The sequence below is a fragment of the Anopheles cruzii genome, chromosome 2, assembly GCF_943734635.1.
Source record: "Anopheles cruzii chromosome 2, idAnoCruzAS_RS32_06, whole genome shotgun sequence".
Lineage (NCBI taxonomy): Eukaryota > Metazoa > Arthropoda > Insecta > Diptera > Culicidae > Anopheles > Anopheles cruzii.
The window spans coordinates 58,035,278-58,172,535 of record NC_069144.1 but is presented as its reverse complement, the minus strand read 5'-3'; the positions used below and the strand labels follow the sequence as shown (position 1 = coordinate 58,172,535).

Genomic DNA, 137,258 nt, shown 5'->3' with positions numbered 1-137,258 from the left:
AGCGGCAGGTCACTTCAGTACCTGAACAACCTACGGTAATCGCTCTCTAAGCTCCTGCGGCTCGAATTCCGACCAGGGGCACCGTCCGGTAAAGAATGCGAATGCGCAATCGGTTCATGTGCTTCGGACGATTTAGCGGGTGCATATGGTGGCGGTACCATGGGACGCTGGCCAAATTTAATAACACCCCATCTGCAGGGCGACATAAATTGCTAACATCTCACCTCGCGCGGCGCTCTCCGTTGGCCTATTGAATGGCGGCCAAGGATATAAAAAAGGTGGTTCTTTACATTCTGTTGCGCGCTACCAGCAAACTGATAATTAGCTAATTGACGTCAAGCAGTAATTATTAATGCGGTGTGCTGTGCACCGAAATAAAGCGTCGTCGGTCGAGGAGCTAAAATTAGCCGTCGAATCTGAGAGGAGTAGCATTGTTGGGACTGTTAATCATTATATGCCCACCCCACGGGGCCAATCGTTTATGTAGCGTTAATCGATCGAAATCAATTGTCAGCTCATTTTAGGTCCCACTAAACCCATTCAGTGTCCCGACACAGAGTGCGACAGAGGCACTGGCAGAGGTACGGGAAAAGAGAACTCAGACCGGTCCACGCAGGACGGTTTCCCACACACACACTACTATTTCGCGATGATTTATTTAACCGACAACAGTAAATCTATCACAACTTCAATTCGTGGGTCCGGGTCCGGGCACCACACACTTCTGACGACGGACACGTGGAGGGACCCGTGTTCGCCATTGGGGAACACTTTACCAAGAGATAGCCGAACCACCGTGTTACAGAAGTTTTGATTTATATCCGCACCGTTGGCTAACTTCAGTCCGCATTCCGTGAGCAGAGTTTCATGGCTGAATTCGGGTACCCTCGGGCCAAGTTGGTGGGAAGAACCGGGAAACTTTCTGAGCCAATTTTCCCACCGTATAACCCGTGTGTTTTCCCCGTCCGAAGATCAGAAGCCTAGTCAGTTTGCCAGTCACTTGAGTGGTCACAAATGGCGTCGGGGTCTTGGGCGAAAGTACGGCGAATTTCCCACCGAATTCCACACTTGCAAGGATTCAACCGTGCCGGGGCTCCGGGTATAGTAATTAATAATTCACACACAGAACGGGGGAATCGGAGCGACTCAGAAGAACCACCGTGGTCCCCGGTTTATGACTCGTGGATCACCATTTTGGATCGCGAGATTTTAGCCCAGTATTAGTCGCACCAGTACCAGCGCATCGATTGATTTCATATTTACGGTGTGTGGCCCTTTGAAGTTGTTGGGTTTCCATTTTATTGGAGCAGGAGCAAAACACTCACGCTCGTGTGAATAAAACATGAAGCCGTACCAGGTGTGACCGCCATTTCTTTGATATTCTGCCGGCTGATATTCCGGCGGAAAATGTAAAATTCGCCCGCAACACAAACAACCCCGGCCAACCCATTTCTTCTCGCTGTTGCTGTTGATGGTCCGATATTGTTAGCCGAATCGATAGCGTCTAATTTGCATTCATTCCCGCCGTTCTGGTAGCGTACTGGTGAACAGTAAACGTGTCTCCGGACATGAGGTTACCCGTTGCAGTTGAATAAACACGGCTCCCGAGAGAGCTGACCGGGTCAGAATGTATGATAATTTTTCGGACCATCTTTTGTAAAGTTTGCCACTTTAATTAGCTTTATAGGCGACCGCCGTCTGCGGAGGGAGGTCACATCGAACCGTCCCCGTGGAAATATGGGGGAGTCCATTCTAAACCGCACGTGTGGCCACAGCCGGCACAAAAACGTGACACTACCCCTTCGCAACCGGTTTTCGGGCGGGGGCTGGGGCTTGTTATGACCTAGTCGATGACTCGTAGATGGACCCTTGCTTAGATAGTCCCTCCCCGGGCGGGGGTTTAGAAGTTTATGGCGAAGCAAAATTGCCCACACGAGCGCCACGCTCGTTGTGAAAGCAAATTGAGCCTCGTAAGTTCCTGTGGAAACAAGTTTTGGGTTGAAAGAGGAGAACCACCACGATCAGGTGCGTGATAAGATGACCATTTTCAGTGCTGGAGGAACTCGACAGAAAAGGGGATTAGTTTAGTTAGGACACAAATCCGGTCGGTCGCCAGGCGTAGTGCGGGTTTTTATCTACTTCCCTAACACGTGCGCATCGATAAGAGGGCTCCTGGAACACTCGGTGTCCATTTGGACATTTTGGAACGTTTCCGAACTTTGGAGTTGCACCGTGCTGGTTCACTGACTCACGGAATAACCACATATTCCAGTTAACAAACCAACGTTACGACTGACAACACGTTTACATTAAGACATCATTTCGTCACGCGACAGCTAATGGAGCATTAGTGGTATTTACCACAAAATAAGAGGTTCAAAAACACCTGTTTGTGGCACAATTGACGAATTCATACGTTTCGATGGATTCGATTATGTGTCGTCCGAACCAAACTGGCGATCAATAATGGGTACTCTTGTTATTCGAGTTCGAGGAAAAGAAAAGCGGACAGAAAATGAACAGATACCTTTCTTAACCGGGGTGTCTTCTACTAGACCTTGGTAAAATACTCATCATTCCATTCCGAACCAGTCTCCGATCCAAGCAACCATCTTCACACTGTTAGTGGAATATTTGGCACCTACTACGATGCTGGGTCATATAATCGGATCTAGCCGCCTGGATTACCTGTCCCCATCATCAGATTAATCGTGGGCCGATTTTTGAGAGGCCCTAGAATTATGCGTTGGGTCGCCTAACAAACATTCAATTCTTCACCAACAACCCCACTGGGAGGTTGCTATGGGCAACCCACTTTATCATCGCCGCCAATCTAGTCATCAGCGCGTTACGCTCCAACAGTTTACGACATTTGAACACAACCCGACCGTACACCGTCTCCAGGGGCATTACGTTCGAAGTATTGTAAACTGATGCCAAAGAGCCTCTCTTGCGACAAACACCTGTTGTTGAGCTCTGTTTAGCTTTGTTTTAGTTTCGCGCTTTCGTCAACTCACAGACGATGTCAAACGGCCCATTAGTGGTACACAATAATTGGAACCCTGCCCTGCTGGTTCGGTTCTACTCTCTCGAAAGGGAAACTACTCTATACGGAAAGGATGGTGGGTTTTCTACGGCCTCCGCCCGATTCGCAGCTTCGAGGATATGATAACGGAACACAGACACGCGCGCGCTCGCCACTTTTCACTTCACTTTTTACTCCACCCGAAAAAGGCTCCAACCACTCCAATCACAGTGTGCCGCGGTTGCTGTTGAGTGGTGGCAAAGCAACCATTGCGCGTGAAAATGAAGCCCCAAAGTGAGGCAAAAACCGATACACCGAAAATCGTTAGACCGTGTTACGTGTGTTATTGAGACTGTCGGTCGGGCTAGGCCACGCACACACACACACACACACACGAATTGTGGCACAACACGGCCAAAGAAGCAATAGGAAAAAAGTTTCACTTCACGCACGCAGCGTGAAGTCGCGGCCGCCATTTGCTGACTCCACACTGCGGAGTACTGCGTTGCACATCTCCATCTCACCCCATCTCGAGGTCGCCGTGCGATGTGTCACATCCGACACAGATTAGATCATTCACACCGAACCTAACCGAAACGACCTCTGGGGGGGCCACCACCTTTTTATCGCTCGGGAGGCCTTATCGGAGCCTTCAACTTACACACTCGCTCGGCTGCTCGGCCGTACTTTTCCACTACCGAACCGGTGGAACCGTCGCTCCAAAGCCTACTACTAATTCCACACGTTTACGTGACACATTTTGCACGATGCGCCGCCTGCTGATCTAGTCACCATGCACCGGCGAGAAAGGCGCTCTGTGAAACGGTGTGCCGGACTTTTGCGACCCGTATCGGAACGACGGTAAGCCTCAACTGGGCCAACGTGGGTGTGTTACTACTACGCTGGGTGGTGCCAGCACAGCAACCACGGGGCCATCGAGTGCACGCACACCTGTGCACGGGGGGTGCCGCAGAAAACGAAACCAAAACAACCCATCATAAATGGCGTAGGAGAGAAGCCTTCGTGGCGGAAAACCCCCGTCAGCGCCGGTACCCGGCGGGGTGTCTTCGGTCGGGGGTGGTTGTAAAGCTACAGACTTCACACTTCCCGTTTAGAGTGGGCTATTCCGACGAATCCGAATTCTACATGTCACGCTGCACTCTCCAAAGTGGTGGTGCAGCATTCTTCAAAACAAATTCCAACCCCTTATCACGTCTAAAACCCAACGTCGTTGGGCAGATAGCAACCACCGCCTGTCGTCGCCTGCCTTCCCGCGGAAAAACCCAAAAGCAAAGGAACCATTATCGCAAAGGCGATGTGATGCGAAAGTATGCGTGTGGGCTATAAAATCTAAACAAAAAGGCACCACCACCACCACAGTAGGCGGATATGATGGCGGAAGCGCGATTGTTTTCCAACAACAATCCCGCAATCCCGGTCGTAACAGCGTATCGAGAGCGCAACCACTCCGAGGGTGGTTGTTATTATTTGGCGAAGCTAATTTAATTTGCCGGAGGAGACGCTCGATGCTGCTGCGGCTGCTCCGAATGCGTCCAAATTGAGATCATGCCGACTGGCGCTGCACTTACGAGGGGGAGCAACAACATTTCTCCACCAAAAAACCCCTTTTCGATCTCGAAACTAGGAGCCGATGGCGCCCACCGTAACACGCTCCGGTTCGCGCCGCCATGAAAGCGAAGCAAGAGCTTTCCCTAAAAAAAAGCAAAAAAAAAAGGCGGACCACGTACCGAAGCGCGGAAAAGCGAGCGAGTGGTGAACGCGAGTTTCGCGCTTCGTGAGCAGATTGTTGAGAAAATGGCACATAACCAGACCGATTGGCATCCTTTCTTCGTTTTGAGACCATTTCGATTCTGAAACGGGCTACTATAGGTTCGGCAAGCGCTACTTATTGTAGACATAATATTGAAGCCTTGTGGTCTTATCACAACCGTCCAAACCTAGCATGATGATGATGATGATGATGAGCAAAAGATGAGCACCCCCTCGCCGATGATTGAACATTGAACCTCATTGAACATTGATGCGCACAATCAATGAGCATCACACAGCGCACTCAACCGTTTTTAAACCGCCGAGAGACTGATAAGTCGTGGCGTGGTTACCCTGAGCAACGCCATGATTCACCGCTTGCTGCGATACTGCGCGATTCAGTTCGCGTCCTTGCCACGGGGTTGAGAGAAAAGGTGCTTGAAATTAGCCCGCAGCCGTTGATCCCACCGCCGTTTCAAATGTCAACCGATTCACCAAGGCGGCTCCACGGTTCCAGACTGAAGTGCACTCCGGTGATCGACCAAAAGCGCAAAACGCCTGCATGAACTTCTTTTAATTAGGACCACATTTCTGGTACACTGACAGTTTCGAGAGAAATTGAATTATATGCCGCCTCACGGCGACAGAAAATGGTGTGTCGCACGGTAACTCTGACTGTCGCGCGCTCACTAATTTGTCAGCGGAGTGCAAGCGTCGTTCCGTGAAGCGCACCGGGGAGAGTGCATCATCCGTGTTTTCGCCGCCTCACGCCATCTGGAGAGATCATTAAAAAGGCTTTGCCGCGAGAGGAAAACGGGGCAACAATGTGCCCGCTTTCGTTCCGCTACTAACACTTCCGGCGCCCCAGCAAGTAGTTTTACTGATTTTACTTAGTTTGCCCTTAGTTATTTTGGCCCCCCCGGGAGGTTGTTTGCCGACGAGCGTTCGCCAAACCTAATATGGGAAGCTTCGCAGCATCGTCGGAGGCCACGTACGGTGAACAATTAAAAAACTTAATGAAGTACTTAATTTTCTCAAAATCTAAACAAACTCGGAGTCGGTCGGAGAACTGCACACAGGCTGCTGAAACACCCCGCTGCTGGGCCCCAGGAACACACCAAGGGGTGTGAAAGTTTTCCCTCGTTTTTTTTTGTTGCTTCTGGGCGCAAAGTTTTCTCTTTGCAGCCTGAGCTCCATCACAGGAACAATCCCCGGACGGAGGAAGGTGACGGAAGTTATGCACGTGCAATGAACGTCCATGGCGAGAGTGGCACACGAAGGCCTCCCGATCCTCCCGAGCCTTGCGCCTACCACGTGCGACCAGTTTGTCAAGTAACATTATTTTCCATCTTGGGCGCAAGTCACGCGGGCACTCCATGCACACGCCGTCTTCCTGGTCGCGCGGGCGTGTGTGTCGCCTCCTGATGTGTCGATAAAGTTGTCTCTTGGATGCCGGAGAGGTGGCCATGGTGACACACGACACACATCAAGCCACATGCCGTGGCGCATCCTCGTCGTCGTCGTTAGGCGCAGCAGTCATCATCATTTTGCACTCCATGCACACGCGAGTGTTGTTGCCAGTGCACGACGAGGCCAAGGGGGCGGCGGGGTCCAACAAGATAAAGTTTGATTACTTGCCCACCAGGCGTCTCTCACTCGAAATCTAATTTGTATTGCAGATGCGAGAATCAACCTCTAGGAGGGCGAGACTTCAAGGATTACCATATCGGGACGGACGGACGTCAGACGTATCACCTAGCAGATTGCAGCGGTTGGCGGAATAAACTCGATCTCCAAATCTCTCCGGTTCTGATCAAGAATCTCACAATGATTGATGATAAGATCCGACCGACGAACCGAAAAAACCGAGCGAAAGAGCTTGTAATAGAATTTGATTTATGTTTTTTTCTGTGTGTGTGGTGCTTTTGAATATATGCAATGCCTAATGCATTTCTAGTGTCGAAAGAAACCGAGGGGGGCTTAACCCTAACACGAGCTCAACGTTTTAGGGGCCCACCGTGCAATGCTTCCCATCATATTTTGAGATTTGAGACCTCACAGTGGACCCGAGAGATTAATAAAGTTTAGGTCCCACATCTTCCCCCCCACTAGGAACCACGGAATCTCCCTCGGACCAAGAACGAAACGGGTGTCCAAATGTGTGAGCTACTACTTCCCAACGCGGCCACCACCCGGGTGCTGTGTTTATAGCATTCTTCAACCTGGTGGTGGTCGCGGTGCCTGGATATCGTCTCCGGACCGCGGAATCGGATAACAAAACCGGTCGGCAATATTTTACCTTCTTACGGGGCCACCACCCCCCGGGAGGCTCATCCGGAAGAAAGTAAAACACACCACAACACAAACAGTAGCACCATAGAGAGAGAGGTTCGGTTCCTCCCTTTATGTGTCCCATCAGCCAACGTGTATCTGGGGAGCCCTTCCTGACGGGAGTAATTCCAAGTGCTGATGGCACACAACAAGAGTTAATGGACAAAACGTGCTGTTAAGTGACGTTCTAGACTGGACCAGCGAGCGAGCGGACACTGTTGCTGCCGTGTCGATCTGTTGCAACTTTGTTGACAACTCTTCTTACGCAATATGCAAGTCGAATGACCCGTATGTCCAGTTTATCATTAAATTAATGGGCGGTGTGTAGAACTTCAAAGCAAAATCAATACTTCAGAAAACTGACCAACTAGCAGTGGCGGGCAATAGGAGTGGCCTCTCCAAATTAGATTCTTGCGCGTTTCCTACGCCGGGCATTTCAATACACAGTGTCCATCCGTCGGTCGGATGGAGATCAGTGTCACAACAAGGGTACACGGGTGGCCATCACCACACATGTGATGCGAATCCGACACGAGACACCAGCAAAACTCCCGTGCACGCGACGCGACCTTTCGCGTCCACGCGGAACGCAAGCAGCACGCGACAGCAATCCCCATCGCGCGCGCCATTGACCAACGGAAGCGAAAGTTCCCTTGGTTGCTGCAGGTATCGATTTTATTTAATTGAATTAACTCTGCCCGTGAATTAACGCGTGAGTCCTTACACCACGAGTGCGTGGTGCGGACACGGACACATTGCTTCCCTGCCGTGGAATTCTGGGTGTGGAGAGAGCCGTGGCCAAATGTAGTAGATTGGGTGTGGCTCGAATGTCATCGATAACGCCCTGTCAAACGGAGGGTTCTATATACCATATTATTGTCAACGACGTTGACCGCGAATTTAATTTTCTAAGTGCACAACAAAACTGTTGGAGCACACGAAAAGCTACGTTCCGGGGGTTGGGTAATTGAACCCGTGGCACACGACGTGCGGCCAAATTTGGCAACGCAAACTTCCGGCTCGAGGGTAATCCAACAACATTCTGTAAGTAAGGAAGGTCAGCTTGGTCGTCGCTCCCAGGGTATAATGCAAATCTGGAGGAATATTCTACTCACGCACGCACGCCACGCACAAGTTGGAATAATAGAATACTTCCGGCAAACAGTGGTCTTTTGGACAAAACTCCAATCAACCAATTCCGATGGGTTCTTCCGTGTCCGGCCGGCGTTCGCTTCTCACGACACCTTGAGCAAATCCGGACGGTGGTGGTCAACAATGCGTCATGTTTTGCAGATCCAGAGGAGGAACTGACGGTGTATCGACGGAACAACTTTCACGGCAACCACACCCACCGCTCGACATTCGTGAAAGCAAAGTACAAAAAATGACCACACACAGAGAGCGAATGTTTTTATTGACCACGGGGAGAGAGGTTACAACACGGTACAGAGCAGAAATTGGCAACTGGACCAATCGAACCCAACAAAATTAGTCATCGGATTTCATAATGGATTCGGGGCTTCGTATGGCTTAAGCAGTCTTCAGACAGCGAGCTGAAAGTTGGGATCAATCAAATTTGTGACCGACGGCTTCACACCGCCGTCGCCGAATTTGGAACCGTCATTTCGCCGCTGTCGTTCGGGGGAAAACATTGAGACGCCTTGTGTATTTTAAAACTAATCGAAGACTACTCAATTGAGGTTTTTTTGTATCACAAGCATGCAAAATAATTTTAATTTAATTATTACTTGTAATTCAAACACAAATTCATCATAAAACTGTTTTAATTCTCGAATCAAAACTCAATGTCTTGAGCTTGCGAATATAAACACAAATAATCTGTCAAGAGAAAAAATATTTTGAGGTGAAATGCGTTGTTGTTGTTTTGTTATGACTGGTTGGCAAATCTGTCAAAATATTTTCGCCCCGTCCACCACACTTCCAACTATACGAACCTTGGTGAGCCCTAGGTTGTATATTTTATGACTTTTACTTTCGACGGCGTAACTTGACGCCGTTGCCTGTGTGAAGTGTCCCATACAATCCAATGCAAGACAACGCGTGTTGACGTTCCGAACTTTCATTTCCAGAACGCACGTCGGATGTGTGCTGAGTGCTTTAGTCTCCTTTTTATCGTCCGGCCATATATGACCAGCCGGAATGCCGAAGAAGAAAAAAAACGGTGCAGCTTTGCAGGACCTGGCATCTGATCTCTCTATGAGGTCATGTTCCGATTTCGGTTCCTGAGCAGATTTCCAGCGTCTGAGAGTTGGGGCCACCAGAATGAATGACTAATTGATTACCCTCCCAACCATGGATCCGATAATTTTAATGAACTCTACGATCCGGTGTTAGTAGAGGCCACGATGTTTATGATTCTCGGGCTCCGGAAAAGGACGGTCGTAAAATATAATTTAGTCTCCCCTTTTTTGCAATACGTGTACACACCCAGCCGGAGCAAAGCGTACTATCTTTATGGGGGCCCCGGTCGGCGGCCACTAATTTCCATAACGAAATCACGGTGTCGATCCTGGGGCCCCGTATGTGAAGTGCCGAGGCAATGAGGCCGCTCGACAGACGCACCTGCGAAGTAACTCAATAACGCGGGGACACTTACCTAAAGTCTAAGCTAAGATTCCTTTGGTGCGTTGAAAGTCTCGTCTTTGGCGGTGGCATTCCTCCTCCGGCGCCTGTTCCGCCACCCGCAGGACCCGTTCGGCCGTGCACGGAGGGCATACTGGTGGTCGTGAGGCCACTGCTGTTGCTCAAACTGAGCCTGGGCTTGTGGAATCGCGTTGGCATCGAGGAGCTGGCCACCACGCCACCACCGTTGGTGCTGCTGGTGGCCCCGGCCGACGAGGTTGCCGAGGAAGATGTTGCTGCTGCAGAGGACAGCAGTACGGTTGCTGCTGCCGATGCCGCCGCCGATGATGATGATGATGATGATGAGGCAGAAGACGAAGCTGATGAGGCGCCCGAGGGCGGCTTAATGGCCAGCAGCGACGTAGACGAGGACGCTCCGTGGTTCTTCTTCTTCTGCGGCTGGGAGGAGTTGCTATCACTTGTCGGCCCTGCCGTTCTATCAGCGGGTCCGCCGATCATCGTCATCGCCGTGGTGTCAGCCTTGGTTGGTTGCGCGGAAGGTAGTTGCGTTGTGAGTGGCTGATATTGTTGTTGTTGTGGACGGTACTGTGGATGGTGGTGGCTGTCGACCTGATCGATGCTCACGATTCGTGTCGTGGCCCCGTTGCAAAGCCCGCCGCCGCTGCTGCTCGCCGGACCGCTAGTCACCAGCACTGCACCGGGTTCTCCGTTGACGGTGGTGGTGGTTGGACTCTGGACAGGCGTGGTCGTTACGGAGCTGTGGTCCCCGGGTGATACCGCTGGTGAGGAAGTGGCGGCCGCCGTTTCCCCCGCACCGCCGTGATCCAGCGCCACCAGATTGCTGATCTCGCGGATGTGACGCAACGTCTCGTAGCTTCCGCTGGGCGGATGGTCGACCACGGTTGGACGGTGCGTTTTGATGTTTAGCAGCAGCTTGGTCGGTGGCTTCGGCGGTCCGTTACTGCCGGTGCCGGTGGACTCATGTTTTCCGGTGCCGCCGCCGCCATTTACCGTTGGTCCGCCGGTGGCTACGGACGGTGCTGTTGCTGCACCGGCGTTGCCTCCGGCTGAGGACGCTGACGACGACGATGATTTAAATGCAGAAAATACGGAATTCATCTTCGGCAAACGGGGTAGGCGCCGCGTCGCCGAACGGTGATTGGAATATTATTTCGCTATCGCGTAGCAGTAGCAGGCTGTGGAATGCAAAACCCGACACTTTCACTCATAAAATGCAACCCTTCGCCGTCGTCGTGGAACTGGTCGCAGCGATTGCGCCCATCCTTCGCGCGGCGGCCATTGCCCACTACTGGCACGGAGGGGCCCCGACGTATTCCCCTTTCCTTTTGGGTTGTATAATTTCCTCTAAACCGGTAATGGCGGTCGTCGCGACACACACGTCGTTTGCGTTTCCTTTGGTTCACTCACGATGCGATTGCCATTTTTTCACCAACACAGGCGCACACACAATAGCCGAAATGCCTGCTGTGATCGGTGGCTACACCACTTTCACCGGCGGTGCGATCTGCATTTTTCACCAACCGCGCAATCGATTCTCTCTTTCACACACACTCTCTTTCCAAGTGACAGGTTGATTTAAAGCACCGAGGCCCGAAATACAGCCTTCAGCGGATACGCTTCTCTCACTTTTGCTTTGTTTTGCTCACTCGTTCACTACCCACTCACTCACTGTTAAGTAGCGCCGCCGGTCGGGGGGCGTTTGCACTTTCTCCCTGCACTCGGCTTGCTGGTGATGATAATAACGGTGATGAAATGTGCACCACACACGAGCGAACACAAGCAACGGTTCGAAAACAATGCACCACCGTAGGCCGAACGAGCGCGAGCTCACTCACTGCTCACTTGGTGCGCGCGAGATGAGCTGTCAAACGGGCGGATCAGTGTGCGACCTTCGTTCCGGTTTTACTCTTTCCGGGCTGCTGCACCGAACGCGACAGCGGCGGCGACGATGAAGTCATCCGTGGGTTAAGTTGCCGTGTTGTCCCCCCATCCGGATTCGTCACAAACGTTTTCGCTCGTCTCACGCCGCGAGGAACAACCGGCACGACGGACGTCTCGTGACTAACTGCAAGACGCCGGTTGCTCGGATGACGATGATGATGATGCTGGTGCACAGTTTTACGGTTGACCGTGAAACGATCGTCGCCCTCGGACACGGTGTCTAAAGCATCGCGGGATTCTCTCCCCGATGGCGGTGCACTCGTCACGGCCGAAAACGATCTGCAAATAAATCGGAACACAACAAGAAATATTAGAACACACTGTAATGGGGGTTTTTTGTTGCAGGAACTTGGCTAGAGCTTGAGTTATTCGAGGAACAGACAGATTATTTGCAATGCGAATATGCAAGCAGGTGGAACTGGCGTGCGCTGGGCGCCAGGTGCAGCCACAGCCGGTGCCGCCATCTTTAGGAGCATCAGCAAGAACGCCACCAAATTATGTGTAATCCCTGTTCTTTTATCTTCAAAAAAAGAGTAATGAAATACAGCCACAGACTAATAATTTGGTCCATCATGGCCGTGCGCCTTCCACGGCGGCACCAAGCAACACGTTGCACCGTGGGCGCAGTCTTCGTCGAGCGCATCGTCGTCTCTCTCGTAAGTGGAAGACCCTGCGGTTTTTGCAGGTGCACACCCATGCGTCCCGTATGCGTGAGAGGTGGTGCAGCAGCCGCGTAGCAGCTGTCCTTGAAGCAGCACTGACCCGAAATCAAGTTGCCACTCTCTACCCACCGTCCCGATGCTGCTGTTGCGGTTGGGGGCACCTGCTCTGTGGAACTTTGCCAGAGCGTCACTCAGTTCTGAACCAGTTCTCCTCTTTGGTCGGTGCTTCGGTTTTTGTGGAGTAGCGACAGGAAGTGAATCTGGGCAGCTCCGGGTGACATCACCCGGTTGAGGGCCTAGTTGGTAGCGAAACAGGCTTACTTGATCTACCAAAAAACCACAAACTAGAATACTGTGTGTTACTAAATAAGGAAGGTAAGGGGCCTGGTGAGTCACACAGCGCCTATTGTTCTGCAGACTGGTCGTCCGTCCCATATGCTGGAGCTAATCCGTCCTTTCGAACATAAACCCTCATGGCAGTCGCAATTTGGTAGTGTAAAAGCCCCTGTGAAAATGGTACAACGGTGCGAGCTGAATCCCAGTAGGCTGTCCGACTCCGACTCGAGAGTTTTCGTACAGCGGTGTGTGATCATAAAATGTTAATTTGAACTAAGCCCGGCTTTTCTGCGCTGCGGGTCGCCTCCCAAAAGCTTGAACAGAGTGTGGACCACCATTTTGCAATGGCGACCAACGCCTGGGGGACAGCGTATGGTTATTAAAATTGGCTTGCACCACCAGAGAGACCGAAGCAGCAGCAATGGAGCTCCCACAGAGACGACGCCTGATGTGATTGCAGCAGCAACAAGCGGGTTACATCCTTCCAACTTACATTCCAGGCAGACCCTGGCGGTAAGTAGAGCGCAGTCAGCGCCCGGTGGATGAGGGTCAAATTAGGTTTAATTCGTTCTAATTATTAACAGCCACCGGGATGATAATTACAACGGCACGGCAGCAGCGATGGTGCCCCCTGGTGCTGCTGGTCCCGCGATGCATTTTTCTCACATTTCCCGAACGCGAGTCCCCGGGCGATATTAGGAGGCCAACAAAAGAGCATAACCCGGGCTTAGTGCTGTGAGCGCGCGCCCGCGTTAATGTTTCCACACAAATGACATTTTATGACGCGCTTCGCTTCTTAAACACATTGTAGTGGAGGTTTTGTGCCAAAACTGCAAACTCCCGACTGTGCCAGGGAACGGTCGCCTAATGAGGTGGTAGCTTCGCCCGCTCGTCAGCAATAAAATGTCGCGCCACACAACCAGTTGATTGAGACTCCTCCCTGGAGTTTTCGGTTTACCAAAAAAGGTCCCAAATTCTTCGGCCACCACCACCACCACCGGTAATTTGATTTTATGGGAGACGATTTTACGACCAGGAGGACCATAATGCTGTCCCAGTGTAAGGCTTGGATGCCACTCGCGCGAATGGGCGAAGAAAGCCGCGCTTGAAGACGGGAAAATGGAACACTGGAACAAACGGCCTTAAGACGACGCGTGTCGTTATAAAAAATTGTGCATCCATAACTATTGCCAAGAGGAAGGCGCACCTAAAAGGCCAAAAGAAGAATCATTTTTATGTTGGAAAAAGCTCCGCTGTTGTCGGCCATCAATCAGATGCATCGAAGAAGTTCCCATTTTTCATCGTCGACGGGGAGATTGACGTGAGATTTTATGCGATCCGCGTGGAGTACTTATTTTAATTATTATTTATTTCCAGACCACACCATCTTGCGTCACACTCCGCGTTCCGGTGGACTTCCCGGCATTGTTTCGGCTTGGTTTCTGTAATGAGCAACAGGAAATTGGCGGTGCTGGCAGTAAATAAACACTCCGACACATGCGCCACAATGCGAAAACCGAAGGCAGTCACCAAAAGGAAGCAATAAAATACGCACGCAACACGGTTTGGGGCCGACGCTGCCAATCAGGAACGAGAATTGATGACAACGGAAACACCTCTTGGCTTGGGATCGAGGTTCGAAAATCAGAAGCAAGGCACAACAGCACAAACTGCCTGATTGGGGGGTTTGCTGCCAAAGAAAGGGCTGGCAGCACCACAGACGAGGGCGAAAGAAAGGCCGAACAAACTTATGAAACACGAAAGAAAGTTGGCTTAACGAAAATATAATCAGCAGCAAAAAAGAGAAGGTGAAGAGAAAGGGACAAAACTAAAGAAATAAGATAACAGCAGCAACAGAGTCCAATGAAGAAGCGAAGGAGCTACTTCAAACAAAGTCATTACATGGGAGGCCTGCCTCTCTCGAAACCACTCAATAGCTAATCGCAGTTCCGGCGGACCACACGAGACGCAAATGAATTATTAATTACATTCGATATGCAAAACGGGAAACGCGTCGCGTCGTAATAGAGAAACAAAGACGTTCCAATCACAACGTGGAAAGTAGCGAAAGAAAACATACTTAAAAAACTAAATACAAGAGACAAAAAGGCAAAAAACCAGGGGAAAGAAAGCAAGTAAACAAGAAAGAAAGCGAAAGACAACAAGAGAAGCGAACCCACCGAAATGGCAAACGTCTCTACTCTCAGGTCGAAGCCAAAATCGCCAGATGCCACCAGTTTTTCGGGGCGCCGGCGAAGAAATCAATGAAACACACACACACACACTTCAGCCGAGCGGGAGTAGTAGAGAAAACAGGAAAAATCTCTGGCCGTGGGCTGAGAAAGGAAATTTACACAGGGCAATCCGTTGGCCTCCGGGAGTCTGTTGCCAGCTGTTTCTCGGGCCAGGCGCACGGGTTCCTTCTCACACACGGTGGCTCACACCGGTTGAAAACCGGTTCGAGTTGAAGGGTGTTGTAATATGCATGCGCACGGCCCAATGCCGATGCACGTTGGCTGCGGTATTTTGCATATTGCATTGCAATAGGTACCGCCCGCCATCGCCGACCACGGTAAAGTCTTTGGCGGATTAAGGTGGTGCCTTTTGGTTTGTCCCAAGAAGGGCATAATTCCATCAGCAAATCTAACACTCGCTGGCGGTGGTCTGTGTTGAGACAAGAATTTCAAACGTAATGTACTCAGAATCTGAGGTTTCCGCGACATTTTTTGGGGCTTATTTAAAAGCCTCGGCAGCAGCGAGCAAGCTTGCTACGATGCGCACCTTTAACTCTGGAGTTCAACAGCAAATGCTGGTCAAAAGAGCCAAGCCAATTTCCTTTCTCCACTGCTATAAAAGAAAAAGGGAAAATATTTTCCCTATTTTCTCCGTGTTGTACGCTGGCTGGTTGGCCACGGGGTTGGGATTCCTCATGGTAGCCACCGACGGTCGATTATGATTTATACACAATTATGCTGGCTGACTGACTGGCTGACTGGCTTGGCATTAAAAATTTTTGCTCATTAACGTCGTCGACGACGACGACGCCGACGTTTGCGGAAGTCAGCAATTGCCGTAATAAAATTCCATCCGCCAAAAGTAGACGGGGCCCAGGCCCGGTCGTGTTGTGTGGGGGGGTCTTATGCAAACCTCGCGCTTTTCCGGTCAGATGGGCTTGCGCGCATACTGCCTCCTCTTCCGTGGTGGAAACGGCGCCATTTTTAATTCATGTGTTGAATACCACAGTACAGGCCTGCTTTGCTTGTTTGGCTGCCGAGGAAAGGAGTTTGACAGAAGGCTAAAAGGCAAAGCACTTCTCGTTCCACGGGATCATTTTCGAGTTTGTTCTGTTTACACGCTTTGATTTACCATTAACCTGCAGCAACACGGTTCTATTTTTGCTCGCCCATTTTATGGCGCGCCCGTCGCCGCTTGTAACGCTAACAAATTCCCATTTATTCTATAAAATGAAGTTATGCAAAGTAACATCGCTCGCGAAAGGATGCACGGCAGGACGCGGCACCAGCCAACCGGCACCATGATCTAATGGAGGGCGTAATGCATACAACATTTGAATTAATTTCAATTTGTGGCGCACCGGAAGGAAGTGTGTTGTGCCTTCTGTCGGAACTGTCTCTCTCTCTGTGGCGCCATCGTGTAGCCAACGGTGACTGCAACCCCACAGTTGTGTTGTTTTTGTGAAAATCCCGGCATCCGCTGCTCTATGCGCAAAGTGTAGCGACTGTGTAGAGTGCAGCTTGTTGTTTTCACGGTCCAAAGTAGTTCCGATGCATTTTGCGTGCACCACACCACATCACAGCGCGCTCCACTCCATCATCGCGAACAGTATTTGTTTGCTTTTGCGCTGCGCCACATGTCGACACACACGCTGTCGACGCGAACACAAAATTAAACGAATTATGACATCGTTGGGCGTTGGTCTTCGGGCCGCGATGTGTTCAATAATTTTTAATCACTTTCCGCCCGGAACAGCCAACGTTCCGAGCCGCCAGGCCAAGCATGTCAGGCCGAGAGACAGAGAGAGAGAAGGAGAGAAGCAAATCAAGACGCACTGTGCGCCGCTGCAGCGCGAATGACCTAACGAAACATGTGCAAACCGTTAATGCGGAACCGGAGGCGCTCCGGTAGCGTAGCGAAGTTCCACAAAAAAAGACGGTGAAGCATAAGATGATGATGCACCACCAAAGGGGCGATGCGAATGTGCAGTGTAAGTGGCCAGATCGTTGACCCTCTTGCAACCCGCCCATTTGGAGGTAATCGATCGACCGAAACGTGTGCCTTTAACTGGGGGGTGTAGAAACATATGTTTCACATGCCCGGAGACGTTTATTGATAATATTCTCTCTCTTTACACGTTAATGAATTACCAGGCGTGTAAGTTGAAAGTAGAGGCCCTTTTCGATGAATACAATTTTTTAGGGGAATGTCAACGGAAGAACCAGTAAGAAAATTCGGCTAAGTTTTTCGGCCCAGGTTGAAGGGTTGGCACTTAAATCCAAAACATACATCAATTTTCCACGATTGTTTTCTTCGAGGCACCGAAGTTTGTGGTTCGAAAATGATGTATGACAAACCTTTTCTCATTTCTCGCCCTTTAGAGAGCGAAACATAGGTGCCAACATCCATTGGGCCAGGAGTGGCTTCGAAAAGGCCCTGAAACTCTAAACGAACGGCGGGCAGATGTGGCAACGAATCCTCCCTGCAACGCAGCCTTCACCGTCGTCACTTTCCGTGCGAGTTTCTCTACGCTTTCGTGGCACGTTTTGCACGCCAAACGGTCCCACTGCGAGTGAATGATGGCCGTCTACAAAAACAGAGAATCTGCGTCGACGACGAGGTGACAACCACGGTTTATCAGGATTAAATCTGCTGTCGCCCGAAAAAAAGCGCTTCCATCCCGAGTTACAAAGAAAAGCCCAAAACGAACCTTAAAAAATCATGGCGAAAAGGGAAAACCCGTCACCTGCTGCACGCACCCAGCTATAGATTACGTAAATCCGTCTGCCGAACGGATTAAACGGGTCCCCACGGCGGGGCACGAGCCGGCGATAAGCCAATTAGTGGTCAGCTAATGGTCAGCGGACGGAAATCCGTCTGCAAGTCTGGTATAAAACCCTTTCTCTATCCACCTCCCGTGAGGTTGACAAACGCTGAGTTCGAAAGAATGGTAAAAAATTGTCCAAATTGTGTAACCCAAAACACAGGTGGGTGGGCGGCTTTCGGGTTCAGCTGGTCCACCTCGAGGCACGTGAAATATTTCAAATCCACTAACGGCCGCCGTCCATTGACACGAGCGCGCCGATCGGGGCCCGCGATTTAAGGACACGATCGCAGAAGCGAAAGGCAGATACAGCTGACGGGGGCTGAGGGGGGTTAACCAGATTGCTTGACCACCTGTGGCCACCACCTTATAAACGGCCACCAACCGTTTGACGCCCATTATTTCTCCCTCCAACCGAGTCGGGTGGTGGCCGCCGCTGGCGGGGATTATGAAGTTTTCACTTTTACTCCACAACCCGCGACTGACTGTCCCTTTTCCTGGCCCGGTTTCCGTTCCGCTCTGTCTCTTTTTATGATCCGCTGTGGGGTGCTAGGCCTCCTCTTTTATTATTTCGTTTATAGAGTTCTTCTTTTTTTACATTTTTATTTTTGATCGGTGTGGTGTTTGCTTCTTTTCCGTTTTGAAGGCGAGTTTATTTCGTTTAAATTTCAATGACCCGTTGGCAAACGTTCCGCCATATGGTAGTGGTGGTGGTGGTGGAAAGTGAAAACCCGCGAGATTGCGAATGGAATTACGCGGCCAGGCGGTGGACCGCGGCTTTACACTCCGAATCCTTCTCACCGAACCGACGCCTAAACACCACCCTTTAAATTGCCGTTACATTAGAAACTAATCCGTGTGTTTCTTCGTGCTCCGGTCTCTTAGCACACCGAAAGCCAAATTAATGGCTTTCTTTCGTCGGCGTGGCTATCAGAGGGTTGGTCGTTGGGTCCCCACCTAAGACGCTTCTTAGTTGCCGCCTGTGGTCCGTGCGTTTCAGTGTTCGGTTCGTTAACTTTTCGAATTCCAATCCCATTCCGAAAGGTTTGAAGGTTATCCTCGGGGGCGAACGAAGTGTTGTAGGTCACGGGCCGTGACGCACTTTAATGTTTTACCATAAATTGACCAATACACGACACGAAAATGAAACATTAATTAGTCGACAGCATTGCGATGCACATCCTAGGCGCGTTGGGGAAAGCAAGAAAGCATTCATCAAGTGTTCATTGATTATTATGTTCATGTGAGAGAGAAGAAAACAATAACCAGAAAAATGGGCAGCGAATCGGTTGAGATCGGAACCGATTCGCGTTCGCAGTTCGTTTGTCCAGGGATCGGCCTGCCGAATACAGGTTTCCAGGTTGGTTCGTAAGCAACTGAGAAGCAATTAAAAACAACGCGCAAGTAACATCTTTGTCAACACCGTTTCTCTCTCTCTCCCTCTCTCCCTCTCTTTCTCTGTCACTCTCTTGAAGCCATTGCTCCTTTCACCTGCAGCGCAAAGTTAGTACTGGCCAAACTTTCACCAGTGCATCGGATTGGTCTCACGCGCGTCCTCCGCTATTGCGCAATCCTTGTGACGAAAGACAGCGTGACGGCGACGGAGCACGTTGGTGGTCGTAAACATTGAAATGCAGCAAATGAGGTGTTTAGCAGCGGTTTCGTTTTTTTTACATCCCACTGGCCATCAAAAAGTTGATCGATTCGCGAGCTACGAACGCGCACGAGCCGGTGGTAATAAAGAGTAACAAAATACGACCGATGGCGGCGTCGTCGTCATTACGTCTCTTGTGCGCCGAAAGAAGCGGTTCAAATTTGTCTCATTTTCGCTCAAATTCATTCGACGAAGGGTGGCCAGAAGGAGTGATTGTTTTAATTTTTTCCACACTGCCGGTAGGATGTGTGTGTGTCGGTGTGGCAAGACCCCAATTATGGGTGAAAAATGAATTCGCTTTTCCGTTTTCCGGTTTACCCCCGGCTTGTAGTGTGGTCGCAGTGTCAATCACCGGTAATCGATTTCCTTCGACCACAATCATTAGAGGGCCGGGCTCTCTGCGCCTTATGCTTGTCCACAGAGAGTACACACAGACACACACGCCCATTATTTGCTATTCCACCCCGTGGTCGGCGTGAAACCAAATACCGGGAGGACGAACGGCTAAAGTTCCGGCGACGCAACCGCCACACGACACACCGATGGCGATGAGTTATTTGATACTTTCGGGAAACATCACTGTTGGCGATCACAGATGGCGACGGCGACTGCGACCTTTTCCCTGCCGTTATGATGTTATGTCGTGTTGTTAAAGTGAACATTTATCTTTAAGCGCATCCCGCATCGGCCGAGCCGAGATCCCAGAGAGAGCGGATAATTTGGTGATGTGTCCGGACACGTCGCTGTGTGATTGGGTTGTAAGTGAAGCCAAATTGCGGGCTCAAAAAGGGCGGTGACACTGCCGTCCGGAGTCTACGGATGATCGATGGAAGGGAGAGAGAGTCAGACATTCAATGCTTTCTTCTAGTTTAGTTTCGATTTGTTTTTTTTTTACAACAACGCAGTAGACATTGACAACATGCCGCATTCCGTGTCGTGTTTTGCCCTTACAAGACACGACCCTCTGGTACTTTGTCTGGTAACTGCATTTCGATTGGCCTTCGCGTGGAAAACGGAGCTGCACGTCCGGTGCCTGGGCGTAGATGTTACTGCTGCTGGAGAGGATTCGTTCCATCAATCAAGCCGACCCCGTAGCACCCGGAGGATCAAGTGGGACTTCTGTGTAACATCCCAAGGCGCGATCCGTTGGTGTCAGGTTTCACATGCAGCGCGAAGAAGAAAACGAAGCTCATTTTTCTTCCATTTTCCGGCGTATGTGTTTGTGACATTTTCCAGACCAGATTATTGATGCGCTTGGTCGCTCGCGTTTAGTTTTTTAGTCACTAATTTTATGGCTTTAAATCCGAATTTTGTGTCCTTTCCCAGGAGCATATTCCAGTGTTCACATTCAGAGTATGGATAAAAAAAATCCCAAACTTTGCCCCTTTTTCCCGGCCAATGGGTGCAACAAGTTGGCCCCGACGGCTGTTCCCAATTGCTCCCGACGCATATGCTGGCGGCAACCACGACCCTGGAGGGAACAAATTATCGAAAAATCTTGGTTATAGCACCACAAAGAGGGAAGCCTAATGAATATTAACTACTGCTCGGGGCCCGCCTGTATCTCGGTATCGTCGACATCAACACCGCGGAACGGAGCATTAATGGGGAGGAGCACTGCCGAGATAGAGATTATTGCTGCCTACGACGAGGTTTTCCCTCAATATCAAAGCGGCGCGTGGAGGAACGCGTTTTCCATTTCACTTAACACACACACACACAGCTAGCCACCAGGCCACCGCTAGCTGCGGTGAACGGAACGAACCGAGACGAATGACACCCGGTGCTTTTCGGGTTTCCTACAGGGTGTAGCTGTGAACTGTCAATCCCCGGGCAGACTTCCACCGCCGACGAGTCCCGTTTCGTTCGATCCATCGTTTTCCAACAACCCCGATGCCGCGCGTTCCATGTTTTGATGCTTTTGAGTGAAAAGAACAACACATCACACCCCGAGAATTGAGCACAGACGACCGACCTGGCGATGCACCACTTCCAAACCCATCCATCGACAGGAAGCGCAACCAGAAAGAATGGCGACCATTTTTCCTGGATGCATTAGAGTTCGGCCCTTCGGGCCCGTTCGGGAGCTAGAAACGGGAAAACTCCCCCACGCGGGAACCTGATCTCTGTTTGGTGTGATAACAATAACAAACACACACGCATTTCGGGAGCGTTCGGTCCCGTTGGCCGTTCGGGAGTAGAAAAACGTGTCTCCATTTCCGCCGCCGCCGCCGCCGCCGGGAATTGGGAGCAGAAGGAAAATACATCATATATCCCATTGCCGGGGGGCTTTTCCGCATTCCGTGTGCCACTTTTGACGCCAGTGCATATACCCGGGCCAGCGCCCTGAAGAAACACAATCCCCATGCTCAGCGATCAATACCCACCATCAGAAATAGAACCAAATTATCTAAACCACCGACAATTTGAATGCGCGACGCTCTCTGTCGAGAGAGGGTCGTGTCCTTTTGCGGATTCTATTAGGGTGTATCGGGGGCCGGAAGGAGCCCTCTTTGCTTTCCCGGAGATTTTTCCCGCAATTGATTCCTTATTGTGGTTGATACCGAGAACACGAAGCAATTCAAACGACACGAGAGCTCGTCGTTGCCATGACTACATGAATGCTGTGCGGTCACGTCTTGTAGGCTTCGCGAGAAATATATTTCGTTAATGAAATGCCTTTTTTCTTCAGGACAAAATACCCACCACATCGAGAAGCTCTTCTGGAGAAAACCGAATTAATTTATTGCCCCGTTTTTTCGTGTGACAATCCGCACCATTTGTCACAAAGCACTTCGGCAAGCCTCAGAGCAGAACCCAATCATTCATCGAGTCACCATCACCACCACCATCGTCATTCGCAAAATAATATTTGCATAAGCAGCATAAAAAGCAAGGGTAGAAGGCTACGGAATGGCTCGGCTTTCGGAGAAGCTACGCGCTGCGCCGGGTTCCGGAACGGTCGCAATTAAATTTTGGCACTTTTTGGCACACATTTATTCATCCCAGGGATTCGCGGAAACCGAATATAAAGCAAACTTGCGGACGTGACAAAATAACCACCGCGCGCGTCAACCAAAAAGTCCCGGTTATTATTCGTTTGTTTGACGGACGCTTTTCGTGTTTTTGTTTTGGGCAAATTTTGCCAGCGCCCACTGACTGTTTAATAAAAAACGGAACGAATAAATGTAAATGGCGGACGGGGGCTTTGTTTGTTGGACACATTACAAGTGTTTTCCATCAGCCACACAGCCGAATGTCCATGTCCGAATCCGTGCTTCGTGAGTGACTTATAAAATGACTGTTTTGTTAAAGCGAATAAAAACTGGCCAATTCTCTGGCCGCTCTGTGCTGCCTTGTACGTTTGAAACGACGCCGTCGGTGCCGGGTTAGAGACAAGCCGCGTGTTCCAATTCTCTCATCGGACGCACGGTGTCAAAAGAGAGAGAATGCGCGCATTTTTAAGAATTGATTGTTTCGGGCATTCTACAACGAAAACAAACATATCGCCCACGACCGCCGCATCGGCGAGCCAATAGATCTAACCCAGATTCACGTGCGGAACACGCGCAGAGCTATGCGGAAGCACCATAGCGGACAACCGACGCTCTTGGGATGTTTTGGGACAACGAACATAAAGATGCGACATAAAGGAGATCGTTCCGGGTCGTTCCGATCGGGTTCAGGGTGCCGCTACGAGATCCGGGAACGGGAGAAGTTGAAGGAAATCCACACGAATCGCGCAAGGACTCTGTGTGTGTCACACCGCGGCACTAAAAGGAAAGCAAAAATCGACTGATTAATGGCTTGGCCCATTACGTAAGGGCCGGGTGCCCGGCGCCGGTTGGATTCTGCTGGCCTGGAAACAGGACAGACAGGTCCTCGCCCCGCCCCGCCCGACCTCAAACTGAAGGCCGCCGCCGCCGCCGCCGAAAGAACATCGCACACGCAAAAAGGCAGGGCGGCCGCCGACAGACAAACGGCAGGACATGCGCGTGAGCATCCCCTTCGCCGTGGTGGTTGGTGTCCTTCGGAAGTGCGTACTACGCAGTGAGAGAGAATTACCACACCCTGTTCTCGTCGTCGTGTTGGTCCCATTTTCGCCCCGTAATTTTGGCTCCAGCCCGACCTCTCCCCAACAGCAGTGAACTAGAACACCGTCGGCCGAGTTTTCCGAGTAGAACGAACCGCCGAACGCGCGTTACGCGTGACCCAGTTTCGCGGCGTCGCCCAGCAGACACTTGGAGCCACCAGTGCCTTGGTACACTTGCACACGGCAAGGATACGCTTCCTTACGCAACTGTGAATTGTGTTGGGATGCTTGCTCCTTTTTGTGGTCTGTCAGGAGACGTTATCCTTTTGCCGCTCCCTGGAGTGTCTGAGTGCCGGTGGTGCCTTTTTTTACCTCGGGCGACCCATTCAGAACAGCAACGCACGCGATGGGTGAAGAATGTTGAAAAGGATCTTTGATGAAGGTTCTCGAAGGGGGCCGCAACTACAATATGGCGCCCTCTAATTATGAACAGAGAGAGAGAGACAGAATGGGATCCGCAGGGTGGCACAGGCTGAGAGCATCTTCGTTGTCAATTTATGGGGATAATAAATATCTTAGAAAATAAACAGTAACGGCTGAAGTTTCCTTTCGGTGGATCATGTTGTCTCTCTTTCTCCGCTGTTTGACGTTCTCTTGTTTGAACGCTTCGGACTAGCATCTTAGTAGACATTGCTTTTAGGATACGTTACTTCCACTTCAGTCCGGCTCTTCGCGGTATTCGTTTGTGCAAAAACTCAGTTAACATTACGTGTAGTTTAAAGTGTCTGAATTACATCCAACATGCAAGTAAGTAATTATTATAAAAATTAGAACATAAAAATAGATCAGTGTTGGTGGCTCTACAACTATCATACGGACACCAGCGAGTATGCACGCCGTATCATCATCCGCTGCGGTTACTTCAATAGAACATGTCTTCCACTCAATGGAGAACACGAGCATCAATTTAATAGCATAGATCGTGTGGTCTCTTAGGACCTTTTAGCGCGCACAGTCGACTGCGCAGTTTTGTACGTCCCAGAGCGGACTCGGAAATCAATCATGATGAAATCATTTAAAATAATCTACCGATTACAGCAGCGCGCCCCATTGTGACGTCTAATTATGGTCAATCAAAGGCGAATCCGTTCCACCCAGGCGACTATTCTCACCTGCGGGACGGCGCTGATAGAACCATCAAAGTAGCCCCCAAGTGGAGAGAGAAAGAGTGTAGGACACCTCGGCACCGGTGACTGCTGATTGCGCCGCTGGTAATCGATTTGGCCCGGTCCGGGGACTACCACCGGCAGCCATTATGGACCATTTTCTCACAACACAAACACACGGGTGTTATTTCGTTTTATGACGCGCTCCGGTGTGTCCGGTGGTCCAACAATCAAATTTCCGTCAAACAACAGCACGATCGTTACGGCAGATTGATTCAATCTCGGTCCAATCCAACATAGCAAGCCTAGCGACGCAGTAAGCCGTTGGTTCAGGCGCGGGATTTCTTACTCCGCTTCCTTTACGTTGTTGGCACAGATTTTTCCCGGATGAAAATTCGGGGATTCAGGACAGAAACGCCCCGTCACCGCCCGGCATCGGAAAAGAAAGTTGAAAGTTGTGTGATTGATTGGCCCCGTCACCGCATCAGCATCATCTTCCTGCGCCGTGTGCCGGGCCGGGAACCGGGAAAATAAACAACAGAAGAGAGCACGTACTCAACTCCGGGTTTTTTGCTTTCGGCGGACCAGGAAAGGTACTGTGCACTCCCTTCCAACAGATGTTTGCCGTTGGAAAACAAGGGAACGACGACCGGGACCGTTTGGATATTGTCGCCAGGAAAAACTAGAAACCCCACACATGTGCGCCACATTACGTCACTTTCGAACTTCTTGAAGTACTTTCGGACAAGCTGGCTACACGAATCTCTAGAAGTCTAGAAATATCGCCATCGAGGTTGAGGGCAATTTGACATCCCTCGAAGCACTTGATCTGCTCGGCGATGGGTTTTATGGACCCCTTTTGCTCCAACAAGAGCAGCGGGGTCGAAGCGCCATCAGATGCCATCGCCCTGTCGGTAGTTTTACATCGGCGTTGGGCATAAAATCGAGGCAAACAACCGACCACTCTCTGGACGAATGGACGCCACATCTGCGGTGACCACTATATGGACCGTCAGACCGCTCCGTCGATTCTTTGCCATTTAAGTCCGGAAATTATCTTCCGGAACCATATAATCCGGGGCTGCCCAATACGCTCTGCAAAAACTCCGCTGGGAACGGGAGAGCCAGAGAAGTAGGGTTCTCGAAGCGTCGGAACCCCGTCGTGGGGTTGTTCGCAACAAAAAGGACGCAAAAGTAGCACAATCCGATGACTCATCTCTTGTCGTTGTTGTTGCTAGAAGTGCCAACATCAGCACAGCACATGGAACGGGGTTGGCTCCCGATATCATATGGGGGTAGCGTCCTCGGCGGAGGAATCTAAAATAAGAACGAATCCGGGTCGTCTTGGGAGTGTGTTGTGATTTAATACGATTTCACCTTATCATCGATTCTTCGCCTTATCCTGAGCAGCGACATCCTTTGCGAGGTCGATTCGACAATCAGTGTGGTGCGCCGCGATGAGGTAGTAGAATTCTTAAGTGATCAAAAATATAAATTCATCCGCCTCTCGCGCTAACGAACCGTGAGTGTGGGCGCGCGTTGGCCGGAATGTTGCCACACTTGGGTCTCGGGGGCGAGAGAAATTGTAAAACCACAACACAGAGCACCTCATCAACGCTCCCATTTTGGGTGCTCCGACAGAGAAAAAAAAGTTTCTTCCAACTCCGTGGAAAGTAGAATGTCCCCGTGCGGGTCGGGACATCCCTGGGGAGATGGCGCCCCCATTTGATAACAAACTTCTTGACGTCTGCTGCGCTCTGGGGGTGCTGCTGCCATTTGGCCGCAATTGATGAAGAAACTCATAAATCATGGGACCCGGCTTGGAACTCCCCGAGTACCACTTCCTACCACACACACACACACATGGTCAATAATAATTGGATCGGACTGGCCTGGGACTGCCGGGCACCCCATTCTCGTTGTTGCACAATTGAACTGTATTGCCGGACGGTTGGGTGGCTGTGGGTTTGTGGTTGCGGTGGCCAGACCAGGGGCGATTGTTACGGAGCGTTCCCTAGATAAACCACACATATAGAGAGAGTCACTTGGGGTCAGCGAAATTCCATTCTCGACTGGACCGAGAGAGCGTGCGCCAAGATGCTTCCTTCCACGGGGTTCTCTACATCTCTCGAGTGGGGTGTCCGACCGGGATCGCCGAGACACCGTTGTACCGTGGGTTGTTTATACTTCGTCGCCGTCCTGTGCCGCACCGTGACGCTAAGAATGTTACCGATCTTACCTAGAATAAGAAGAGCACAGGAGTCAGGAATTAGCTACCGTAAACAATCTTAAACGACGTCCTATAACTGAACTATCTACTGGCACCCCGTGGCCCAAGACAGTTTTTAATCTCTCAACAAGCGCTCGCAAGTTGCACGACGTCATGCTGCGCCGCTGTTGCCACCATTGCGCTGCCTCGGTGCATGTTGATTATGAGGCTGATGATGGTTAAAAGGAGGCCATCGCACACGTTCCGTGGCGTGAAGAATTGAGAGCAATCGCAAGGCATGCGGGGCCACACATTAGAGAACCGAAGCCAGTGGCCACTCGTTGGTTCGAGAATTGAATAAACAACAACCGTGTTTCATTCATTGATCATTGTCGGCGCATTAGCATATAACGGCAATCACGGCGGTTCTTGGTGCGTGAACCATCCATGTTAGTGGTCCGTGTCCCATGGATCACGGGACAAGGGAAGATTGTATCCTGTTTGGATCCTCCTTAAACCAGTTCACTTCATTGATAATTCTCTGTCGACCTGCCGTGGCCTTGAGGTGGTCACTGAAGTATCTGAAGTCAATGTGGACTCCGCAGAGCCCCCGGACGGTAGAGGACACTCTATTACGAAACATTTATTTAGGTTTTTCAATGTGCCCCCATTTCCGACTCGGGGTCGGCCCATCTCGGAACGACGCTCGACGTTAGCTTGTCGTTAAAGCGGGATTGATAGCCGAAGGTTCGATGGGGCTGGTAACAGAGTTTATTGGCCAAGAAGCGCCATGACAAGCTTATGGAATGGGCCCGATGACTCCCGACTGGCCGCCAACGCCTTCTGGGTGTTATTGGCCGGGTCGTAAACAACGAAATAAATCTACCAAACCACGACGGCACATTAATCCGGAGGGCTAACAAGATTGGAATGCTCACATTTTTTGGCCCGAGCGTGTGCCATTCGTAAAATCGGTCGTGCGATTGTAAATCATCGAGTGGGCCCCGAGTTCCACGCAGTGATCATTATCTCAGATCGCGGCCAGCCGATCGAAGAATCTTTCAAGCAAGCGCACACACGCTCCGTTGACTTCACCAGCCAAACAACAAGGATGTCGTCATAGCCGATGGCACCGGCGGGGTCCTTGGATTCTTCCGATGTGTGTGGACTCTGAACTCACCATCACCTCAAGCCACGGACATGCATGGATGCAAAAGCTCCTACGCGACCTTGGGCGCTACTCTGATGCCGGTGGCTCTATGCTAGTGGCCAAACACAATGACTAATGTGCCCAGCCGACCAGAGAGATAGACTCTAATTGAAGGCCTTTAACCGAAGGTGTTAATGTTGGGCTCGCCCTCAAAACAATGGGCTGGCCGCTGTGAAGAAGGTGCGCTTCTCGTGCCTCACTTTTTGCTGGTCCTGGGCTGGTTCCGCGATGTCACCAAACCCAGAAAAGAACCTTTCGCCGAACGAGAGGCCAATGAATTGTTGATGAGTTTGGATGTGTGACCTCATCCTGTCCTGCCTACAATCGGCTCTTATCTTGCCTCGCAGGCGCGGGGAAAGTGGGACAGTCAATTTGCTTAACCTAAAACCTAGAAGCCGGAGAGGTAAGTAGGGCGTTCTGGGGCCAAGGATAAAGCGCACCCAGATCCGTGTGCACTCCCCTCATCTGGGCGGCTCTGGGCCTCCGAAGTAAACTGACATCAATTATTCATCCGTATCACCGGCGTGTCACCAGCGCTATTGGGTTCCAAGTTCTGCCGGTCCTTGCGGATGGGTGTACCTCCATTAACACACGATATATCCATTTACTTCGGGGTTCGGCGGGGATCTAGAGTACGAAATCATTCATTTTCACTCACAAAGTTGTTAAATGATTTATGCCCAAAAACTTGAATATTAATAGCAGCTAAAAGGGCCATAGATGGGTCACCAATGCTAAACGCTAATGAGCAGTTATACAGGGTGGTCAAAAACGCGTGCACATTTTGAACTACTCATTATTTGACGTTTAAAACGTCAAACTTGATTCTGGAATATGTAAACATTTAGTAGACACTTCCAAATTTACGAAATGGATCGCTTTACGCTTGAAGAATGCTGGGAAATATTAAAAACTTACTTCCAAAGTGGTAGGTCTAATCTCAAACTGTACGATATTTGAAAAGCACATTTCATGTAAGCTTATTCCCACCTCGGTGGTTATGTTAACAAGCAGAATTGTCGTTTTTGGGGTTCGGAAAACCCACACGTCGTGCATGAGAAGCCAATGCACCCACAACGAGAGACTGTTCGGTGCAGATTTTGGTCTTGCGGCATCATCGGCCGCCGTATGAAAGAATGAAGAAAGAGCCGTCGTAACCGTCGATGGCGAACGCCACCGAGAAATGTTGGTTAATTGTTTCTTTGGCGAAATTGATGCTGAGAACTTAGCCGACATTTGGCTTCAACAGGATGGCGCTACGTGCCCTACAACGACAGCCACGATCGATTGTTTGCGCCGCATCTTCGAAAATCGAACATTCAGCGGAAATGGCGATGTGAATTGGCCTCCAAGAAGCTGCGATTTGACGCATTTGGATTATTATCTTTGGGGAGCGGTGAAAGATAAATGTTATGCAAACAAACCAACAACTATTGACGACCTTAAGAGCGAAATTGAAATTGCCATTGCCGCGATAGGACCAACGACAGTCGAAAAAGTGCTCAAAAATTGGGTCGACCGAATAGGGTACTGCGAAGCCAGTCGTGGTGGACATTTGAGCGAAATTGTTTTTAACACATAAATTTGATGATCAACCTTTCAAATAAATGTTTAAGCATCGAAAAATATTCAGCCGTTTTTGTTTTATAACCAAATCAAAATGTGCACGCGTTTTTGACCACCCTGTAGATTAAGGTAGTAACATCATTTTGAACGCGAAATTCTTCAAAACATTCTACGAGATCAGATCTTGTGCGTAACTAGCAGAGTAAGACGCAACATTCCATCGCACTCCATTGAAGGATGATGGGACGCGATTAGGATCTGAATCCGGGGTTTGGATAGCCGATCGACCGGACACGATTCAGCGCCCTCGTCGGGACACGACGAGTTGCATATTAATTTATGTTAATAACCGGAGCTTAATGGCACACATTTTTTCACGCCACAACACTATTCGGGCGAAGTAATGCTGTAACTTGGCTCGCTCCAGATGGGCGATTCCGTTGCCGTTGGCCAACGAAAGGGCCGCTTATTTGTTGGACAAGCCGTGAGCCGAGAGAACCGACCCAGGCTGCTCCTTCAGGAGTTATGTAGTCTATTTATAGGTACAAAATGGCACGATACATACGACCATAAAAGAGTTGCGTCCACATGCGCGCGGCGGCGGCTTGGGTTGCCGCCAAACGTTGGCATGAAATATGGAGCCGTTTGCTGCGTGAGTCTCATAACTTACGGCCGCCTAAAACCGAAGTCCCGCCGCGAACATGTGCGATTTCCGGAACACACATTCCTAGGGCCACCAGATGACTTGAACTCGAGCTCGAAATTAGAAATTGGAGCTGCTGGTCGAGGATTCTGCGAATGTTGCGAACCAACCATTCGTTAACCGCGAACACGCTGCTGTGTCGGGCCTTAAGAAGCTCACTAATAAAAAGTCATGAACCCGAAACTATTGAAACATTTGTCAGTTGGAGAACAAAGTACTCTCCAGAAAGCTGGGCCACATGGCACATTGTGGCGAAAAAATTGGCTGTTAGAAGTGGAATTTACCGACAGGACGACCTCCTGGACGGCGCCATGTAGAACATCTTGCTTCGAATGCTCCTCCCTATAAACCTTCAAGAGACCCTTGACGAGGATTTTGAATTACGGAGCACACGAAACGGGGTGTCAATCTGTATTCAATTTTCACACTAGCCACACATTCTGGCGGAGACCGTTTTTTGACCGTTTTTTCGAACCAAAACCGGCACACAACCGAGAAGAGCTGTGTGGTGTACCGGACACACTGACCACGGACCGGAATAATGTCGGGACGAGGCCAGCCCAGGAACACCGATGTCGAATTTCCAATTTAAAACCCATCCAATTAGCGCCAGCCCCAGGAATGGTTGGAATTTTTACGACCGCGGCCAATTACTTGCCCGACTGCGCTGTGAAGAGGTTCCTTCAGTTCAGAGGTTCGTCTCAAAAATGGTCAAAAGTATGATTCTGCTTCAATTGTTTACAGTTTTTAATCAATGCGGACCATTTTCTGTTATCTATGATACCGTAATTATCCATGCTGGTGTCCATCCAGACCCCAGGAACTGTGTTATCCATTATCTTCCCCCGGGGTTTTGGTGAAATACCAACACCGCTCTGTTCGGCCGCGCTTCGACTAGGACCTCAAATTCGGATGCTGCTTGGCGGCCCCCCTTTTATTAAAATAATCCTTTAGGCCACCGTAACGAACGACAACAGCAGCGCATTCCGCAATTTCGCAGAGCACAAAGCATGACATAATTCTCGCCGCGGGATCAGAATTTAAAAAAAACCAGAGGTCCCGTGGCATACGTTAAAATGTTCACTTTTTGCTCGCTCTCTCTCTCTGCGCTTGGCCATGCTCTGTGTTTACGCCTCTGGTCCGGTTGTTTGCGAAGTGCATTCCACGCGCCACTTTTAACAAATTGCTCATCCGACCCCCGACGTCCCCGACGTGGGACAATTGAATGATATCCGCGGAGGCCTCGTCGTGACCACGTTGTGGCCCACACCCAATAGAAGAGACACATAAAGGACATCGGGGATGCATCGGGGAACACAGAGCACCGGCGGCCGCCACTGGACGGCGCGTCGTTAGTAAGACTGGCAATTGGCTTGACAAGGCGGCCAACCGCGGCGACCAATGGTTGATGAGGCCACCGAAAGCGCAATATTTATTAGCCCCACCCGAGGAGCTCGTGGTCCGACCGGGTCGTCCTTCGATTGTCAAAAAGATCGGCGGTCGGTCGGTCGATCGGACGGTCACATCATCGAAAAACACAAAAACAGATCACTCGCACAGCACATTGTTGCGTAATTCGACGTGTCGGGAGGAAAAATGCAACAATTCAATACACACACACAGAGAAGCGAAAGAGAAGCGCACCTAACCTATAATTACGGTGGAGCATCATCCGTTTGAAAATGCGAATAATGAAGCAAAACACTTTGCCACCGCAGAAGCATCTCGCAGCAGCAGCAGTTCAAGGATTTTTCGGCATTCCGATGCCCGTGCACCGTGAAATAATACACTGGCCAAGGTGTGTGGTTGTGTGTTTATAATCATGGGGACAGTAACCATCCTTAACCGTCCAGCAAACACCGGCGACCGGGCTATATTCCTTTCACTTTGGCAACCTAACCTAAAATATTCCGTTGAAAGAAAAACAACGAAACACCCTGTAATAACGGAGTGCTGCGCGTGTTCGGCAACACTTCATGGCAAACACACACAGCCAGCTTTGACCATAATAATCAGCTAGCAGCGCGCGTGATGGAAATCTGTTGAGGGGTTTTTGCACCACAAAACAAAGGCTTTGGAGCAGTGAACTCCCTTTTGTTGAAGAAGGCGAGATCCACACCACCCTGTGACAGCTGATGACAGCTCTCGTTTGCGGTTGATCGAAAATGCAAAACGCACCATTTTGACAGCCCGGAGATCCCGGAGCGCTGTAGTTATTATTGTTTGTTGTAAACTCGCTCTTCGACCATCAAGTGGCACCCACTTGACAGCACGACGTTTCTATGGATGTTCCAGCCGTTAGAGAATCAAGTTGTTGACCTCTGTTCTCTTCATGCAGATTGGGGAAATTGGTCACAATCACCACATACGTCAGTGGTGAAAACTTTCACCCAACTTCGGAAACGTCAAACAATGTGTGGAAAACCAACCAGATCCAAGTTCCCGTGAAACGATGGGTGAATGGTGTCGCAGGATATACCTGGGGACTCCGCCGATATTACCCTACAATCCCACTTTGGCCGCGACTATGCGGAGTATGCGCTTTGGAACCACCACGGAACCTTTCTGGAGGTCTGGTCTGTGTGTTATGCGTGTCGAATTAAGATCCCTGCCCAACCAGCGCAGGGAAAGGACGACGACAATAAGATCCCTTTTTTCCCACAAACTAATGTCTTATTCCGAAGCACGTACACCGAGTGTCCCGCGTGTGGAACGTGTTGCTGTACAAAGCTGAAAGGCCTCCCGGAATCCGCATAAAACGAGACCTTTTCCGTGGCCGTCTTGTGAACTTTTCAAATTAAACCATTAAATGCCTGACCGGCTGGCCGAATGTGGCCAAAGATGAGAGAAGCACGCCAAGGAATGCTGATTGAGCCATTGCCAGCCAGGCGTTGTTCCCATTACAGCAATCAATATTTAGTAAAGTGTACATTAAAAACCCCAACAACAGCAAGCCAAGTCGGATTATTGATTGGCAAGCGTTTTGCAGCGCTTGATAACAGAACAGTGCCCTCGGCTAGTGACCCCTGCCGCTGAGGGAGCTAAGGACGCAGATAGGAGGCATCTCTTAAAATAGGAAATGACTTCAGCCCAATTGCGATGGCCGCATTCAGAGCCCCAGCGCCTCTATCCCTCTATCCGCTCTGCCATTCTCTAGGACACGGAGCCGATCGTCGGCCAGAGATTACAGAGCCACCAAGGAGAAGGTGGTGTAACTCCCCGGTGACCCCGAGGGCAGAATCACAACGGATGGCGTTGCCCCACAGCCTCGGCCCACGCGTCGTCTGCATGTGTGTGTGTGTGGGCGCCGACGCACTTGTGCACTCTTTTTCGTAATTTATAGCCATGTTTATTTATATAGCGCCCCCGGGTCCGATATTCAGCAAGCGGACAGCATTCGTTTTTGCGCTGCGATTTAGTGGCTAAGAAACGGGGACATCGGAGCTCTACAAATCGCTCAATAAGTCCCGGCCCCGGCTGTCCGTTTGAGTCATACTCTGTGAGTCAGCAACTCTGTGGTGCTGAATGTAACTGAAAGCATTTTCAAGAAATGTTTACCATTTGTCGGCCACAAAGCGCATCAATTTACACACCAAGCCCCGTTCGGAGGTGACTAATACACGTCCACCACCGGATGTGACCGATTTTCTCGTCGTTGTTTTACTAACCTTTACGAGTCAACTACGAGACGGACCCCTGATCCCTGAGAGGAGGCGCACGAAATTCGCGAAAACATTCCCGGCTCTCAGCTCTCGATCCTGCCGATTAATCTCCTGCCGATGATTGGAGCGCGTTCCAGGGCCCGTGGCAGCTCTTCGTGCGGGCCTTGCACACATTGGCGATAACGTGATCTCAGGGCCTGGGCCCCAAATCACTGCTCAGCCACGTGTGATGCTTGGGCGAAAGTTAAATAGACGCGCGTCACGGAACGGAACAGCACGGCTCGGCTGAGACCGATGGAAACACCGACGGCCTCCACTCGTGTAATGAATTATTAATACACAGTACACAGTGGGCCAGCCGGCGGAAGGAAGTTGCTGGCTGAGCTGCTACAATCTGTCGGTGCCGCTGTGTGTTACAACAGCTTACAAAGAACGCACAACGCGCGCGCAGGAATTCGAAGAATGCAGCTCGCACTTCACAATTCAGAATAGCAATTCATCTCGAGCCAAGTGGAACAACGCGGCCTGATAGCGGCAACACAAGCGGATGCTGCTCCAATCTGATTTCCAGCCGCTCCCAGAGTAAGGTTCCTCTCCGAACTCGTTAGCACCACCACCCGGGAATCAATATCTCAAGTGGCGCTCGCGGCGTTCGCCGTGTGGTTGGAAGGCATCATCTTGCTCGGCCCCGGGAGCATGTGGACCGGATGAAGGAAAAGTCACACAACAGGCGCAAAAAGTGCGCCACATGGCAGACCAGCCAGACAGTCAGACAAATCCAATTTCCTGCGTGAGCAGCGCCGGTATGTTCGGGGACATGTTTCCCGAGGCCTCGAACGAAATGCAGAAAAACGGCATTTTTCCTCGACCCGAAAGCAAAACAATCGATTTCAATTACGCACCCGATTACGCAGCACAGACGCCACCGGCCGGGTCGAGACTCCGGACGGCAACTTGGAATAAATGTTGCCTTCGTCTTCGCCACTTTTGCCATTGCCATAAACAAATGTTTTCGGCGGGCCGCAATTCTAATTCGGTCGCGCTCCGGGTGCTCCGGGTGTTTCTGGCCGACGTCAGGAACGTCGGAGCACAGATCGGCCCTCTCTCTCTCACTCTCGCGCGCGCAGAGTTGCTCAGCGAGGTCCTGAGGCCGACGCATTTTATTAATCGAGAAGAAGGCAATTTGAAAAGAAAACCAACCCGACCTTCCGACTCCGTCTTCCGAAAGACCGTCAATTTCTTCGTAGAACCGGTGGTGGTGGCCCCTCCAGGCCATGTTGCTAGATGGAAACGTTGGGGACGTTATGTTTTGATTAACTTGCCAAAAAACGCACGCACGGCCCTGTCGGGGATGACTCATCCGCCGGTGGCCGCCTGCAACACTTGAATGAATGTCTGAACGTTTGCTGAACGATGAGGCGGCACCGTTTTCGGGGTGATCCGGAATACCGAGAAAAACGATAGAAAAGTAAGCCGAATATTGGTAGCCCGGCCCCAGACAAGACAAGGGGCCGAGACAGACACGAAGCAGCGCTTCAGGTAAATCTCCCCGTCTATGTCGGAAGGAGGGAGAAGTGTCCCGAAATCAATTCTCGGCCAACCAGCCGGAGGGTCCACAGACCACCACCAGGTCTGAAGTATTTTTTTCCCCCTGTTTTCTGGACAGACTTAGTCTCGGCCCATGCCGTGCACCTTGCGAACAGGTTCAATCTTCATGTCGCGCGGCCTATCAAATGTTCCGTTATGCTTTTCCAACAATCTGCTCAATCCTGCACGGTTGAAAAATCGCGCTGATAGCGTTCGAGCTGCCAGAGTGCGCCATAGTCGAGGGTGTCCCATAACTTTTAAAACATTCAATACTGGAACCCGGGAGGGGAACTTGACACATTGCAGACGCTGCGGTCTCGGAGAGGGGATCAGCAACAAGATCCACACTGCCTGCCTCTTCCCATCTTGTTCCTAGTTCTATTCCGTGCCGCTGCTTCCTCAACGGGAAGCCGGAGTTCGGTGGAGAATTTGGAAGAACTCCCACACGCGTCGCCGCCAGCCGGGTCTTCGGATAGGCGTTGGAGTTTCTTGGGGAAAGTCGCCACGCCAGCCAAACGAACGAACGAGAAGTAGCGGTTCTCGGCGACGGCTCCGAAAAGTGGCGAGAATGACTCAACATCAATGTACATCAACACCATCTTCACCAAAAGGGGCCGGACCTTTCGGACATAACGGAACGGGCGGCTGGTTTGGGTCTCCGCCGTGTCGCCGACGATTAGGCATTAAGGCATTAGAAAAGCGCCGCGTCCACGACTTCACACGACACTAGAAAACTAACGGTCACCGGGTGGTGTGGTGATGGTGACCGACCGCGAACCCGTCAAGTCGTCGCGTCGGAGTCGCGTCGACGGCAACGGAAATGTCATCGAACTGTAATCACTGTTATGGCGGGGCTGGCTGGCTGGCTGGCCGGCCACGACCAACTTCTCTACGTGTTACCGGGGGGATGTGTGAAAATCGATGCCCGGCGCCTAGCTGCAGAGTGTGTGGCGTCGTTCTCGTGGCCAGCCCAACAGAAACGGAAGTAGATTTAATATTCGGGCAATAAATTTACCAAACCTTGACTCGTAAGTCCAGGGACCAGGCGAAGGAGAACTTTCAAGGACCTCATCAAGAAGCCGGACCACACCAGGTCACGACCAGGGCGATGACGAAGGTGATCCCAGGAATAGGCTTTCTGGGGGGGAAGGGCGCAACCCAGAAAAACTTTCTCAACACCGTCGACCCTGTGCTGGCCATGAATCAATAGGGTGGATGGTCAAAGTTTACCGGCGACGTGACCGAACAACGCCAAACTTAATTTGTCCCATGGAGCGAGAGTTGTTCCGTGCTTCGTAGAAAGACGGATATTCGAAGCGTAATCCGGTACTCTTCTGGTTGTTGTCCAGAGAGTTCTTTCTAATCTCTGCCGTCTTTTGACGTCACAACAACTTACTAAACAAAACCAAAGAAATGGCATCCAGTGAAGCGTGGCGTGGCGTGGTATCTTCTCTGGTGGGGTAATTTATATTCCAAACCACCTTGCCCTAAGTTAACCTTGGATTTTTAGGCAATATTCGGTTGTCTGTTGCATGGAGGCACTCACGTTCAAAAGGTATCAATTTATCGACGTCGCTTCAGGGAAATCCGTTTTCTAATAAACTAATAAATAACACAGAATACGCATTCCTTCAAATCGACAGTTTCGGGCAACCGAAGAACCGTGGAGGGAGTTCTGGAGTCCGAAGATTAATCGGCATGATGGTCCGGGACGTCACCCCAAAAATGCCCCGGGGCCGTCGCAGAGTTTTATCTCGCCCGCCGGGACTTAACGGGCAATAAAAAACATAAAAAGTGCATTAAGTGCCTCCGAGAGGGCAACAACAGCAAGCTAGCTCGATAGCGCTTCCAGCAATTGTCACGGACGAAGACGCAAACCACACTCTTCTGGTGGGGGATAAATTTTGGGACAAATTGGATATTTTATTGATTTTTATCTTCCGGCAGCGCAGGGCCGAGCATCTCGGGCCCCCTATCAAAAATAGAACCCTCGCTCGCCGAGTGGAGTAAGCGCGCGCGCCCGACGCTACCCCGCAAGTCATATCTGTCAATCTCTGACGAGCTGACGATTTCCGACCAGGCGGCAAGGCAACGACGACGACGACGACGGTTGACGACAAAAAAGGGGTTGCTAGGCGATGCGATAGGGCACCCTCGATGGATTTTCCACCGCTTTGCTGGATCTGCCCCCCGGCGGGTCTGTCTGGTCTGGACGACCTACCGAAACAGATTGCGGATATAAATAGAGGGCTCAGACTATCCGAGAGTTGCCCCAACCCCAGGTTCTATAATACGATCCGCAGCTTCATCTAGCGGGTACACAGAGTATTCAATGGGGTAACGCGTCACGCAAACCGTGAAAACAAGATAAATCACACGCTCACGCACGCGGTCGGTGGAGCGCTGAACCCACTCTGGAAAAGGCATAGAGATGTGTTGAAGCTGCAGCTACTTATCGCGCATCTGCACGTCATCTTTCGTGTCGAGCGCGCTCAATGTCTACTGAGGTCCTCAACAGTGCTTCAAAGAAAAACGCTTAACGCCTTTTTCCCGCGGCAGACATTATCGCCATGGCGACAGCGAGAGGGCACCGTGTCCTTGGACCTATTCTAATGCGTGTGCGGGTTGAAAGAATACGCTTCGGGGAGGTGCTATTAATGATAACTTAATGGCCCTACGTGGCCCTTTCTGTCACACGCAGGCAGCCACCACCACCACCACCACCACGGGGTGTCTACCACGTGCTGGTGAATATCTTGTCACACCCAAGCATTGAACGCATTCACGCACGTCGTCAGGCAAGAACACTTCCATCTACACTTTGCATTACAATAGCGCCGTCCGTCATAGGGGTTAGAAGAATGTTGAACCTAAAAAACCATAGGTTAACCTCTGACCTTCGGAGCACTTTCTTCTCCGAGCCAGAGGCTCCCGGAATCCGGAGCTAGGGGCCGGAAGTAGTTTTTATCGTCTGCACGTTCCGCGGGAGAATAGTTTTGTTCGCTCTTCTTCCACCCGACATCCGCTACGCTACTGGCCTTTATCGCAGAGTCGAGCAGCAGACCCTGCTCAGTCTGGGTTTCAGGGACAACCCGGCCCCAGCATCCGGGTAATCGGATTCTAGTGTTCCGCCCTAAGGAAATCGGGTTCGGAAATTGTTCAGTCCCGGCAATCGCCCTATCAAAGTGTCGCCAGCGAATGAATCCCCCCTGATGGACACCGCGATCTAAAGCCACTTCAAAGGGGTTGCATTTGTTGGCACATTCAGTGATAACAGTCCGATACTAACTGCGGTGGCGCTGCTTTGTAACAGGGTCAACAAGGTACTGGAACTAGCAGCGTCTTGAGACTGAACCACTAGACTTTCGCCAACAACCGAAGCGAACTCCTATTAAAGGCATCTTCTTCAACCGGCCCGCGCACGTCTCGGCCGACCCAAACACAAATACCGCCACGGAATAGATGAAGCGAGTGTGTGTGTGTGTATCGAAGCATCCAGCCAGCGGTAGGTGTTAACCTTGAACGCCAAATTGGCAATTCTGCCACCCACATCAGAGCCGCCCCGCAAGTAACCATCATCACCATCACGTGCTCACGGCCAGGGGTTCTGACACACTCTACTCGTCGTCTGTGGCCACACGGTACAGCAGTCTCGGATCGTTCGTTGTGTTGGCCTTTTTTGGAAAAGGAAACAAAAGTCAGCCACAAAATGCAAGGTGTAGCAACAAGCGACCTCTGTCGGGGTGTGTGCGTGTGACGGCACACCAATATTGGTGATGATGATGATGAGGGCGGCACCGATGTCTGGCCGATGTGTGTTAACGCACCGAAATCGACGGTTCTTTTCGCGGTTCGTTTGCAACGACTCAATTTTCGGGTGGCACCCCCCACAAACCTAGCTTGGGCCCGTCTGTCTCTGTGTGTGGTCGTATTGATCGTAGCGCAGAACGGTTCCTAATGGTGCATAAAGAGAGGGAGGTAGTTGATATCTCGCTTCTAATCGATTTCACACAACGATTGGGCTGCGAGAATGCTGGCAAGGCGCCACCAGAACTTGGCTTCTTTTGGGGTCTTTGATAAAGATAATAAAAACTGTTCTACCGATGCCATCATCGTGATGATACTTTGTTTTTTTTTTGCTTCGTTTTAATACCCTGTGCCCTCCATGCTGGGATTGGGCCGGCCGCCCAAAGGCAGTGACGTCTAATGCGCAATGTGTTACACTTTTGTTGTCAAATTAAAGTTGTTTTTATTCCAAAGTCGTACGAACAATTGATCGAATTTGTGGTCTACAGTAAACGTTCGTGCAACGTTATGCTACATTTTTTCGGTGTATGTTGCACATTAAGCAAAAGTATTTCCCAGTCAGCAATATCGCCACTCCAAGCGCGATTTAGTACGGGGGCCGTGTGTTCTGGTGTTCAAATATTGTCTCTAGACCCCTAAGACCAACGTTACTGAGGTTTGAAATTTGTATGTATTGTACCCTTGTGTCGCCAGTTGTAGTAACTTAGTATGCTCTGGATCGACTGCTCGTGGTTTGAACGCTTCTCACTGACAGACCATCTGTCAAAGTTCACTGAACAGGGCTCGGCACCGTAGCACCTCACGTTTGACAATATAATTGGAGGTTTCGAATATTGGGAACACCCTGTGTGACCCTATAGGGGTTGTGTTAAAACACGCAGAAATCGCGTTGAATAAAACTTCAAAAACAGGCTGTACTTTCATCGTGGAAGAAGTTGGTTGCAGGATTCGTTGGTATGCTTTCCGTACAATGTGTGCCCCCACCCTTGTTTGCGCCTACTCCGATCGCTCGACGACGAGAAGAGTAGCGCAAAGCTGCGTTTCATATTACCCAAAATAAAAGCAACCCGCACGAGGAAAGACGTGCGCATTTGTGTCATATACTGCAACACAGATTGTGTGCGACGTTTGTTTTAATTCTAGCGGATAAAACCGGGTTCGTCACGAAGAAGCCGGTAGGCAGGCAGGAGGTGCGGTAATTTACTTCCCTGCTCGCGTGTGACAAGGTAAACACGGGCCATTTACACCGTTCGCGCGCGCGTCTGCAGTGACCGCGGCCGCTGCTGGGAAGGTCACACTACTCCTAGAGGGGCCAGTGCAGAGGAACCAGAATAAGGCAAGGCAAAAAAAGCCCTTTCCCACGCGGGTTATGCGCGCGTCGGTGCACGCGTACTTGGTGGACCACACTCTGGAAAACACACGGTACGCCGCGTTGCTGTTGCTGACGGCCACGGTGGGGGGGCGACACGTTTGCAGATTGGTACACTGCAGCAGCAGCAGCATCGCAGTAGCCTTTGTTGATCCGCCGTCTCCTCTCGCCTGAGTGTGTGTGTGCGGGTTTGTTTGCTTTTCATTTTTCTCACCATCCCCATCGCTAGTGCGCTCTTATTATTATTCATTTTCCTTCGGCATCACACACACACGCACATGCATTTGCAGTTTTGAGACGTGCAAAAAACCACGATCAACAAACCCGCGGACTGACCGACCGGTCGCCATTAAGCAAACCAAGCACACACACACCGAAACACACAGGCTTCAGGCACTTCAGGCGCAGCACGTAGCAACCCGGAAAAAATGAATCGCCACCTCGCGGCCGATTGTTTGGTGTGTGCTGCGCCGCGAACATTCGCGAGTTTGTTTCGCGAATTTTGCCTTCTTCTTTTTTTGGTGCTGTTGTTTAACCCTTTTTTCACCAATTCGCAACCCGTTCCCGGTACCTCTCACGCGTTATGAGAAAGTTTTCATCTCTCGTTCGTGAGCTGCGAGCACACTTGGATGCTCACCTCTTCAGCTCGCGCGATGGCGATAACACACACCTCACCACACACTCATCAGGTGAATAGACTCGTTGAGCATTTTGCTGGCCCGCAAGCAACTTTGTTGCCAGTGCGATCATTAGATGCACACAAAAATCACAACTCGGCACATGCACAAATGGAATAACAAAAAAGAGGCCGAACATGCACCGTTCGAATGATGAATGTTGTTCAAAAAAGTTGCCACTCATGCGCCACTCCAAACTCTAGGGGGTTGATTTACGAGCAGCAACCCGACACTTTATTTGCACCAGATTCTGTGTGAGGACGCGGGCGGTCCAATAAAGCGGCGACGACTATGGAACACCCTGGAACACCCTGGAACACCCTGGGTTCCAGTATCAACAGTGCGCGAGGAATTTCGTCCGCAAATGTTTAATGAGAAAGAAGAGGGCGCGCATTTACGTCACATCCCACGGGTCAAGTATCAAATAACGGGGTCTTGTTTTGAAAGATCACACCAACCGTCCGATGGTCAACGACTCCGTTCGCCGTTCAACCAGAGAAGACCCGGGGTTCGTAAATCCTGATGGCGAGAAAAGGCAAGAGGTCCGCGCGGTTCGCTTCAACGCGCAATTCTACACGCAAATTACGAGTTTTCAATGCCGGCTCCGAAAATACGGGGCCCTGAGCCAGATTTACTCCAACTATCCTCCTTGCGCCGACGAATGTGTTGTCGGTTGTGATTGATTTGCACCAACCGACATTCAAATGCATAGCCACGTTCGTGAGGGAAGTGGTTCCTTCTGCTAACCTTCTCCATGGCCTGACGGTCGGTCAGCGCGCGCGGTGTCGATGGAACTATCGATTCGATTCGGCTTGACGTTTTGCGGATCGAATATCCAGCTTTCGATTTATTTCTACAATCGCTGGACGACGACCGGACCGGATACAGCGCCGTGCTGTGGTGATGGTGTATGTGCCGAAAATAGATGGTGGCGATTTTCACCTTGAACGAGAACCGAACGTACATTCTCCGGCCCGGTCAGGATATTTAGTGGGTTTATTTGCAAATGGTTACGCTCACTTTACGCTCACTCACTGATCTGTCACGTTTAACGTCACTTTGAAGATCATCAAGGATCACACAGTGCCCGGACAGCGTAAATTTGTCAACAGAGAAGCCTATTAGGCAACGGAGGGGGTCACCTTTAGCCGCGGAGTTTGCCACGGAACATCAGCCTTTTTTCCATCAAGAACTGAAACCTGTTTGTTTTCAGAAGTTGCAGTTTCTGCTCGCCTCGTCCTACCAACAATCGGTCCACAATCCGGTCGTCGAATCGGTAAGTCAATTTCAGCCCGATGATCTCACCGGTGCGCCATTAAATTTGTGGTGGTCCCCCTCAACACACACGGATGGTATGAAGAAAATCGGACTCTGGATGCAGGACCCGATCTGCCCGATGGTGGGACGATGTCATCGATTATCGTACGATGTCCTCATCGCCGACGGCCGGATGACACCCCTTGTCCCACGCGCCTCTTCTAACAGAAGCCAAAAGCAAACGGCAATCCGCTGAAACCGTTAAAATGGTGCCTCAACGGTTCACCACCTCCAAAAGAGTTCTCGTGAGAAAAGCTCGTGATCGGGAGTCTCGGTCTCGGTGGCAGGCAGACAAATGGAACGGAACGGGGTCCGCAATTTAACCCAATTTCGGAATCCGCGCGTCTATGCAAAACATTCGGTGTGCGCCGTCCGCTGATGCTGCTGTGTGCCCCGTTTTCACGCCAAAACGTTAACATAATTCTGCTGCGGTCGTTTCGGTTGTAGGCTCCCTTCCCATTTAATGGGCCTGAGACTGGCGTCTTTTTCCGTGCTCTGGTGGACAGGGCGCTCTACGTGGAGAGCCTTCGGTTGCTAGGCAACGGATTTTAGTCATTGTGTCGCCGTGTGGCGAGAGATGGCGATCGTGACCGCCGTCTTTGAGATGCCGTGTCTCCGAGCAACATTCATGGAACATTCAGACTTCTTTGGGGTCTCAGTTTAGCTTATACGCTGCTCAAGTGCCTAATGGCTTGACACATTTGGGTGGGTAGATTAATCCCTCCCCAAATCGAGGTCTCTTCGGTTCGAGTTCGACAGCCTGACTTACGATGTGTGCCAACAATATTTTTGTTGGTGCCATTGTAAGCTGCCGACCACTTACCTAAAACGAAAGAGAACAAACAGTTTAAATATTAATTACATGAAGTTATTATCAGTGCAGCAGTATTTGATATGAACAGAGTTCGGAGTTCTCAGAATGCATGAATAATGTTAGTAAACACTCGGCCCACAGACTCGGCATAGCCCTGTGCCCTACAAAACGCGCTGTGATAAGAATGGGGGAATGGCTTAACTGCGCCTCCCCGGGCACGAAACGTGCCCTATCGTGCCGCCGCCGCGCCCGAGGATATGTTTGTAGAAAAGGCCAATGAAAACAGGAAGTTACTTCTTCGTGTTCACCCTTTTTGGGGATGGCCCAGAGGCGTTGATGTAACATTTAATGGTAACTTTGACAGCTTAAATCGTCGGCCACTACTGCCACGCTCCGTCAGCAACAAAAGCTGAACAAATGTTAGATGAAAGGGTTTTTTCGGTCCATACCAGGCCTCGCAAGGGTTACTTTGTTTTTTGACTAATCGCACAGCACTCCATTAATTCTTATTACTGTGAAGCGATAAGTTGCATCCACCCATTCGGTGCTTTGCGTTTTGAAAGCAAATCCAAGATGGCGACAACCCAATGCAGTATGGGCGGATTCAATCACTTTTTCGCTTCGTTTCGCCGCCGGCTTCCTGATTGATGATCCTACCCCGTACAAACGTCGCTACCGTGGGCTCCAGCACCGTGCACAAGACGGACGGGTGGCCTCTGCCGTGCAACCGATCCTCCAGAATCTAATTACCGCGGAAAGCTATTATCACTAATCTTGTTTGGATTTCCGTGCCAATGAGTCCAATGATTGCCTGCTTCCACCCAAGCCGAGCTTCTGCTGGGTTTCACGTTTCTTACTGACACACGCACACAGCTCACAGGGCTTCATGTATGGGTGACACACACACGACGACGGAGTCCGGCCTTTTTCCACAAATATGCAATCCATTGCGACAGTTCGTGTGACGGATGGGGATGCGTCCACGTCCATATCGAGGTTCGAACCAAGTTGAATTAACCAGACATCGATTTTCGCCGTTCCAATTACTCTGTGCAAATTACTGCGTCGCCTACTGAAAGTGAGAGGTCTGTGTCCTACTACGATCACAGCACTGCGCAGGTTGCTGCCGTTCTAAACCCGTAACATAGTAGCCATTGCCGGATTTCAAGTCTGCTGTTTTCCGAGGCTCAACAAGATCTATATATGTGTTGAAAGCACATGAACAGGACACCGAAAAGTACCTGCCCCCTTGGGTTATGGGTGACATTCTTCACAGTTAAACAATCCCACCGGCTTCTTTTTGTTAGAAAGCATCCATTAGGCCAAAGAAGATGTCGGGCCCCGGTGGAAAGTTTATGGGCACTCTCTGTCCTCTTTTATTAGCGGCAAACCCAAAGAGTGTCACACAGGTAGCCCGCCTTCGCGGGAAAAGAACAATTTAAGATCCACACCGAATGCGACATACCTTTTGCAAGAAGCTTTAGAATCGCGCCTCGAACGGGCAACGAAAGAAAGTGGTTGATGTTGTGTCCACGGCAGGCAGGTAACCAACTGGCGCGAAAAAAGAATGTCCATGATCAGAGAGCATGCGAACCAACAAGTGGCCGGTAGCCTAGTCGTCGGGAAACATAATCCTGTTAAGAGTATTTGGACGTCCTTGGACGTTCAAAAGGAGGCCAAGCCGTGGCCCTTCTGGATGAGCACACTAGAGAGACCAAAGGACCAAGGGACCTCTTGTGCAAACCCTTTGTGGACCCGAAGATGAAAAGACTACAGGGTGGTGATTAAAAACATATTTTCAAAACACTGGCCACCGAAGGGCCCACGCGAGAAAAAGAGTACACTCTTTGGACCCTTTTGCACTTCTTTGATATTCAATATCTCGCGGTTGCTAGAAGGACGAAGATTGGACGACAGTCGGTGCTGGGTTTTCATAAAGGAACCCGATTCCAGGAGAGTATTTGTTTTGTATGGTAAAGGTAGAAAATAAACAAAGCTATAAATATTGGTTCTCTCTCTCTCTCTGGTAAACACCACACCAAATCTTGGGTAGTTTGCCGCTTGCCGGACTCCTAAAAACAATCTTCCCGAATGGGACCTAACTAACGAGTTTTATGGAGCAGTTTCAAGCGCAGTCAAGATGCCAAAATGGGAAGTGTTACGTCGTACCAGAAACGAGGAGGAAGTCATCAACAACATGCTCTTTCGGAATAGGCATGATGGCACGCGCGCGCCCGCGCCTAAACTTTCCCACAGACCTCTCCCATTAGCGAGAACAATCCCGTCGAGTTTCCGGTAGTTCTTGTTTTAATTTCTTTCTGCAACGACCAACTTTGTGCCCGAGAGCTTCCCATGTCGCGGCTGATTAACTGATGCGTGTGTGTGGTGGGGTCGGGAGCAGACACTTTGTAACCGCCGGCAGCGAGAATTAATCGCCGTGACATGCCCTGCTCACAACATTCCTGCAACAATTACCAACCAATAGAGGAGACGAGACGGATGCGTGCCGCGCGAGTACAATGGCCACCGCCGCCGGTCGGATTTCTCGACGCCTTCCCTCCAGCGGTCTCTGAAACCAACCAACCGATCCCACTACTTGTTGAGTCAACAGCAGCAGCGCGGCAGCGGCAATCACACAATTACAACAACCTACTTCCAACTAAGCCCAAGCCGTAGGAGCAAACGAGAAAGAGAGCGAGCGCGCGAGAGAGAGAAAGTGAAGTGATCCTCTTTCTTGGTCACGTCGCGAAAGCTACTCAAGATGAAGCCCGCGGATGGCCAGCCAAACTAAATTACGTGAGCCGCCGCCGCATCGCTCTTTGAGCCACGCGGAATTAAATTGAAAAATTGTTTGGCAACACAACGACGGCGCACGCGAAGACGGCCATCAGGGAGGGAGGCACTTGACAGCGCCTCAGCCACACAGTCCACAATCTGATCTAAATTCCAGCCCACCACAACACTTGCGGGAGACGACGACTTTCACTTGGCCGGAATTGTTGCAATTGTTGTCAGATTATTTTTGATTGACCTGAACCGGGAGAGGAGTTACTAATTCACTCTCGGGGATTTGCTCCGTTTGCCCAGATACTAGTTACAACCGCGAAGACAGTCACCCGAAACCAAAAATTGGAACATATGGACCCGTCGCAAACGATCGACGTCACAGACCAAGAAGGGAGTCGTTTCACGCATTGACGCAATTTTCCACTTCCAGCCCGGTGTCGTTTTGTATCATTTTACGTTCACCACCCACCGGGAATTCAAACGGAAATTCAATTGGATGTGATCCGCGCAATCCGTAGACCGGAGCACTCGGCGACACTCGGAAGGAAATCGAATCAAGCCGAGCACGCTGACTGAAGCCAAACCCCCACCGCCCGCCCAGTTCCGGCACCCGGCCACTTTCTCCAGCCGGGCTGCAGGGTGGAAAACATTTCCGCGACTAACCAACTAGGCAGCAGAAAACTCGGCGGCCCCACTCGGCGGCCACTGGAGGGACGTGAAAAAATGTGTCCACGTGCGTAACGCAACGACAACGCGTAATGAGTCGAAGAAGTCCGCTGTGTGTCTGTGTGGTGAAAGTTGAGGGCAAGCTCCTACGCGAAGAAGGGTAAATGACAGGCACGGTGGGAGGTGACCAATTTTCCGGTGGCCCGAACAACATAATTTCAGCGGCCCGCCATCACAGGATCATCGCACTCCGCGGCTGGGCTCGTTGACAGAAGCAAAACATAAACCAAACATCGACTTCAGCCTAACTTTCGAAACCGCCGATTCGCTCCACGTTCCGCGTTGCAATTTATCTGGCCCCGCATCGCACACAGCACCACCAGCAACAAAGTTTGTTTCGTGCAATCGCAAAGTCGCAAACGATCAATCTCTCGATCGAACCCCGGCCGCTATTGTTTCTTTGCTGTTGTTGAAAAACCAACACTCGGTTGTTGCGACACCGACCGACTCGCCCGACGGCCAAACCAAACGAAAAACAATGTTATCGGCCCGGAGCATCAAATCGACGCAATGGCAGCGCGCCACAGCACAATTTGCCGAAAGCTTTGTAATGGATCACACCCTGCCGATCCCACCAAGATCTTCCGGAGCAAAACTCTTAACTGCGCCAACACGCAGTCGATCTGAGACCGATCGAAACTGGCTTCGGCTGGCCCACCAGTTAAAAGCCCACCTCAGGGCCGGCGTCCCTCAAGTCACAGCTCAAGATCTTATCGAAGGCCACGCGCGCGCACGGTGTTTAATGGGGCCGGCGGTGCCGGTGCCCCAGTTGGCTTCCCCCAAATTTACTGTTGGTTTCGCGGTCTCCGTAAATTAATTAACAATCCTCGACTGAAAAAAAGACTAATCGAAAACCATTCTCACTTCGCCGGCCTGACTGACCCGCATTTCCCGCACAAGCAGCGGAGCAGTCCGTCCGGGCGCGTCAGCTGTTTTTCGTGGGAGCGCGCGGGTCTTAAATTACGGGGAACCGACCGCGCATACGTTTGAAGACCGTTACAGCGGCAGCAGCAGAAGGGCGTTCGCCATTTTTAAAGCGATCGAGCGCTATTTTTAATAAGCAGCAGGCAGGCAGGCAGGATGATGATCGCGGCCACACCAAGAAGAGTGTCTAATTCATATTGGAATGGAGCATGCTGGCCACCCGGTACTGCCACCCGGTGGGGGCCCAATTAAAACCGAATTTGAAAAGAACTTGATCTTGCGATAAGGATGGATCAGGGAGTGGACAAACAAATAATACGGCGTTATTTATCACAAAACGATAGAATGGCGCGCGAATGGCCTTTGGCAGTGTGTGGAATCCGCTCCGACCCATTAGTGGCCGGGCGGGCATAAAAGGCACCGTTAATGAACCGACACACACCGATGTGTGTGATTTCTAATTTCCGGCCACTTAAGTCGGGCCATATTGGGACAGGCACCGGGCTGGGGAGGGCCACAACAACAGACGATCGAATCCACTCGATTGAGCGCGTGAACGGATATTACACCAAATTACAAAGAAATATATACGGCGAAGCCTAACCAATATTGTCACTTGGGTGAAGCCAAACACAACAACACGACCCACTCCGCCTGCCCACCCGCCCGCGTGTGACCGCGTTTTTTCGGTCGGATTTAGGACGCACGCACCAACCGCGCACCCTTTGCGAGCTCCCTCTGTCGTCACTGTTAAAAATCATTGTGCCACAACAACGCAACGCGGTCTCAGCTCGGGGCTTTCAGCTTGGTCACCCTCGAAATGACACACCTGTCCCTCTCCGCGTGTGCGTGAGTGTCCGTCAAAACATCCGTCGCTGCCGACCGACAACTCAAACTGTTGGCCAATTACCCCCGCGCGGTACACGCCGGATTGTGACGAAAGTAGTGGCCACAACTAAATCCATTACAAACCATTCCATAAATCGTTCATAGTGCCGCGAAGAGTGGCGCCCACGGGGACAGTCCGGCCAAGTGTTTGAAGCATCGTTTCTGAGAGTCTACAGTAACATGAACGACTTTGACTAAAAACTTGCAAATGCATCAGTCCACCGAATGGACATCTGGCGGCACACTGTAACCGAATGATCGGTGTGGGGCATCGACTTCAAGGATTGATCGACCATCTGGCGGTCAAAGAGTTTTATTTAAACAAAAGTTTCGCTTCAGTTACACCCGCCGGGGCATTAAAAATTCATACATTCCCCACGACAGCACAAAAAGCTGGGGCGGAAATGGTCGGCGCCGAAGGAAGAAAACCCTCCCCGATAAGGGAGCTTAAAATAAAACCCGTAAAACTAGCTTCCCCACCGAACGGCATGTGGCGGGTGGTGGTGGTCGGTTTTGCCATTTGGAATCCGAATTCGTCGTAACTTCGTCGTGGACCGCGTGCCCGCACATTCTTCGCATTCCACAATCCGTCGATCGGGGAGGGCTCTCTCCCTTCCCGTGTTACCTGGTCCGACCTTTTGTCACAACTGCCAGACACACACAAGCGTGCGCGATGTCTGACGTGTGTGTCTCCTCGCGAGTGTTTACAAACAATCCGGTCCGGTCCATCACGACGAGGCGGATGGCCACACAACCGGTTGCTGCGCCACTGATTGGAGCACAGCCGCCCCTTTGCGGGGTGCTAAGTGACCAAAAACGTGTGGAGGTCACGCACGCGGCGTTCCTCAATTACGCTCAATCAAAATTCCATCGAATTTCCCGGTTCCCCGTCACGTTCGGTGACAGTTTTTGTCAAATATTGTGCTTCGAGACTTTTGGCAAGCTCTCCTGATAGTTGGAGCCGTACTACACGACGCAAAAGTTAATTCAATCAACACGTTACTGTGCCGCGGTCACTCATCCGCGGCAACGATGGATCGACGTTCTCCGCGCCGTAAAACATTGACATTCAGGGTCACCACTGAACGGCAAACACAAAACCAAAAAAAGGTACGTCCAACTTGCGGTCCTGCATCCTGCACCCCACCACCGCAGTCCGGTACGGAAGTGTCCACATCGAGCCCGTGGGGTGAACTGTCCGAACACCGCATCGTATAACCGAACCGAAGGTCAGATCCAGAGCTGACGGCTTCCGGCGGCGAGAATGTCTTTCCTGCTGAAGAATGGATCAAGAACCAGTGGTTCTGTGTAACCGGATTCTGAGAGGTTAACCGAACCTAACGCACCGAGGTGAGGACGATCCATTTCGGGTGGGGGGCCAAATGGATCGTTTTTGCGGTTAGATGAACCCAAAATAGAGCAAACAAGGTCAGGCCGGGGAGGGCCATAAACACCATTCCCCAAAATGCGGACACGCAGCAACAACAGAACACCCCGGCCCAAGACACCACACGGAACACGCCCCGGGGGCAGTGTGGTGCGTGATGTTTGCCACAATTCGGAAAACCACAGCCCCAGAGTCAGAAAAACAATTCCTCCCAAACAAAACCAAGTAACACATTCCACACACAACCTTAACAACAACCCGCAGTGTCCAGAGCACAACCATTAAATGGCTCTGGTCATCATTCTGCTGCCAGCCACAAAAAGCTGGTCCAACTGGGTTTATCGATACCCAGGCACGGATTTAGATCGAATGTAGAACCATAAAACGGCAGTTGGCTTGGCGCACAGGGTTAATGAGAAGAGGTTGCTTCTCACGTCATTCTCATCTCACTCTCACGAGCAACCCCATTCACGTTCAAAGCCTTCTGCAAATCAATCCGTGCGGTTTTTATTCGACATTTGTGACCTAACTACAACAACAAAACGTAACAACTACTTTGATGACAGTATTGTCTGTCGTTAGCTACTACTTTGTTCCATTTTTGAGGTAATACCTCAATTCCGTGTCGATAGAACGTCTTATCTTTAGGAGCGATCCACTCACAGACCCATTTTTCAATATTTTCATAAGAAGTACTCATGCAACGGAACAAATAGTAGTCCGAGAGATCAACTATTCTCGTCGTTTTACGGCCAAAGCTTTACTTCAAACGCATTACTTGTTGTCGATACGCATTACATAATGTGATCATTATGTTTTGAAAGCTCATACTACACCACACCTTTCATATCCCACCATATGCTCGGCATAACCTTTGCGCAGTGATTATTTCGCTTTGGTAGCGACGGACCTGGTCCACCAAGCTGTGTTCAGGCCTTTTTGCGTTTAGGATTCTTGTAATAACTCCCCTTTTCATCACCAGTGACGATTCTGTACAAGGTCCAGGCCTACTTGATCTTACACTGCACTTTAAGTAACATTAAATAAGAATATGAAAGGAATCAAATTCCCCGGACCGAAACAACCGCAAATCGTCATCGTCTTCATCGGCAGCAGCAGAGTGACCAACAACACACGCACGGCGGAGAACCCATTTGTGGCCGACGCCGAAGGCCAACCACCGCGACCGTGGAAGGCGTGGATAAAAATCAATAAACGACGGCGGCCACCGTCTCGACGGCCGCATTAGTCCTTCGCCCCGACATGGACCCCACCAGACCTCTCTCTCTCGGTTGGCCTTTTTGGTGCCTTAAAAGAGGGTGACCCCGAGCCCCTTTAATTGTGCTGCCCAGGTGTTCTTCGCGGGGTCGGGGGATACCACACTAGCGCTGTAATTCGTGACCTACGTCAACAGGCGCACGAGATCGGGGTGATGAGTAGTGATGAGCTTCTCCAGCGAAGTCTCTCCAAAGAACCCAAAGGTCTGGCACCGCTTTCGAGCCGTTTAGTGGCCGTAATTTGCCTGCCTCGAATTTCGCCAACACGACCGACCTAAAGGCCCATCATCATTTCGGGTGCAAAGTTGCGCCAAATGTGCACCATCATCGGTGGCCGTGCAAAGAAAAGTGGCGCACGCGAACAGAACGTTCGACCGGGGGGGTTCTCCGCTGTCCGATGGCCAGCCCGGGCCGGGTTACAGAACGGCCCCCAGCGGCTTTGAAATGCCGCGCCAGGTGTGGTTGAGCCGCCGAAGGTTAGCGGCGTTAGGGGCATTAGTGGAGCCCTCGGGGTTCGGGCTCTAGGTGGTTGAGGATTAGAAGTTGGCTGGTGGCGTGGGGCAATTCCGCACTAGGCGGCTCTGTTGACCAGGTGCAACACCGTGGCTCTCTCGATCGAGTTAAAGCTGCCCTTCGCCCCACGGGGGACGGTTTCGCAAACGGTTTAACCCAATTATGAAATCGCTCGCGAAAGGTGTGGCGCATGGCGCACTCTGATGCAACGTTGGTTCTTTGGCTGACAGATTATGACCAGCACCAGCACTGGCCGCGTTCGGTAATAGCGAAGTTTCTGGAAGATTGAACGTTCGAAAGAATGTTCCTTTCGTAGGTTTGGTGGTATCGATGGCGCGAAGGGTTGATGCAACACTTTGCCACAGAGCACGGACCCGATCGTAATGTCGATCGCTACTCCAAGATGATAAGCAAGCCAAGTGCAGCCGTTCGAACCTCGTACGCCATCCCGGGTCATGGCAACAAGAGCACATAAAAAGGCACAAAAAAACATCAAATACAGATTCGACACCACCAGAGGTTACGAGAGTGGTCAAAGTCCGCGACTCTACACGCGGAACACTATTGCTTATCAGGGTGGACAGGAAAAGATTCCACACGGGCCCATGTAGAATCGGACAGCAGTAACAAGAACAAGTCCGGTGATTGGAACTGCATTTTTGTCACTCCGGCGCAAGAGCGGGGCACGGTTCCACGGAAAAAAAATCGATGAACGTGACACCCATTCCCCTGGGACTTAGACTTGAGGCGTCTTAAAAAGCCAACGCATTCCAACGCTTGTGGTATGTGGCCCGCCATCAACGGCCGTGTGTCCCAACCAAAGTGTGACAAATAAATAAACAAACGGTAAATAAAACCCTATTCCAAGATAGCTATGTCTACGAACCCAAGCATAAAAACGGCCCTCCAGGAACTAGGAACCAACGAATGTAGGCCAATCTCTGCAGCTGTGCTGCAAACTGTAAAGCTCCATCGAAAACCGGCATCATTAGGGCCGTTTTAAGCTGCCGAACCAACGAACTAGTTTGGATGCAGCACAAAAACTGACCAAACAAACCCCGACTCGGAACTCGGACCGATCGAACTACGATCGAACATAATTGTGCGCGGTGGTTTGCCGATTCTTTCGCCGCCCCGTCGGTGTGCTCATGAAACGCTACCCCATCGGTGGCCCAGTTGAAGGCCACCGCCACGAGACGACGGGCTCCATATTTCCGCACTGAATCCTGAACCTCGGACAACGGACTTCGGCGGCAGCGGCGGCGGCCCCCTCGGTGAGCAGACTTCACACGCAACACAACCCGCAAGATTTGTGGGGCGCGCCGAATCCCTTGCCGGCTCGCCGGCTAGCCATTTGTTACAGGTACAGGCCCCCGGATCAATAATTCAAGAGGTGGAAAGAACACTAACGGCCACTATTAACTGGCGGGGCGACCCCGGGGGTGAGTTGAATTACTTTATATTACGCAACGCAGACGCCACGGTACGGCACGAGCTGGCCTCCTTCTGGGAGTTTCCCGGGAAATCTTCGATAAATCACGCACGGACAGGAAAACAAAACGCTACGCCCGTTTTTTGGACCCGATCGTCAGACCTGCGCGATCGGTTGTGCTTTGATCCAATTCCTCTCAAAGCGGGAGCGGCGGCCACGAGTCTATTATCGTCCGTAGCCGGCGAACTAGTGCCTTCCTTCGTTCCGGCCACTTGGTGTTACCCACCACCACCGGAAGAAGGCGCTAATGGCCTTCAATTTGGGGCCCCCCTCGGAATCTTCGGGGTTTTCGCGGTGAGCGCGAAAGCGAAAACGATGATGACGCGGACACCGCACTGATGAGTGTCCGTGAAAGATTAGCAAATTGTCCCCAGCTTTTCGCTTGCCGGCTTTCCGGATTTTCCTAATGTTGGCCCCCCACCGCGCTTATCAAAGGCCGATTTATTAGCAACATTCAGCGGCCGCGGCTTTAATTGGTCAGGGCAAGCTCCATCCGGGAAAACTTTCATCTGTGGCCCGTCTTTTTTTGGGGGTTTATCTTTTGGCGCGGGATGCACGTTATACGTTAAACCAGATACTGTACTGACCCCCCATCGGGCCAACCCACTGCACACTGATTAGCTTCAAAGTTGGAAAGTTTCGTCCAATTAAATCCACTTTCTCGGTAAACTTTTGGCCACCTATGCCCGACCGATGCGGCCGGACTGACTGATTGACGGGCCTTGTTACGTTGGGGGGGAGGTGTTTTTTGGACAAAGAAGGATCATCCCTTGACGAGCTGATCACGTGGCTCTTGTTGTGGCTGAATAAATCCTCAAGAATTGAAATTAGAGCTTCGAAACTTCCCATCGCCTATCGTGGGCGAATCCGTCAAAGGGTTTCCGTTCAAAGCTCTATTCTCTCGCCAATCATCGTTATAGAAGTTTGTCCCGGAAACTCCCGGACAACCCCGGAGCTGCTCATCGGGGTTTTCCTCCATATGAAACTCACATTCGCCGGCCGTTGGCAAAACTATTGATTGTGAGACGCCGACAAATGGCCACCAAAAGACCGGCCTTGTCGACGAAGACGAAGTGTGCCGTCATCGGGCTGCTGTTTGGTGTTTGCCAACCAGGACACTCTCTGTCCTTGCAGGTTGGGGCACACTACGGCGGTGCAACGTGCTTCTGCGTTGGACTCTCTCTCTTCGTACGGCGCGCTGTTCTTTTTCTGCTTTCCCGCGAGCTACGGACGGAGGACCCCATTTCATTCATCCTTCCCGGGGCGCAGCTACTCGGAGCGTATGGTGGTGGAAACAACCAACACCAAGGTACAGTAGCTAAAAATAGAGAGAACCGAAAGCGGGCGAAAACACACCCAATTTTGTGCGAATGGCTTTCCGAATGGCTGGCGTTCCGCGTCCTGGAGGCCGTTTGGAGGAGCCACCAAATGGTCTTTTGCCGTTCAATTCTGTTAAATCTGTTCCCATTTGTGTGCTCCGGGAAAGGCCGGAAGTTTAGGACGCGCCCTTCGTAGACAGAAGTGACACGAAACCAACACAGCACAGCATAGCCTGTCCGTTGGTAGTAGTAGTAGTAACAGATTGTAGGAGTATTCCGCTCCCGATTGTTGTGCATTGGCCGACCGTGGCGCACCAACATACCGAATCTGTGTCGCACGCCGGAAGGCGCATCGGCTGTGGTACTGCAGTGCCTCCGGTTGGCACCGGTGCAAAGGTCCTGGAACAACACCCGGGACCACCAATACATCCGAAGGGAGGTCGTATTCTGGGAGCGAATTGAGCTTCGCTCACTCTCTCTCTCCGGCTTTCTCTCTGGTGATAAAGCTTTTTTTTGGCCGCTGAAATGGAAAACACCTACGCGTTTAAGACGAAAGCCCCACACCCACATGCTCGGAGGGAATAACAAGGATTTTCATCGTTATCGTCTCCGTATTATCACTGGCGAGAGAGCAAAAGCGATGAGTAGATTGTCTGACAGCGTATCTTTCCGGTGAAGTGGCCACTGCACGGCAAACCGGTCCATGAATGGTCGCAGCATCTGGAACAGACTTTCGGAGATGCAGTGACCCCACGCACCCCAGTCGGGAATGAACGGGTTTAAACCATTTAAACCAAAACTCATTACTTACATTCGTTTCTTGCTCACTCGGCGGACTTATTTCGCAACGCGATGGAGAAACACCCGGTTTCCTTACGACGCCGGATAGGACCTGCTCCGGGTGTTATAATAGGAAACCGGGGCTCGCGTTTAAACAAAGCGGCCATCCGTCGGCACCCGGCGTTCCTGTGCCGCGGCGCGAGTTTCGGGTTCCCAATTGGCCAATGCAATCGGAAAACTGAAACCCCATCCCCCACCAATGGGTAGAAAATTGGAAAATATGATATTTAGTATCTTCAAAGCCGTGCGTGGGAGCGACAAAGGCGAGAAGAAAATGGAGAACCGATGGATCTCTGGCACTGGCAAAACCGCAACCAGGAAACGGGTTGCGCACCCCGCGGGTTGTTTGCGTAACACGCGCGTGCAGTATGTGCGCTGGTGGCGTCGGGACGGATCACATTGCGCATCCCTTCGCACACACATGCGCTGGCGTAACAACTGGCTGGGGCCAATTGGGGATCGGGATCTGTGCAACTGGTTACGATGAGAAATGGTCTTAGTTTTCAGGCCGTTTCGTTTGACTTCAAATTTCAATGGATCCCCCTAAAGTGGAATAGTTTCATCAGTGTTTTGGATAGCAACACTCACCTTTCTGACAGGAAGTATTTTGACAGGTTCGACCGGTGTTGATTGAAAACAATCGCAGTAAGCTGCCTACTAGTGGTGTCTTGATCGTTCGATAATATCCTTACAAACTTTGCACACACGCACAAACACTTTAATCAACTTCTTCACATCTATCCGTACGCTTGCCTTCGTACGTTTACATTAAAACTAAATTTCACTGTTACCATTAACTAACCTCTATTTGATGAGATTACGGTTTTCAATTATATCACTTCCGGTTAAGATTTGGCTAAGATGGGAATAAAGAAAAATCACACAATGATGGAGGATGAAGGATCACTAGATTAACTAATCGGTTTCAGTGAATCGCGAGAATACCCCACACAGTATTTTGCACTTCACAAAACAATTTCACTTGAATACACAGCGGCGATATCGCTTATTTGCATATCGCTCCAAATGTTGACATTTTTCACACATTTCTTTGTTTTCATAGCATCTTCTCTTATTTTACTCTTAGTTACAGAAGAACGGTATTTCTGAATGCGGGCTTCCTCTTCATCTGGCCCTTCCTTCGATCGGTTCGAATATTCATTATCATTTTTACTGCTTCAACAAAAACACACGGGCGAGCCCGAAAACCGCTTCCCGAAGCACACTTGGATTTGTTGCATTTTTTGTTCTCTCACTCGACCGCTCTCTCTCGCTCTCTCTCTCTCTCTCTCCGGGAGTTTCTCCAGCCCTTCTTTTTACGGCCAACATCTGGCGATGTGTGTGTATGATGCGCGAGTGTGTGAACACAATCCGCACCCAAACTCGTGGGCAACGCACACACACCGCTACACTTTGGACCTCACTCGTCGCGGGGAAACAAGAGAGAGATCACGAAGTGCGTTCGAGAGACGCACACACACAATGACAGCAAACTACACAAAAATACACACATACACAGCACCGCAGTTAGTTTGAGTCGCAAGGGAAGCGCCGTTTTCTTGCATTTCTTCTTCTCGAATTTGCTTCGATTTTACACACCATGCACAAACAATCAATCCTTTACCCATTTGATGCTACTCGAAACGGAACAACAACGACGCGTGGTTGCTGTGTGTGTGGCTTTTTAAGCATCGCTTACTTTGACTACACACACCGCCCAAGCGAAGGCAAGACCTTGCACAATGCGCACACTACGAAAGCATTCTCAGCGAACACAACACGCTGAACCTGTTTTGTGCAGGCCAAGGATTTGTGGGCTCTGGGGTTGGGAGTTTTTCCAACGCTCGCACCGCTCTTTCACAGGATGTGTTTTTCGCACCAACAATTGCTCGACCTTTGTACCCGTGTGTGCTGGGCCATTGGCCGCCTCGATGAAGGTTTCTCTATACTTCAGTTGGGGGTGTCGAATAAAATCTGGGCACATACGGCACGGATTCCGCCTCTGTGAGTGAAAGCAAACTCGAAAATAGAAACCACGCACTCTTGGATTGATAACGCAAAACAAAACCAGCGCACACCAGAATAAAAAACACTCTTCAAACATTAAATCTGCAATCTGTCAAAAGAAACTCAGCGCGCGGCCACACCACACACATGCACAAAGCCCAAACTGCACACGCTTCGCACACTACGCCACGGAAAAGGCGTGGAATTTGTCAAGGAAATGTTGCTTTGCGATCGAAAACTTGCGTCGCTTTCCTCTGCCACCAAGTGCACTCACGAAACAATGGATTGGATGGTTAATGTTTCACACACTAAACACAACGTTGGCTGCGTGCTACACACACGGAAAGCGGGTTTGTTGGTTTACTTTTGCGAGCGACGAACGAGCATCCTCGTCGGAGGAGCGAAAAAGGGTTCTTCGATTTGTTGGATGGGAAATTATTTATCTCTCACACACAGTGGAAATTTCAGTTAACGTCCCCAAAATATTACCAAATAAGCAATAAGAAACAAGAGACGAACGAACGCACAACCGCACGAATTGAATATTTGACATTTTCTGAAAAAAACATTTGTCTGTATTGACTAACTAGCTTTTGGTACCTCTGATTTTGCGTTCCCAGCCTCTTTCGAAAAATTCGAATTCGAATTTCGAAATTCGAAGTCAAACATTTTCTTTCGTTTTTCTTTTCACGGAAGCGTTTTACGAGTCGAAACGCTTAGACCTGGGTGCGCCAGACAAACGCTTCGCGTCATGCTTTGCGGTGCTTTAAAATTTGCCCATCCGGACTGATTTGGGAATGCTCACCGATCTTCTTCAAAACTCTTTGGATACTGTACTACTGTCTACTGTGGCACCCTCATGCTTGCCACAGAGGAACGAACTGCTTTGTTGTCACAGAAAACATGCCCATTCCGTTCTTTGATTGGTCTCAGCCGTCGGTCGGTTTGGGACCGGCGTACCATGTGGGTTCTATTCTTGTAATGATTGAATTACACTCATTACATTACCTCGCAAACGGGCCCACGGCGCACTCTACATCTCGTTGCCCCCGGGGACATTTTCAACCGTCGTAGCCCGTATCGCGTTCGCATTATGTCTACAATTACGGTATTCGATTGATTGACTCCTTGCGAGCTCCCGGTACACACTTCCAGGCACGTCCGATGGTTTTTAGCACCCCATTTGCCGAGGACAAGCGAGGACCCCTTGTTTTAGGGTGCGGCACACACGCGCCCTAACGCGTGGTTCGCGACATACGAGACACAGTTTTTTAAAACAAGGGGAGATGTAAAAAAAATTCGAAAAAGAAAACAAATGCGCTACGCCATATTAACCCGAAATCGGGAAGCCATTCTGGAGTGCCGCAACCGCAACGATTACTGCACGATTTGTGTAGTGTCCAAGGTTAACACGCAATTTGCTTGGTCGGGAACCACCTTGATCTACATTTCATTCATAGCGGACAACCGTCCCTTATTAAACATCCCTGCGACAGGACTGGAATGTAGGCCGAATAAGGTCTCGCAAGCCAACTGCCCTGCCACCGGCCACCGGCCGTCCGTCATTAGGATTCGGGCATGATTGTCGCGCACAAAAGAGACAGGTAATTAATGTTTATCATCATCACCGCGACCGCGAGCTTCCCACCGGAAATTGGTTATCGTTCTTCGCTTTTTACGTTCCGTCGATGAGTCCGAGGGACAAAAACGGAAAAAGTGTGTGAAACACGGAAAGGACGCATCACGATAACGCCCTTCCCGAAGCTCTGATAAGACGTTTCTTTTGGCTTTGCCGGATATCCGTACGGTTTGTCGCTCCGGTTTTTTGTCTTTTCTTGTCTCTCCCCCAGGCGTTCTTAATCCGGTCATAAATCAGGGATGGAAGCCTTCAAAAAAGGACGTCCTTTTACCTGCTGACTTGCCGGTACCAGATTTTCGTGTGCCGTGTGTCCTTCCGTTAATGGACTTTTGCTACGCTGTTGGCATTTTGTTCAAAGTATGTTTTCATGCCTTTTAATGTTGCCTTAGAGGATAGGAATGGATAGAGTACCGTGGTGGAACCGACACCGGATGTTCAACCAAACATCCTGTGTAACGTTTTCTGATTTTACCGATGGACAGTTTATCACCGGATGGGTGGTGTTTCTCGCCAGTACCGGTCCAAGGCCGTTCGAGCGTCCGGCTACCGTGATAAAACAGCACACTTCTTATCACTTTCGTCTCGATCGCTCGGCAAACCCTTTAAGCGGTCACTATGGAAACACAACTTCAGCTGGCGAACTGTCAAATTTGAACCAACGAGTGCCAGACACAATTAAAACGATCAACAGCCATAAATAATACTAAATTTAGTTCGATTATTCTGCCAAATATTGCACAGTTTCTGAAGACCTTTACGGCAATTAGTCTCTTGATGAGGTCACATCTCTCCTCCAGAGTGGGGCTCTTCAACCACAGTCACCACAGAATGCCTACTTAGTCGGCTTAAGTAAGCAAATGCCTTTAAATCGTACACCGTTAACAGGACAAAATAGACATTTATTAGTTCCGCACAAAAAAGGGCCCCGCTCTCGCTCTACTTTTTGCCTTTCGACTTCCTGCGCGCCATCGCCCGCTTTTTGCGCTGAACGTTCCGCAAACGAGCGGCCTTCTCGCGGGCCACTTTCGTTTCCTTCTCGAGCCGCTTCTTCGCAATCTGCTCCGGCGTCTTCAGGTCCGTGTCGCGCAGCTTGCGCAGTTCCGCCTTGGCATTGTGGCGGCCCCAGTGCGTGTGTGGATACTGCTTCTGCAGCATCGATTGGCCAGCCCCCTGTTCGCCGTCGCTGTCCGAGTCGTGCTGTTGCGCCTGGGCCAATCGCTCGTCCACCTTCGTGCGCTCCTTCCACTTGTCGTACCGTCCCGTTTTGTATGATGCCGCAATCCACACACCGTGCTCGGTTCGTATCTTGCCCGCCTTCGGGTTCTTCACGTTGACCATCTTCTTCTTCTTGCGGTCCCACTTCTGCAGCTGCCGGTGCATTCGCTGCCCTTCGGCCGTATCACCGACCACGCTCAGTTCGGCCGAGTTGGCTTGCCGGGAAAAGTTGTCGATCGCGTACCCGTCCTCCTCGATCGCATCCTTCGGCTGGTAGGCGATAAAGTGTTCCTCATCACGCCGCGAACCTACCGCCGTGGCCGTGGCCGCGGTCGCCTTCATCCGGCTTCGCTTTGCACTTCCTCCACCACTCGTCCCCGGTTCGTTTTCGGTCAGCTCCTGTTCCGTCAGCCTTCGTTTGTGCTTCTCGATCTTCTGCCCATCTTTCTGGCGCTTCTCCGTCATCGCGACCAGTTCCCGGGCATTCGATCGCGGATTAAGCTCGAAGATCGTCGTACTGGGTCGATAGTTTTTCATGCGCGACAAGAAATCGTTACGAAATGCGTCCGCTTCGGTGGAGGTAGCCGGATTAGGCCGCGGTACTGTAGCGGGCTGCTCCTTGGCAGCCTTCTTTACTTTCTTTCCCTTTTTTCCCTTGCCCTCCACCGTGGGGAGATCGCGTTCGAAGTCATCCAGCACCGCCAGTTGGTCGAGTTTGAACTCTTTGGCCCGCTTGTTCGAGCTGGCCGATGCTGCCGGTCGGGTGGCAATGTACTGTTTGTACGCGTTGTTGCTCACCCGGTACGCGGTCGCGACGTCGATGTGCCGCACGTACTCCTGCACCAGTTGGTGCTCGGTCTCGAGTATCTCGGGTGGTGGAATGCCGATCGTCGATCGATTCGTAACGTCCAGTGGCCGATTGAGAAACATGTGCAGATCGATCATGTGCGCGATGTCATCGTTGGAGAAGATCGAATAGGCGGTTCCACTGCGGCCGGCACGAGCACACCGACCCACGCGATGAATAAATAGCTTCGGTTTGCCGGGAAAGTGTACATTGACCACGTAGTCGAGCGTCGGAATGTCGAGACCGCGGGCAGCAATGTCCGTCACGACGAGCACGTTCACTTTGTGCATCGTAAATTTGGCCGTATTGATCTTCCGTGCCGACGCGTCCAAGCTGGAGTAAACGTGACTGTTGGCGATACCGGCCTTCGTAAGCATCATCGAAATCAGCTCCACGTGGTGCTGGGTACCGGCGAATATGACCGTTTGGGCCGTGGCTGGAATCGTCTCTCGGAGCAGCACCAACAGCGCCGCGTAACGCTCGGCCGGTCGACAGTACACGTACTTGAGGTCAAGAGTTTCCGGGATCTTCGATTCGACGTCCAAACGCACCAGCACCGGCTGCAGCAGGCCGGCCGTAGCAAAATCGACCATCAGCTTCGGGAGCGTCGCACTAAACAGGACCATTTGGCGCGACTCCGGCAACCGTTGCAGGGTTTCGGTGAGCTGCTCGCCGAAGCCCATTTCGAACAGGCGATCCGCTTCGTCCAGCACACAGTACTCCACCGAGTGTAGCTTCAGGTCCATCTCGACGCACAGATGCAGAAAGCGTCCCGGTGTGGCCACAATGATGTCCGGCAGGGTGTGAACCGCCGCAAACTGTGCGTCCATCGAGTCACCGCCGAGAACGAGGATCGTTTTCAGATCCATAAACCGTCCCAGCTGTTTGATGAATTTAAACGTCTGGATGGCCAGCTCGCGGGTGGGCGAAAGGATCAGTGCCCTGGCACCGCCGCCTGCTTTTGCTACCCGGTGGCGTAGCTTCTCGAACAGGGGTATCAGAAAGCATCCCGTTTTTCCGGAACCCGTCTTCGCCATGGCAACCACATCGCGGCCGTCCATGATGAGCGGAATCGTCTTGCGCTGGATCGGTGTCGGCACTTTGTAGCCCAGCTTGAGGATGCTCTTCAGCATCGGAGCACTAAGGCCCATCGCCTGGAATCCGCCGGACTTTTTCTTGCTCTTCTTGCCTTGCCCCTCATCCGCATCGTCGTCGTAGTCCACCTCGGCCGTGTGCAACGAAAAGCCCGGCACCTCGTTCAACAGCTCCATCGCACTCATTCTACGCAGCTCCGACAACGACGGGTGCCCGTCGGAAAACCAATGTCGTCAATCGAGGACGAAAAATAAATCGAACACAAATTCACTGACCGGCCGCACTTAACATGGACCATGCGGTTTTGGCGAATGTTTTCATTGTGATCATCGGCGCATTTTGACGTTTGCGCGGAGTGCCAGTTTTTTAGTACAATATTAACACTGTACTAAAAACGTCTCGTATTCAAAATAAACCCTCACGTTCGTGATGGTTTCAATTCTTAATGCATATTATATTTTCATTCGTGAAAATGTATCACATATCATTTCCGATGCCTTCCTGCCTGTCTCCGCCTTCGTGTGGTTGCATTTCCTTTCTCATGCGTTCGATCGCCTTCACGTTGACGATCGTACCGGATCGGGGCAACGGGTGCGTAGGATGCGCCTTCCGGTGGTGCTTGCGCATGGCATGGTTTTGCGTGAACGTTTTACTACAAACGCCGCACACGTAGTCCTTTTGGTTGGTGTGCGTTTTGCGGTGCACCTGCAACGATTTGGCCGTTTTGTAAGGCTTGTCGCAGATGTCGCAGGAAAACTCCTTCTTATCACTGTGCGACAGCATGTGCAGCTTGAGCGCATGGGGCGTCGGGAAGGTTCGGGGACACAGTTCGCAACCGTGCGGCCGATTCCCGGTGTGTCGCTGCAGATGCACGTTGTAGTGTGATGATTGACGAAATTTGGCTCCACAGTACTCGCACGCAAAACGCTTCTCCTTCGTGTGGACCCGCGCTATGTGGTAACTCCGGGCCGCCCAGTGTAGGAAACGCTCCTCGCACAGCGGACACTCGTACCGCCGATCGTTTTGGTGGATGCGTTTATGTTTGTTCATATTTTCGCGCAACGTAAACCGCTTCCGGCAGATATCGCACTCGAACGGCCGTTCGCGTTCGCTGTCATCAAGATGGGTTTCGCGATGTTTCAGCAGGAAGTGCTTTGATACGATCTTCCCACAGTCCGGACATTGCGCCAAATGTTCCTTTAACTCGAGCAGTATCTCCACATTAGTTTCCTCGCATTGATCAACGCCTTCGTCGTACTCATCATCGTCCTCTTCGTCAACGTAATCGACCAAATCGGCCATAACGTCTTCGATCATCAACTCGTCGTCCACATGATCCGTAACGTTGCTCGTTTGCTCCGTGAGGTCCTTAAAGTCGGTTCCAGCAGCGCACAGCATGGCGTTTGCAGTTTCGCCTTCCTTCACGATCATACCGGGGCTCGTTCCGGATTCTTCCGTCAGCAGTAGCGCGGCTTCCTGTAGCAACTCCAACCCCGTGTCGTCGACCGTGACCATATCATCTCTTTCCTCTATGGTTACTTCGTCAGCGTCGTGCTTCTCACATTCGCCTTCGACACGATTCATCGGCCAACCACGAACTTCCTCCAGCTCCTCGACGACACTGGAACCATCTTCGTCGTCGTAAAAGTGTAAAATGTTCTGCAACACCTTCTCCGACTTGTTGCACTTTTTGCGGAAGTCGTACGCGGTCAACAGCAACAGTTCGCAGCTGCTGCAGATTTTCCGCGGGTAAAATGTTGTCGCTGCCGTGGTCAGTCTCTCCGGTCCGTGATCAAAGCCGGTGCACATTTGAAATACCTCCTGTAGTGTAACACGTCGTTCCGTGTGCAACGTCTCGGTCAGAAACTTGCACTCCACCCCTGCTTTACGCAAGCAAACACGGCACGAATCACTCGTGATGGAAAACTCCATTTTCCGATTTAAACAACGCGAATTACGAGAGTACCATTTCCTTGTTGACGAACGCTACATTGAGTTTGTTTTGCTTATTTATTTGACAAATGTTTTGATGTTTTGACGTTTTGACAGCAAACGATTCGTTTCTAGTAGCAAACGTCAAAAAAGCCTATCCGAATCGTAAAAGGTAAAATTTTTTTGAACATCAATTGGAGATACAATTTCGAATTGTAAAGTAGAACTATTTGCAAATAAAATTCAAATCGTTGTTAACTTTTGAGCAAACCTGAAATGTGGTTAAACACAAAGCGTTGTTCATAATAACAAGATCCACCTCGATTGTCGGTTCAATTATTATTTCCCAGTTACCTATGATTTGTACCGTGTCTCGACCACCCTGTATTGCACGGTTTTTGAGGCTTCATCTACCATTCCGGTCGTGTTCCGCAGCAGTGGGTGAACCGGCAAAGTGAAGATGAGTCGCAGGGGTCTAAAGCTGTATTATGACTTCATGTCCCAACCATCCCGAGCGCTGTACATCTTTCTGGAGACAAACAAAATACCTTACACACGATGCCCGATCGCTCTGCGAAAATGTAAGAACTCTTGCCCCACTCATAAGTGAAAATTGATAGAATCTCCCGTCCAATACAGTCGAAAACAAAACGGATCAGTACCGTGCCAACGTGAACCGCTTCGGAAAGGTACCGTGCATCGCGGAGAACGGCGACTTTCGACTGGCGGAGAGCGTAGCAATCTATCGTTATCTGGCTCGCGAATATGATGCTGCGTCCCACTGGTATCCGCTCGGCGATTCGCTACGCCAGGCCCGGATCGATGAGTACCTCTCCTGGCAGCACCTGAACGTGCGGGCCGCCGTCTCACTCTATTTCTTCTACGTTTGGCTGGGCCCGCTAACGGGAAAAAACGTTGAACCGACCAAAGCGGATCGCTTGCGGCAGCGAATGGTCGAAGTACTGAACTTCTTCGAGCAGGAGTTGCTGCAGGATGGTCCGAGTGGACCATCGATAACCGGTGGCGGTATCACCGTGGCCGATCTGTCTGCGGCGTGTGAAATCGAACAGGCCAAGGTTGCCGGCTATGATCCCTGTGCCGATCGGCCGCGTATGGCACAGTGGATGGCCACCGTCCGCGCGGCCACGAATCCATTCTACGATGAGGCACATCGGACCGTGTACTGGCTTACACCGGAACACATCCAGACCCCAGCGGTACCGGAAGACACCTGAAAATTGCAATTGCTGAAAAATTATTGCAATCCTGCAATCGGAAATAAATTAACGTTTGCGAATCTGAACTTGGTCAAGGTAGCAAATGGCTTCCAAGGGCTTTTCATGCGAGAATTATCTACAAAAAAATTATTTGCCGGACAAAAAAACCTGTCACCCTGTGACCATATCGTAAGGTGACAAGCAAAACGCTCAAACGCATGTAAACAGCGCTATCGCCACCAACACACACACACGCACAGGGCGATACCGGTTGCACTTTGACCGTAGGTGGTAAAGTAGATTGTGCGTACCATTTCCAGCTTCCAGTTCCTTCAGTTTAGGTGCTCATCCGACCCGGGGCCAGCGAATAATAATGGCGAAAGCGTTAAAACTGTACTACGACTTGATGTCGCAACCTTCTCGGGCGCTATGGATTCTGCTAGAGAAGACGAAAATTCCTTACGAAAAGTGCCTGGTAAATCTGGGCAAAGGTGGGCAAGACAAATCGGCCGGCCAGACCCTTTTCTAACCGTTCTAACCTTTTGCGCTCACCAGGCGAACATCTTACCGAGCAGTTTAAGGAAATAAATCGCTTCCAAAAGGTGCCCTGCATTACCGACAGCAAGATCAAGCTCGCCGAGAGTGTCGCCATCATGCGCTACCTGGCCCGCGAGTACACGATGCCCGATCACTGGTTTCCGGCTGAAAGTCGCCGGCAGGCGCGCGTTGACGAGTATCTCGAGTGGCAGCACCATAACACGCGGGCCGTTTGCGCCACCTACTTCCAGTACGTATGGTTACGGCCGCGCCTAATGGGCACGGCGGTCGACCCAAAGCGAGCCGACCAGTACCGCAAGGAGATGGAAAAATGTCTCGATTTTATCGAGAGCGAATATCTGGGCCACGGCTCCCCGTACATTGTCGGAGACGAGATATCGGTTGCCGATCTGCTGGCCGCCTGCGAGATTGAGCAAGCAAGTGAGTGGTTCCGGCTGAACAGGTGTTAACAGATGGTCTCTTAACGATTTCTCCCCTACTTGCTGACAGAGATGGCTGGCTACGATCCGTGTGCCGGACGCCCGAAGCTGACGGAGTGGATGGCACGGGTCCGTGACGCAACCAATCCGTATTACGACCAGGCGCACAAGCTGGTGTACAAGATCATGCCGGACACAATTCCCAAACCGAAGCTATAGGAGGCGCCCCAGTACACGACTCTACACGCGGATGTGCCTTCGATTATGCTCCCAAAAAGGTTATTCATTTACCGAACGCGCACAATTACACTAGCGACTAGCGGGAGCGATGCTCATTCTGGTTCGTTCCGACAAATGATCGACACCCGGCGTGTTTTTCGGATTTGTCGCTGGCGAAAGACGGATTCCGCGTTAGGTAGGATTTCGTGTGTAAACTTGTACCGAGCCGTGTCTCTGAAACGATTCAATGACGATCAATAAACCGGATAACCGGATAAACCTCTCAACGCATTTACCTCATTACGTACAGCGAGCAGCGTGGCAGCAAAACGTCTGCCCAATACTTGGCGTCTCGGTGTTGGGAAAAAAGCTGTCGATACTCCTCGTTCGTCTGCTCCTCGTCGTTGGTGCGTACCAAACGCATCACCGAATCCGACAGCAGGCTGATGCCGGCAATGGTACTACCACAGAACTACCAGAAACGAAACCAAGTTGACCGAGAGAAAAGCAAAGTATGTTCCGCATTATGTTCCGCGTACCCGAACGCTGTCTACGTGGGGTTTTATAACTCCTTCTTCGGCCAGGTCGAGGACATGAACGTACGGCATGGCGTTCCCGTTGAACGCATCTGCCGCGATTCGATCCAGTATGGCACGGTTTGCGGGCTGCCAGTGTTTCCGTTCCGTCTCCCGGTACCCATGAATTGCATCATCCCAGTGATCAAACTCGTACCGCAACCGGCGTAAATACGGATCAATTTCGTCCATCAATCGGCGTTCCTCATTCTGGTCGACGAACTGGGGAACTATGCGCATATCGGCACAAAACTGCTCCCGCTCATCAGCAGGCCACTGACCGTGAAACGAAAAACAATCGGCAGCGGCTACTGTGTGATTGAACGCGCATGCCTTGCGCAACGCGGGAAACAGCGTAGGCCACGGAACCGTTACCCATCGGGCTACAATGCCGGCCCCAAGAATACCGGCAATCATCCGGGCCAGTCTACTCGAAGTCAAGCGCAGGGATGCAAAGCCTAAAAGATAAAGCATTTTATCAGTTCACTGAACGCAGTAGTATCACAGTAGGCACATACCTTGGCAAGCGGTCGCGAGTTTAATGCAAAATGCGACGAAACCATCTGACAAACAACCGGCTGTCGCACTCGGCAATTGCCGATGCACCCTAATGGCTTTTTAACGAACATGCCTGTGAAGCTTGCTTCAATCGCTTCGAGTTATATAGTCACCCAATGTTTAGATCATAAATTAATTTGAATGAATAATGGAACTTAAATAATGAGGACAAAAACAGCGAAATGTAATTAGAATTAAATGGAAAACCAACTTCGGTAAACCCGCGAATGGGATTTTGAGTGTTTTGGCAACACTGTCGCAGCCCAAAGTGACCGGCACGGACAGTTGTTTACATCGTCGGAACGGGTTAAATGTTTGGCTTTTTTTTTAAAGAATGTCTGAACCAAGTGTTGAAACCGACGCCCCCACCCAGGATGTAATGGACAGCAGTGAAGCAACAAAACAAGCTGATCGCGACGATGGCAAGCCAGAGGGAACAGAGAGTGGAGGTAACAAAAAGATAGAATCAAATGCGATGCCGTCGGTTGAAAGCGTCCTGCCGAAGGAGAACGACGGTGCTACGAACCAACCGGACGATGAGGATGAGGATGAGGCCAAGCTGAAGGAAAAACTACAAACCTTAAAAGGTGACCGAATCGGTGAAACAATGTTCTCGGAGCGCTTCGTCCTGTCCACCGTCCTGAGGCTGTCCCAGCTCACCGACCAGCAGCCGCTCGAGACCGACGACGACTTTGAGCGTGATCTGTGCAACCTCTGGGACATGACGATCGAACCGGACGTGGTGCGGTTTCTGCTGCAACAGGAAGCCGTCGAACTGTTCCTGGCACTGGCGGCCCGCTCGAAGGACTACCGGTTGGTGGAGATTCTGATTGGAATCGTCGGCAACATGTGCTGCGTGGAAGAGATGCACGATCTGCTGCACCGCCAGAGTGACCTACTGTTGGCCCTGTGTGACTTCCTGGCCGTCTCCGACAGTCCGACGTTGGTTCAGCTAATGCGCACTCTCACGACCCTGTTCGATCGTTCGGACGACGAACGGTACTGCTGGTTCGGTGTGGTCAGAAGGGCCGACAATCTGACGGAGAAGCTGTCGCTCATCCTCGCCACCAGCACCAATCGGGCGCTGCTGGAGCACACGGTCGAAACGATCAGTGCCATGATCAACCGGTTCACCGAGGCCGAAGTAGACTACGCGCAGTTGAACGAGTTCTACCGGCTGTTTGCCAAAAGTTGCCTCCCGGTGGGCCTTTTCGAAGCATTCCGGCAACTCTATCCGGCACCGGCAGCCGCGCGGCCGGACAGTGGCTTTGAGGAGGACGCACTAACGGTGACGGATCTGAAAACGTTGCGTCGTTTCATGGAAATTCACGAGCACTTTGTGGTGAACGCGAACGAACTGTACGAACCGCACGTGGAGGAGCTGGTGCAGTGCGTGTACCGCGTGCTGGTGGCCCTGAGTGGCCAGAGTATGCTCTTTCCGCTCACCAAGAACCACGTCTGCATTCTGGTGTGCGTGAACAACATCTACAGTGGGATTATGTACCATTTCCATGCCGATTCCTTCATTACCATGGTACGAATCTACGGTCTGCTGGTAGCGACGACCAGTAACTCCAGAACTGAGCCATCGGGGGGCAACGATCGGCAGCTGCGTGAGCTGAACGGTGAGGACGTGGACGACGGCGAAGAGTTTGATGTGGAAACGGCATCGGCCGAACTGCTCGAGGCGATCTTTTTCCTCATCGGTCCGATCGACGAACAAATCATACGCCACGCCGTGCAGGAGGCCCGGTTCGAAGAGCCCTTCATTGAGGAGCTCTGCCGGAGTATGTGTGACGCGATGGACGGTGAACCGTTGCTCCATCAAACGTGCGCTAAACTGCTGAATGCGGCCCGAATACGGCCACCGCCGGTAGACGGCGCCACACCAATGGTTGCTGACGATGGTTTGGTTGCAGCCGGCACTTCACAGGCAGAATAAAGTAAAACAGTTTCAAATACGGTCTCGGTTTCTGCGTGTTGGGGACATTTTTATTTGTCACTTTTCATCGAGGCTACGATCGCCACAATCAAAGCACTTCAGCAGTAGGTTCCAGGCTGAGTCCGGAACCGCTTCCGGGCTGGCCAAACGTTCCTTCCTGCCCCGCCGTTGCTCCAACAGTGCATGGTGCGCTTCGAGCAGCTGGGCGCTTTTCTCCGGCAATATCCGATTGATTACACGCACCCAATTTTGGTGAACGGCATCGTACAGTGGAAGCAGAACGACAGCCATCGGGCCAACGTCATCGCCCGAAGCCAACCGCAGACAGTGGGCCAGCGAGAGGCAAAGCTGCTGCTGGAGCGTATCGCGCCGCTTGTACTCGTTGTAGTCGAGCAGATTGTCTGACTGTTCCAGGGCCTGCAGCAGCGCTGTCCAGACCGCGATAAAGTGCGCACCACCGTAGTAGGACCGCCGGTCGGCCGCCGTTAGGGCTTGGGCCGCATTGATGCGTACCTTAAAGTTGGGACAATTGACAACGACCTCGCAGAGCGCGGGAAATACGCGCTTCTGCCAGGCCACACACCAGCCACCCGTGGCCACGAAGAAGCTTTCGTTCCGCTGCATGTTCGCCAGCGCGTAGCAAGCATTCCATTTTACCTTCACATTAACACCACCCGATGCGCCCGATGCATTCTGCACCAAGCGTTCGATCGCCGCGTCCCGGAGGTTCGGCCAAACGCCCTGCTCCTGCTCAAAATGGGACACAGGCAGCAGCCGCAATACATTGCCAATCGTCCGCACGGCGTTACTGCGCACCTTATCGTTGTCGCGTGCCGATTCGAGGGCCGCCTCCAGGATGCTCTGCAACATACGGTCACCGATCGTCGCCGATCGACGCTCTTCGGCCCCCGGACCAACGTCCCGTTGGTTGTGCTGATGGTTCAGGATGAGCGCATCGGTCACGTTACCGAGTGACCAGCTCGTTTTGATGCGTGCATTCAGATTGGGATCGCGCAGGATGCGCAGAATCGAGTCGATCGTATTCTCCACGTAGCAGGCGTCGTCACGCACCGATGGAAACAGAATGTACACGGAAAGAGCACGTGCGGCGGCGGCCGCTATACCACTGTCATCGTCGAAGGTACACCCGGTCAGCATCGAAACCAGTGCCAGCTGTCGATCGCGCTACAAAGGGGGGTCAGGCAATGGATGTCAGACAATGATCGTCTTCCAAGCTTGAGGCCGGGATCTTACCGGAAACTTTTCAAACACATGCACCCCAATGTTTCCCAATGCATCGCAGCAAGCCGAGCGCAGGTTCGGAAACAGATAAACATCCTGGATCTGTTCCGTCGCCGTCGGCAGGATGACGTTCCAAAACTGTAGGGCCATGGTGAGTTCCTCCGTATCTACGGTATCTGGCGAGAAGGAGCGAAGAAAAACGGCGTCATTATCGATCACTCAATCCTCGGCCGTGGGGTCTCGTACCTTTCGCCAGTAACGACGTGTTAACGGCGTGACCGACTAAATCGAGAACCCGACCGGCGACAAGTTTCACCTCCGTCACCGGGTCACCGAAAGCATTCACTAGCGCCCGTGCCACGAGCGTAAGGTGCTTGCGGAGCAGCGAGTAGTGACCGGCCATCGCACACAGCACCTGCAGGCACTCCATCCGCACGGGCATCACGGAACATGGGGCCGCACCGATGCCCAGATTTTCTAACGCCACCTGTAGCAGCCAGGACATCGATTCGCACCCCGCGGACTGTCCGTCGGGGTTCGTTCGGGCCGTATCCATCTCCTCGGTGTCCGAATCGCAGGCCTCTTCTTCTTCCTCCTCCTCCGGACCAAGTTGCTGTAGGTGAAGACTGGAAAAGCCCGAAACCCGATTATAAACCCGATACCCGATCTGTTTCATCTCCGCCGCGGCGCTTACGCTTTGATGATGGGTTTGCTGCGTGCCTCGTTTCCGGTGGGTGGCACCTCGACCTGCTCGATGCCGACGAGGCCCGCAATCTCCTCGGTCATGTCGGGCACCGAGATGAGGAATCCCATCACCATGAGTGCCGCCACTTTGATCGTCGGATCACGGTGCCTGACCAGCGGTTTGACGATCGTAACAAACTCGGTCGCCAAACCGGGACGCAACCGGTGGAACGGTGTGGCCTGTACCAGCACCGTTAGACACTTGAGGAGCTGCGTCAACACGCTAAGATTGCTTTCTTGCGCCAGCGCTTGCGTCATCATGGCGTACGTCTCGATCACCATATGCCCGAGTGTGACAGAGAACGGCGTGAAAGACATCAGAGGTTTCTTGCTGCTTTCGGCCTGCACCAGGAACGGTTTCGAGCGGTACAGCAGAAAGGCAGTCGCTTGGATGGCCGCAATTCGGGTGCTGGGCAGCGGATCGCGTAGCACGCAGTTTAGCAGCGAAACCGTGCTCGGTGTACGGTTCTCGTCCGGAAACAGGGCGTGCCAGTACCCAAACATGACCCGTTTTTCGACGTGCTGCGCCAATGTCCCAATCAGGATGAGGGCCGCGTGCCGCAGCTTGGACATCCGGCTACGATCAATCTGTGCTCGCTGCTGCAGGCCCGTTTCGGTTTCGGAGTAATCCGAGTCACTGGTCTGGCTGTGCGGCGCTGCGTCTGACGAGTACTGAGTCCCTGGGAAACATTAAAGCAGAAGCGGTCAAAGAGCGCCAGTGGTGAATGCTGATCGTGCTTCTTACATTCGAGCGTGATGCTGGACTCCGAATACGGCTGTCGATTGACCTCTGCATCGCCCGTCAGCGGGTGTTTTTCTTGTCCTGCAGCTCCTCCAGTTGTTGAGTTACCGCTCTTCTTACCTTTTGCGTGCGTTCGTGTCTTACGTGTCTTGGCCATCTTGCCACCCTTGCTGATCGGTATGTGCTGCGGTTCCGGAATGCCCTGCTGGGACACGGGAATTCGCTGTGGAACGTGCTCTGTGACCCCGGGAATACCGTGCATCATGAACGCTTTGGCCGTGCCGATCAGTCGTCCAAGCTGATCACTGGTCCACTCGCCGGCATCGTCCAATGTCACAATCATTCCGAAACATTTCAGTGCGCACGTGATCAAACCGTAGTAGGCACGTTCTGTGAACTCTTCCGATCGTATTTTAAACATCAAGTTCACCACCGCATCGCCTACTGCGCGAAGGTGGGGCGCAAAAGCTTCACCAGCGTTTTCGGAGCACTTTAGCACGGACTCAACGCAAAGCAGGGCGGCCAGGTACAGTTCACTCGTGCTGCACTGGTCAGTTTGCTCGCTGACCGATTGCTGCTGCTGCTGCCGATAGTTAGGGTCCATGAGCACGTTGACCAGAATACCGTTGGTGGAGATAAGAAATTCATAGAACTATGGGAAAAAACATTCCGGGTTAATTCAAGCCGAACGCACCAATGCGCCGCGTGTACCTTGGAGACATCACTGCACTGCCGCAAGACGAGCTGCATAGTTTCGAGTACCTCCGAGGCCACCTGGTAGAAGCACTGCTCGAGACACGTGCGCAGCCAACCAATCAAGCGGTTGACCACCGTCTCCGATAGCACCACCTGCTGGCGCTGCACAAGGCATTTGGTCAGAAAGCATGCCTTCACCACGAGTGTGTCCTCATGCGGTGGAATGTTGACGAACGATTCGATGACACGCACCGGTGCCCGGCCGTCGCTAAGCCGGAATCCACGATAGTTTAGCCCATTCAGTTCGTTCAGCAGTGTGTTGATTTCCTGTCGATAATCCGCCGACTTGGTTCCGGAACTGTTCAAAAACAGGAATTTCGTCGACAGCTGCAGAAACTTCTGTTCCGCTTCCATCGGTGCTACGGTGGACAAAAACAACAACAATGGAGCTTGCGACAGCTGAGCCGGAGCCGGTGGCCGGTGTGTTGTGCTACGCCTGACACTAATTTTTAGTACAACTTGGCGCGCAATAATGAAAATTTAAAATCATCTCCGTTTTACTGAGATCTACCGGCGAACTGAACCATTTATTCATTTCTTCGCCTTTGAAGGACCACCCATCTCGTCCAGCTGCTGCTTCAGGTCTTTCAGGTCACGATCGGGCACGTAGCGTGCCTCTTCATGGTCCGACGTGTGCTCCGTCACACTCAGCGTAACACCTTCCGGCAGGCCGGCTTGCAGTGTCCGTAAGAAAATCGGGTACAACGGCGCTTGAACGTTATCAATCTGCACCGTACGCTCGTACACGGTTAGCTGGTACTCGCTGTCGACGACGCTGGAGCTGGGTTTAAACTTTTGAACGGTCAGCTTCTGCGGTGGATGAGCGTACGCATCGCCTATTTCCAGATCCATCGAGTCGGCCACATTGTGCATCAGTCTTTGAAAGCTCTCCAGGATGGGATAATCGTAGCCTTTGATTGTAAAATTTAGCGTCCCGTACAGCGGATATTTGGGTTTCAGCAACTGAAAAATAGTGCAAAAAAGAAATCCACCGGTTCAACTGCACGCTTGTACTAAAATCGAGACATGCAAGGGTTTACGCAATCCCCACCCGTTGACAGCATAAACGTCACAAGCAGACTCGCATACCAACACACAGACGAACACGGTTTATGAAACGGCCAAAGGTAACGGCTTTTTGGCGTCGTTGGCCAACGGAGTTTTTGAGATTTATCACCTTTTTGTTGTGTCCCCTAGTGTGTCAACTTGTAACAATGCCCCGCCGAAAGAGTGTGCCGAGACACTCGCAAGAACTGCCTTCTCGAGCAAAGCCGTCATCTTACGGAAATTCGAGTGAATCGAGTGGCGGCTCTTCGCCAGAACAACGACCATCCACATCAGCTCAACGACCCAACAGATCATCGGAAACACGCCAAGGTTCTAGACGCAGATCTTCGTCGGTAGAAGAACGCTCACAAGCGACGGTTCGTCATCGACCACGGACACAGTCGGTACCGCCGTACCTCCGGGACATGCTGAAGCTCCAGAGCACGACAAATCTACTAATTCCAAAGCTCTCATTCGCGCGTGCTCTCAGGGAAATCTTACTTGACTACGGAGAGTTCCGTATCACCGGTGCGGCAGTCGAAGCCCTGCACGAAGCAACCGAGATCTATCTGGTGCAATTGTTCGAAGATGCGGCCATGTGTTCGGTACACAGAGATCGGGTTACTTTGATGCCGAAAGACGTGCAAATGGTGCTCTTCCTACGAGGGCGCGTCACTAATTACCTCTAGATAGTCCGGCTCGTACAGCCGACTGCATTGCGCGATGGTTCTGCTGTAGGACCGCTGCTGCTGTGATGTCGCGAGACGTAGAGTACGTAGGATGAGCTGACGGAGAGAGGGACCACACATTAGAAGTAGATACGGGTAACGGGACTGCTTTCTGCTACCTGACGCGTTGCCATTCCTTAGGAGTTTATCTGTTTGAACTAAAATAAACTATGACCCAGAGTGATTTCGATCTGTGTTTACTTCTTTCCCGGCCGACCGCGAACATAGATTGAGTGAGCTGTCAAACGTCATGCTGTCGTCTCGCAACGTGCGTTTACATAACAACGTACCGACGGAGCAGGCGCAAACAAACCCGGCAACCGGCAACGGAACGGGGCGTTTACAGGGCCGCGCCGTTGAAAGGTTTCTTGTTCATTCTGCAAGTATGGTGTTTGTTTGCCAGCAATGCTGGCATGGATTGAAAACGCTCGGGAAGCAGCTAAACCCCCCAATCAGTGGCAGACGTCTGTACGCGTCCAGTGCGAGGCTCCGTGTGCTCCGGCAAAATGTTTCTCGCATCCCGGTGACACGATATCCGATCATTAAACCGGACGATACGCGGGTGTACGTTTGGGGACTGGCCGCTACGGGAGCCCTCGGAGTGCAAACGTCGGCCAAGAAACAGGCGCAAGTGTACACCGACTTTGTACAGCATCCCAGCAGGCTTAGCTTCGCCGAGGCTCATCGCGTGACGGATGTTGCCTCGGGATACGGATTCACGATTTATGCTGTGGATGCCCGTGGCACCGGTGGCAAGGACCCGGGCAACGGTTGCTCGTTGTGGGGCACAGGAATAAACACCGACGGACAGCTCGGAGTTCAGAAAGCCCCCGGGGTGCACAAAAAACCCCTTGAACTGCTCATCTATCCGGCACCGATTGATCTGACGATTAACGACGGACAGTTCCGCATAGTACGCGTGGCTGCGGGCAGAGCCCATTTGCTCGCCCTAACGGACGCCGGCACGGTGCTTACACTCGGTAACAACGCGTACGGACAGTGTGGCCGACGGATCGTACCTGATGAGGACTATTTTCGAAGTCCCACCCTGACCACGATCGGGACAGTGCCTGGACTTGGTTCCGACGACCGGGTGAGTGGCATCGAATGCGGACAGGATCACAGCCTCTTGGTGACCGAAGCGGGACGGGTGTTTTCGTGTGGTTGGAGTGACGACGGCCAAACGGGACAGGGTCGGTACGGATTGATCGACACCGTTGGTCCGGTTGGCGGTGACATTGAGGGTGAAAAAATTGTCAAAGTTTCCAGCGCCTGTGATACGGTGTTGGCAATAAATGGTAAGCATCAGATGGTGCAGTTAACGATCATCGCGGGGGGGAACTAACGAAACCTTCTCCGTCTCTTACCAGACAAAGGCGAACTGTTCGGTTGGGGAAACTCCGAGTACGGCCAGCTAGGCGAGGTGGCCTCCGAGAATCCGCAAATTAACAGCCCACGCCAGCTACCTTTTGCGAAGCATTGTGGAAAAATCGTCGATATAGCGGCCGCCGGATCGTACTGTCTTGCGCTGAATGGTATGATCGCCCTCTGATCTGATCGCCTTTTCAGTTAACGCAACGCTTCTCTTTCCTGCAGAAAACGGGGACGTGTTTTCGTGGGGCTACGGCATACTGGGCTTCGGCCCGGATGTGCAGCATCAACCGACTCCGACGCTCATCCCTCCGGCACTATTCGGTCGCAACGAGTTCAACCCACGGGCTAGGGTCGTTTCGATTGCCTGCGGCATTACACACTCGGCCGCCATCACCGATCAGCACGATCTGTACATGTGGGGCCACAATCGGTATGCGTGTCTCGGGTTCGGGCACAAGAACGATCAGTTTTTCCCGCTGAAGGTGGCGATCAACGCACGCGTTGAGAAGATCACGTGCGGTGTCGATCATACAGTGGCCCTGTGCCGAGGCTTTGTGTAACGGGGCGAAATAAAGAGAAAACCAAGAAGACGATCACAATTTCTTCAGAACTTGCCCCCCGTCGGGTGCTTTATTTTCCACTCTCTCGCCGATGGGATGGCCGAGGACAAGGGGTGTCGTCTTGTTTTCAGGCAAAACTTTTACCGTGCGTAAGACGCATCAACAGATCGAGCGCCCATTTCGGTTGATCCTTGGGCACCATATGACCGGCGTTTCGCACCAGCACCTCGGCCAAGTTGCCAGCCTCTTTGGCGTACCCGGCAATGTCACCGTCAACTCGCCAGATGTGCCTGGGCGCCTTCCGGTACTCGTCGCGGCCCGGGAAACTCAATTTCGTTACGTAGTTCATCGTCAACGGGTAGGCCACGATGATGTCCAGCTGGCCGTTGTAGATGACGACACGGTACGCATGGAGCAGTTCCTCCAGATACGGTACGACCGAGTTCATCACGTCCAGCTTCAGGTGATCTTCGACCTTGTTTTCCCCCTCCAGGTCGTGGAATGTATTGTTGCCCACGTGGATGGCTTTCCGGGTGGCCGGTCGCTGCAGAAACTTGCCCATAAAATCATCCTTCGGGTCCGGTTCCGTTTCCAGATAGTTGAAGTACGTGCTGAAGCCGGATGCGTTTTTAAACAGCGACCCGCCTTGATACTGATCACCGTTGATCAGTTCATCGAACACGTCGAACGCGCAGTTAAAGTCCTTCTTCGAGATGCACTCGCGACCCTTCGCTTCCGCCTGGTGGAACTGGTCGCGGGTATTCGCATCAATCAGCCCCAACTGGTACAGATAGTCACCGTACACGAGCTGGTGGAACGGATCGCACAGCCCGTTTCCGATGGCAATGCCCTGGAGGTTGATGTGCAGCTTCGCTTTGCCATTGCGCTGATGGATCGTGTGGGCCGCGGCCGGCACGTACTTGCCACCGTACGATTCGCCGGTCACGAAGAACGGCAGCGGCTGCAGGTTCGGGAAAAGGGTAAAAAACTGCTGCAGCGCTGCATACAGATTGGCACCGACTTGTGTCTCGTTCCGCGCGTAACCCTCGTCCTTATCGGTGAAGCTGAACCCTGTGCCGGCGGGGTTATCGATGTAGAGGAGATGGTGGTTCAGGTGCCAGCTGTACTTGCGCGGCACGATCTTCAGCTTGCTGCTCACCGAAAACGGTCCATTCTCCGTGAACAGACCGTACAGCGACGAAGCGCCGGGGCCACCCTGCAACCACAGCACTACCGGGGCCGACTCGGGTGCCAGTTTGGCCGGAAAGTACCAGAAAAACAGATTGGCATTGGTGGCCGCATCCACCGTCAGGTATCCCGAGTAGCTCTCAATGTCGGCCGGAATGGCGGCATGGTTGACACGGGCCGCGGCACGCCCCGACTCGAGCGACATGTTGGCGATGAAAGGCGTCAGAAAGAGGGGCTCTCCAACGTCGTCGTCACCATCGTGCGGGTGAGCCGCCTTAAACCGTGGGTACGGATTGATGAACAGCCGCTTCGCTTCGAGCGCCACCAGGCACAGCAGGAGCACCGCGATCGTCGCTACTGCCGCTTTCATTGTTAATTGAATTAACTTTCCACACTGATAAAGCACAACGAAACAGGAACCACGAAGTTAGCGCGACCGTCGCTGGCCACGGAACACTCGGCAATGATGTCGAACCCGTACTTCTGATTCGCTGCTGATCCCTTCGGTTGATTGGTATTGGTACCATCACTTCGAAGCCGCTCGGGGGGAACAAAACAGAATATGGCTCCGAAAGCCGATCCCGAGCATCATTGCCCCGTTGCCACGTTTGACGCGCAGGTTCGGGCGTGGAAATAACCGCCAATTCCATGTTGCGGTGAATTTATGCAATCCATGAGCGATTATTAAAAGGGGTTTTTGCTGGTGATGTTTACAGGATGAAGAAAATTCCACCACAGAAACTCAGACGGCACGCGACATAAAGTGCATTGTCTGATAAGCGTTACTTTGCGGCGTCTTTCCCGGCTTACTATGTAAACAAACTGCAACAAAACAGAACGACCATCCGCGAGACACACCACCACACCGACAGCACCACCACGTGCTCGCTCGCGTATGCTCGCGCAAACGAACACACTGCCGCCGCAAATGCGCGGTGCCGCGCCAATTTAGCCACCCCAAACATAGCCTCATCGTAGCAACCATATGACGACACACCAGCAGAGTAATGAATGGGCGATGCTCAGCAACGCGCGCGCGCCACCAAACGCGGATTTTTTGACAGTGAAACTTTGCGATCTGGTGTAATGAATCACCCACCCGCCGGGCCATTCAGTCGTCAATCGAGTTATCGAACACCCGCGAGTGCGCCGCCTGGAAGGGGTTGTGTTCCGGTGTTGACGCAATCACAGGTGACCCTCAACATCATCATCCGCCACCATCAAGATGATGAGTTTAACCGTGTGCCCGTTGCTTGGTAGTGTGTGAGAGTGCGAATTTTCCCAGCCTCTGCGCTACGCGGACCGGTTTGCGGGCGGCCGGGGAACACACTGCCCATTAAAGGTCCCCATAATTAGACGAACATCGGCTCACGGAGCAACAGCAACTCCACACTGTAACTATAGTTCACAACACCACCCTTAGTGTGCCTTGGGAAGTGATGAAATAACTTAGCAAACGGACCCCCGTTACTATGCCGACCGTGGTTGCCCGTGCTTGAGAAATAGGAGAAAAAGAACGGAACACGGAACACGCGACAAAATGCCGTCATCGAGTTGGCAAAAGTTTGTGCTGCTGCTGTGGAAAAACTGGACCATCCAGAAGCGCCATTACGTGCAGACGGTATTTGAGATCGTGATTCCGGTGCTCGCCTGCTCGCTGCTGATTCTGGTCCGAGGTCTCGTCACACCGACCGTGTACAGCCGGCCGACGTCCTTCGCCAGCTTGAATGTGGAAAGTTTGGCCATGATACGGTAACGTAACGTCCCCCCCACCCCGTGTGTGACCTTCACTGGAAATTCATTTTCTTGCCCGCCGTCTCTCTACCGATCGATACCGCAGCGAGATGGTGACCAACGATCCGATCGGGCTGAAAATTGTCTACTCACCGCGCAATGACGTGTTCGCCGCGGTCGTTGGACGGGCGGCCCGCGCGCTCGGTACGGATGTGCTCCAGGAAGGGTTTAGCAGTGCCGAAGCCATGCACAAGACGCTCGTCACGCACAATTACCTCGCCGGAGTGGAGTTCGGCGATGAGCTCCGTGTAATGATGGGGAATTGGGGATTGCGTCGGATGGGTGCGAACGGATATTTAACCGGTTTCTTTCCGTTCCACAGAACATCACCGCGTTGCCCGAGCAGCTGACCGTTGCGCTGCGGTTTCCGAGCGAAATGCGGACCACGACCCTGCCGGGCGCTCAGTTTTGGGCCAACTGGCGCACGTTCCTGATATTTCCCCAGTTTCAGGTGTACGGCGCGAGAAACATTAACGCCAGCGACGGTGGCTATCCAGCCAACTACTACGCCGAAGGGTTTGCCTCCGTCCAGAATGCGATCAGTCGTGCGGTGCTGGAGGTGCGCCACGGCACCAGCAGTAACGTGACGCTCCCCAAAGTTCAGCTCAAAGTAAGGGCCACCCCCGGGGAACGAGGACGATGCGTATAGACCGGTTTTCACTTTCCTTTGCCTCTGTTCTGCCGTAGCGCTTCCCGTATCCTCCGTACTACGATGATCCGTTGCTGCGTGGATTGGAGAATCTGTTTCCCTCCATCGTCATGGTGGCGTTCTTCTACTCGTGCATCAATACGGTCAAGTTTATCACGCTCGAGAAGGAGCGGCAGCTGAAGGAATCGATGAAGGTGATGGGACTCGACGGATGGATCCACTGGGTGGCGTGGTTCGTGCGGACGCTCGTCCTGCTAACGGTGTCGATCACTCTCATCACGCTGCTGCTGACCGTGCCCCTGACCACCAACACGAAGGTGGCCATCTTTCAGTTTTCCAACCGATTCCTGATCTGGTTGTTTTTCCTGGTGTACGGCATCACGACGATCGCACTCTGCTTCATGCTGAGTACGTTCTTCTCGAAAGGTACTAACCACCCCGAAAAAGATGCCTTGGGGGACAGTGGTCAAGGATTCATTGTTGGTCCCCTTTATTCTCTCTCTGTCCACAGCGAACATTGCGTCCGGAATCGCCGGCATCGTGTGGTTCTACTCGTTGACCCCGTTTCAGCTCACGTTCGGCAACTACGATCGCATGTCACTCGCCGGCAAGCTGGCCATGAGCCTGTGGAGCAACACGGCCATGGGTTACGGGGTGATGCTGTTCATGAAGCACGAAGGTACGGCCACCGGGCTGCAGTGGACGAATCTGTTTACCCCCGTGACCGTTGACGATCGGCTAACGATGGGCCACGTGCTCGGTATGCTACTGTTCGACGGCCTAGTCTACCTGGCGGTGGCCCTCTACGTCGAACAGATCGCACCCGGACAGTTTGGGGTACCGCGAAGGTGGAACTTTCCCTTCACCCGGAGCTTCTGGTGCGGCGAAGTGTTCGGGCATCGCGTTTCGGCCAGCACCGACCGAGAACGTGGCTTAAGTGAACGAACTAAACTGCATTCCCCGCCGCCACCGCCGCCAGTTGCCGACCGAACCTATGCGGGCAACATGGAGGAAGAACCCACCGACAAAGCGGTTGGAATAGCGACGATCGGGCTGAGGAAAGTGTTCGCCAGTGGCCAACAACCTTCGGAGCGTCGGGAAGCAGTGCGCGGACTGACCGTCAACTTCTATCGCGATCAAATCACCGTCCTGCTTGGCCACAACGGGGCGGGTAAGACGACCACGCTGGCCATGCTGACCGGTATGTACCCACCGACGGCCGGTGTGGCCATGGTCGATGGGCACCAGGTCGGTCAGGGGGGGGCACAAGCCTTTCGCAACTCGCTCGGTTTCTGCCCGCAGCACAACGTCCTGTTCGATGAGCTAACCGTGGCCGAACACATTCGTTTCTTCGCCCGCCTCAAGGGTGTCCAGGATGAGGACCGACTCGAGGCGGAGGTAGCCCGGTACCTGGGAGCCTTGGGGCTCGAGCAGAAACGGGAAGCTCAATCGCACACCCTGTCCGGGGGCATGAAACGCAAACTGTCGCTAGCGGTGGCCCTGTGCGGTGGGTCGAGGATCGTGTTCTGCGACGAACCGACATCCGGGATGGATCCGGGCGCCCGGCGAACGGTGTGGGAGTTGCTGCAGCGCGAAAAGCGCAACCGTACGATCGTGCTGTCAACGCACTTTATGGACGAGGCCGACGTGCTCGGCGATCGGGTCGCGGTCATGTGCGACGGAGAGCTGCGGGCCGTCGGGACACCGTTCTATCTGAAGAAACGGTTCGGGGCCGGGTATCGGTTGGTGTGCGTCAAGCGACCCGACTGTCAACCGGAAGCGCTGACGGAGCTGTTGGGTCGCTTCGTGCCGGATGTGCGGCTTGAATCGGACATCGGGACGGAGCTGAGTTTCCGGTTGCCCGAGCAGCACCGGGGTGCCTTTCAGCCGGCACTGGCGGCACTGGAACGGAACGTCGATCGGTGCGGAATTTCCAGCTACGGAATAGCGCTCTCCACGATGGAGGAAGTCTTCATGCGGTGAGAACGATCCGGATCCGGCGGATCTCGATCGTGAACGATCACACTCTATTCTTTTCCTGTCTTTTGCAGACTCGGACAGGACGAAACCGAGGGTGCCGAGGGTCGGAAAGAACGATCCCACGGTGCGAATGGTGCTGCTCCACCGTTGATTACGATCACCGAATCGTACGAGCTACAGACCGGGGTTGCACTGCGCCACAGCCAGATGGTGGCAATGCTGAGCAAAAAGTACCTCAGCTTCATTCGCGCGTGGAAGATCTCCATGCTGCAGGTGCTACTGCCGATGGCGTTCGTGTTGCTGGTGATCGCGATCGTACGCTTTTTTCCCAACAACGTCGTTTTGCCTCCCCTGGACATTAGCCTAACGAGCTACGAGCGCACCAGCACCGTTCTTTCCACCGGAAGCGACGGGAACGCCTCGATCGCCACGGCGTACTACGAAGTGATCCGAGAAGCGCCGAGCGCCGAACGTCACGAGCTGATCGTGATCGATCGCAACTTTACGGAGTACGTCCTTGAGAGGGTAAGGACGTGCAGTTGAGGGCGACCATGTGCCGGTTCGCGAGGTAGACTAATATTTATCTCTCCCCGCGGGTGGCACAGGCCGTCGAAAGTATCCGCACCGTGGACAATACGTTCATGATCGGTGCCAGCCTGGATGGGCCCGATCGGTACACGGCGTGGTTCAACAATAAAGCATACCACACGGCACCGCTTTCGCTGGCCGTGCTGTACAACGCTATCGGCCGGACACTCTGCCGGAACTGTAGCCTGGCGGTGGTCAACAAACCGCTACCGTACAGTAGCACCGTGCGGTTTCTGCGCACCCAGGCCGCCAGCAACCTGGGCTTTCAGCTGGCCTTCAATACGGGCTTTGCGATGGCGTTCGTCGGTGCACTCTACATTCTGTACTACGTCCGGGAGCGATCGTCCGGCTCGAAGCTGCTTCAGTTCGTGAGCGGCGTGGAACCGGTCACCTTTTGGGGCGTTTCGTTTCTGTTCGACTTTGTCGTGTACTGTGGCGCGATGTGCCTCTATCTAGCGACGCTGGCCGCCTTCCAGGAGGAAGGCTGGTCAACACCGGCCGAACTCGGCCGGGTAGCGCTGGTGTTTGTGTGCTTCGGGTTGGCCGTCATCCCGTTCACGTACCTCGGGGCGTACGGATTCGATGTACCGTCGACCGGGTTTATCAAGATGCTCATCTTCAACATCTTCACCGGGACCGTCCTCTTTACGGCGGTGTTTCTGCTCAAGGTAAAGGACTTCGATTTGCGGCACGTGGCCGAAACGCTCGAGTGGATCTACATGGTGTTCCCGCTGTTCGCCCTGAGCCACAGTTTGAACAACATCAACGTGATGGAAACGACGCGCCAGATCTGTGACGCGTACTGTGACGCCATGCCCTTCTGTACGCCCCAGTTGGCGTGCAAATTTAACGAGCTTTGCTGTGGTAAGTGACGGAGCTGAGGCGGGCGAGGCGGGCGGGCGGACAAGACTCATATCCCATTCTGTCTCCGCGTCGTTCACAAGATGTGGACATTTTTTCCTTCAGCGCCCGAGGCATCAGTCGCAACCTGGTGTATCTGCTCGCGATCGCACTTCTTTCATTCGCGGCACTGTTGCTGAAAGAGTATCGACTTCTGGACGGCATCAACCTTCGTCGGTACTATTTCGGTATCCGGGCCGGGTGGCGGCGGCGCAATCCAGCCCCCGAGCGTGGTAGTACCGCTGAGACGGAAACAATCGCGGTAGGGGAGGACACGGATGTGGCCGACGAACGGGCCCGTGTGGAGGGTTTCAACGGCCCGGGATCGGCTTTGTTGGCGGTGCGCGAGCTTAGCAAACGGTACGGCCGCTCGCTGGTGGCCGTCGATCGGATTACGTTTGCGGTCCGGGATCGTGAGTGTTTCGGGTTGCTCGGTGTCAACGGTGCCGGCAAAACGTCCACCTTCCGCATGCTGACCGGGGACTGTCGTCCGACGCACGGTGACGCCTGGGTCGGTGGCTACGCACTGCGCACACAGCTGCCGGCCGTTTACCGGCGCATCGGTTACTGTCCCCAGTTTGACGCGCTGCTCGACGATCTGACGGGACGTGAAACGCTGCACATGTACGCGCGGCTGCGTGGTATCCCGCGCCGTTCGATTGCGGCCACCATCGAGCGGCTGGCGATTGAGCTGCACTTTAGCGGCCACCTGGACAAACGCATCGACGCGTACAGTGGTGGCACTCGGCGGAAACTTAGTACGGCCGTGGCACTGCTCGGTGAGCCGGCCGTCGTGTATCTGGACGAGCCGACCACCGGTATGGATCCGGGTGCGAAGCGACACTTCTGGAACGTGATGTGCCGGGTGCGCGCCGAGGGTCGAACCGCGCTCGTGCTCACGTCGCACAGTATGGACGAGTGCGAGGCACTCTGCACCCGACTGGCCATCATGGTGAACGGGGCGTTCCGGTGCCTCGGATCGTCGCAGCATCTGAAGAACAAATTCTCGCACGGCTATTTTCTGACCGTGAAGTTAAGGCGCACGTACACGGACGAGGCGAGCCAAGCGAACAAACGGGCGATCAAAGGCTTTCTGGAGGACACGTTCGGTGAAGGGGCCCGGCTGAAGGAAGAGTACCACAATTACCTCACGTACCACATCGTCGACACGAACCGCCGGTGGTCCGAGATGTTTGGCTTGCTGGAGCGAGCGCACGACCAGCTGTGGCTCGAAGACTACAGCCTCGGCCAGACGTCCCTGGAGCAGGTGTTTCTTACGCTGACCGCCAGCCAGCGGCCCAGTCTCGATGAAGCCTAAACAACGAATCTTTCCTGTAACTAGGCCAGATCACTACTCTCTTACCTCTTGACGCTCCCCCCCGTGTAGAGCTGCGTACCTGCGCGACTTATTTATGATCTCTTTCAAACGCTGCTGCTGCTTGCGATGGTTGTGAAAGTGTTACTCGAATACTGTGCAAATAAAGTGTTACATTCAACCAACCGAAGAATGTTTGTACTGAATTTAGTAGCTTAGTTTATTGTGGATGAGTTTTTGTACCGGCTGGCAAAAACGAAGATAAAAAAACGAAATCCTCTATTAAAAGCTTAATGCGCGCACTACCGGCTGAAGGTCGCCTATCAGAAACAGTATTTACAAAACCTAAACACTACACAGTACGGCCGTTTGTACTGACGTTCCGGTTCCGTAACGATCCTTAGTATGTTTACGAGTAAAAGAGCTGGCTTATCCTAAGGGAGAGATGTTTTACACATCCGTACGTACAGATTTCTACACCGGTTTCAGGTGTGTCAAATACCACGATAAGGTTGATAAAAAACACGCTTAATAAGAAGAGAACACGCTTGATATCAGTGTGTTGCCAGATGAAAATCTTAACTTCGTTTTGAAGCAAATCCTGCCAGGATGGAGGTCCATTCCGCCGAGAAGTCGAGAAAAGTGCAAAAGTGCAACATACCAACAAAGTAGGCGTCCGTTTGGTAAACTGCGACGACTGCGATTCTTATTGCGCCGCACTGGCACTGTTCAGTTTGGCCTGCTTTTTGTTTTCCCGCTCGCGCCGCCGCAGCTTCTTGCGCCGCCGGTCGATGCTGGCCAGTTCGGCCTTGATGGCGTTGTACGTTTTGCGCAGTTCCTGAATCTTCTTTTTCAGTATCGCTATCCGCTGGTTAGTGTTTAGGCTGGGGTCTGTGAAAACCGGAAAACGGCACGCCATCAGTAAACGGCCCAATTGTCAATAACCGGTGGAGCTTACCTAAGTTCACCAGGAAGTTGTACTGGCCAGCGCGGCCCGATTTGCCCCCGGTAATGAGGGCCGACGCTCGATGGAAAGCGGCCAGTGAGTCCGAATTGTCTTCACTGTCGGAAGCTGCGGGGTTGAGGGGAGAAGAGATAGAAACGGTAACGTGGGACTGGGCTACTTTGATCCGGACACGGATACGTACCGTTGTTTGTAGCCGTTCCTCGCTGGCTGCGACCGTAGCCGCTGCTGGAACCACCACCATTGTTTGCACTGCTGTACCCACCACCACCACCACAGGCAAAGCTGGAGTTTACCGTCCGCCGCCGCTTGTGAGTCGGTTCTTCACTCGGTTTGCGCTGGCGCCGTTTCTTCAGCGGTGACGACTCTTGATCGTGTGCTAAAAGGCGACAGCAGAACGAAGCATAATGTCACACCGATCATAGTTCACATTGAGTACACTTACCCTCATCCTGGCTGACGGAATCCCGCGGTGAACTGTTCGGTGTATCAACCGCAGACTCAGCACCACCACCTTTGGCACCGCTCCCGCCACCAACCGGTCCCATCACGCGCGACGAAGCGTGACCAAACGGAGCACCACCACCACCACCACCTTGTACGCTGCTCGTGCTGCTGATCGTCGTGTTTCCGGCGATCGTGATCGTCACCACCGGCGGTTCCAGATCCATCGGTACGTGCTTCAGATCGCTGGCCGTCTGAATGGATTGCGGTGGTAGAAAAGCGGATGCGAGCGGTGGCTCGGCGTACACCTTTCGGCCCCCACTGGCCGGTGGCAAACGGTCGTGATCTTTCGGGGCCGGTGAACCGGGGATCGTCTCCTCGCAGAGTAACAGCGAGAGAGATTCATTGTTTGCCTGCTGTTGCTGTTGAGAGGAAGATTGTTGCCCTAGCTTGTCGTCGACCAGTTGGCACGGTTCTTGATTCCCACCACTGGAAGTAGTAATGACCGACGACGACGACGACGACGACGACGGAACGGAGCATAAGGCAGCAATGGTTAGCTCTACCTTTTGCGAAAAACGATCAATTTCTGCCTGACGATCCGTCTGTTTCTTCAGCTTCAGATAGCTCTCCGAGCCGAGCCCACGGTTGACCGTGTTCAGTTCGCTCTGTATGATCGTTTCCAGTAAACTTTGCTTCGCACCGCCACCGCTCGGCGGCTTCGGTTTGTCCGCCACTACCACGTTGGCCGCGGTGACCGTCGCTCCCGTAGCGGAGGAACATGAAGACGGAGGTGCTGTGCGGTGTACAGTTGTTGGTGGGGTTGAAATCGTTTCGTCCTTGGGCTGCGTCGTTGCGGTTGCGTCGTGCCCGAAAATGATCTTCTCCTTGTCCGCCACGGCTGCAACTGCAGCGGCCGATGCGGCCGATGCCATCTCGAGGGTAATGGAGGTGGTGGAGGGTTGTGACGATGTGACAATGGTCGCCGCGGTCGATGTGATCCGTGGTTTCTCCTCAAACAGTTCCTTTTTCGCACCAACCACGGCTGACGTTTGAAGCTTCATACTTTGATCGTAGTGTACGATCACTGCCGTTGCGGTGCGCTCGTGTTGTTGTCCGGGCGCATTAATACGATCGGTGGTCGGTAGAGTCGCAGTGGCAGCGAAGGCTGCCAGATGGGCCGCACCGGATGGTGGCTCGCCACTGCCCTGCGATTCCGCATCCTCGATGATGAGCCGATGCTCGGAATCGTTACTGTCGGTGGACTCGTCATCGTGTGTGAAGGACGATCGTGGATCGTCCAGCTTACGGATCGACTCCGTGAGGTCGTTGCTCCGAGCTGCCGGAGGAAGGTGGTCCATCAATTTGCCGTGGGCACCCGTTTGTGGTGGTGGAGATAGTACCGAAACCGTGGCCGGTGGTGCACCGGCAGCCAGCGGAGAATTGTTTGGTTTCGGAGCACCAACCCGCGATGGTTCTTCTGATTCTTGTCGTGCCGGAGTGCCCGGCGGCGTTGGTTCGGCCTTTGTCTGCTGCTCCGCTACCGAACCGGGATCCACTTTGAGTGGCACCGGAGTCGGAGAGTAGAGGGTCGCGTTGGATGATTCCAGTTTTACGACGGACGACACTCCGCTGGGTGTTCCGGTGCTGGGAACGATGGAAGAGGCGGCGCATGATATCGCCAACGGAGTCTCCAGGGCACTGCCGCCGATCGGGGTCGGTTTACTGCTGTGCATCAGCGGATGATGGTGCATCGAGCTGGGCATAAACTTTAACGGAAGAAAGTCCATCTTTTCTGACTTGACGGTGGGCATCGAGTGCTGCTGCTGTTGCTGCTGCTGTTGCTGCTGCTGCTGTTGGCTCAGTGCCTTCAGCACTTTGTCCGCGATCGAGGGCGGCTTTTTGACGGTCGGTGCATCGAACTCAAAGTTCATGTCGTTAAAGTACTTTTTGCAGTTCTCTAACGTTGGCTCTTCCTTCTGCTTATCGTCCACTGCAATGGCCAGCAGGACGGAAGTGGACGGTCCTTTGCCGGGCGCAGTCATCAGATTGCCGGCCGAACTGCGATCACCCGATGCGGAGAGTGGTGTGCCGGCAATAACCGGTGTGAAGATTCCCGGTGCCGTCGCCGAAACCAACGGTGGTGCCGCCGTGGTGGTGGTTTTAGTTTCCTCCTGCGCCTTGACCGCCTCATCCTTGGTCAGGGGTTGGTTGGCCACAAGGTTGAAGCTGGGCGATTTACGGAGCACATCAAACGTCGAGTCACTCTTGACGGGAGTGACGATCGTGCTGAACGGTGTTGCGATCCCCGCTGCAGGCATCACGGAGGCGGTTGTTGCTACTGACGACGACGACAACATAGCAGCAGCAGCCTTCTGTGGTGTTGTTTTGTCGACCGGCACAGCAGCAGGCGTTGCACGCACGTTCGCTGTCGACGGGTCGGTCGGTTGATCGTCCTTTTCCTTCGTCTCACGACGGACACCAGTTTTCGCTGGCTTGGCTGGTTCCGCAGTGGTCGGCGGTTCGACCGCTGCCACCGGTTTGTGGGGGGACATCTTTTTCGTTCGTTTCACCGCACCATAGCCACCAGCGCCGCCACCAAGTGATGGCGTATCGGGTGGTTCGGTGCTGTGAAGAGCACCTTTACGCTGCAACGGTTTCTTGCGCTTATCATCCAACAGCCCAGTACCGGCGGAGGCCACCGGCGACGCAACGAGTGCTGGCGTTAGCGAGCTGACCACTTCGGCCGGCGGAACGTCCGAGACGAGCTTTCGGCTGGCACCGGTCACCTCCGGGTCATCAAACTCGTCTTCGGCCTCCTTAAACTCGTAGATGTCGGAAATTTTCTCATCCATCCGGTTGGCGGTCGACTCGAATATGGACTTGATCGACAGGGCCTCCTTGCTGAGCAACTTGTTCTGGGCCGGCGTCAGCGTGGACGAGGAAAAGTGTTTCTTTTCCCCCAGCAGCTGCCCAGCACCGTGTTTTAAAGGGCCACCAACGGTCGCGGTCGGTGGGCCTGCTACCGCCGGTACGGGGTTACTGCCACTGCTGACCACCAGTGCGCCTTTCTTCTCAGACGCGACCCCACCGGGAACCCCCGCGAGGTTTGCGGCGCTACCGATGGCTGAAAAATGTTTCTTCTCCGCCCGGAGAGCGGCCAACGTGCTGCTACTGCTGCCGGCGGCGTGTGCGATCGAAAACGGCGCTATCGATACCGATGCCAACGCCGCCGTCGTGGCCGGGACCGGTGCTGCTGACGAGATCGAGTTCGCGGAAAGCACACTGCTCAGCGTTTTCCCGATCACGGAACCGGCACTTTCGTCCAGCGTGGCCAGCGAAGACGATTTGGGCGATTTGATTTGCGCCTTCGTTTGACCGGAACCGGTGCCGGGGCTGGTGATCGTTATGACGCTCTGAGCAGGTGAAACCGATTCACTCTTGACCGGCGTCGCTTTCGACGCGGCGACCGGTGACTGTTTCGTGCCAGGCGGGGACGCTAGCTTCGTGGCCGCTGCGGGAGAAACCTTTTCATCGTCCTCTTCCTTCTTCGGCCAACTTCCGTGCGCCACGGGAGTAGCGGATGGTTCCGCTTTAACCGGAGACTCTTGCTTCACCGCCTCAACGCCGATCGGGGTGGAATCGGGTGGTTTAGTGTCAACGTTGGCCCCGGGTTCAGCAGACACGTCACGCAAGCTACAAAATGCCATCTTTTCCGAGTTGGCAATGATGGTCGCCGCCGTTCCGTAAGTTTTGATCGGTGGTTTACTAACGGACGGCGAGCTGCTCTCTTCCTTCACCGCCGCCGCCGTCGGTTCGGATTTGATGCTTCCGAGCAGCCCTTTTACATCCGTCAACCTGGCAGCGGCAGCGGCGGCAGCAGCGGCGGCTGCGGCCGTGGTACCCGGACGTACGAGTGGCGCATCGGTGGACGAGGAATCGTCCGGCTCACAAAGCCCACCGGAACGTTCCGGGGACGAGGACAGCTTGGGACTGGAGACGATCAGTGGTCCTCCCTGCAGTGGCGTTTCGGCCGTGTCCGAATCGACCATCGTCGTGATCGGCGAGCTGGAGAACGCTTTGTTGGACGACTGTGAGCTGTCTTCCTCGCTGAGCGTTTCCGATTCGGAGGACTTTCCCGGTTCATCGTCCTCTTCCGTTACGGTCGATTCTTCCTCTTTCACGCAGCCCGCGATCGTTGGTTCCTCCTTGATGGCACCGACCTGTGCCGCCGACGTCGTCATCGCCGTACCACTGCGTGCGGTTGTCGCTTCCTGCTTCGGTTGTAGCTTGGCGCTCACCGATGGCCCATCACCGGCCGCACCGGTCGCCGTCGTGGTCGTTGTCGTCGTGGTGGTCGTATCGGAAGCCGGTGAGCCCGGTGATTTGAGCTCCTTGAAACCTCCCTTCATCTCGGAACGGATCTACAACGATAGCAGGTGGTCGATCGAAAGGGAGGATCGTACACGGGCGAAGAAAGAGATCGGTGGTTGACACGGATTAGCCGAATTGGAAGAAAGATTAACAGAAAACGAATGAACAGAAAAAAATGTTACAAACCGTAGAGCGCAAGCAGAATTTGGCGAAATCGAAGCGAAGGATACGGGACATTTGAAGTAAGTGGAGTATGAGAAACGGGGATCGAGAAAGAGAGAGAGAGAGACAGAAAAAAGGGAGCAGAGATGGAGAGAAAGAAACAGAGAATGGTCCCCGGTTAGTAATGATCTGGATCGAGCGGTTAAATGCGGTGCAGTTGGTTGGGAAATTACTTGTTTGAGATCATAGTCACGGCCACCACCACCACCACCACCCTTGGTTGCTGCACCGTTGGAAAACTCGTCGGAGATGGCCGCAGCATCGGACGACGAACCGGCCTCGGCGGTGGTACTTACTTTCGTGCTCGTGGACGAAATCGAGATGGACGAGTTGGACGAGGTCGTCGACGAGGTGCTGTTCGTGGTGCACTTTTTCATCATCGGCTCATCCGAATCGGTGTCGCTTGTGTTGTCCGGATCGGTTGGCACCGACAGCGAGGACGAAATGTCCGTATTGTTCGACGTTCGCCGACCGGCCAGTGCGGCAGCGGCGGCGGCCGTCACGGACGAGAGCGAGCCGGAGTTGGCCGCGGAACCAGAACCCCGGGTGAGGGGCCGCCGGTTCGACGGTGTGGCCGGTGACTTTGTGCGACCCACGTTCGGTGTTGTCGCCCGCGGGGTCATACTGCCCGGACCACCGTCACCCTTCGAGTTGCCACGGATACGTTTGCCGGCTCGGGGCGTCTTATCGCCCCCGGATCCGGGTCCGGATTTATTGCCACCCGTGGGGGCATTATTCGACGAACTAGAGCTTGAGTTGGATTTGCCCTTCTTCGTTTTGCTGTTGGTTAAGTTTTCCGCAATCCGTTCCTTCCGAACCCATTCGTCGTACCTGAAAGGCAGGAAACAGTAAAGTGGGCTACAGTTCAGCGCTACGGCGCTCCCCCCTCTCCGCACGTACCTTGTGTTCCAACCGGTGTAGTGGACCAAGTAGATCGGGCTTCCCTCTTGGATCGCAATTTCGATCACCTTCGCCTCGTACGTCACTTTCTGTTCATCGTAGTACACTTTGAGCTTATCGCCTGCTTCGATGGGGAAATCGGGTGTTGATGCACCGCCAGGGCTAATGCCTCTGCCTGGGTGGCCTACGGTGCCTGATCCACCGCCGGGACCATCACCGTTGGGACCACTACTGCCACTGCCACTGCTCTGACCAGTCTGACCGCTGGATGGCGCGGCGGAAAACTTTTCCGGTTTGGCACTCGACGGTCCTCTGGGAACGGTGGTGGTGTTCCCACCGCTTCCACCGCTGCCGCCACCGCCACCGCCTGACGATCCTTCCCGATCGTCCTTTTTTGAATCGACCGAATCAGCATCCTTCCGTTTGCGGCCACGCTTCTCCACGATCGTGTCGATCGTTTTCGAAGCGACCTTGCTGGGCACCTTTTCCTTCTTTGCCGCCGCCGCTATGGACACGGCCGTTCCGGGCGTGGGTCCGCCATCTTTTTCTTCCTTTTTCCCTCCACCATCGGCCGATTTCGCCTCGTACGACGGTGTTGCCGATTTCTCCTTGTCCCGGTCTTTGCCTTTCTCCTCGAACTTATCGACCAGTGCCCGGACCTTGCTACCGCCACCGTGGGCGACCACCTTGCGCTTGCTGCTGGTGGTTGGTCGCAAGGTGGCACTTTCGGCCGTACTCGATTCACTGGTGTTGCCCGATTCGTCGATGGCCGAGTTCCCAGCCGGCCCACCTGTCGCATCACCGCCGCCACTACCCGAACCGGAACTGCCGGACGATGCATTGACACTCGTGGCACTGACGGTGGTGGCAGCGGCCGCCACTGCTGCTGCCCGTTCCTTGGCGGTTAGTTTTTCCTTCTCCGGCAGCTTCGGCGACTGCACGGAGCTGGCCCGCACCAGGCTGCGGCCCTTCGAGCGGCTCGTCTTCGGGTGCGGCACCATCGTGCAGCCCAGCTTCCGGTTGAACTCTTCGAACGAGAACAGGAACTTTTTGTACGCCTGCTTCACCAGATTCGTGATGCTGGCCGTGGCCGGTGAGAAGCCCAGCCGGAGCGCAATCTGTTTCCACTGGTTCTGGCTCGTGACCCGGTTGTAGCCGTGCAGCTTCTGGACCGCCCGAAACAGGCGGTACAGATTCACGTCCCGGTTAATGATCGACGGCACCTTGTTCAGGGGCGTCCCGCGGTCGTCCATGAACTTGTACAGCTGCGCCACAAAGTGGTCCTTCTCCTCGGTCGGCTCATCGTCCGAGCTGTCCGTTTCGAGCTCCTGCTCCGAGTCGCTACAGCTGTCCGCCATTCCGAACAGCGCCTCGCGGTCCCAGTGCGGAGGCAGCACATCTTTGTCCATGTACTCGATCGCGGCCGACACGGCGGCCGCTTCCGATCGGTTCACGCTGTCTCGCGTAAACTCGGTCGCTTCCTTCTTCGGCACCGTGTAGTACCGGCCGTCCTTGAACGAGCGCACCAGGTACTCGTCCTTCACCCGGATGCGCACCGTGTCCTGGGCCGTCGGTGCCACCACCAGCCCCGGGAACCAGTTCTCCTTCGGGTTTTTCTTCTTGTTGTCGCTCGTCTCGACGCACACCACCTTGCCAATGTTTTCCTCCTTATCGCTGGCGGCCGACCGCGAGTGGGGCGTCGGTTCATCGTCCTCGTCCGAGCTATCGTCGGGCATCAGGTGCCGTGATCTGCGACCCCTTCGGCCTCCGATGACCGGATTACCGAAGTGTTCCGGGTGTGTGAGTGGAAGTTGGTCGAGCGTTTCACTCTCGTTAAAGTGGCGGCCACTCTTCAGGCACAGGGCGCTCCGCCGGAGTGTCGTAATGTCGCCGTCATCGAACACCACCGTGTACTGGGAGCAGTCCTGGATTTTCGTCAGCGTGGCCTCCACATACTCCTTGCGCTCCGGGTGCCGCACCTCGACCGTGGCCCCGACACGCAGCGCGCCCTTGATCTGGTCGTCCGACACGACGCCGGACCCGAGGCCGGCCTGCTTGTACGCGACCTTGCATTTGATGTTCCGTACCACCTTGCGCACCTTCGCCTCGCAGAAGGCCCCCTTGTATTTGGCGCTTACTTCCGTTCCAACAGTCAAATAGGGGGGATCGTCCACTTGCTGCTTGCGCGGAACGCAAACGAGAAAAACAACGAGAAAAAGAAAAGGAACTTTAACCTCACGAAGGACACTCGGGGTACGTGCGGTGTCAACCTTACCTGCATCTTCTGGAGGAAATAGCGCTCAAAACTAAGATTATCGCTAACAATCGCCACTTTTACGGGTTGTTTGCTGCTTCTGGGTGGCCAAAGTGCATATTATTATTCAACAACGTATTGCGGCTCTCGCTACCGTAGCCGTGGCGTGCCGTGGCTTGTGGTTGATTGTGCGTTCGTTTGTGTTTAATTTCCACCGAATCGTATCCCCGATTCACTGTCCAGTCTGGCGTACCGAGAACGGGGTCATGTTTTGGTTACAAATTTGGTCGAAACGGGGTCGCGTTTAACTAATGTCGCCGTAATCACTCCGGAACACAGAACCGATGCACTGTGACATTCTACTACGCCTGGCCAATGATGATGATGATGGCGCTCGCGTTGCACATTATCGCGCGCTTGGAAAACGCGTAAAACCTAGGGCTATGGGTTAGGGGCTAGGTGTTTCCCCTTTGCCAATCCGAGCCAACGAGTGGTCGCTGTCACGTAGCAGTACTCGAATAGAAAGCGCCTGCTCGATTGCCCGAATATTGCTCGAAATCGACAATAAACTTTTATCTCTTTCTAAAGTCGAGCACACGATTGTATGGGTGTCAGTGATTGCTCGTAGAAAGTAAACAAAACACATTGCAAGTGAAAGAAGCACGTGAAAAATAGCAAAAATCTCTTTCGGAATGATATCACGTCTTTCAATAAAGGCCACGAGTGGCATGTGGAGTGCGTATGCTTGCTCTGCCCACCGGACATGTTTTATCATCGTTGGTTCGTTCTTCGTTCCAGGTTACATAAACCGCACGGTCTGCGTTCGGCCGGCACAAATCGGAGGGGCATTGACGAGGAGCCGGAAACAACACACAGACCGGTCCGGTAGCGATGCCCCCGTTGAGCTGGAAGCAAACCCGTTCGCTAAAGAGCAACCAAAGTGCATCCTCTGCAAACATGGCATTAGTCCGGACTACAAGAACGTCCAGTTACTGTCGCAGTTTCAGAGCCCGTACACTGGTCGCGTGTACGGGCGTCACATAACCGGCCTGTGCAAGCAACGGCACGAACAGGTGGAGAAGGAGATTATCAAATCACAGAACGCTGGCCTCATTCCCACCTATCACAAGGCGGTCGAATTCCTGAGCGATCCGAAGCTGTTTGATCCGGAGAAGGCAGTACGTCCTCATAAATATTGAAAACCGAGCACGCCTTGCATGTAGATTCTTATTTTGTTTCGGTCAATGGTCAATAAAACTGCGCGCCCATTAGAATAGAATCCCACAATAGATCGTTGTTTTACAGGTTGGGTTGGAAAGAAAAATAAACAGGTGATCATCGAACGAGGTGGAATAGAAAGCAACAGATCGCACATCGTTTGTGATTGTTCCATCACACTTTCGCTCTCACTCTTGCACGCACTGGATCATGCAAACAGCTCGAATGGAATCAAAGAAATGTAACCTTTGGATGTAATTTAACAGTAATTAAACAAAAATAAGTGCAGCTTTAAGATTAATTTCATTTCTTTTAAGATTTATTTGCAATTTACTTTTTCCCGCAAACATTCGCTCCCGCAGCACACCATTCGAGTAGTCGAGCAGTAGGTGTTGCCAACTGTGCCGAACCGAACGACAGCCGAACGTTTTGAATGGAAGCGAGCAAACGACAAAGAACCCAAACGGTCCCAAACGGTTCTGTGTGATTGTGCCAAACTAACAAAGTGTCCGCGGTTCGGTTGCGTGTTTTTCGGGAACACAATCGTATTAATCATATTTTAACGTTCGAAAACGAGTACGGTCTGTCGCCAGTTGGCACAGCTTACTTAGAAACAGTCCACAGCAACACACACCGCAAGCGACCCGGTATTCGCAGCAAAGTTCACAGTTGAGTTGTGAGGGCTGGTGATCCGGTCCGGTCTGCAAAAGTGTCAAACATGGACGCAAGTAACGGGAATCATTCGAACAGTGGCGGGAAGCCGATCAAATGTAATCAGAATGTTCAGGTTTATGTACGCGTTCGGTAAGTGCACCGCACACACGGGTGGCGCAGGAAGTTTTCGGTGTTCTGACACAAGCTTTGTACCTATTTTGCAGGCCCACAAATACCCGCGAAAAGTTGATACGCTCCCTCGAAGTGGTGGATGTGGTGTCACACCGGGAGCTGCAGCTGAAATCGACCTATCTCGATTCGCGAACGTCGAAAAAGTTTACCTTCGACCGGGCGTTCGATGCACAGTCGAAGCAGCATGAAGTTTACCAAGCGGTGGTGGCCCCGTACATCGAGGAAGTGCTGTCCGGGTTCAATTGCACCGTGTTTGCGTATGGGCAGACCGGCACGGGCAAAACGTTTACGATGGTGGGCGAGGAGGAACCGGAACTGAGTGCCGCTTGGGAGGACGACACCAGCACGGGCGTGATACCGCGCGCTGTCAACCACCTGTTTGACGAGCTGCGGATGACGAATCTCGAATTTTCGATGCGCATCTCGTACCTCGAGCTGTACAACGAGGAACTGTGCGATCTGCTGTCGACGGACGATTCGGTCAAGATTCGGATCTTCGACGACGTCCAGAAGAAGGGTTCGGTCATTGTGCAGGGGCTGGAGGAGATCCCGGTGCACAGCAAGGACGACGTGTACAAACTGTTGGCCAAGGGCCAGGAACGGCGCAAGACGGCCTCTACGCTGATGAACGCCCAGTCGTCTCGATCGCACACGATCTTCTCGATCATCGTGCACATCAAGGAAAACAATATCGACGGTGAGGAGATGCTGAAGATCGGCAAACTGAATCTGGTCGATCTGGCCGGCAGTGAGAACATCTCGAAGGCGGGCAACGAGAAGGGTATTCGGACGCGCGAGACGGTCAACATTAACCAATCGTTGCTGACGCTCGGGCGCGTCATCACGGCACTGGTGGAGAAAACGCCCCACATTCCGTACCGGGAGTCGAAGCTGACGCGCCTGCTCCAGGAATCGCTCGGGGGCCGCACGAAAACGTCCATCATTGCCACGATATCGCCGGGCCACAAGGACTTTGAGGAAACGCTCAGCACGCTCGAGTATGCGCACCGGGCCAAGAACATCCAGAACAAACCGGAAGCCAACCAGCGGCTGTCGAAGAAAACGGTCATCAAGGAGTACACGGAGGAGATCGATCGGCTGAAGCGGGATCTGATGGCGGCCCGGGACAAAAATGGCATCTACTTGGCGGAGCAGACCTACAACGAGATGGTGTACAAGTCCGAGTCGGCCACGAAGGAACTGAACGACAAATCGGCCCTCATCAAGGCAATGAAGGAGGAACTGTCAAAAAAAGAATCGATTTTCAAGGAAGTATCCGGCAGTTTGGCCGATCGCGAGGAAGAGCTGCGCCGTACCGCACACGATCTGGGGCAGGCACGCGTCGAGTTGACCAGTACGAGGCGTAGCCTAACGAAAACGAAACGACGGTACGTCGAGAAGAAGGTGATCCTCGATCATCATCTGAAAACGGAACAGGCACTCACTGGGCAAGCGAAGGAACTGATCAACGTCGTTGAGATGGTCACGGAAGACACGAACGGCTTGCACGTAAGTTTCTGCACGGAATGTGGGGAAATTTGCATAATTGCTAAACATATTTTTTTCGCCTCGCCACAGGATACGGTTGATCGACGGAAAGAGATCGACTGTCGAAACAAGAATGCAACCGGAAAATTTGTCGATTCGGTTCGGCAGCGAATTCGAACGATCGCTGGCGATGTGACGGGAATGGTGCACGAGTGCAGCCAACTGACGACTGCGCTGAATTCTGGACTGGGTAAGGGTGCTACACTACTGAGGGGTCTCCAAGATTAACGATTATCGTCCCCGTTCTATCTCCGTGACCCTTCAGAAAGTTACAACCAATGCGAGCAGGAACTGTACTCCCAAACGACGGGCCACCTGGCGACCCTGGACATGGTCAATCAGAGCCTGATGCAGCAAAACAGCTCACTGGCCGAGTCGCTAAAGAGCACCATCGCAGCCCGACTGGATGGCAGTGGCGAAGAATCGGCCAAATACCTGGAACAGGTTGACCGGCTGCGGAGTTCGATGATGGCCCAGTTTGTCTCGATATTGGCAGGGCTTAAGAGCACCATCCGGGAGACGGTACACCGTCAGCAAGACGACCAGCGCCAACAGTTCCAGGCCCTGCTTACACACTGCCAAACGTTCGAAGGCAAAAAAGCGCAATTCTGTGCCTCACTAAAAGACCAGCTCAGCGAAGTCGACAAGCTTTTGGTGACCTTCGACAACAGCCGGGAACGATTGCGCGAATTTGGCGTGCGATCCCAGAGCGTACAGCACGAAACCCTCGAAGCGGTAAAGGCTATCGAAAGCGCTAAGGCACTGGCGCTGCTCAATGCCAAAGCCCTCGAAGATCAACTTACCGGCATCTTGCAGCGGATGCACGGCGTCTCGGAGCAACGTCAACAGTTGACCGACATCGTGGATGATGTTTGTGGGGACATCGAACGCAAACAGCAGACTGCTGGGGAAGCGTTGACGACGATGGGGTGTTCGATCGCACAGGAAGAAACTATCGACGGTCAATGCACCGCCGACCGAGAACTGTTGACGAAACGGGAAAGCGAACTAATGACGCAGCATCGGAACAGTTTCGAAACGAAGCTGGAGGAGGTTCGTTTGACCGGCACGATCGAAACGAGCTCACGCGAGTTGGCCACTACGATCGAACAGGAGCGCCTCCGATTGACCGATGCGCAGCAACACATTCGACAGTGCCTGGACACTTACGCCGGTTCGCTCGGGTCACAGAATGCGGCCTTCCAGCAATCGCAACAGGACACGTTAACCCGGGTGGCACAGGGTGTGCAGGCGCAGCAAAGCGCACGCCAGCAGTTTGCTGGTGCGGCCACCGGCCACACACAGCGCATCGTGCAGGCGCTCGGTGCGTACGCACACAAAGCCACCGATCAGCAGCTGGTGGATCTGCAGGCCGAAGTGGAACGCTTCCATCAGCGCGATCTCACCTTCTACCAGCCGACCGGCCAAACACCGATCCGCAAGAAGGTGCCGTATCCGCGAGAGATTCCCATGACCTCACCGGACGAGCGCATTCTGCGCAAGTACTGGCGTGATCGGGCCGCTACGGACGCGGGCGATCCTTCGATGACTATTTGCGAGGTAACACATCCAGCCTATTATTGTGTGCTCTCCGCTCTTTTTTACAGTTCTAATGTTTTTGTGTCAGGACGGTGAGGAACTGATAGCTGCACTCGATACGAGCTACAACCGATGCGATGAAATCCGGAACTCGACGCCTCTCCTCCAGAAGACCATCAACGTGCTGGACGACGATCGGACTCACTTCAAGGAGCTGCAAATCTCCAACATCGATTCGAAGGTAAGGTGCCCCCGGTGAATGTGTTGGTCGGGCTCAGTACAATCACCTCCTGTGCTCCTGTTGCAGATCGGATCGGTGCACTTACTGGACGACAGTGGCGAAGGCGACAAGGAGAACAAGGTGATCACGGAGACCGGAAGTATCGTTGAGTTGGCGTGATTGGCGCAAAACTCGGCGATCGGACAACGACACGACGACGGCACACGCCCTCGGCAGCATGGCGATGTGCTCGTTTTAATTTGTTTTCCTGTATGGGTCCTGAATGATAAGACCCTTTTGTAACGGACGGATTCTAATCTACACAGGCGTGGCGGGGAGTTGCTTTTGTCTACTTGTGAAATCGTACTTTCGACATTGTTGCACCGGGATCGGGTCTATGTTCCCTTGCCCTGGCTTTTTCTGTGTAGCAGTAATTGAATCATTTTAAAATGAAGCAAATGCGCCCGCACTGCCTTGTAGGGGTTACTGTAATCATTCCCATCACTTGGTGTGGACCATCTTTTTAATGTTCTTTTAAAAATAAATCTAATCAACAACGACAAAGTGTTAAAATTTCGGGTTTCAGTTGCTTTCCTAACTGTAGTCGGTCGTTTTACGTTACGATATTAGAACAACAACGTTCATTTGGAGTTAGTTCTTGTCAGAGTGTATTTCTTATGCGACCGCTCGCTTGGGCCCGGGACGCTACAGCTTATTTTCGATTCTTCAGAAAAGTTTCGTTCTCGGTCGAAGCAGTATTCAAAGTGTTGGATGCTATCCATTATCGCTGGCGCACCGCATCTTTGCAGTTCCTTACACTGGTCAACGATGACGGCTTAAGTTTTTGTCTGTCGGTTATCTACTGCTTGCTTGTTGACCCTTTGGCAGGGTGTAAAGATGCCGATGTCTGGGTACAGATATGCGCCTGACCCTCTAGCGAGGATCCTACAACCATTATAAGTGCTATTACTGTCACTGTGTGCCCATTACTTGTGCCATTATGCGTCGGGTTAATACACCTTGATGGATTTCCATCCATGTTGTGTGACGCTTACTATTAGTGTATAGGTTAACCTTAAAAACTTCAGCGCAGAAGGTTGGAGACTCCACGCCACCGGGGAAATAGGATTGTACAGATTGGTTAGAGAGTCGAATTGTTTCCTTTTATTATGATCACATAGCCAAAGATGGACGCGTTAAGGACACAGAAATAAGAACCGAATGTTGCTTAGATCGGGCTGCTTAGTTACTCAAATTGTACAAGTCTTAGTTTATTTCTCCTCCCTTCGATTGCTCTCAAATCTCCTTCGTCGCCCCTGTTGTTCGCTATTTTGTGTGATTTGTTGCGCACTAAGAAAGATTGAAGAAGATCACACGGATCACACGGATCTCCAGAGAGAGAAAGAGAGAGAGAGCGCCGTTTTGTTGTTGATGTATGAACAAATAAGGTATAGGATAAGTCATAATCATTGTTTCCCGTATGTCGTATTGAATTCTTGTCGTTTTTCCTCTACCAATCGCTAATCACTAGCTCAGCTTGGGTTCAGTGTGTGGATTGGGCAGCATTCGGGCGCCATTCGTGGGCTCCCAATGCAATTTCCCGCGCCGGCGTGATGATACTGCGCGGGGGGCCAGCTAGCAGGGCCCGGTGCTGATTGCTGGTTGGTGTAGAGCATGAAACCGTGCGTATTTCTCAGAGTAAATCTTTTTCCTCACTTTCCACCATTTTTGCGGGGTTTTGCGTAAAATGGAGGAGAAAATGTTGGCTTTCCGTTGTGCTGTTAAGCTGTTAGAAGAGGCCATCGTTGCGTCGGGAAGCCATTTCCGTTTCCGTTGAGAAATGATAAGCGGGAGCTGTGAGATCATCAGTGAGCCACGGGACAGGATGAGGACGACCGCTCTTGTACGGGAGCCGCCTTACTCCTGCTTCAGGCCATTGGCAGTGGGCTGACCGGCGGCCGCCAGAGCCGCTTCCCGTCGGCTTGCCTGAGAAGAAACACACACACGGGTAAGCACGGGTCACCCAAAATACCTTCGAACTCTCCATACCTGGAACCATATCACTAGCCGACCGATGAGCATGAAGGTGAAGACCAGCGCGGGGCCGGACCGCTCGAACGGATCGCTCACCATGTAGTGCGAGTACACGGCCAGGAACATCAGCATCAGCAGCGTAATGTTGGCAGCGTTCTTTACTTTGTCTAATTAGATCGGAACGGAATGGATTGCAATATGCGTTAATATAGTAGGATAAATTCGAGCTTCTAAAGGCCGGCGAGGTCGAGTAGAAAACGATAAATTGCTCCGGCTCCGTGATTGATTCCAAACATGCCGTCGTCTCCCGGAGCGCAAGAATAGCAAAAAATAGCTTCCGATAGCCCCAGCGGTTCACCTCGCACAAATGTTTTCTCTCTCCCTCGCAGCATACTTACGGCTGGGAATAAGCACCATGGCCAGCCCGCACAGCACCTCCAGACCGCCGACCGATCGGCGGTACCATTTCGAGGGTATTTTAAACTCCAGCAGCGTCGAGAGGGGAAATACTTTCGCGTACTTCACGTAGTTCTTTCGCTGTAACGAAAATCGTAAATTGTGCCGGACCATTAGTTATGTGGAGCTGGAAAGAGTAGAGTGCGCCAAGAAGTGGGCAAGAACAGGTGGGCAGCGTTCCGGCGGGGTGATTCATTTGCCTCACCCGACGACAGGCTTGTTGCGGTGCACAATGGGCGTAATGTTTTGTTTATCAAGCAATTGATAAGAAAAAGTACCGATCGATGCCAGACACGGACCCGTGATGGGCGCCATCAATCTTCTAAACTCTGTCTCTCTCTCGCACCCGTAACATGAGCGCATGTTAACGACGTCCCAAAAACACGTGGTGGCGTCTAGTCTAATAACCTAGTCAACGGGGCCCATCGTGCAGTCGATCAATCACATGAGCAACTCCGGGCGACCTTCAGCTTCCTGTATGCAGCCGCGTTCAAGGTTTGCAGCGTTTTATTTATACACCTTCCGTTTATGCTCACGACCCACAGTCACGAGCTGCATTCTGGTCAAACCTTCGGCTCCGGGAAGCTACTGGGTGCTGGGGATGCATTTTTTCCGCCAGAGTATAAGTTTTAAAAATAGGACCCTGCGCTGGGGCGGTAGTCGTTGGGGCCCAAAATAGAGCCAGACTGTCTTAGAGTTCACGGACCCTTCACTAGGGTCCAAGCGGTCGTGCGCCGAAGTCTCTCATAATTGAGGCAACGTTTTCGTTACACGACTGAGAGAGAGAGAGAGAGCAGCACACAACAGGACTCAGAGTTGATTATCTGACACGTGTTAGGGGCACACACTGTGTTTGGACACTTGCGTCGTAGGCAACCGGAAGGAAGTGAACGAAGTCGATCGTAAACGAAAAACACGATCACGATCGGAATGCCATGTGGATCGTCGGGCTAATGTGTTTGTGTGTGCTCGTTTTCCTTTTATGAACCGAGAACGACCATGGCCGCGGAGAGAGTGCCGCCGGCAAATGGTGGTGGCTAGGCACGTGTAAATAAACAGACATATCGCGCGCTGGTGCCAAATTTTACCCGTTCCGATCCTCCGCGCCAACATTAATCAAAACACGATGGCGTGCAGTGGAACGGAGAGTGTGTTTGTTTTCTTATTAACACCGGTCCGGCCAGGTCAGACAGCGGGCGGAATCAGAGTTAAACATTTGGAGTTCCAGTTTCGGCTTATCCTTCCACATTCAACAGGTCTAATGGGCACGACCGCATTCAACAGCTAGAAAAGAGTGCATTGCGCCAGAAGGAGCCCTGCAGGTGTTAAAGTAAATGTTAATGACCAATTTACATTTGTTGTTGCTGATTATTTTCGACAAAATGTACTAAAATTGTTTTTCTTTGGTGCGTAAAAGGCAACGTGTTTGTCGCGTGATGGAGGCGCCCAGTAACTCAGCTGTCTGTCACACACCCGACACCCGGTGATTACGTCGAACAATTGACGCAAGTGGTCCCCGATACTGTAGCGCATTACGTCATGTGTCCCTAACGAGAGCTAAAAGCATGCCGCGTTTCAACGCGTTCCACTCACTCAGCTGTGATGCGCAGAGGTTAATGGTCTGCTATCGGAGAGAACAGGTTAATGCTTTATGAAGCGACACCTGCCCCAACGTGGAATGGAGACATCACAGCCACAGATCGGCTGGTGGTAGTCAGAAAGGAAGGTCGTGCCAGAAGCAGAACTATTTGTAACCCTAAAGCTGATGCGATCACCCTTTCGCGGTTTCGCGGTGTGCAAATGGTTATGTTTTCAAACTCTAATCAACAGTCCGTAATGGCCCCCAAGTGTCTCCGCTCGCCTCCTGACCCATTCCGTGGTCCACCGACACCGATTGTGTCGTGTGTAGCAGCGGTTAGGGCGCTTGTACGCGCGCGTGAAATCCAGGGAGACTGTCGCGTTTATTTTTATGCGGCCGGCCACATCATCAGCTTTTCATCGGCCACTCGCGAGGATCGTTCGGTGCCGCGGCGAAGGTTGACAGTTCATCTGCGCCGAGCTGAGAGCGGGTACGGGCGCGTCGATCGAGAGTACGATCATTTCATTCTGAGCGCGCTACATCAATGACACAAGCCCGCAGATGTGGCACATACGTGGCGCATACGTCCGGCATCCATCTGCGGACTTCTTATTTCGAAAGCGATCGCTCAATCAATCAGCAGCCACGGCAGGCCGAATGGCTTCGATCTTCAAAGCGGTAGTATCGACAACGAATGCGCGTTAGGAATGTCGTTGCCTGATGGCTTGACTAGAACTTGACCCATGGCCATTTGTGTCGGGGCATGAGTGAAACAGCAATACGACACACATCGAAACACTGTGCTGTGTCTTTTTCGCTCTCCCTCTTTTTCTATCTGTTGTGGTTCCTATTTATACGCAATACCCAGGATCGGCCGTTGACCAACCGCAACCCGAAAGCGAACGATGATGATGATCGCTCAAGCCTCAAGTTCAAGTGATTTGGTCGACGTTGGTGCACGGCCCGGCGCGGCCATTTGGCAATCGAGCGATGGCGGCCTCTGTTTACTTTGATTGACCGATGGCCCGATGGTCACCACCTCATCGCATCGATCCGCTCTCGATCCGCTGTGGTGTGTGTGTTATGAACGCGCTTTTCATCATTTCCCCGAACCGAGCACCGACGCCATGCCGCCTTGACCGTTGGCCATCGTCAGTCCGAAGTGGCCGAAAAGGAAATCAAAAGCCGATGGCCGAAGTTTTGTTTATAAATACCAGACGCCGCTTGCTGCCGTTGTGTGGTGGCCTAACAAAATTGTACCATTTGGTGACACTCGGCCAATTTTTCTCCTCAAATTGCATAATTGCCGAGCGCCCTTGGGGCACTAGGCGGACCTGTTGCAGTCGGGAGAACCTCGAAAGCCACTATTTCGCCCCATTGCCATGGTCGACGACCGTGATCAAGGTTCAGGCTGCGGATCGTATTTGTTTGAAAAATTGGCTTTTGTTCTCCGCGCGCTGTATTAAATTGGATTGCTTGGCGGTGCATTTATTTACCAAATCCAACTCACGTCCGACGTGATCGGTCGATAAAGTTGCCTCCGCTGCCCCGAGCACGGCCCCTAGCAGTTTTCCCTTGGTTAATGAATAATTTAAGTGTAGGGTAATAGGTTTTGCCTCACCAAAACCGTAACGCCTGCGGTTTTGGCAACGGAATGGAATTAATCTGCCACCCGTGGGCCTGTGAGGTAGGGAGCGTGGGCCGACGAAGGTATACGCCGCCGAAAGGACACAGCGCAAGCCACACGTGGGCCGCTAATGTGATTTGCAGCTAATGATGGGATATCGATTTATGGCCGATCGGAGATAGGGGAGGTAACGTCACTATAATTTGCTGCCAGAAAATAATCGACCAAAGTGGCGTGTTATGTTCTCATTTGGTTGACATTTTTCGCCCTTCCACTCGCTATCTCTATCTGCGGTGCCAGACGGCACGAAACAGTTACGCGCAACATGTAACTTGGTGTCAAATCTGTTTCGTGCCGTGTAGCAGGTGAAATATTACAGCAACAGAAACAACTAGTAAGAGAAATGTATGTTATTGCTGAAATGGAGATAAACTTATAGTTAAAATTCAAAATAACATCACAAATAAAAATCTTTGCTTGTTAACAAACCTCTGTTTTCGTTTGTTTGTAAACAAACCTCTGTTTTCGTCTGTAATGCGCCCTGTTGCAGGGTCTGCAGACCCACAAAGCTTTTGACACCTACTGATCGCTTTACTGTCAAAATTGTCGCGGTTGGAGGCTGTAATATCGTTTGTTTCGTGCCGTGTGGCAGCCCAGTATCGCTCCCTTCTTGATGACCGTTCGATCCGTTCGATTTCAATATTCATTTGATATTCATCATGTTCTTATTGTTCAAAATATCGACCAATATGTCATCATCGATATGGTTCTGAAATGGATATTATCATTTCTCATGAAACACGTTTGATAAATGAAAACTCGTAAAATGTTTCCGAACATAAATTCGGGTGCCACTTCAATCCCATTGGCGGAAAACTTAACTCAAGTGCAATGTAAAGATCGAAGTTACCATAGGCAACAGCCGTTTGCCATCAGAGCAAACATTGTAAATCGTACCATAGCAAAAATGTAAAGAAATTCGCGAAACAATCCTCTGAGATTGTATGCCACAATATACAGACAAATTTTTCAGATGGGGTCGGAAACTAATTTTGCCATCCGATTGCAGCTCGATAATCAGCAGCAACCCTCTCGGAAATAGAGGGTTTTGCCGAGTGCATTCTCACACTGACACTGTAGTGTGCGGCTGTGTGACGGTGTAAAGAATAAACTCTGAATGAAAAAACCAAACAATCTCAATCAAATCTCGCGCTGACCACAAACGCTTCCCGTCCCCCGGGGGCGTTGGGGGGCCTACAAACGTGTTGGCGAAAAGTGTTGTTGGCGGTTGTTTTGAAATTTTACCATTTACTAGCAGCACAAGCAACTGTTGGTTCCGAATGTGAGATTGTCAAAGAATTCGGCTAAGGCCACCCGATAATTCACACGGCGCGGGCGGGAACGGGAAACAGGAAACGGGTGGAAACCAAAACAAAATATTACAAATTTAAACCCTCTATTCACTGTTGTGTCTGTGTGTGTGTGTGTGTGGTTTTTGTTAAATTTAAACTCTCTCAAAGCCACACGGCGGAGGACAACGGCAACGTTCGACGAGCGCGCGCGAAACGGTGGACAACCGGCCATCGTCTTAGAGTGTCCTCGTTCTGACAGGGCCAACCGATCTTCCGCACGCGTGTATACTAGTGTGAGCCAGTTGAGGCATCCACACTGCAACGCTCCCCGTGTGTCCCCGGCGTCGACACAACCTGGGCGCAAAATGTTGCAAAATGTACGGTGACCGGTCTGCCTGCAGGTGGCTATTTTAATAAGTTCAAACCTTTCGGCTCTGGTGTGTGTGTGTTTCGAGCGAAAAGGGGGGGTGTTTACTTTGGGTTGACAACCCACAGCGACTTCGATTTCTTGTTTAATTCGAAGAAACCAAAACACTAACCTGTGGTCTCGGCGGTGTAAAATGTTAACATCCGATATTGCGAACAACAAACGAAACGCTAACGAGCTTCTCTTATGCCAAGTCACACGTACACACCCATATCTGGTCCGACCCTCTCCGACTGTGGTATGCCAGATCGGGGGCACGAATTATTCGATGCATGCACAAGTGTCCGTCAAACTCTCGAGCATGCCCCGAAGGCACTTAAATCAAACCCACGGGCCGCCTATCGTGCCCTATTAACATTGTTGCAAATGCTAACACACGGAACCGGGCGGGAGCCGCCGATTGGAAAGGCCATAGCCGCCGCCACCACAGACTTACCAAGTCCCGGTGCAGATCCTTGCTGATGTGGGGCGATATTTTCATGATGCCGATGAAGATGAAGAACAACCCGAGCAGTATCGAGAGGCTCCTCAGCACCAGCGAGGACATCTTTTGCGTGTTGTGCGTAATTTTGCGGCTTTTGCTGGTGACGGTTCGGACGTGAATCGGGTTGAATCAGCTTGGGCTGATTCGGTTCGGCTTCGAGTTTTGCAGGGACACTGTTCACTGGATTCGGCGTTACCCTCTATGCAATCATTGGACTGCACTGCGCTCTCCCAGCACTTTGATTTCGATTCGATTGGGAAGCGCCTCTGGGGCTTCTATCTTCACACTCACACACACACACGTGCTTTCGGCGGTCGATTGTAGACGGGCGTGCCTGGTTCTGGCACGGTCAACTAGCCACGGCTGGTAATTACTTGGCCCACACGCGACAGTCGCGTCACAAGCTGTCCTAGGCGTTTCACTGAGCACGGCCGCTTCACGGACGACGGGCTAGGGCACGGACACGACACGGTCACCACCAATCAATAACCGAGGGCGGCGACGACCAGGACGACGACAACGAGCCAAGGTGCTGACGGTGCTGGTTGCTGCTGCTTCCGTTGACTCGCCGCAATGTTGATGATACATGGGATACTCGCGCGCGCGTGAGTGAGCACGCAACAGCGGCCGGGCGAGCGAGCGAGCGAGCGTGCGTGAGGATGCGCACGCGTTCAAACTGGAGAGCGCTGGCGGCGGCAGCAGGACCTCGGCACGTAAACACACGCTACGGAAGGAGTTAAGTGTCAACGAACGGACGGATTTCCGGACCGAGATTCGAGAGAGAGACGGAGTTTGACAGTCGCAGTTTGACCGTTACACTTTGAATTCGAATGAAAAGAAACGCTCTAGAAGGCAGGGATTTTAACGCCTTGCTTTCTTGGAATTCTAGGACTCGCAATTCGGCTGCTTAAATAAAAAATAAAACCGAACTAACATTAAATTGCAAGGACCTTCGCACGTTTTCTATTCGCTTTCAATTACATTTCGTTTCCCCTCTATCCCTATCTCTCTGGCGCTTCGCCACACGCGCGCACACAGCTCGTTCGCTATTTTTGGCCCCGATCGTGTTGTGGCCACGCGGACCTCCGGTATCACACTGATGCCGCATCCGTCGTGGCACGGATTCGCGTGGCCAAATGGTCCTCTCACGGTTGCTAAAACCCGGCTCACTCTCTTTCTTCGCTCAACCGTCACTGGGGAGCCACACGGTGCATAACTGTAACACGTAACACGTAACTTAGTGTCAAATCTGTTATGCGCCCTCTATAACGTCATGTTATAGGGTCTGCTGAGCCACAACGCTTTTGACACCTGGTCGCTGTACTGTCAAAATTGTTATATCTGCTGTTATGCACCGTGTGGCACCGCAGTTAGAAACGTAAAAGAAAGAAGAAAACGTAAAAAAAGAAGAAACATCGGGACAGCGCCATTGCACTAGCCGCGGCGACTACCGGAAGCAACACTTTCGATGGTGCATGTCTTAGCTAAGATTTCAACGGTCGGGCGGTCGGGCTCAATCTATTTTTTAATTCGTTAATTCGTTTCATTGTTTGATGTATTGTATTTAATCTAGTAGATGATATCGAAGTCCGGTAACTACGTAGCGGTACAATATCGGATTGTTTAGAGAAAACACACAACACGACTTATTAAAAACTAACTTAAAACGCTTTATTTTTCTCACGATCGCTTCACTGTCCGCTCTCTGCTTAGCTTTTTTCTTCGCATACTTTTGCACGCTCCTCTGCGGTTGCCTATTGCTTTTACGCTCCCGGGGGCACTACACACACTGCATCATGATGCTCCGTCGCTCACGCAATACAGGTTTGATAGAAACATAAAATTACAGCAAATGTTGCGAAACAGAAAAAAATGAATCCACACTATCGTTTAAGCTATATAGCAGCGCTCCAGGCCTCTACAACTTCTCTCTGCGACATTCGTCATAATTGTTTTACTCGAGTTAAATCGATACGCGCTCCTCTGAGATTTGCCTTTGCTTAGCCCTATCAGAAATTAAATGTGTGTGTTGCGCGGAACACGCGGAATACTTTTAAAACGGAAAATACTTGCACAAAAAGCCGCTCAAAATACGGTACGAGTTCCAAAAATGCTCTCCCTCTTTGCTCGCTCAAACGCGCACGATCGATGGCGGTACTGTGCTGTGTCCGTCCCTCCGTACACTACCGCTGCAAGCAAAACAATACATAACCTAGCGCCAGCCGCCGCGGTTTTCGGGCAAGGAATCACACAATCGGATACTGGAAAATCTACTCCCCTGCGGTGCGGGCTTTAGAATACTTTTCTGGAGTACACCGTTCGCTAAATGCGAATCGAATATGGAATCGGTTGATCACCTTCGTCGTCGTGTTTTCTGCTTTCTGTCCTCGCATTGGGAAGTCGTTGGCACGTCGCGTATGTTGTATATCTATTTAAAAAAGTGGTCAGTTCCGTTGGTTGTCCTACGCCACGTAAAGTGCTATCATGCTCTCACAGATACCGTTGGAGGGAATCGATTGATTTCGTGTGTTTACTCTTAGTCCTTAGTCCACGCGCCCGCAACTGAGAGCCCAACAAACGGAGCACAGCAGGATTGCATCCTCCTGTTGTTGCCACAGTGTCTCGCCTTACAGATTTGGATGGGAAGAAAACTCGTCGGGGGGGAGGGAAGGATTCATAAAGTGCTGTGGCACCTTTCTCGTGCGCCTGTTCTCATATAAGATATGTGATGTGCCTACACAGGGCTTCCGATACGGACCGGGATACGGACTCCTGCTGAATCCGTTCCTCAATATGTGGCTTCGTTCCACCTTGTGTCACAGCGTATACAAAGCAGTAGCAATATTTAGCGTTGTATGAGAGTGTGATTGTACTCTGGTCGTAGTGTCGATCGATATCATTCAATCCGGCGGAGGCTGCTGTGGAGAGGAGGTTGTCCTTCGGGGGTTGATTTCGGCACCGCCTGTGTTGGGGGGTGTGACGACGCCATTCTTATCTTCTTCCGGTGCAATCTATGAACGGTTCGTGAGCCGTACGGTGGCGGTGGCGGCCGCGGTGGCCACGATCGTTAGCAGTGTGGCCACCGGAAGAAGAAGGAACGAAACTGAGACCGCACTGGCACCGCCACCGTAACGCGCCTGTCCGCAGGCCGGTGGACACACGGGAATGACGGACTCGGTAAACTCGACGCGGCCCTCCGCATCGCCCAGCTTGTTCGTGGCCTGGCAGATGTACTGGCCGTACTGGCGCTTCTCGGCCGTGATGACACGGAGCGTCGAGTCGGTGAACTCGTCGGCCGTGGCGAACTGCGACAGCGAGTAGTGCTGGTTGCTCGATAGCTGCACGCTGTCCTTCAGCCAGCGAATGGCCGGTGGCGGGTACGCCTCGATGTGGCACTCGAGATCCATGTCGTACTGTAGTGCCTGTTCGACGCGCGGCCGAGGCACCGTCACGACGGGCGCAAACTCTACCTCCAGATTCACGTTACGCCGGTCACCGCGGCTCACGCCGTTGTCCGCCACGCAGTAGTACGTGCCGCGATCCTCCTTGCGCACCGTGTTAATGTTGAGCACGTTGCCCGAGTACGTTGCGCCACCTACGGAGAGAACGAAGAGACAAATTATTAAACAATCATGAGTGGGAACCATAAAAATTAATTTATTGCAACCGTTTAATGCCGCATAATTTGTGTGTCTGTGAGCAAAAGTAACAAAAACCAGGCCAAAAAATGCCCAACGTGCAGATGCCGCAGCGCGCGGGGTTTTGGAATTCAAAGCTTCTTGGGAACCTTGGTCCCCGGAGCGCATGAGAAATGGCTTCCGGTCGGACGAAAGATGATGATGTCCCGAGGGGGCACCACAACCGAGCGCACTGTCCGGTGCGGTGCGCGCGTTGCTGATTACGAGAGTCCCGAACGGTGCCACGAGTCACTGAGCAGAGCGCACGCAGAGGCCACCCTCGTTTGGGGTACCTTTCCCCTAGAAACACCTCGATCATGAATAGTAATGAGTGTTAGTGGCAAATGATACCAACCAAATAACAAAAAAAAGGGGGAAAATAAGAAAATAAACGCATCCGAGCCCCGGCCTAGAGCGTGGCGCACAGCACGTGAACCACCGGACCAGTCCATTTCCGATGTTGTTGAGGTTGGGAATGCGTTTAATTTGTTACGTCACCCAGAGCGTGTGTTTCACGTGCAGACCAATGATAATGCATTAAAACGGTTCTTTCGCCGTACCGACCCCGGCGACCCCCGGCGACCCAGTGGAAATGTTCGTTATTTGTCACTGTCAACCCCGGTCGACCGGCCGGTCTCTTAGAAGGGTGGCTTCGGGTGGAATGCAAAACATTTTCCATGTTTTATTACGTCGGCGGCCACTGGAAAAGTGTCACACAGGACCTAACGGGCCGGAACCGATTGTGTTTCGGGGTTGCTGTCCGGCGGCGTTCCTGTCCGGGTTAAATTATATTGCGTGACACGCTCTTGCACCGGGCGCGCGCATCCGAATGGCCAATTAAAGGTAACGGCAGCGTCGGAGTACAACTAAAAATAGAACCATAAAGGCGATTAATTTCCGCTATCAAATTAACAGACATACACGCATTTTAAATCGGGTCGATCGTTCGTGTAGATCGTGTGTTCGTCTTTCCAAAGTTCGTTGGAAGTCGCTTGTGTAACCCCGACATACCGAAAATGCAATTGAACCACAAATTGACCAATAAGTTGGCCGAGACCACTTGAGATGAGACTCGTAAAATGTAACCCTCTGCGCCACAGAGCGGCGTGTTCTGTTAATTTTCTCCCTTCGTTCGCCAGCGATCGTAAAAATTGTGTGGCACCCGCGGACCCGCCGCCTGTTAACTGTCGGCAACCGTCGATGGGATTATGAAATAAACCAGAACTTCCCCCGCCATCGTCGTCGGATTATCGGGTGACACAATCTTGTTTGGTTTGATTTGGTCGGTTTTGTGGATTTAAATACCGAAAAATTGATACACCGTGGCTTCCCGCGGGACCGCGGCGCTTGTGACGACGACGGGGTAATATGATACTTTTGCTATCATACTGTGTTCTCGGGTAGGAATGGTGTGAATTGATACTTATCGGCCCTAAATGGTACCACACACACACACACAGCCTCTTGGGCATCTGGGGCGATTTTAGCAACTTCTCCGGTGAGGTGCCGTTTCAAGTTTCAACAGAGCTCGCTTCCAGGGCGCCCTAATTCTCCGCCATTCGCTGATGGCAGATCGCTGATATGTCCTCCCTTGGGCCGTCTGATACATGAGGCAATAACACCACTTTTCCCTTCGACGGTTCAATTGCATGGTAAACACACTTCACATCGACCGTAGAAAGAGTCATCCGGAGCGTACGCCTTCGTCGCGGACGCATATTTAAATTAGAACCGTCTTTCTTTCGGGTCGCGCGGGCAAATGTTGATTATTGGTTTTCTGAACGTCACGAGTGCTTTGTCGCCCCAGTCCCCAATCGAACGGGTCCGATCCCATCTCCCATCGTCTTCTTGTTCTTGCCTCTCCAGGGCGCGTCGGTTTGTTTGTACATTTCAACGAACACGATGATCTTGCTCCGTGCCGTACGGTTGTTGCATTTTGATGAGTGTCGTTCTGGAATGGCCCCGAGACCCCGGCCCCAGCAGTTCTGTGTTCGGTGCGGTAATCCTCTGAAAGTCTGAAGTGTCGCGTAACCCTGCCCGGTACTTGATGACACCGAAACGGGACAGCTGAAATTGTCACCCATAAAACGCGCGTCGATTCTCGGGTTCGGGTGCACGCGGACGGGAATTTTATTACTCCGCTTCAAACGACCGGCCGTTGGTTGTAGCCGTGTTTTCCCACTGGTCCATCGTCGCGCGGCACGCCGCTTGTCCCTTCTCTGATTGTGTCGTGCTGATCGTGATTCATTCCGTGCTTCATCGATAAAGCTCACACCTCTCACGGGGCGAGGTCGAGAGGGGACGCCGAAGCCGAAAAAAAAGGACCAAAAATGAAACAAAACGATAAACTTCAACGACCGATCCGACACCGAACCCGAACCCCGGGTGTCTTTACAGTGCCGATTATTGCACTTCCGGATGGCAAACGATCCGTGTCCCCCGGCCGTCTCCCGGCGGTGTCGGCTTATAGCCCTCGGCAGTGGCGGCGAGAAGATGCACACAGCCGTCGGGATGAGGCACGGTGACATAATCCACTTATGTCAAGGACTCACGCGCGCACGGCCGCACGGCGGGAAAGACCGGACACCAGATGCGCTGCGGCGTGCCTGCAAACAACCCAGACAACCCCCGGCGGACAATCCGAAAGAACAAATGCAAATGCAATTCGCATCCCGATCGTTCGCGTTCGGTTGTTTGTCATGCCCGGAAGTCCGCCCGGCACTCCTTTTCACATTCGGATCGGTGGACCCCAGAGAGAATCCGGCTCGATAGTCAAAACCAATTTTACGAACGCGACCGTCGTTCGCCAATTTCGCCAATATTAGTTCACCAAAGGATACTCTGGAACATGGCCCCTCTACGGGACGATTTTCTCTGCATCAGTTACGCTCTATCACACGGCGGCGGCGGCCCGTTTAATCCACTTAGCATGCCTCATCCTGTGTTTTCCGATTTTCGTTCCCATTTGTCATTTTTGTCCCGAAAAAAGATGCACCAAATAATGGCGACCCACAATAGGACCTCGCGCCGTTCGATTCGGTTCGTTTGTTTCGTAAAAAGGATCAGTCGAATTGGATCACTTGGGTTGGCCGCCGCCGCCGACCTGGGTACAAAGCCGGATGCAAAAGGATTAACGAAAGTTAAGATCGAGACCCGGCTTCGGCTCGGCTCTGTTGGTTTTAAATTTACGGATTCGCATTGCACCGTTCCGGGGTGCGGGATGTAGAGTGCAGCAGCTTGCAATTTAACCCCCAGGGGACCGGGGAAAATAATGATAGGTTTCTATGACGGAATTAGCTCTCACACGAGAAGAACCAGCTGCCTCGGGTGTTGTTTTTTTTTTGCTCTCTCCGAAGCGTCGAATTTTTTGTCCTCTTGAATTCATTTAATTATCAACCGGAAGAAATGGCCGTCGTGCGCGCGTTCCGAACGTATGATTACTGGAGTTGCAGCAACAGAAACAGGAAAGTTGCCAACTATCGCACACGTGGCAGGATTTATGGGTTTGTCTGGGGTTCTGTAACTCCCTCACTGGAGGGACTCTCAGCCGGCTAAATTGGTTTAAAATGTGAAACCCAATTTGTCGTTCCATTGTTTGGCACGATTGACCAATACTCGCCCCGCTCGAGTTGTTGATGAGAATGAGGTTATGGTTCCACACCCGGCTCTACCCGGCTTTCGAACCCGACCGATTCGGGTGCACCGCCAGCCAACAGCAATCACAGAAACGAGAGCTAATTAGTTAGAGATTTTCGTGTACTCGTTGTCACCAATCCAAGCCGGAGCCGCAGCCGTCAGGCAACAGATGGGCTACCGTCGCCTCCAAAATGGCACACTCCAAATGTGCACACTCCGCAAATGCAAAAATGCACTCGCGCGGCATGCTTGGATGCGTTTTGCTGTGCAAAACCGTGTACCATTGCATCAGCGCCTAGATGACCCTTATTTTGCTCTTCATCGGGACAGTGCATCAATCGACCGGCCGGCCCCCGGTTGGTAGAGAGAGTCGACGGGAAATGGAAGCCTAGATACCGAAGGCGGGTTCTCGTTGTTATTCGCGACCTATCGAAGCGTGCAGCAGCGAAAGCGAGTGTGGCACAGTGGATGGCACAGGAAACAATATTTCTCCCAATCACGGTAGCACGGTGTACTCGGATGGTCCGAGAGAGCCATTGTTCGGTGGGACTAGGACAAGTGAAGTGACCAACAGGGCTAGCATCATTTTTGTAGTACTACTCTAGTACCAAAACCAAACAGGAAATGGGGATTCTTTGATTGTGGTGCACCATGAATTCCTTCCAAACAAATAATACTATTTGGGCGATTTAGAAGAATAAATACAGACTTTTTGACATTCAATTGCAGCCTACTATGCTTCGTGATTAGGAGTTTGGCAGTTAGATTATAGCGGCCCATGGCAGATGCCAAGTGTTTTGTCGGCAAACGGATCAAAGTAATCCTTCTTGCTGAAAAGTATTTAGTTCCTGAACTCCATTTTGTAATCTCTAGAGCAAACACCAACCTTGATTCCTGATTGATAAAAAGGATATAAGGTAAAAAACGGCACCGGAAACCACACCCCCAAACACGTAATGCGTGCCCCGCCGGAAGGTGTGCTTTCCCACTGTTGTAGCCTTTTTTATTTGTAAGGTTCGTCGCCATCGCTGCTATCTCCCGTAACACCCCGGAAGGGAGATACAACACGAATGCAGCGCCTTCTGCAGGTACGATTGGCAACCGATTTCGGTCGACAGGGGGGCACGGCGGTTCGAAAGCGAAAGGAATAATCGACCTAACGGCGCGGGCCCCGGCTGCCGGAAGTCGTGCCATTTGTCCCTGCGAGCTAAAGCAATCCCACAACACAACCTCAAAAACACACACAGCCACGTTTGTTGCAACAAGGACACCCCGCAGCCCGCCGCAGGGACAATCGGGTCCTTCGATTGAGTTCAAAGTGCCGTTGGCCGTCGTCGTCGTCGTCCTAACGACTTTCCCTTTCGACCGGACCCGGCGGAAGGACCGAAATGGTTCGCGTATCATTGGAATCGCATTTGTGTGTGCGCTCATAAATTAACGTCGGGCCGGGCCCAGTTTTGTTTGCGTTCGAGTGACTCGCTCGAGATGATGTTGCTGTCCCAATACACACGCAGCACACCGTAGCCAGAGCCAGAGTGCTGAGGGTATCCTACGAATCGATGGCTAACGATTTTTTGCCCTTTAGAAGCCACGCGACCCTTCAAAACCCAAGCAGGCCTGCCTATCGTTGTCAGGATCGTGTGTTTGGGCCCCGGGAGTGTTTCAGCTTTTCGCGCCTCTCGCGACACATTTCGATCATGGGGGTTCGCCGCCGCCACCACCAGCATATGTCCAAGGTAGTTTTTGGGTTCCATTCGGATCGGTGTCGGACGAAGGGGCTGATGATGGCTGTTCCAGGGAGCGGACGTTTCGCCGATGGACGAGTCAACCATGTGAGGTGGGTAACGTATCACAGAGAGTTGGCATACGGGTCTTAGTCGGCGTCGGCAAACAACTGTCAACCGCCACCGGTTGTTTGAATTGATCTCCTCTCTACGGGATGTTTTATGACCATGGCGAAAGACTTCCACAACGCGTTGTCGATTGGTTTGGGTTGTAGAATTTATAGGGATTGGCACAAATTTATGCAAATTTCACAGTGTACAGGGTGGTCACCGATTGGCACCAAGCTGTCACTCGTTTGTCGAGTTTGACAACCGAACTGTCATTCAACTCTGAGTCTGCAGAATGTTTTCTGTTGACTTTTTAAAATTATGAATAATTTATACAAACACTCAAATGTGTTTGGGTCACTTACTTCCGGTTATTAAACTGTGTTTAGCGATCGTGCTCAATTGTAAATTGAAAATTTAAACAAATTCGAATCAAACTGAATAATAATTTAGGGTTACGTTACGAGGGTTACGAGTTGCAGGCGAAAACATCCGACGGACCATTAACTCATTTTAAATTATGGCGAGCTACAAAGTTTTAAACAACACATCGGATCGAAAGGGGGAATCGAATATGGCAGAGAGTACACAGCAGAGCAAATAAAACGTCCCCCGACGAACACAGACACAGACTGAGTTATTTTCTTTGGGCCTAACAGAAAAAATATGCTTTTTCCCCCTTTTGGCTGTGAGGGCTGCGATTCATCACCCAAGCCTCGCGCACAAGCAAGGACCTCGGGGCACCTATCGAAACGAAGGTCCATAAAAAAGGATAACTCAGTGGTGGTACTCGGGGTGTCTGTTTACTGCTGCAGCAGGTGCGGTGCAGCGGTTCTTGGTTGGGGCAGCAACACACATAAAAAACAAGGAAACGCCACAGCGAACGACAAAGTTATGGACGGACCGACCAACCGAACCTGTGTGAGTGAATCGTCGTCGTTCGCAAGCTGCTACCAATGCGTCGATGTCCTCTCATCCCACACCAGCTGGCAGATTGTTGACCACGCGTAACGCGAGGAGTAGCTGTGTCACAGCATATGTGCAATCCGAACCCCGTTCCCGTGGTCCGCCACCGGCCAAGCAATGAAAATTTAATTAATTACAATTATCAAATCGACCGCACTGGAGGGCTACGGGTCTGCAACTCTCTGCTCTGGCGTGTGTGTGTCTGGTGGTGGTGGTGGTCGCAGAATGCAGTACTACTGGCCACGCAGCGGACTAATTATCGTGACTGGTCAATCTATGCGACGGGACGGGACACACAGTCGGATCTTTTAAAATCTACCGAGGGGGGAACCGACTTGGGCGCCAATATTTCTGTCGCCATCAGCGATACAGATAGCAGAAAATTATGGTCCTCACGCGAAACTGAAACCAATATCGAACGGGGGCTACATTAAGACATTGGCGGCCACCGTTAGAATCAGGAGGTGCGCCATGATAACGCACAAAAAAGGATTCCGCCGACGTTCGTTTCTGGTGGCACGCAAAACCTAACCGGTGCCGCCGTTTTGACTGGGTACCCAGCCGTATCAAATATTCATCAGGAGCAGGTTAATAAGCACCTTCGCGTTTTATGTGCAAAGGATGATTTATTCATTCACCCTCGATACGGTGACGGTGGCTCAGAAATGAGTCATCTCTCTCTGGGTTGTGGCTCACGGGCCATTTTTTTGCGCAAGAGTTTTGCAAGAAGCGTTACCGAGTTCCTCTGCGGGAGTTTATCAATGTTTGATGTTTAATTCAATTACCCATCGATTGATAACGTTATGCTGCCGCCTTCGCAACGGCAGCACGCTGATTCCCCGGAGGCGATCCGGAATTCGTTCCGCCGGCGCCGGGAGGACAAAAGTGTGCAATGCAATTAGCAAATTTGAATCAATGCTACGACGGGACACCCTTTATTGGCCATCCTACCCCAACGAAACCTCACGTGCTCTGTAGGGTCTCGAGGGTGTTGTGCCCTTCGCGGTGCTCATAAAGCCTCCCAGAAGACTCCGCGTGTGGATTTTGTAACAATTTCCGACCTTTACGCACACACGGTTACGACGAAGTTATAACAACGACGAACGCATATAATCAACGGTCCGGCGCCGGTTGCGTGACACAATAAGGTCCGAAACAGCATGGCTGGAACCGGTCGGACGACGATCGCCTAATTAGGCAAAGTTTTTCGGGATTTTAATCAAACTGAATGTAACCACCCGGTGCGGGGCGGCCCATCCCGGGGTCATCCCCGGAAAACTTTTGTTTTTTACACACATTTACACACCAACCAACCACCCAGTGCTGGGTGTTTATGGTCGCTAATTAGAAACTATCTAAATTGTTTCGCTCGGTTCACCTTCCTGGACATGCGGTGGCGCTTGGGTGCGGTTTTCAGTTCTCGAGAGAGGACAGTGGGGGGAAAATAACAAATTACTGGATAAGGAAATGACTCGATGCGCCGCCACTGGTCCGAGTGCTGGAAAAACTCAAATAGGGACACATTAGTTCACCTAAACGCGGGGCACGTTGCGTGATTAGAGTTCACTTTGGCGTGAAATGTATTCCCCGGTTCTTCGTCGCCTTCATCGCGGTCCGCGGCGGGGGGATCACAAGGAGTTCCCCGTGGCACAACGTTGCTTATGTACTAGAAAGAGAGACAGATTGTCGACTAAAGGGAAACCCAAAGCCGACAAAAAAAATATGGCCGCACTTAGTGACGCGCTTCCGCTTCGCGCGGCGTCTGGCGTGGGGTTGGTTCGCCGTCAGGTTGGTGGTCGTAAACGGTTGTCGGATGTCTAGTCTGGATGTCGCCAGCCGACTGCACGGCGGATCATTATTATTTTCCACTTCCTTGCCGGTGTGGTCAACGGAGGGCTGTTATCCTTTTTTACCTCTACAAGGGTAGACGACAGGTAGACGGACCGCAAACGCCATAAGGTGCGCGGCGCGTAATTGAGTTGGACCCTTCTTTGTTGCCACCCAAAGGTTGATCGCAAACTCCCGGGACTCCCGCACGGGGCGCGTCAGGACGCGACGCGAGTCCCGGTAGTACCCAGGAAGGACATATGCGGCAGCGGAGTCCTTCTGTATGTAAATATTGGCACCGGCCATTAGTGTCGTGAGACGTCGCGCATGTTGTGCGGCCTCGCGGATAACTCTACGACGGCGAGGAAGGAGCGAGAGAATATGTTGATCGATTTATGTGGCCGCAGGCAATAAAAAAACCTGGGGCGCGCAGGAGGCAGTTGACTGGAACGTTCTTGGAAAACGGAATGGAAAACCACAGCCCCCACCACAGCTCTAGGAGGGCCACTCGCTACACGTCACGCCGCCACGAGTGCGTTGTTCCGAAGGTTTTTCGGAGGGTTTGAAATCTATTTCTTTTTTACTGCACCATACGCGCCTGGTCGGTGACCATAAAACGATTATGGCACCCATAACACTGTTCCGGGGTTCGATTTTGGGTCGGAAAATGCACCGAAATAGCACAGTAACGCCCGGTTTCGGTCACCGAAATTGACGAAATATTCGGAAAGGTGCATAAATTCTGGCTTTTTTTGCTGCTGCTCCTGCTGCTGAACACGACGCAGCACGGTCCCCTGGTGGTCGCCCTAAGCCTAACGATGTTTATGAGGGCAAACCCGCACATTGTCAGTCGACAAGTCGAAGCCTTGTCTGGGGTGTTTTGCATCACTTAATTCACCTGGACCCTGCGGTTGACGGGTGCTCGTTAAGAGCGGGATGATGCTGAAAAACTGGATAAATTATCCGCTTCACGCCGGATTCGGTTAATGGATCCGGCGGCGGCGGCGGTGACCGAAGAGATGTCAGTCCCAATTAACGATCTATTGTGTTGCGATTGCATTTCTCTAGGCTTCCCTAAAACGAGAACGCGGACTCGATGGTTGAATTGCTGGTTGACAAAAAAAATAGGAAAACTCATCCTGTCATCGTCACTCCCTGGCTGACGATTATTGGCTGGCAACAGAATGTTAACGTCCGTTCTGCGCTCGATCCTTACTGATCGACGAATTTCTCTCCTCAACGAAAAAACGGCGGACCGATCGAAGGGACCGTGTAAAATAAACATTTCGCAATCGCCAATGTTTACGGAGCGCAATGTTGAATCCTGGGGATCGGTCGTGGACGGGTACAAAAACGGTTGGAAACGAAAATATTTAAAAACGGAGAAAAAACTCTCCGAAAGGTGGAACGAATGGCATGTGGGAAATCCCTCACGGTTGGCCACAAATGAAAAAGGACACGTGAGAGGGAGAGAGAGCGAGGGCGAGATAGGCCCAGCCGAGAACGCGGACCGGAACGGTTCGCTGTAATGCATGATCCCTTTTTGTGCCGTCCTAAAAAAATATTTGGACAGCTCCGGGCGAGTGAAGAATGTGTGCGCGGCGCGCCATTTCGAATCATCGATCCTGCGCAGGTACGCCACCACCAAAGCGACGGGACGGGAACAAATTTTGGAACTGGGAACGTGTTTCGCTTTGAGCCACCGATGCCGCCATCAGGACAGGACCCTTTTTTGCATTCAAAATGTGGTTAATTGCGGCACGGAACAGGGGCACAGCTATCCCGCTGGCGAAGGTAGGTAAAGTAGCTACAATTGCTCAAAATCAAAGCCATTCGGCTACGGGTTCGCCCCATACCAGACCGACCCGAACCGAGTCCCTATTAATTGTTATGAATAGCTAATTTCCGTGCGATGCTAGCACCGGAAGCTAGAGCACCGAGCCATCATGATGCACCGCGCGATGCTGAACGATCTGCAACAACGTGTCAGACGCGAGAGAGAGCACGAGAGGGGTTTCCTAAAAAATCTCGGAATGCCTCGGACGAACACGAAACCAAACGAAAGGGCTACAACGACACACCGGCAAGCTGACCCCTTCTCTGTGTGTAGCAGTAGCGTCCCCGTTGTAAGAGTGCAGTCCACAAACGTTTTATGGTCCGCGCCCCGTGACCAGAGCGTGCAGTAAAACTATTTTGATAACCTAATAAACTTTATATGAGAACCCGATTCCCGATTAGCATCCGGGTGCACCGGAGGAGGGCAATTCCAAGTTTACGATCCGCTTTTTCACAGCGATAGAGAGAGGCAGAGAAGGGCGAACCGAAAAGGGGCCACTCCCTTCACAGAGTGAACTCTCTCTCTCTCTCCACGCCGGTTGAGATTTCTATTTGTTTCGCAATTCAAATTTAACCGGGGTCCTTACGAGGGGGTTAACACGAAGGGCCCTTCCCTCTCGGTCTCGGGGCCTCGTTCGCAAAACGGAAGGGAGGATCTCCGAAGTGCTTGATCCCCGCGGGGCCGAGTACTTCGGGCGCAGCATAATGGGAAGTATATTAGTTACAAGGGTAATTGGTATGAAATCGACATTGTAAAATCGTCACAAACGGTGCGAGAGGGACAAACGGACGACAAAAAAAAACGGAGGATCAACTAGGGCTCTGGTAGGGCTGGGCTGCCAGCGGTTGGCCGGTTCGCCGGCCGGTGCCAATTACCTACACACATATTCAATGTCAATCATCCGTAGCACGTAATCGAGCAGTCGAGAGAGCCGGTTTATGATTTGCAAATGGCGCCGAATGGCGGTCACTTTTCGCGCGGCCATCGCGTTCGTGGTTGCGTGCCTGGCCCTCGTTGGATACAGGCCGAGATTTTGGCCAACAACAGCCAATGTTTCAGCGTTTCGAGGTCCGTTCCGAAAAGCAAAAGTAGTTGCCCCAAAACTAGGCCTTACTTTCTAGTGAAATTATGCTTAACCACGGTACCGGGGACGACCGAGAAGCGTGGCCGTGGCCCCAACAAGTAGCGATCACGGTTTTCCCTTTTCTCTCTCTCGCTCTCCCTGCCCTGGGCCGTCCAAACTTTGCTTCTTTAATTATGCTCCTGAAACTGGCTGGCTGCCTCGTAAAGCACTAGTCCGACGGCGCGCGCGCCGCGGGAACGATTAAGAAAGTTTCGAGCGTCGAACAATAACGCGCACCGAAAGGTGTCAAAAGTCGGCACAGATAACGGGAGGTCACAGCCCAGTTTCCGTGAGTCGCACGCCCCAAACATCCGAAAGCGCAAAAATGGTTGGCGATGGTTCAGCACAAAAGCACGATTATTCCACTAATCTTGGCTTTTTCGGTCCGACTTCCGGTTAATTTTGTGACCGGCCGCTTCGAAAAGTATTCGGACACATTCCGTAAACTCTGATCGGTCTCTCCACCCGTTGCAAATTGATTGTTGATCTTCCGTCAGCGTCATCGCTGTCGATCTGTTAATGCGTTGCGTTCGCCCCAGATTAGTGTCCCCTGTTTGTTCCGCGCGTTCCGTCAGCTGCCATCATCATGGCGGCGTGTCGTCTTCGTCTTAAATAATGATGATTGGCCCCGGCGACCCACGGCGGAGAGCTCCGGCCCGCTCTCTGGCGGGTCAGTTTTTATCGCTGCCCACAGGCAGGGCTGAGCGCGGTTTCGCGCGGTTTTCATGCGCCACGGGCCCCGCCCGGCGAGAATGGGCGACACTTAATTGGGGCAATTATGGTGAAGCCAACGCAGAATTCATAATCGATGTGTCGTTCGTGCGTCGCCTTTTGGCGTGGCCGGCGTGGCTCTCGGCTGGCTGGCTGGCCGGACAGTTATCGCGCGTTACGCATCGATCGGTCCACTGATCGGTGTGTGTGGCTGTGGGAGCCAAGTAGTGTTACACCCAAGGCCCAGGGCCCAACGCGCTGTGGTATGATGACAAACAATTAGGCACTTTCCTGCTCCTTCTCCTCCTCGTCCTCCTTCACGCACAGAGGCCTACAAGAAGTCGAAGTCGAAGTTGAAACAAACAAAGGAGTGAACGGTAGAATACGTGACGGCCTACGTTACTAGTTACTGCGCCCTTTCGGGGCCCTCAAACACACACAGACACAGACGGGTTCCTCTAGTGCTAATCACACTCTCCGACTCTCCGTTAAATGGCGGAATAAATGACGACACCCGGGCGCGGGGAACAAAGAGACTCAGCTTCAGCCGCATTGCAGCAGCAGCGAGCCGTGTCTTGGTGTGTGCTGGAAGAAGCATAAATCTGAACACCTTCACCACGCCGCGGCCGCTCCACAACATTCTAATGGGCGACGACGACGGGGGGCCGCAGCAGACCAGCTGTACATAACAATGTGGCGGGCCCACCCGATGCTCCGCCGCCGCCGTACGGATGCAATCGAGCGCCGTGAATCGAGAAATCGAAACGAGAACGGCGGGGCCGTTACAACCATCCGTCCATCCATGGGCCGGGGGTTCGGTAAAGAGTCGTCGACCTGTGCCCGATGCGCTCGATAATGTTGCCTGCTGCTCCGGTCGCTTCGTTGCACTTTGGAAAACACGTTCTCTCCTGTGCCTTCTATCGCTCGGCCGTGTGTCACCGATGGCATATAATCTATCGGAAAACAGTTACGAAGATTTCAGGCTCGATGGCCCCTTCGTTCCACCACGAGGGGCTCGGCCTCGGAGAGGTTCCCATCCGCTGGCCGGCTGGCTGGCTGACCGCAAAAACCGACGACTAATCGATTGAATTATAATCTCCGGGCGGCCAGCACGGTATCTTGGGTTACCCGGGTTGGGGCACGGAGAGCGGCGTAATGGTAGATTACGCCACTGATTGCGATCTTCTTCAGCGATGTGGTGGATCATCTGATCATCTCAACGCGATGCCTGGCGTGCTCTAATTTGCATTTTTTAAAGCGGAGTAATGGGGAACCGTTAACCAAGGTGGGTTGCCGCGATGCAACACAGCATTCTTTGACGCATAAGGAACACACGTCGTGTGGCACACGCCGCCGACGCCGAGGTCACCGATCTTCGCCCGCTTCGCCAACGCCCAAGCAAAGTGCCGTTTTTCTTTCTTGGGTTAGGAAGTTAGGAAGACCCGACGAAGGCACGAATCTCTGCCACGTAATCATCGTTTAATGAGCTTCCGCGGGTTGTTCGCCGGGGAAACCGGGAACCACCCGTGCGTCGGAGAGATTCGGTCTGCGCCGCCACCGCTCCACCACGATGAGCTTTCAAATTAACGTCTATTTATCTAACGCCCAGGTTCGGGGAGAGGATGCACCAAAAAGAAGAACACGGCGCGGGCCGGATGTGATCATTAATCAAAAGGGCCGTCGTCGTCGTCGGCCAACTCTCTTCGATCGGCTTTTTGGGGGGCGGGGCGGGCAACTCCTACACGGAGCTAGGGACATCCAGCCCCGCACACTCCCAGACGAAAGCTTCTTGGGTTCTGAGACTTCATAGCAGCGTTTTGATCCAGAAAACATCGCCGGGCGATGTTTGCGCGTTTGGCGCGAAATTATTGCGGTCGCGGCAGCAACAGCAGCAAGGCGGCCGCAGCACCATTTTCGAAAAACCTGAATGGAGCCAAACCGGTTCTGCATCCCGCAGCACTGTGGTGCTGCGCGCGGTGGCTCCCTTTTTGTAACGGGAGAAAAGTTGTCCGCCATCCGCCTTGGGAGGTGTGCGGCCTTTTTGCGCCAACACTACGGGCACGAAGGTTCCCAATGTCATGGGTGGGTCCCACACACACACACACACCGAAGAATGGCCGAAGAAAAACGGGCCGAGGCCAACAAGCGCTAGGCTGGTGGGTTCTGGTACGGCCGCGCCTGCGGGACGGATCGTTACGAGAGAGACCGAGCGGGGAACCGGACGGCGTGGCAACCAGTTCCTCAAGTTCTCTACCAACACACAAGCACACAGAGCGGGCGAAGGTGATCTGGCAACGGCAAGGGAAAAAGGTGAAAGTTAGAATATTTTTAAACACAGAAAACCGTACCCAAACTCGGCCCGCGGGCGGAGGACGCCTCCAGAATGCGCGCGGCGGCTCAAGGGGGCCGCTCATTTCCATATTCCGCCTTTCGCGGCCAATGCGGGTGGGGCGGCTGCCACATGGAGGGCGCGCGCGCTGGCGATGTTTTGCTCTGTCCGTCGGTTGTTTGCCTTCGGTGCCTTTTTTTGTTTTGTAATAAATAATTTTCCGACTCCGTGGATGCTCCAGAGAGCAGAATGTTCGGTCATAGGGGTCGGCTGCTCAGGTTCGCCCCCGTTCTCTATTGTTACTGTTTACGGCCTCCCGGAATGAAACTATTTGTTACTTTTCGGAGTCGGAGTAGGTTTTACGATGGATTACGATGGTCTCGTCGAACGTGAACGCGTGGACAAACTCTGCAGGACACGCTCGTTGTCTGTCAACCTCCACCAGATATTCCGCCGGCGGTCCGGGATGTGACTTAAAAGGTGACCCCAAACAGAACTAGAAGGTGTCATAACTTTTCATAACACCGGGCAACATCAGAAGAAATGGAATTACGGGATAGAAAGAGGGACCCCGATGCACACGATGGGGATGAATACACCGGAGGAAGGGAGGTGTTAATTTTCGTGCACCGTAGCGGAATCGGGAACTGCCGATCGGCCTCCGGGTTGTAAATTGGTTAGACTCCGCGGGAACAGCGGTCGTCGTATATTAAATATTAAATTCATGTCTTCACAAGTATGAAATCCAAATGCAATAGACACACACAAACCCAAACCCATTGCAACTGTTGTTTTATTTTACGGCCAACAGTTAGCCAACCCCAAGTGGTTCCAATCAATCCCTCCATTTTTTCTGGATCCTTCACCGTTTTCTGCTGTTGCATAATTGAAGCAAAACATTTGCATTTACATTGGCCAGGGGGAAGCAGGGTGCGGTGTGTGCGTGCAAAATGGAACCACATGCATCCCCTTGTGAACCCGCGCCCGGGGTGCACCGGGCAGGTGTAATGGGCTGCCGTAGATTCAGATGCGAAATCTCCTCCCGCTCGGGGTGGCGTGCTTCGGAGCCATATCATCGTCGGCCACCGGATCGCAATCGCGGCAGTCGCTATGGTGAATGGAAAATGCATACTTTCATTGAAAACCAAACGGGGGGTTGGCCAGCCATCGTGACGGCCGGTGTGTAATTATGGAAAGAAAATATTGATTGGCGGAACTAAATTATTCACTCGAAAAAGATGGCAAACTTAGGAAAGGGTTCCTTTGATTGCTTCGCACACAGCACACACACATAGGCTACGCGATCTGCTTCGGATGGTTCTCGGTAATTGACTTATCGTAGTGCACTCTGAGCACCAACTAGGAACGCCATTATTGCGCGATGAACATTAACCTCTAGACTCGGTGGCATTTCGCGGGACCTTCCACGCATTCTTCAATTTGCATAACCCGGAATGTGTGCGCGTCCTCCCACTGGGCATCTATGAAGTAGAACGAATTCACTTAAAACTACGGGCTACGGATCAACCGGGAATGCTGCTCACCAAACGCCGCCGTTGTTATCTCATCTTTCTTGGCGTGCCAATGATGCCAAGAATGTGCGGTGCAGTCCTTCGTGTCTTTGACAGTTTCGGTTTGTCGTCGCCAAGTACGATCACCATCGCATTTGCAAGGCGCGCCTACTGCTCTCCGTCAGAGCTATCACCCGTGATATCATCAATTGAATATGCTTTAATTCGTAATGTCGCGAGCCGAGCGTCTCGCGAGTTGTCTGACGCATCAGGGCCCGGACCCTTCCGTCTGTTTTAAATAACATTTACTTAATGCGAAAATGAGAGCTCCAGAGTACGTTGTACGACGAGCGGACATCGGAAGGAAAACAACACAGTGTTGTACAAGAGAAATGAGAAACAATAACATCAACAAGGACGCAAGAACGGTAAAAATACAGTGTTGCCCACAACTGTATGTTTGGTTAAGTTACAAACACCTCAAAACACCCTATTCTCAGCTAAGTGTCGAGCGTAGCCTCTTTTCTTGAATTGAAAACAGAAATCAGTTTCATTACATTATACTTTTGGGCATATCCGTAACACAGACTGGCGTCTCCAAAGTGGCCCCACAAAGCCGCATGTGGCGTGGTCCGGCCGTACTCTTGTCACGGAAAAAGCAGAAATTAACAATCGGTTCAATTGTGTTAGATCTTCACGGCTCAGTCACTCTGGCTGCCACTCTTACGGTCGGGGCGGCGGCTCCGTCATCTGGAAAAAGGCAACAGAAAATGGACACGGCTCGGTTGGTTCGGCCTCAGGGTCGAGAGGGCGAACTTTGCCGTAATCCATCACCAAACGCCGCCAACTGCAACTATTGTTGGGAACCGGGTAATCCAGGGAAAAGACTGTAGCACCGAAGAGTAACCTCGACCTTTAGATCCTTTTTTTAGGAGATTTAAAGAACGTTTTGTCTGCGGCCTTTCTTGAAGAATGCACCGTAAGACTAATCGTCTGCGTCATGGGAAACTCCTCCGAAATGCACCTGTGCCCGGGGACGGTTCCGAAATTCGAAGTAACATTCAAACAACAAAAGAGAAAACACCATGCGGAACCAAAATGGGCCACCAGACAATGACACGGACCTGGTGGAAATTGCTATGCTTGCGGCACTTACGTCGACGAAACGGAATGACTCATCTTTCGACGCCGTTAGGAATAGTTTAATAACCACCAGCTCGTAATGAGATCATGCACCGCCATAAAGTGAAGTTTTTTTATATCGATCCACGATCGATAGTTACGTGCACTGTTTCTCACGGTGGTACCGCGCTTGAAATGTGTGTGAAAACGGTGCAACAAGTGGTCACGTTGCTTCGTCGTTGACGAAGGCGTGACTCACCGTGATCGGTAGCTTACCCGTCGGTAGAATGGCGTTGTTTTCGCGCCGCCAGGTGATCTGCGGGACCGGGTACCCGGACGCGTAGCACTCCATCTGGGCGGGTTGGCCCTCCGAAACGACGATCGATTGCGTGGAGTTGTCGGAGATGATCGGGGGCCGGCGGACGTGCAGGGGCACCTCGGCGGTGATCTTGTTCGTCACCGACAGCACCACCTGACACTGGTAGATGCCGGCATCCGTCTCCTGGATGTCCTTGATCTGCAGCGTGTAGGACGTGGACGACAGGTCGTAGCGGAGCGAGAAGCGCGAATCCTTCAGCACCAGCGAGCTTCCGGTCGACAGGAACACCACGTCCGACCGATCGTTGCTCGTCTTGATCCAGTGCACCGAGTAATCGCTGGCGTACTGTACCGAACACTCCATATCAACCGTGCCGCCAATATCCTTGATCTGTTCCTGTGTTATGTAGGATATAGTCGGTGTACGCTGGCCGCTGACCACGGCGATCGCTAGCACCAGCAGCAGCGCCCCAGCATTCCGGTGAGCGCTGGACATTGGGCTTCTTGGCTTTCTCATTTTTCAACACGACGCCGGGGATGAGTTACTTCTTTACCGTGTTAGCACACGCGTTTCACACAAACACTACGCAGTGGCGGCCACAAATGATCCTCACCTCGCGCAAGATGGACGATCGAAGGCGATCAAACAGGTGTGTCACTGGTTCGGTTTTATCAATTAAGATGCCACAACCGCGCGCAGTTCACTTTCGGGACGATCGCGAAGCTTACACAAAACGGGGTACGTACACACCACACCCCTGACTGAAGATCACACGCACACACCTGAATCGCGCACGCACACAACACTACTCGCGGGCGCGCCCCAAAAACCGTGCGCCACCGATAATCGATCGTGCTTTTCCGACACGCGCGCAAAAGCTTTCTCCGTGCTTTCGGACCGGTTGTTCCGGTGGACGATGTTCCTCAAGAATAAATGAATATCCTGGCAAAAATACTGCTAACACCGAGATTGGTGGAGGAGTTTCGTTTTACGTAAAGAGTTAATGAAGAACTGAAGCTCCGAGCCACACACACAGCGATATTTCATGAATGTTGTTTTTATTAACCCGCCCGATTTTTGAACCTAACTTTGACACTGCGAAACTAACTTTGATGACGAACCTGACACCCGAGTCAAAACTTTGCATTTCTAAAACGAAGAAAACTCAACGAAACGAAGAAAGCTCAACGAAACAACCTTGATTTCGATTTCGAATTTCGTTCTCCATCTCGTCTGTCAAATTCTTGTCACTTCACGCAATTTCGCCTGGCCACTCGAAGTTCGCCCGCCATCTGTCAACCTTCGGCGCTTCGTTTTCTTTTCCTTTCCTTCGCATGTTTCTGGCGATTCGCGGTTGAGACGTTCCGTTGTGTTCCCCGCGAAGCTCTAAAGAAGAATTCCGCCACCAAACCAAATTTGCGTACGGGGTACGTGCTCCCGTCGAAGGTGAACCGGAGTCGAAGAGGCTTCAACACATCGGACCCCGCGGAGTTGAAGGTTTTATTATTTATCGCCGTTCGCGTACCCACTTCCGAAAGCAAGCACGAAATCGGTGGCCCGGAGAGCAGTTTTGGTGAGCGGCGGTGTTATTCTATTAGTGGTGGCAAGCAAACATGGAATAAAGTACATGTCCCCCGGATGCAGACCAGGAACAGGAATGCCACTTTCGCGAGGGAGAAACCGTAAGTACGGATAGGCCACTGGTGCGCCACGACGTTTCTAGAAGTTTTGCGACTTAACTCTCGGTTCTATTCCCTCCCAACTATCGCACTAGCACCACTATCGCCGTCTCCCGCGGGGACGTAGGATTGGTCCACCACGGATGAGGCCGCTGGTTGCGCGGAACACAACACGTCACCCGGGGCGGAAGTGACACCGGAACAATATTTGTGTGTGACGCAAAGCAATTGTGACAATGGGTGCTCCACTGGGGGGCCGTGAATCGCGTCGTGGCGCGCTCCCGTAAAATAAAGCAACGCGCAAGTGTTCGGAGCGTTCGTAACGCCGAAAAAATAACACCAAATAATTGCTGTGAATGGGCGCTCCTGTTCCTGTTTCCGGTAGAAGCGAAACAGGGGCTGTGTTAGTGGTGGTGCGCGCGTTCCTGGTGTGAGTGACACACAGTGCAGTGCACATCCCGTTATCGTCCCGTCGTGAAACCCGATATGATCCTTTTATTACGTGCGCCTTTCGATTTCGCCCTTCGTAACAAAGTGTGACCAAGTCCAAGGCCATCCATAGCACCCGTGTACCGATCGCTGGACAGTTAGAAATCGCTCGGCCAGACAGAGCCCAGCTGGCGCGTTGGGACCCATCGCAAGCATGACGAAAAAATCGTTAAGAAAACCCATCATGGTGCTCCGAAGCCGTAAAACGGCCATTATAAAGGACGGCGTGATAACGGTAAGCAGATTAGCGGAAGCACCAGCTACTAGAAACCGAGGAGAGAAAAATTAGCGACTGAAGTTTAGTGGTACCGCAAGGCGCGTGTCCGGATTTTATGAACGAAATACAACGGGATGAAAAGCAAGGACGGGTACTACGAGAACCGGAAGATTGGATTGTTGAAGCAACAGCGCGCGATCGCCTGATCGTTGCTTCCGTTAGGCGGAACGGATTGCGTTCCGATCGTAAGATGATTGGCAGGCGTGGAAAAATTATTAAACAATGAGCCATGGGCTATGGCATCGCCCGCGCATATGAGTTTTGATAAATCATTTCTTATCGTGCTTCTGAGTAAAGGTGCACTGGCTATGACTGTCCGATTTCGGGCATGATAGATGTCGGTAGAATATATTGGTCATAAAATGCTGCAAACACAGTTTCGCCATGTGTGGAGATAGCGCGGACGGCTGCCCCGATAGCGGGGTCTGGCAATACCTTTCCCAGACGCGGCGTTGAAGCCGTTGTGGTCCAGCTTGTGGCCCCCTCACGAAGTCAAGTGGGCGACAATCGAATTAATGATGGCCGACACACAGTGGTCAGGTTGTTACTTATTCAGAGGGTTCAGCGAAAACAGTAACAAACACACGTTTCCATGTCCTCTGTTGCCAACTTCTCGAGACCACCACTCCAACAATGGCTCGCTACTGTTCTTGTTATCTGTTTTGGCCCACTACTGGGAACACCCCGTATGTGCGCGCCACGTAAGCCACAGCAACTAACGTAATTTGTGTGATGATCGTGTTGTGCGAACCCAACACACCGTGTGTCTCCTACGCACGAAGCGGCCGCCCCGAACGTGGGTTGGAGCAAGTAAAGTTGTACATCCCTTCTTCTATTGTCTATTTTGTGAATTGCCCTGTGCATGTTAGGCAATGATAAATCTACACCCCGCGGGGCGTAAAAGCCTCGGATAATGTATGACTTCCCTCTCGAGCCGAACGTCTCGGATGTTGGTAATTAACCGCGGAACGTGCCGATCTCCGGGAAGCACCTGGAGTGATCCGGAGTTGATGCTATGCTCCTACGCTGGCAACCCCAAAACCGGTTCTCGCTGACATTCCGATTCGGTAAACATTTCGAGCCCGGGGAGCGATGAAATAGACGCTAGCAGCCTCGTGGAAAAGCAACATTGAAAAAGAAAACACACCCTAGACCTTGCAGCGCGCCACAAAAGCGCCTCGAAGCGCAGCACCCCGTGGCCACTTTCTCTCGGCGTACGCGCGTTCCAAACAGCTGATCTGCTCCCAGCAGCCACCCGGAGTCTCGATAGTGGTGCACTCAACCCCTACCTTGAACTTGACCGTGATGCGTGCGTGTGTGGAACCTCGGCAGGCTCTGACCACCGGGGCTTGGCTTTGATGATTTCTCTGCTCCCCGACGGTTGGAGGTTATCATCGACCCCTATGGCTTGCATGCGTCGTTTTACTGGCTTCTCGGCCCGCGCGAAAGGCCGGTCATTAAGCGCCGGCTCATAAACCGGTGGCAACCGGAGGGGACGCCCCATAATACGCGGCTTGATGTGTCGACCTGTTGCGACGGTCTTGTTACAGGTGTAACAGGCGTGCTTGTTCCGGTGAGCATTTTTTGATCTCATTTTGGAAGGACACCTTTTTTGGACACAGCTTCCACTTATGGTCCGGTTACGATCCGTTCCGTTTGCAGCACACACACCGCGTCTCGTAAGAAATGGATGCTGATCGTAGGTCAGGGTCGTCTCGAGATCTGGTAATGGGTTTTGCGGGGAAGGCTTTTTCGACGACCGATTTGATATGTTCCCTGCGGATACTTATTCTTATCATCGTACGTTGTCCGAAAAGTAAAGTTTTCGCAATGGGCCGCTTTCGACATTCTTTTTAATTAAAATGGTGCCATGTTTGCCCGACGAGCATGGTGTTTCTAAATACGTAACGGGAATGAAGCTGTACAAAACAAACAAACCCCAACCCCACCGCTTGTGAGGGCTTCTGGCCGCCGCCGGACGACCGCGACTGGATTACGTAAATTTACGAGCCGTCGGGTAGCATATGGCCAAAATAATCCGCTCGGGGGCCGTGCAATGCTTTCGATATTTGTTTTTTTCCGTGGCTTTGCCGGGGCGCATGAAGTTGCCATTTTTGTGTGGCGGGTATTCTTAATGCTTGTCTTCGCACCAACCAAGACTGTCTGTCTCAAGAACCGAACCGAAACGACACTAGCCGCCTGATGGTGGTGTGCGCGCTCGGCCACATGTGGCACAGATTACGCTCTTCAAGCTCTTCCAACACCCGCTGCTGGCCGGTCAGTCATCTTATTTGGCCTGCCCGTGGTGTGCCGGCCAAAATTTGTTCACAATCTGTTGCGCTCTGGACCGTTTTCGGTTTTGCTTTCGGTCGTCCGGTACCTAGACTCGGGGTTTGCATAATGTTTTTTCTTGTGTATTTTTGTACATTTGAAATTTTGACTACAACCATGATGGCGGCACGGATAATATGTTCTTTTTTTCTGGCGGTGGACTGTGGAAGACAAACTGCTGCAGAAGTCGTTTTCTACGGATTCGGATTAAGAACGTTGCTTATTTTTAGGCATGGTTGTCTTATTTTAGGCGGAAAGTTCCTTCCAGGCGCAATATTCATTGCAAGGCCTACCATTTGGGCTCGTGCGACAGAAAGTTTTGACAGGCTGGTCTAATTTGTTCTAATCAAAAAATTTGTGATGAATCTAAGCTGTTTAAAATTTCTTTTGTACAGCAATGTCCTACAAGTTTCATGTCAGAAAGAATTACAGAAGGTCAGCAGAACCCGGCAGTCTCTTGCCGATAATTAATGTCCAGTTTATTGTTGGTAGTAACATGCATTTATGTCTGGTACATGTGTCAACTTGACACGTGTTAGAACAAAACGCGCCGGTCGTAAACCCCGGCGATAATAGTAGGCTCCGAGGCGAGTGAGAGGTTCAATTTTTGTCTGTCAGGCCGGGTTTTCCCGTCGGCGTAGGGACCATGTGATTTGCATACTAAATTGTGACCCTGCAGGGGTAAATCGGTCAAGGTACCTCCGGGAATCGGTAAGCTTGGTATGAGCCTTACCTGATCGCGAGGTATGAGATTTACCTGATGAGAACGCACGCTTCTTGCCACTGAGGTCCGGATTTGCGTCGCCTGAAATCCCAGACTGCAGCGGACCAAAAATAAATTAACCAACATACGGCGCCATAAAAAAAACGGTGCTTCAAATGGCAAACGACCACCGGCGAACATTCCGAGGAAGGAATTCAATTTTGGGTGTTTGTGCCACCTTTCGAAACGATTTCCTCTCCGTCAGTCGTATCGATCGGAAACATCGGTAGTGAGTTGACTGACACCATTTCCGGTTCGCTATCGATGTCGAATCGTGGTGTGCTGTGTCCACTTGACAGCTGGGCGCGGGGCCCACCGTTGCGACGCGATGTTAAGCAAATCGGAAATGGTGATGATGATGCGCTTTGGGATCGATTTTCCCATTTCGCCATCTTTCAATTATCGAGACTCGCTCGAGGCCTGTGGCTCCCGGTGGTGGGTCTCTTATCGTGCCGTTCGTTGGCCCTTATCGTTGACTTGCGCTGTGCTATCGCCATCGCGAACGTGATGGTGCCGTTTGCATAGAAGACCGACCAACGTGTTTGCTCGGACTGGTGCAAATCATGCCACCGGCCCGGTAAATGCCTCGAGAGAGGTTGTAGAACTGTTGAAGGACCCACCTGTTGTACCATTAGTCGCATTGCTTGACCCAAAAGGGATGCCCAATAACTCACGTGTACATTTATAGCTGCTTCAATACTTCATCATTAATCTCCCGTATGCCGCAACTAACACGTGCTAGAAATGGCCAAAGTTTAGATGACCAAAACTGTTGCGAATTTATTACATAACGGCACCGATTGTGCCTGTTGCTACGCCGCGACTTCAAACATATCCAGATGCGGTTGGTTTTCAGCTGATGGTGCTAAATTTATCACCTTTGTTCTAAACGCTCTGCTTAACGAGCAACAAACGTGTGTGAGGTGTGTGTGTGTGACGAAAAGCGTGCTCAACACGTGATTTTCAGCACACCAACAACGTGTCTTTCTGGCGCGGGCCACATGCTTTATTGTATTAATTTTCTCACATTAATCCGCGGCCGGATATTAGTGGTTTGTAGCGCCTTGTATTGAACAATCTGCCAACCGTGTCTTAGCTTAACTTCCGTTCCCTGGTGTCGCGGTCCTGTCGCTTTCCGCCCGTTCGACTTCTGGACCGCTTTCGCGCCCCAGTTGGGATTGTATTGATTGAGTTTAATTGAAAGTGATCAAGTCCCGGTTCCTTCTTCGCTATAAATAGGTTCGCGCTCGAGGAGGGCCTCCGCGAAGACTGCGAACGTCTTTGCGCGCTGGTTGGTGCGCGGAGGTGGCCATAACCACCATCTGGTGGCGACGACGACGACGTGATGGCGGCCTGTCCAATTGTCCAATGATTGAATTTGCATGGTTGCACTTTCGTGTCCTGTGTGCAACGTCTTTCGCGCTCTGTAACTGCATCTGCCCTGCATCGCTGCGGACCATAATTTCTCTTGGTCCCAGATATGATTTGCCGTTTCTCTGTCTGGGTCGGCCATTTCGTCACGATGAAAACGAAGTGTTGTTTTAGTTTTCCGACATCCAGTTTGGCTAAAACTGGTTTTAATTTATTTCAATTCAAACAAATTATTTGCCAGCTAAACATGTTGTGCCGGATGAATTTTATGGCGGCTGGTGAAGACTTTCCACGTGCGTCACAAACCGCGACAAGCAGCGGGGTGAGTTTGCAATAAACCGATCAAATAACGCAAGATCGCCATTTTGCAGCTTCTTTCCTGTGTCGAGGGGGGCTTCTTACTGTGAGGGGCCACACTCTTGATCATCATACTCTCCGAAGGCAGAGTGTTCTAGCAATCGCTCTTTGAAGGGACTCCCATTCTGCGATTTCAATTGGTGTGTGTCAAGCTATCTAGTCACGGGGACACAATAGCGCCCCATTCTGCTCCGGTGTGTGACGTCAACACACACACACAACACACAGCCCCTCGCCGGGTGGTCTGTTGTGTGATGTGGTTATTTTTTGCCATCATCGCATGGTTGACCACGTCGTTTGCGGTTTCATTGTGTTCACGCGATGCACTCGAAGCGGGTCGCGGAACCCCGCCGTGCGTGACACGTGGGTTGCTGTGGACCCTCGTGCAGCCCCAATAGAAGGGTGCGGTTCCGTGGCCGTGGAACGCATTCTGCGGGGACGGGTTATGTTTCGTTTTGTTTGCTTTCCGGCGCGCCAACGCGGCCCTCACTACCAATGAAATATCTTCCAAATTCCGGCCACCGGCGGGTGGTTCCTGGAATTACGCGTGGGTTGTTGAGAAAATTTCCATTTTCTTCTCCGGGGCGACGAAGCCCCCTGCCCCGTTTGGGGTCAATTTAAGGGCGCGCTCGCTGATTTTGGTTATCTTCGCGTTTTTCGGTCAAAAGGATGAACGCGGCGGCGCATCTGTTTAAGGCCTCCCCAAGCCCGAGCAGTAATTAAACATGGCGCGGCACAGAGTGAGATCAGCGCGGCTAGAAGGGCCGAGCGCGCGCGTAGGTGGCTGATAGCATCAATTGCAAAAAGTCCCCTCTGAGGCTGCCGCCGCGGGCGGGTGGTGTCGTCACGAGATTAGCATAGCGAGGCCGGCAGACCTCGCAATGTTTGCTGTGTATGTGTGTAGGTGTGATGTAATTATCAGATGAATTTACGGCCATCACATTATCTCGAATTGGGCTTTGCTTTTTATCGTGTGCAGAGTTGATGAAATAGTTGCGCCTTCAATTTGACCAACTTACCGCTGCTGCTGCTGTCGCTTCGTTGAGCAATGGAAATGAATATTTATATTTTTAATCAGGCGCCACCCCGATATGTTGTGCTGCTGCG

The 137,258-nt window shown here is 52.2% G+C and overlaps 16 protein-coding genes across 21 annotated transcripts; 7 read left to right on the top strand and 9 right to left on the bottom strand.

Annotated features, from left to right (window-relative positions):
• Positions 1–60,258: 60,258 nt before the first annotated feature.
• On the bottom strand, positions 60,259–62,664 carry LOC128267090 (ATP-dependent RNA helicase DDX54). Its single transcript, XM_053003880.1, has one exon. The coding sequence runs from the start codon at positions 62,662–62,664 to the stop codon at positions 60,259–60,261; it is 2,406 nt and encodes an 801-aa protein (XP_052859840.1).
• Positions 62,665–62,956: 292 nt separating this feature from the next.
• LOC128267089 (zinc finger protein 771-like) lies at positions 62,957–64,419 on the bottom strand. Its single transcript, XM_053003878.1, has one exon. The coding sequence runs from the start codon at positions 64,409–64,411 to the stop codon at positions 62,957–62,959; it is 1,455 nt and encodes a 484-aa protein (XP_052859838.1). The 5' UTR covers positions 64,412–64,419.
• A 444-nt stretch (positions 64,420–64,863) lies between these two features.
• Positions 64,864–65,646, top strand: LOC128278126 (glutathione S-transferase theta-2-like). The gene is made up of 2 exons (XM_053016792.1): positions 64,864–64,992; positions 65,051–65,646. The coding sequence occupies exons 1-2, from the start codon at positions 64,872–64,874 to the stop codon at positions 65,644–65,646; spliced, it is 717 nt and encodes a 238-aa protein (XP_052872752.1). The 5' UTR covers positions 64,864–64,871.
• A 245-nt stretch (positions 65,647–65,891) lies between these two features.
• On the top strand, positions 65,892–67,051 carry LOC128267524 (glutathione S-transferase theta-1-like). The gene is made up of 3 exons (XM_053004374.1): positions 65,892–66,119; positions 66,184–66,606; positions 66,676–67,051. The coding sequence occupies exons 1-3, from the start codon at positions 66,002–66,004 to the stop codon at positions 66,822–66,824; spliced, it is 690 nt and encodes a 229-aa protein (XP_052860334.1). The 5' UTR covers positions 65,892–66,001; the 3' UTR covers positions 66,825–67,051.
• On the bottom strand, positions 66,879–67,948 carry LOC128267523 (alpha-ketoglutarate-dependent dioxygenase alkB homolog 7, mitochondrial). Its single transcript, XM_053004373.1, has 4 exons — positions 67,918–67,948; positions 67,364–67,857; positions 67,121–67,296; positions 66,879–67,058 (listed from the first exon to the last, which is right to left on the bottom strand). Exons 2-4 carry the CDS (start codon positions 67,814–67,816, stop codon positions 66,938–66,940), a joined length of 750 nt encoding a protein of 249 aa, XP_052860333.1. The 5' UTR covers positions 67,817–67,857; positions 67,918–67,948; the 3' UTR covers positions 66,879–66,937.
• A 462-nt stretch (positions 67,949–68,410) lies between these two features.
• On the top strand, positions 68,411–69,899 carry LOC128267088 (uncharacterized). Its single transcript, XM_053003877.1, has one exon. It carries the CDS (start codon positions 68,433–68,435, stop codon positions 69,897–69,899), a length of 1,467 nt encoding a protein of 488 aa, XP_052859837.1. The 5' UTR covers positions 68,411–68,432.
• A 57-nt stretch (positions 69,900–69,956) lies between these two features.
• LOC128267087 (HEAT repeat-containing protein 6) lies at positions 69,957–73,737 on the bottom strand. Its single transcript, XM_053003876.1, has 6 exons — positions 73,339–73,737; positions 72,631–73,279; positions 71,836–72,565; positions 71,388–71,767; positions 71,154–71,317; positions 69,957–71,084 (listed from the first exon to the last, which is right to left on the bottom strand). The coding sequence occupies exons 1-6, from the start codon at positions 73,735–73,737 to the stop codon at positions 69,957–69,959; spliced, it is 3,450 nt and encodes a 1,149-aa protein (XP_052859836.1).
• Positions 73,738–73,907: 170 nt separating this feature from the next.
• On the bottom strand, positions 73,908–75,378 carry LOC128267574 (39S ribosomal protein L48, mitochondrial). Its single transcript, XM_053004442.1, has 3 exons — positions 75,278–75,378; positions 75,114–75,215; positions 73,908–74,346 (listed from the first exon to the last, which is right to left on the bottom strand). The coding sequence occupies exons 1-3, from the start codon at positions 75,290–75,292 to the stop codon at positions 73,915–73,917; spliced, it is 549 nt and encodes a 182-aa protein (XP_052860402.1). The 5' UTR covers positions 75,293–75,378; the 3' UTR covers positions 73,908–73,914.
• Positions 75,379–75,465: 87 nt separating this feature from the next.
• LOC128267531 (RCC1-like G exchanging factor-like protein) lies at positions 75,466–77,092 on the top strand. The gene is made up of 3 exons (XM_053004384.1): positions 75,466–76,456; positions 76,529–76,693; positions 76,755–77,092. The coding sequence occupies exons 1-3, from the start codon at positions 75,544–75,546 to the stop codon at positions 77,090–77,092; spliced, it is 1,416 nt and encodes a 471-aa protein (XP_052860344.1). The 5' UTR covers positions 75,466–75,543.
• A 61-nt stretch (positions 77,093–77,153) lies between these two features.
• On the bottom strand, positions 77,154–78,732 carry LOC128277491 (venom serine carboxypeptidase). The gene has a single exon (XM_053015954.1). It carries the CDS (start codon positions 78,648–78,650, stop codon positions 77,220–77,222), a length of 1,431 nt encoding a protein of 476 aa, XP_052871914.1. The 5' UTR covers positions 78,651–78,732; the 3' UTR covers positions 77,154–77,219.
• A 1,088-nt stretch (positions 78,733–79,820) lies between these two features.
• LOC128267085 (phospholipid-transporting ATPase ABCA3-like) lies at positions 79,821–85,509 on the top strand. The gene is made up of 8 exons (XM_053003875.1): positions 79,821–80,032; positions 80,121–80,322; positions 80,397–80,684; positions 80,762–81,149; positions 81,235–82,702; positions 82,775–83,228; positions 83,309–84,155; positions 84,236–85,509. The coding sequence occupies exons 1-8, from the start codon at positions 79,821–79,823 to the stop codon at positions 85,507–85,509; spliced, it is 5,133 nt and encodes a 1,710-aa protein (XP_052859835.1).
• Positions 85,510–85,734: 225 nt separating this feature from the next.
• LOC128267084 (serine-rich adhesin for platelets) lies at positions 85,735–94,691 on the bottom strand. Its single transcript, XM_053003874.1, has 8 exons — positions 94,686–94,691; positions 92,411–94,587; positions 91,684–92,341; positions 89,334–91,338; positions 86,916–89,225; positions 86,655–86,849; positions 86,465–86,578; positions 85,735–86,397 (listed from the first exon to the last, which is right to left on the bottom strand). The coding sequence occupies exons 1-8, from the start codon at positions 94,689–94,691 to the stop codon at positions 86,213–86,215; spliced, it is 7,650 nt and encodes a 2,549-aa protein (XP_052859834.1). The 3' UTR covers positions 85,735–86,212.
• A 581-nt stretch (positions 94,692–95,272) lies between these two features.
• On the top strand, positions 95,273–95,939 carry LOC128267754 (28S ribosomal protein S18c, mitochondrial). The gene is made up of 2 exons (XM_053004657.1): positions 95,273–95,399; positions 95,463–95,939. Exons 1-2 carry the CDS (start codon positions 95,357–95,359, stop codon positions 95,861–95,863), a joined length of 444 nt encoding a protein of 147 aa, XP_052860617.1. The 5' UTR covers positions 95,273–95,356; the 3' UTR covers positions 95,864–95,939.
• Positions 95,940–96,600: 661 nt separating this feature from the next.
• On the top strand, positions 96,601–100,215 carry LOC128267083 (kinesin-like protein Klp61F). Its single transcript, XM_053003873.1, has 6 exons — positions 96,601–96,686; positions 96,761–98,237; positions 98,307–98,466; positions 98,542–99,836; positions 99,904–100,056; positions 100,123–100,215. The coding sequence occupies exons 1-6, from the start codon at positions 96,601–96,603 to the stop codon at positions 100,213–100,215; spliced, it is 3,264 nt and encodes a 1,087-aa protein (XP_052859833.1).
• Positions 100,216–100,656: 441 nt separating this feature from the next.
• Positions 100,657–109,084, bottom strand: LOC128269279 (novel acetylcholine receptor chaperone). Of its 6 annotated transcripts, none has more exons than XM_053006698.1 (5): positions 108,976–109,084; positions 107,947–108,897; positions 102,468–102,606; positions 102,085–102,236; positions 100,657–102,021 (listed from the first exon to the last, which is right to left on the bottom strand). In XM_053006698.1, exons 2-5 carry the CDS (start codon positions 108,055–108,057, stop codon positions 101,953–101,955), a joined length of 471 nt encoding a protein of 156 aa, XP_052862658.1. In that variant the 5' UTR covers positions 108,058–108,897; positions 108,976–109,084; the 3' UTR covers positions 100,657–101,952. The 6 variants fall into 6 exon arrangements, with proteins under 6 accessions (XP_052862658.1, XP_052862661.1, XP_052862662.1 ...); XM_053006701.1 differs by having other exon boundaries at positions 107,947–108,718; positions 108,929–109,078; XM_053006702.1 differs by having other exon boundaries at positions 107,947–108,718; positions 108,945–109,060.
• A 1,581-nt stretch (positions 109,085–110,665) lies between these two features.
• On the bottom strand, positions 110,666–129,751 carry LOC128269278 (lachesin). Its single transcript, XM_053006696.1, has 2 exons — positions 128,842–129,751; positions 110,666–111,589 (listed from the first exon to the last, which is right to left on the bottom strand). The coding sequence occupies exons 1-2, from the start codon at positions 129,398–129,400 to the stop codon at positions 111,006–111,008; spliced, it is 1,143 nt and encodes a 380-aa protein (XP_052862656.1). The 5' UTR covers positions 129,401–129,751; the 3' UTR covers positions 110,666–111,005.
• Between the last annotated feature and the right edge of the window lie 7,507 nt (positions 129,752–137,258).

What these genes read in the sequence shown, in the direction of transcription:
- LOC128267090 (XM_053003880.1), bottom strand. Translation starts at nt 62,664, where the DNA reads ATGAGTGCGATGGAGCTGTTGAACGAGGTGCCGGGCTTTTCGTTGCAC.
- LOC128267089 (XM_053003878.1), bottom strand. Translation starts at nt 64,411, where the DNA reads ATGGAGTTTTCCATCACGAGTGATTCGTGCCGTGTTTGCTTGCGTAAA.
- LOC128278126 (XM_053016792.1), top strand. Translation starts at nt 64,872, where the DNA reads ATGAGTCGCAGGGGTCTAAAGCTGTATTATGACTTCATGTCCCAACCA. An exon ending in CCCGATCGCTCTGCGAAAAT is followed by an intron (nt 64,993 to 65,050) that starts GTAAGAACTCTT and finishes CGTCCAATACAG; the next exon opens with TCGAAAACAAAACGGATCAG.
- LOC128267524 (XM_053004374.1), top strand. Translation starts at nt 66,002, where the DNA reads ATGGCGAAAGCGTTAAAACTGTACTACGACTTGATGTCGCAACCTTCT. An exon ending in CCTGGTAAATCTGGGCAAAG is followed by an intron (nt 66,120 to 66,183) that starts GTGGGCAAGACA and finishes TGCGCTCACCAG; the next exon opens with GCGAACATCTTACCGAGCAG. An exon ending in CTGCGAGATTGAGCAAGCAA is followed by an intron (nt 66,607 to 66,675) that starts GTGAGTGGTTCC and finishes ACTTGCTGACAG; the next exon opens with AGATGGCTGGCTACGATCCG.
- LOC128267523 (XM_053004373.1), bottom strand. Translation starts at nt 67,816, where the DNA reads ATGATTGCCGGTATTCTTGGGGCCGGCATTGTAGCCCGATGGGTAACG. An exon ending in CCCACGTAGACAGCGTTCGG is followed by an intron (nt 67,297 to 67,363) that starts GTACGCGGAACA and finishes CGTTTCTGGTAG; the next exon opens with TTCTGTGGTAGTACCATTGC. An exon ending in TGCTCGCTGTACGTAATGAG is followed by an intron (nt 67,059 to 67,120) that starts GTAAATGCGTTG and finishes GAATCGTTTCAG; the next exon opens with AGACACGGCTCGGTACAAGT.
- LOC128267088 (XM_053003877.1), top strand. Translation starts at nt 68,433, where the DNA reads ATGCCGTCGGTTGAAAGCGTCCTGCCGAAGGAGAACGACGGTGCTACG.
- LOC128267087 (XM_053003876.1), bottom strand. Translation starts at nt 73,737, where the DNA reads ATGGAAGCGGAACAGAAGTTTCTGCAGCTGTCGACGAAATTCCTGTTT. An exon ending in GTCCAGCATCACGCTCGAAT is followed by an intron (nt 72,566 to 72,630) that starts GTAAGAAGCACG and finishes AATGTTTCCCAG; the next exon opens with GGACTCAGTACTCGTCAGAC. An exon ending in CACGTCGTTACTGGCGAAAG is followed by an intron (nt 71,318 to 71,387) that starts GTACGAGACCCC and finishes CCTTCTCGCCAG; the next exon opens with ATACCGTAGATACGGAGGAA.
- LOC128267574 (XM_053004442.1), bottom strand. An exon ending in ACGAGCCGGACTATCTAGAG is followed by an intron (nt 74,347 to 75,113) that starts GTAATTAGTGAC and finishes ACTATTTTTCAG; the next exon opens with TTGCTGAAACCCAAATATCC.
- LOC128267531 (XM_053004384.1), top strand. Translation starts at nt 75,544, where the DNA reads ATGGTGTTTGTTTGCCAGCAATGCTGGCATGGATTGAAAACGCTCGGG. An exon ending in TACGGTGTTGGCAATAAATG is followed by an intron (nt 76,457 to 76,528) that starts GTAAGCATCAGA and finishes GTCTCTTACCAG; the next exon opens with ACAAAGGCGAACTGTTCGGT. An exon ending in GTACTGTCTTGCGCTGAATG is followed by an intron (nt 76,694 to 76,754) that starts GTATGATCGCCC and finishes TCTTTCCTGCAG; the next exon opens with AAAACGGGGACGTGTTTTCG.
- LOC128277491 (XM_053015954.1), bottom strand. Translation starts at nt 78,650, where the DNA reads ATGAAAGCGGCAGTAGCGACGATCGCGGTGCTCCTGCTGTGCCTGGTG.
- LOC128267085 (XM_053003875.1), top strand. Translation starts at nt 79,821, where the DNA reads ATGCCGTCATCGAGTTGGCAAAAGTTTGTGCTGCTGCTGTGGAAAAAC. An exon ending in GAAAGTTTGGCCATGATACG is followed by an intron (nt 80,033 to 80,120) that starts GTAACGTAACGT and finishes TCGATACCGCAG; the next exon opens with CGAGATGGTGACCAACGATC. An exon ending in TCCCCAAAGTTCAGCTCAAA is followed by an intron (nt 80,685 to 80,761) that starts GTAAGGGCCACC and finishes GTTCTGCCGTAG; the next exon opens with CGCTTCCCGTATCCTCCGTA.
- LOC128267084 (XM_053003874.1), bottom strand. An exon ending in TACACCGGTTGGAACACAAG is followed by an intron (nt 92,342 to 92,410) that starts GTACGTGCGGAG and finishes CCTGCCTTTCAG; the next exon opens with GTACGACGAATGGGTTCGGA. An exon ending in GTGACTATGATCTCAAACAA is followed by an intron (nt 91,339 to 91,683) that starts GTAATTTCCCAA and finishes CTATCGTTGTAG; the next exon opens with ATCCGTTCCGAGATGAAGGG.
- LOC128267754 (XM_053004657.1), top strand. Translation starts at nt 95,357, where the DNA reads ATGATATCACGTCTTTCAATAAAGGCCACGAGTGGCATGTGGA. An exon ending in GGCCACGAGTGGCATGTGGA is followed by an intron (nt 95,400 to 95,462) that starts GTGCGTATGCTT and finishes TCTTCGTTCCAG; the next exon opens with GTTACATAAACCGCACGGTC.
- LOC128267083 (XM_053003873.1), top strand. Translation starts at nt 96,601, where the DNA reads ATGGACGCAAGTAACGGGAATCATTCGAACAGTGGCGGGAAGCCGATC. An exon ending in CAGGTTTATGTACGCGTTCG is followed by an intron (nt 96,687 to 96,760) that starts GTAAGTGCACCG and finishes CCTATTTTGCAG; the next exon opens with GCCCACAAATACCCGCGAAA. An exon ending in CTTCGATGACTATTTGCGAG is followed by an intron (nt 99,837 to 99,903) that starts GTAACACATCCA and finishes TTTTTGTGTCAG; the next exon opens with GACGGTGAGGAACTGATAGC.
- LOC128269279 (XM_053006698.1), bottom strand. Translation starts at nt 108,057, where the DNA reads ATGTCCTCGCTGGTGCTGAGGAGCCTCTCGATACTGCTCGGGTTGTTC. An exon ending in CATGGTGCTTATTCCCAGCC is followed by an intron (nt 102,237 to 102,467) that starts GTAAGTATGCTG and finishes CGATCTAATTAG; the next exon opens with ACAAAGTAAAGAACGCTGCC. An exon ending in GGCTAGTGATATGGTTCCAG is followed by an intron (nt 102,022 to 102,084) that starts GTATGGAGAGTT and finishes GTTTCTTCTCAG; the next exon opens with GCAAGCCGACGGGAAGCGGC.
- LOC128269278 (XM_053006696.1), bottom strand. Translation starts at nt 129,400, where the DNA reads ATGAGAAAGCCAAGAAGCCCAATGTCCAGCGCTCACCGGAATGCTGGG. An exon ending in CAACGCCATTCTACCGACGG is followed by an intron (nt 111,590 to 128,841) that starts GTAAGCTACCGA and finishes TTCTCTCCGTAG; the next exon opens with GTGGCGCAACGTACTCGGGC.